The sequence below is a fragment of the Bufo gargarizans genome, chromosome 5, assembly GCF_014858855.1.
Source record: "Bufo gargarizans isolate SCDJY-AF-19 chromosome 5, ASM1485885v1, whole genome shotgun sequence".
Lineage (NCBI taxonomy): Eukaryota > Metazoa > Chordata > Amphibia > Anura > Bufonidae > Bufo > Bufo gargarizans.
The window spans coordinates 78441338-78585516 of NC_058084.1; the positions used below are offsets into that span (position 1 = coordinate 78441338).

The following is a 144179-nucleotide window of genomic DNA, read 5'->3' on the forward strand; positions in this document are numbered from 1 at the left end:
CACGTTAATCAGTGAGATGGGACGGTAACTTTGGCATTGTGAAAGGTCTTTCCCTTCCTTGGGGACGACCGTAATGTGTGCTCTAAGGGTATCATTGGGAAGATTACGGGACATATCAAATGAGTTAAAGGCAGCTAAAAAATGGGTAAATAAAATGTCCCCAAATTGTTTATAGTAGGGTAGCGTGAGTCCATCTGGACCCGGAGCTTTCCCAGTTTGGGAATCTTTAATAGCAGCCTGTAACTCAGATAGCGATATGGGCGACTCCAATAATGAAACCGCCTCAGGAGGGAGAGACGGAAGGCCAGCAGACTCGAGATAAGACCTCATTGAGGGCATTGATCCTTGGGCATCAGACTGATGGGAGTCCCCTAAGTTATATAGTGTGTGATAGTAGGATCTGAACGCCTCTGTTACATCCCGCGGGAGGGAGACCTTAGAACCGGAGAGTGTAGATACGTGTGGAACATAAGAGCACAGCCTAGATTTCCGTAGAGCCCGAGCCAGGGTTCTGCCTGGTTTATTCCCATGTTCATAGTAGTGTCTACGGCATTTGATTAAGGTTGCCCTTGCTTTTGAGAGGCAAAGTGAACGAACCTGATCACGGAGCTGGGTGAGTTCTGCACCCAGCTGCGAGTCCAGGGTCTGTTTGTGTTGTTGATCTAACATGTGGATGCGCGACAAAAGGGAGGTTATCTTTGCGGCTCTATCTTTTTTCAACCGGGACCCTAGCTTTATAAAGGAGCCTCGGATAAAGCATTTATGGGCTTCCCAAATAGTAAGAGGGTCACTCTCTGGAGTCACGTTAGTCGCAAAATATTCAGTCAGGTCCTTCCGGATGTCAGAGGAGACCTGCAGGTCGTGCAGGATTGATTCATTTAGCTGCCAATGCCAGGCCCTGTTTTGGTGGGTCGAAAACGAGAGCGATATGGAGATTAGGGAATGGTCAGAGAAAGCTATTGGATCGATCTCCGCCCTTGTAAGAAGGTCTAGTCTAGCATGGTTCAGGAGGAAAAGATCCAGTCTGGAGTAGGAATTGTGTGGGTGTGAGAAGAAAGTGTAATCTCGGGATGTCGGATTTAAGACACGCCAAGTGTCCACAAGTTGCTGAGAGAAGAGGAGCGCTTTAAGGGAAAAAATAAACTTAATACTGTCACAGTGTAGTTCACTTGGTCACGGGTTGCCGTATGTACTCACTTTAGTAGAACTGGCGTACTGGCTACAGTGGATTCCGTGGATGTTGGTTGCCTTGAGCCACGTGTAGTTGTGACTTCCTGTGTGTGAACTGTGGCTTGTATCTGTCTCCCTGTGTCCATCACTAGGTAGTACCTGTCACATAGTTGTGCAGGCTGCCTGCATGCACTCTGGGTTCTGGCTATGGCATTTCCGTCTGGCTGGTTGTGTGATGCGTGCTGGCTGCAGAGTATGTGTGACCGTGGGCCTGTGTTTGGATACTGTCTGTCTGTTAACCCATGGACTAACTCCGCATGGTGAACAGGCATCTACTAATCTGGTTCTATGTCTTGTGATGCAGCTCTGTCTGTTTGCCCATAGACTAACTATTTTTGTTTCTTGTGTTTGGTTCACGTGGGGTTACTTTCCCTGGTCTGACCCTGTGTGTGGTTTATCAGGTGATCTCATTAACCTGCTATATAATACTGTGAGCTGTGTGTTTGAGGGTGAGTCTGTCTCCCGCTTTGCTGGGTGCAGGATTTATGCACCTGACTTGGAGTTTTGCCATCTACCCTGTCTATGTGGTCACCTAGTGAAACATCAAGGTCATCTTGTCGTTGTCTCCTGCTTGGTCCCTGCTTGATGTTTCCATCGCATTCGTGTTTTAGTCTGTAGTACTTTGTTTTGCTTGGCCTTCATTGAGAGGGCTCCTGGGTTCTCCGGAGGGAGGACATTTAGTCTGTGTCTTGCTCTGTCTTTGGCCGCCATGCATCCATTCCGCATGGGGTCTAGGCATCTGCCTGTCTTGTCTTAGCATCTCTATCTGTGACCGCCATGCATCCGTTCTGCATGAGGTCCAGGCATCTGTCTTGTTTTTTGGTTCCCGTATGTCCTGTATGAACAGTGTCCTGTGTTTATATTTAGGTTCCTGTTCGTGTGCCTGGGTTCCCGTTTGTCTCATGTTTGTCTGGGCCACTGGTGCTTGTACCAATGTCTTTCTTGGCAGGTAAGTGTCCAAATTCACCGGGACATTCCTGGAGATGCGACCAGTAAGCCCTCGGCTAAGTTCATCCCCACCATCAGGGGTATTGGTCCAGTGGTATTACCTGCCACTAGTCCCTTACCTATTAGTCCAGCTTTCCATCATGTCTGGTTCTCTGTTAATAAAGTACTTGTTTTTGCCCCTTGCCTTGTCTGATTGCTTGCATTAGTGTTGTTTTGCCTCTGAGATGTTCTAGGGGTCCATTTCACCCCCACTAGAACATGACAAATACAACTTAGATGCATAAAGAGTTTACAAAACTATTATAAAATATATTCAATCCAAAGATGTGAGCAGCACAGCATAAATAATAATGTCGGGGTGCCAGCAGTAGTGGAAACGATTCAGCCTCCAAAAATATAAAAGAAAGAATTCCACAGCACTTCCCAATGTGTATCAAAAAGTATATTTTAAATCACCAGACAGCAACGTTTCAGTCCACTCACTGGGACCTGCTCACCCACTCACTGCCAGTGAGTGGCCCGAAACTTTGCTGTCTGGTGATTTAAAATATACTTTTTGATACACATTGGGAAGTGCTATGATATATATACAGTATATATGCCAGACCCAGGACTTATTGGATCCCTTGTTATAGAGCCACTAGCCAGAAACGGAGTGGATTTACAGAAGCAACCTGTTCAAAGAATGGAGCAGATGAGTAATGCCTGCCGCTAGGGAGACCGACAGTGGCGTACATATAGGGGTCGCAGGGGTCGCAGTTGCGACCGTGCCCGGCACCTCAGGGGGCCCGGCCGCCTGCGGACCCCTGGCCCCTGCTGCAGCTGCGTCTGGCATCTGATAATCTTCCCATCCCAATACCAGTTAAGTTGCCTCCGCCCCCCTCCCTCCTCCTTGCGGCCGGCGCCGGGCCCGTGAACTCCCGCGAGACCTGTGCGAGAACATGCGCGCGCGGCGCGCGCCTGAAGTCAGACTGGGATCAGGAAGGACTGATAGAGGATGAGAAGAACTGCAGACGGTAAGTAAGAAAAGAGGGGGGGAGGGAGGAGGAGGAGCGGATCCTGGCAGCCCGCAACAGTGCACACTGAGGCCCCCAGCCCCCCAGGCATTAGCCCCTGGCAGATGACCGGGGGGGGGGGCACAACTCATCTCTGGCAGCAGGAAAAGCCCGCACACTGAGGCCCCCAGCCCCCCAGGCATTACCCCCAGGCATTACCCCCTGGCAGATGACCGGGGGGGGGGCCCACAACTCGTCTCTGGCAGCAAGAAAAGCCCGCACACTGAGGCCCCCAGCCCCCCAGGCATTACCCCTGGCAGATGACCGGGGGGTGGGGGGCCACAACTCGTCTCTGGCAGCAGGAAAAGCCCGCACACTGAGGCCCCCAGCCCCCCAGGCATTACCCCTGGCAGATGACCGGGGGCAGGGGGAGGGTAATTACAGACTACAGTCACTGCCACTAGTCTCTGGCAGGAAAAGCCCGCAACCGGGCACACTGAGGCCCCCAGCCCCCCAGGCATCCCCCCTGGCAGATGACCGGGGGAGGGTTTACAGTCACTGGCACTCGTCTCTGGCAGGAAAAGCCCGCAACAGGGCACACTGAGTCTGACTGTAAACCCTCCCCCGGTCATCTGCCAGGGGGGATGCCTGGGGGGCTGGGGGCCTCAGTGTGCCCTGTTGCGGGCTTTTCCTGCCAGAGACGAGTGGCAGTGACTGTAGTCTGTAATTACCCTCCCCCTGCCCCCGGTCATCTGCCAGGGGGGATGCCTGGGGGCCTCAGTGTGCCCTGTTGCAGGTTTTTCCTGCCAGAAATGAGTGCCAGTGACTGTAGTCTGTAAACCCCCCCTCCCCCAGTCATCTGCCAGGGGGGATGCCTGCGGGGCTGAGGGCCTCAGTGTGCCCTGTTGCTGTGGGCTTTTCCTGCCAGAGACGAGTGCCAGTGACTGTAAACCCTACCCCTCCCCCCCCCCAGGGTCAACTGCCAGGGGCCATCTGCCTTGCTTTGATGGGATTGCCAGATTGGGGCCTGGGCTGATCTGATCATCTGAGGGGCGGTAGTGGGGGTAGGTGCGGCGGCGGGTTGGGGGGGGGGCCCATGGATCAATTTCGCACCGGGGCCCCATGGATTGTGTGTACGCCACTGGAGACCGCCCTGTTGGCCTGTTGGTTGCCAAATTCTAGTTCAGAAGATCCAAGTACTGAAAGGCTGGGTTATCAGAGCAAAACCAGAACCAAGGAAGGTATCACTCTCTCACTTAAGTCAAGTTGGACCATGCCTAAAACTGCCTCACCGAGCCTGTCTGGAGTTGCAGCTCATCCTTATTCTGTGAACCAAGGCATTATTTGTGTGGATGCTAACTACCTCAAGGCAAATACTTCAAGTAAAGTTCCAGTTTGTTTAATTCCTGACTCTCTCCTTATTCTGCACTATCTCTCATTGCACCTAACAGTGCTGGCATAACGAACACGAGGGACCCGGCCTCCAAGGCACCTTAAACACCCACACCACCAAGGGCACCTCAACTACCATCTGACTGGTGATCCCCACACAACAGAGAATGCCCCGAAGGATTTAGTGCTGTTCTTCCAATCACTGCACGCCGGCCCAGTAAGCACTGCTAACCATGAGTAAAACTGCTACTACCCCCATCGGCCCACCATAACACTCACACATATTGCCCCTGCGGCCCGGGCGCTGCATTAGTCCCACCTAAAGGTTAGTATGCATGTACAGTTACCTCACACTGCCGAAATGCGGCCAGGTACAGACATCACTAAATAACTGTATGAAATTAAAGGGGAGGAACCAATTAAAACCCTTACTTTACAGACCCCAACTGATCTAAACTTTAATATGTCTCTATGACATATAAAAAATAAATTTAAGTGACCCTTTAAAATCGCATGTAAATGGTTAAACTACGGTAAGATTAGTTGCTTACTAAAGTAGTGTCTGTACTGCAGCAGTAAAGCCTCGGTAAGCCAATCTCATGTGCAGTCACATGCCCGGTATCTATCTCCTGTCTGTGTGACATCTATATCCTGAACATGTGGTTATCTTCCCCTCCCTGAAATATCGGACATCACACATCTGCCTGCTATTTCCACACCTGTCACCTGCTATCCCTGCTCCCTGTCTCTGGAGGGGACAAGTTTCACTTGCTGGGTAGCAGATTATGCAGGGTTTCAGTAGCAGAGAGTGAATTTTCTGTGAACAATGGGAGTAGTTACCACACAGGAAGGTTTATTCAAAGAAACAAAGTATGAAAAACATATAGTATACAGGACATGCATAAAGCATAGTCATGTAAAATATACACTCACAGATAGTGTGACATTTGGCTATCAAAAATATAAACACTATGGGGGTCATTTATCAAACTGGTGTAAAGTAGAACTGGCTTAGTTGCCCATAGCAACCAATCAGATTCCACCTTTAATTTTAGACAGCTCCTTTGGAAAATCAAAAGAAGCAATTTGATTGGTTGCTATGGGCAACTAAGCCAGTTCTACTTAACACCAGTTTGATAAATGACCTCCTATTTCTTTCATCTGTTTCTCAGCCCAAACATAAATAAATCAACCAACCAACACTGGCATAAAAAGAAATTCAACAATGAAAATAATATAAAGATAAAACAGGGAGGTGAAGGGGGATGGTTAGCGTGAGCATCTAAAAGGAAGAAGGCTAAGGAGCCAAAGTTCCCAAACCAGTGGGAGAGACCTTAACCAAGGCCCCAAACCTTGTCAAATAGATAAGCTTATATAGTGGAAGTCCTGTATTCACCTCGCCAAGCCAAGCAGTTTTTGTAGGTCTCTTCGGATACGTCTAATTATACAGGATATTTTTTATTTTTTTGCATAATAGAGTAATAGTTTAAATAAAATATGCAAAGCTTCAGTAAGAGGAAGGTAATCAATTAGGAAAATCTAAATTGACATATAGCTAGATATACAATGAGTCACGTAGAAATTCAAGTAGAAGTAATCAAAGCTAACGTAAAAAAACGAATTATAAAATACCTTTAATATATCACATAATGGGTAAGGGAACAAATGTGCCCATATTAAAATAGCTGTATAGCTGATGTCAAACTCCCACACACAAAAGAAAAACAAAACATGGGAAAAGCGGTTTCTATGAACATTTTTTATAATAAACAAATATGCAAGAGGGAGGTAGGGGAATGAGGTTTTTGGGGACCTATCCCTATGTCATCCTAGATATCTCTCAACCCAGGGGGACCCCCTGATGGTGGAGGCTCCCTGTCCCCGTTCCTAAAACTGATATAGCCCTGTTGCAACCCTACAAAATAATAGAGCAGCGTGTGTTCCTATTCAAATATAAATAAAGCTGGTGAAGTAAACCCTGACGCGTTTCCCCTTTGACTAGAGGTCCATCAGGGGGTAATAGACAATAATAAACAATAACACAATAGGGATGAAAAAACATAGAATATCAGATAATCGCTGATAATACTTAGCTCCGAGACGAAGGTGGGACAAAAATGATCCCCAAGGTGAAGAGATAATTGCGAATGCTGTCCTACAAAATGGATATAGATGTAATATAGCGATATATATAAAGGTAAGAAAGTAAGATATGTTGATTTCATAAAAGTTTACTTACTAGTCTAGGGGAACCTACATTCAGTCCGTCTGGTTCGATGCAGAGCCTAAGCAGCTGATGGCTACCGTGCCGGCAGCCAAATTTAAGGGCCGGTGCTGCATGGAACTTCCGGACGCTAAGCAAGTTGCTTCCGGTGCGGTGGAACGCACCCTGGAACGCAACAGGTTATTTCCTGTGGTTGAGACGCATAATGGAACGCCTCCAACCCACAGGAGCGCCGGACATGCCGCGATGGCACTGGAGATGAAGCGACTATTGCAAAGCTATCAGTGCGTGCATTTCTTTTATGGAGAAGGTCACATTGGTAATCAGATAGGAATAATAATAAAGAAGGGTCCCACACAGGATTATAGGAGGCCCAGAATAACAAACATAAGCATAGGGTGACAATATAGATGTCACCAATAATAAGGTGCTTTTCGCACCAATGAGGCCGGTTGAAGGCTACAACAGTCTCTGAGACTCGGCACTAAGACGACATCAAGATACAGGAAAAGGGTATTAAATGTATCAAGTAAACGTCAGTCTTTCATTCAGACCAACTGGTGACTGGGATCGAAAGCGATAGATCCATTCTGTCTCCTTTTGAAGGATCCTTCGTTCTCAGTCACCCTTCCTAGAGGAAGGGGGTACCACTTTAAGAACAGAAAAACAAATAGCTTTTAAATCACCATTGTGGCAGTCATTGACGTGATTGGCTACTGGTGTATTGTTAAGTTTTGCAATATCATTGATATGTTCACACATTCTCCGCCTAAGTTCACAAAAAGTCTTTCCAATATAATCCTTGGGACACGTGCATTGGCAGATGTAAATAACGCCCTTGATTCTACAATTTATAAAGTCCCTAATTGGGAAGGTAAGTTCAGTAGCTGAGCATGTAACCGTTTTTGTAGTGCATATGAAGTTGCAGGCTTTGCAAGTGCCACATCTAAAGAGACCAGAGAGTTTTCTATCCAGCCAAGTTCCTTCTCTCCTAGGGCCTACATAGTGACTATGCACTAAACGCTCTTGTAAGCTCCTACCCCTACGATATGTAATCTGGGGGAAGGAGCTAACAAAAAAATTAAAACTGTGCTAAAAAAAACAACAACATTTTTTTGTCATCTTACATCACTAAAAGCGCAACACCATCGATCAAAAAGGCATGTGCTCCCCAAAATAGTACCAATCTAACCGTCCCCTAATCCCACAAAAAATGAGCCCCTACCTAAGACAATCGTCCAAAAAATTTAAAAACTAAGGCTCAGACCATGGAGACCCTAAAACATGATTTTTTTTTTTTGTTTAAAAAAATGCTTTTATTCTAATGTAAAAAAAATACAAAAAGTAGACATATTAGGTATCGTCGCGTCCGTAATAACCTACTCTATGAAAATACCACATGACCTAACGCCACAGATGAACACTGTAAAAAAATTAAAATGGTGTAAAAAAAGCAATTTTTTGTAACCTTACATCACAAAAAGTGTAATAGCAAGCAATCAAAAAGTCTTACGCTGGGTTCACACCTAGGCGTTTGTCAAACGCGCGTTTCTATGCGCGTTTTTGTCGCGCGTTTTATGCGCGTTTTTTTTAATAGTGAACGCGCGTTTGGGTGATTGACAGCAGTGTTGTCCAAAGAGTCTATGGCCCAAACGCGCGTCAAACGCGCCAAAAAAAGCTCCTGTACTTGTTTGAGCGTCGGGCGTTTTACAGCGCGATCGTACGCGCTGTAAAACGCCCAGGTGTGAACCCTTCCCATAGGGAATCATTGGTTCTTGCCTGTTGTGCGTTTTACAGCGCGTAGGAACGCGCTGTAAAACGCTCAGGTGTGAACCCAGCGTTATGGACCCCAAAATAGTGCCAATCAAACTGTCATCTCATCCTGCAAAAATTGTACTCCTCTACCTAAGACAATTGCCCAAAAAATAAAAAATAAATATGGCTCTCAGACTATGGAGACCCTAAAACATGATTTTTTTTGTTTCATAAATGATATTATTGTGTAAAACTTAAATAAATAAAATAAATCATACATATTAGGTATTGCCACGCTCGTAACAACCTGCCCTATAAAAATATCACATGACATAACTTCTCAGATGAACGCCGTAAAAAAAAAAACGGTGTCAAAAAAGCAATTTTTTGGTCACCTTGCATCACAAAAAGTGTAGTGTAGTCTTTTTATAAAAAAAATGCTGTCATTGTGTAAAACAAATAATTAAACAAAGTATACATATTAGGTATCGCCGCATCCGTAAGAACCTGCTATATAAAAATATCACATGCCCTAAAAATAAAAAGTGTGTCAAAAAAGCAATTTTTTTCACCTTACATTATAAAAAGTGTAATACCAAGCGATCAAAAAGTCATACACACCCTAAAATAGTACCAATCAAACCCTTATCTCATACTGAAAAAAAATAGCCCAAAAAAACAAAAAAATATATATAGCTTTCAGAATATGAAGACACTAAAAAAAATTTTTTTTCTAAAAAAATATTTGGTATTGTCACGTCCGTAACAGCCTGCTCTATAAAAATGATTTAACCTGTCAGATGAACATTGTAAATAACAAAAAATAAAAGTGGTGCCAAAACAGCTATTCTTTGTTACCTTGCCTCACAAAAAGTGTAATATAGAGCAACCAAAAATCATATCTACCCTAAAATAGTACCAACAAAACTGCCACCTTATCCCGTAGTTTCCAAAATGGGGTAGTTTTTGGGGAGTTTCTACTCTAGTGGTGCATCAGGGGGTCTTCAAATGTGACATGGCAACTTAAATACCAGTGAAATCTGCATTCCAAAAACCATATGGCATTGCTTTTCTTCTGTGCCCTGCCGTGTGCCCGTACAGCAGTTTATTACCACATATAGGGTGTTTCTGTAAACTACAGAATCAGGGAAATAAATATTGAGTTTTGCATGGCTGTTAACCCTTGCTTTGTTAGTGGAAAAAATGGATTAAAGTGGAAAATCTGCCAAAAAAGTGAAATTTGGAAATTTCATCTCTATTTTCCATTCATTCTTGTGGAACACCTAGAAGGTTAACAACGTTTTTAAAATCAGTTTTGAATACCTTGAGGGGTGTAGTTACTAAAATGGGGTCACTGTAGGGGTGCATCAGGGGGGCTTCAAATTTGACATGGCAGCTTAAAATTATCCCAGTGAAATCTGCTTTCCAAAAACCATATGGCTTTACTTTCCTTCTGCGCAATGCCGTGTGCCCGTACAGCAGTTTACGACCACATATGGGGTGTTTCTGTAAACTACAGAATCGGGGGAATACATTTTTAGTTTTTTTTTGGCTGTTAACCCTTGCTTTGTTAGTGGAATTTTTTTTTTTATTAAAATGGAAAATCTGCCAAAAAAGTGAAATTCTGAAATGTCATCTACATTTTCCATTAATTCTTGAGGAACACCTAAAGAGTTAACAAAGTTTATAAAATCAGTTTTGAGTAACTTGAGGGGTGTAGTTTCTAAAATGGGGTCATTTTGGGTGATTTCTATTATGTAAGCCTCACAAAGTGACTTCAGACCTGAACTGGTCCTTAAAAAGTGGGTTTTGGAATCTTTCTGATAAATTTAAAGATTTGCTTCTAAACTTCTAAGCCTTCTAAAGTCCCCAAAAAATAAAATGGCATTCCCAAAATGATCCAAACATGAAGTAGACATATGGGGAATGTAAAGTAAAAATCTATTTTTGGAGTTATTACTATCTATTATAAAAGTAGAGAAATTGAAATTTGGAAATTTGCTAATTTAATTTAAAATTTGGTATTTTTTTTATAAATAAAAATGAAATTTTTTGACTGTCATGAAGTACAATATGTGACGAGAAAGCAGTCTCAGAATGGCCTGGATAAGTAAAAGTGTTTTAAAGTTATCACCACATAAAATTACACATGTCAGATTTGCTAAAAATGGCCTGGTCCCTAAAGGGAAAAATGGCTGGGTCTTTAAGGTGTTAAGGTAAGAGACTATGGAACTCTCTGCCTGAGGAGGTCGTGATGGTGAGTTCACAAAAAAAATTCAAGAGGGGCCTGGATGTATTTCTGGAGTGTAATAATATTACAGGCTATAGCTACTAGAGAGGGGTCGTTGATCCAGAGAGTAAAGTGGGGAAAATTGGCTTCTACCTCACAGTTTTTTTATTTCGTTGCCTTCCTCTGGATCAACTTGCAGGATAACAGGCCGAACTGGATGGACAAATGTATTTTTTCGGCCTTATATACTACGTTACTATGTTACTATGTAATATGCCTGCAAGACTCTACACTCCCAGAACATGCACAGTATTGTGCCATCTACCATGAGGCACCTGGGGCGCTCAGCTGAGGGCAACACGCCTATAATATAAAGTCTATGAGGGGTATAATAGATCCTATATGTGAATTTAACTGGTATTAATGTGTCTCTAGCACTAATCAGTGGAGAACCTGAGAGCTTTACAATCATCATCATCCAGATCCAGGATGTTCCCTCGCCATTTCTGTAGTATTTTATCCCTCACGGGTGTAAAACTCCGAGCTATGTATCCGTAAAAGGCAGACAATGGTTTCCTTAGGTCTTTCTTACTCACCATACCCTCTATAAGTGGAGAGATGAGAAACAAATCAAGACCCCCAAACTGCGCTTTGGAAGCATGCTTCAATTGATAGGAGTTATAGAGTACATTACTGGGGAAATTATAAGTAGTCTGTAAGTATTGAAAGGAACAAAGGGACCCCCTGTTCCATGATTTGTGCAAGAGCAGTAATACCATGTCATCTCCAAATTTGCATATTAGTGAGCCGCACAAAATGTAAAAGTCAGGGATTGGGCCAAGACTAATGTGACGCCTCCCCTGCGACTAGTTTAAATGAAAGGTCCCACAGCTTGAGAGTGACCATCATCTGTTCGGAAAGAGAGAGATGATCCACAGCCACTCCCCTCAGAAGAATTGTCCTGGGCCAAGCACTATACGTTCCAGACATACAGCTGGATTGTAATCAGTTGCCGTCAGCCACCAATGGACATACACAAGCTGAATGGCCAAACAGTAATTATAAAAATGGGGTAGTGCCAATCCTCTCCAATCAGTAGGAAGACAGAGAGTTTCTAGTTTAATCCTGGGAGCAGAGCCCGTCCACAGAACTTCGAGCAAATACCTACAGATAGAATGAAAAAAAAAAACTACGGGGAATCAGAGTGGGAGAGCCATAAAAAAGATACAAGAATCTGAGGAGCAACTTCAGAGACCTAGTGGTTCTATAGCAGGGATCAGCCAGCTTCGGCACTCCAGCTGCTGTGAAACTACAACTCCCAGCATGCAAACATGCTGAACTGTTCTTCTAGCTCCCATAGAAGTGACTGGAGTATTCTGGAAGTTGTAGTTTCTGAACAGCTGGAGTGCCGAAGGTTGTTGATCCCTGTTCTATAGCAATTGCAAAGAGTGCTGAGGACAGGGGACAACCTTGCCTCTATTCTATTCAAGGTACATGTACCAGATACAGTATATGAGTGCTACTGGAGTAGAATAGAGGCATTGAACCCACATAAGGAATGTCTGACCAAACCAAAAGTTTACCACGCTACTTTTTACTTTGTAATAGAGGGGCATGCAGTCAGCTGTAAATAGAGCTAATGTCTCTGAGAAGAGGGAACTATAGTCCTTTACATTGGTAATCCTACCGCAGCAAACCCTGGCAACATGATAACAACTGTGCTGTACAGAGCTGGGCAACATCATAAAATAAAAATAAAATACTCTAGTACTATGGTGGCCATGGTTAACCCACAACTCCTGATGTGTGCTTCACCAACGACTTCATCTGGGGTGGTACGTGAATCACACTGACAGGTATTTAAACACATGCACCAATGAGAAGTAGATTTTAAAAGAAACAACCAAATAAAAATGTATAATTGCACTGGAGCTGGGACGGCAATCCAGTTTCTAAAGTATATAGATCAGGGGTCAGCAACCTCCGGCACTCCATCTGTGGTGAAACTACATCTCTCAGCATGCACACTTGCTTGGCCGCTCTCTAAACTCTCACACAGGTGGAAAGAGCACGCTGAGAGTTGTAGTTGCACAGAAGTTGGAGTGCCAAAGGTTGCTGATCCCTGATATAGATGATAGTGAACCCACTATGTTATATGTTGGTTACATGAGATTCAGATATGTGCCTATCCTCATGTATCAATGGGCATGCGCAGAAGCTCATAGTGGGTAGACATGTCTATTATTGGCAGCCCATAATTTCTGAAAGTAGTGGAGCAGGCGCACTCAGAAAGCATCACATAATATGAGGCTGCCTTCACACACTGCAGATTTTGTTGTAGAAAACTTTCTGCAACTGAAAATCAGTTCCAATCATCTGGATGGGGTTGTTTTAGCTGCAAGCTCATGGATTTCTGCAAGTTCTATTCAGGTAAATGGAACAGATTTTCAGTCGCAGAAGCTTTTCTGCAACAAAGAGGTCTGCACCTCTTAATAAAGTATGCACATCTTATTCCAAGCTGACTTCTTATTATGACGGGTGTATGACATGCCAGTCTTATTTAAAAAGACACTTCTATCAGAAAAGGGTATTTTTCTAAACTTAGTCTTAGAAAACAATTTTTATAGAATTAGATGTTTTTTAAATACAAAATACTTTATTTCTACAGCATTCAGCACAAAGAGACAAAACTCCAATATAAAATGGGAATCCATTGTCAGCTTACTGCTGCTCTGAAGGTAATACATGTATGTTACCTGAAGGGTAGTCCTCATGATAATAGTATTTGTAGAATTAGGATGACAGTATAACAGCTCTAATGTTTTTACGATAGGCCTAGATAAAGATACCCACGGAAGAGCACTGCACTTATCAGTGTATTGTGTGATGCTCTAATTGATGCGCTATAGGGGGCTCACACTGGGGACAGTGAATAATTGACTGAGATAGTTAAAGAGGACCTGTCACCTTTTCTTTAATAACAATTCTGGAGCACCTAATCTTGTGACTCTATGTTGTGCCATTCCTGTATTAATCCTGCTGGAAGTTTACAAATAAATCACCAGCAGTCTGCAGTAAAGGTACTGCCGGGTGTTACCAGTAGTGGATATGTCTGACTCTGTCCAATGAGTGCTGTTGGAGTCAGACTGTGCAGGGACCCCCCCCCCCCCAAATGGTAACACCCATCTGTACCTTTACTGCAAGCTGCTAACATTTCATTAATAACATATGATAGAAATAATGAAGGAATAGCAAAAGATAGAGTCATAAGAATAGATGCTCCAGAATGGTTCTTACATGGGGAATGCAAGTAGCTACTAAAGACATGTCAGGAGAGGTGACAATTCCTCTTTAAAATTGTTGTTCTGTGAATCCCAGAGAAGCTGTGCTCATCCAGTGGGCGATGTCTGCCTCATTGTCTGTGTGCCGTGTGTTAGCAAAAGGGAGGTGGAACCAAAGTTCACAAGATAGTTAGGGAAGGTTTTTCAGTTAACAAAGGAAAAGGTCCTACATTGTAGGAGACAGTCTGTTTTCTGTCCTGGACAGGGAAATAGCAGAAACAGAGGTGTCTACAGACCCGGTTGGGGAAAGCTAACCACTAAGTGTGTCCTGCTCAATTCACATAGAACTGTGCAGAGTGTGAGAACTGTGCAAAAGGCTGCAAGCTGAAGTCACATTACAGAGCCAGACCACCACCAGTGTACCAGCCCCATAGCAAGGGAGGAGATCAGTGGGATATAAGTAGACATACTGGATTGAAACCCAGAGTGAGTCCAAGTCATCAAGCAAAAAAAGGGCACCTGGTGTGAAGAACTGTCGAACTGTATCCTATAGAAGACTACTACTTTGCTGGTCCCTGACAACTAAATATGGTTTCTAGAGACTGTTCACAAATAGAAGTTTAAGAGACATTCAAGTTGTGTGCTGGTTTGTTGAATAATACTGTTATTCAGTAAAGAATTTCAAATTGCATCACCTGCCTTACTGTTGTTGTCACCATGTTACAGCCCTGCAAAAATATTCTATATTGGATCTGACTACTTTTGTAATTGTATGTAATTGAAAAATGTATTTAGCCACTGACATATTAAATAAAATCCATCTGTATAGCGCCACCTGCTGTTTATGTTCTTTATTTCTCTGTCCACCTCAGTAACATTGCTGAGTTGCTCAGTTCCATCCTTCAGCTCATTAGGCTGCTTTCACACAGTATTTGATCAGTGTTTTATCAGTGATTTCCATCAGTGATTGTGAGCCAAAACCAGGTACAAGTGACAGCAGAAGTGCAAATCTTCCCATTATACCTTATCTCTGTGTAGCCTCCTCTCCTGGTTTTGGTTTACAATCTCTGATGGAAATCACTGATCAAACACTGACCAAGCAATGACTATGTTGGGCGACCTTACAGGGAGAGCTGCAACAGAAAGTTGCATATATAATGACCCTGGAAAATGTGAGGTATTCACTGAGAAATTATTTAATATTAGCCATTGGCTACTAATTACCTCGCTTGACATTTGTCATCTCTATTTCATATTCTAAAACTTCACTTTTATTTATTACTTGAAAGGAAAAAGGAGAAAATTGTTTAAAATCCCAGCTTCCTATCGCTATAATTGCTTATATAGTTTGCAAAGTAGTGGAGGAGCACACTTCCATCTCCTTTTGTATTGCACTTCACTGGGTCCTCTGACACCATTGAGGTGTCACCATGTGTTGCTGCTCTCCAGATGGGATGGTAAAGCGTGGTGCACCCAAATGGGAAATAAGTCCAGAGAGTAATGGTGTGCAGTAAACCAATGTGCTTCTTTTCTGGAGGAACTCAAGTGCAGAACAATACAGGCAAGGCACTGGGCTGACTCCTCCAGGCAGAAGAAGGGTTTGGTGCTGAGGAAAGGCCTGAGTTAGCTTTCCTTCTCTCTCTCTCTCTCTCTCTCTCTCTCTCTCTCAGAAGGCTGGTACCCTGGCTAAAGACTGGTGATCCAAGGTCTGAGGCAGAATATTCCTGTCTTAGCATTTTCTTCTGGTAGTCTGGCAGAATCTCTTCTTCTATGCACTGATCCTAACTGCAGAACACTAGGGGCTCTGACTGCGCTCCTTAGGCTACTTTCACACTAGCGTTCGGGCGGATCCGTTCTGAACGGATCCGCCCATAATAATGCAGACGGAGGCTCCGTTCAGAACGGATCCGTCTGCATTATATTAGCTAAAAAAAGCTAAGTGTGAAAATAGCCTGGGACGGATCCGTCCAGACTTTCAATGTAAAGTCAATGGGGGACGGATCCGCTTGAAGATTGAGCCACATTGTGGCATCTTCAAACGGATCCGTCCCCATTGACTTACATTGTAAGTCTGGACGGATCCGCACGCCTCCGCACGGCCAGGCGGACACCCGAACGCTGCAAGCAGCGTTCAGCTGTCCGCCTGTCCGTGCGGAGGCGAGCGGAGCGGAGGCTGAACGCCGCCAGACTGATGCAGTCTGAGCGGATCCGCCTCCATTCAGACTGCATCAGGGCTGGACGGCTGCGTTCGGGTCCGCTCGTGAGCTCCTTCAAACGGAGCTCACGAACGGAAACCCGAACGCTAGTGTGAAAGCAGCCTTATATACAGTTTCTGGCTGAATTAGGACCTTCTAGTGGGAGGAGTGGAGTGGAGAAACACAACCCAAACAAATACAATGTTACAATTCTGGTCTCTCATAGACTTGCATTAGATTAGAATACTCAATGGCAATGACACAGCAGTTTTTCAAAACAAAAACAAGTCTTCAGACATAATAACAGACATCCAAAAGGTCAGTCTGATTTTGGTCGTAAGCAATTCTGTCTTTTTCCCTTATAAACAGTAGTCTTCTTTAAACCTTATGGTAACTGTAAAAAATGACTAGCTTCTCATTATTAACTGGACAGTTCCAAAAGTCCATCAGTATTCATTAACCCTTTCCACACTACTGTGCAAACACAGTGGAAATGAGCAGGATAAATATATATATATACAGTTGAAAGCAGAAGTTTACATACACTATATAAAAAAACACATATGCATGTTTTTCTCAATATCTGACATGAAATCAGAATAAACCTTTTCCTGTTTTTGGTCAATTAGGATTACCATAATTATTAATATTTGCCAAATGCCAGAATAATGAGAGAGAGAAAAAAATGTTTTAAGGCATTTTTATTACTTTCTGCAATGTCAAAAGTTTACATACACTAAGATTACTATGCCTTTAAACATTTCTGGACTGCCCATATGATGATGTCACGTGTTTAGAAGCTTCTGTTAGGTTTGTTGGCAACATCTGAGTTAATTAGAGACACACCTGTGGATGTATTTAAATGCACACCTGAGGCCTCATGCACACGACCGTTCTGTGCACCCGTGGCCGTTGTGCCGTTTTCCGTTTTTTTCCTGCGGCTCCATTGACTTTCAATGGGGCCGTTGAAAACTCGGCTTGTGCACCGTTTTTACACCGTGCCCGTGACCCGTGTTTCTAGGCCGTGAAAAAAATATGACCTGTCCTATTTTTTTCACGCCCAACGGTTCACGGGCCCATTCAAGTCAATGGGTCCGTGAAAATCACGGATGCACCCAAGATTGTCATCCGTGTCCGTGATCCGTGTCCGTGATCCGTGTCCGTTTTTTCCTATCATTTCAATGGCAAACTTGACTTAGAATTTTATTTAATTTTTCATGTCCGTGGATCCTCCAAAAATCACGGCAGACCCACGGAAGAAAAAACGGGCACGGATCACGGTACAACGGAACCATGTTTTGCGGGACGTTAAAAAATACGGTCGTGTGCATGAGGCCTGATACACATGCTTCTTTGTTTAGCATCATGGGAAAGTCTAAAGAAATCAGCCAAGATATCGGGAAGAGAATTGTGCACTTGCACAAGTCTGGCTCAACCTTGGATGCAATTTCAAGATACCTGAAGGTGCCTCGTTCATCTGTACAAACAATTATACGCAAGTACAAACAAGATGGGAATGTCCAGCCATCATACCGCTCAGGAAGGAGACAGGTTCTCTGTCCCAGAGATGAACGTGCTTTGGTCCGACATGTGCATATCAACCCAAGAACAAAAGCAAAAGACCTTGTGAAGATGATGGCGGAAGCTGGTAAGATTGTGTCAATATCTACAGTGAAAAGAGTATTGTAACAACATAGGCTAAAAGGCCACTCTGCCAGGGAGAAGCCATTACTCCAAAAGAAACATAAAAAAGCCAGATTAATGTTTGCAAATGCACACAGGTACAAAGACCTACATTTTTGGACACATGTCCTGTGGTCTGCCGAAACTAAAATTGAACTCTTTGGCTATAATGACCATCGTTATGTTTGGAGGAAAAAGGGAGAAGCTTGCAAGCCTAAGAACACCATCCCAACTGTGAAACACGGGGGTGGCAGCATCATGTTGTGGATTTGTTTTTCTGTAGGAGGGACTGGTGCACTTCACAAAATAGATGGCATCATGAGGAAAGAAGATTATGTGGAAATACTGAAGCAACATCTCAAGACATCAGCCAGGAAGTTAAAGCTTGGGCGGAAACGGGTCTTCCAAATGGACAATGACCTGAAGCATACTGCCAAACTGGTTACAACGTGGCTTAAGGATAACAAAGTCAATGTTTTAGAGTGGCCATCACAAAGCCCTGGTCTCAATCCTATTAAAAACTTATGGGCAAAGCTTAAAAGGCAGGTGCGAGCAAGGCAACCAACAAACATGGCTCAGTGACACCAGTTTTGTTAGGAGAAATGGGCCCAAATTCCGACCAACTATTGTGAGAAGCTTGTGGAAAGATATCCAAAACGTTTGACCCAAGTCATACAGTTTAAGGGCAATGGTACCAAATATTATTTAAATGTATGTAAGCTTTTGACTTTGCAGAAAGCAATAAAAATGCCTTAAAACATTCTCTCTCTAATTTTTCTGGCATTTGGCAAATAATAATAATTATGGTAATCCCAATTGACCAAAAACAGGAAAGGTTTATTTTGATTTAATGTCAGATATTGAGAAAAGCATGCATATATGTCTTTTTATATAGTGTATGTAAACTTCTAGTTTCAACTGTATATACAGGTGAAACTCGAAAAATTTGAATATCGTGCAAAAGTCCATTTATTTCAGTAATGCAAATTAAAAGGAATTGCATTAATGCAGCTTAAAATTAGAATTTTGTGAAAAGGTTCAATATTCTCGGCTCAGAGCATCACACTCTAGTCAGCTAATTAATCCATACCCCCTGAGCAAAGGGCACCTCAAAATTGTGACTTTGGGGTTTCATAAGCTGTAAGCCGTAATCATCCAAATTATAACAAATAAAGGCTTGAAATATCTCGCTTTGCATGTAATGAGTCTATCTCATATATTAGTTTCCCCTTTTAAGTTGCATTATTGAAATAAATGATTTTTGCATAATATTCAAATTTTTCGCGTTTCACCTGTGTGTGTGTGTGTGTATATATATATATATATATATATATATATATACTTTTATCTGGTTGCTATGATATACAGTCAGGTCCATAAATATTGGGAAATGGACACAATTCTAACATTTTTGGCTCTATACACCACCACAATGGATTTGAAATGAAACTAACAAGATGTGCTTTAACTGCAGACTGTCAGCTTTAATTTGAGGGTATTTACATCCAAATCAGGGGAACGGTGCAGGAATTACAACAGTTTGCATATGTGCCTCCCACTTGTCAAGGGATTAAAAGTAATGGGACAATTGGCTTCTCGGCTGTTCCGTGGCCAGGTGTGTGTTATTCCCTCATTATCCCAATTACAATGAGCAGATAAAAGGTCCAGAGTTCATTTCAAGTGTGCTATTTGCATTTGGAAACTGTTGCTGTCAACTCTGAAGATGAGATCCAAAGAGCTGTCACTATCAGTGAAGCAAGCCATCATTAGGCTGAAAAACAAAACAACCCCATCAGAGAGATAGCAAAAACATTAGGCGTGGCCAAAACAACGGTTTGGAACATTCTTAAAAAGAAGGAACGCATTGGTGAGCTCAGCAACACCAAAAGACCTGGAAGACCACGGAAAACAACTGTGGTGGATGACCGAAGAATTCTTTCCCTGGTGAAGAAAACACCCTTCACAACAGTTGGCCAGATCAAGAACACTCTCAAGGAGGTAGGTGTATGTGTGTCAAAGTCAACAATCAAGAGAAAACTTCACCAGAGTGAATACAGAGGGTTCACCACAAGATGTAAACCATTGGTGAGCCTCAAAAACAGGAAGGCCAGATTAGAGTTTGCCAAACAACATCTAAAAAAGCCTTCACAGTTCTGGAACAACATCATATGGACAGATGAGACCAAGATCAACTTGTACCAGAGTAATGGGAAGAGAAGAGTATGGAGAAGGAAAGGAACTGCTCATGATCCTAAGCATACCACCTCATCAGTGAAGCATTGTTGGTGGTAGTGTCATGGCGTGGGCATGAATGGCTGCCAATGGAACTGGTTCTCTTGTATTTATTGATGATGTGACTGCTGACAAATGCAGCAGGATGAATTCTGAAGTGTTTCGGGCAATATTATCTGCTCATATTCAGCCAAATGCTTCAGAACTCATTGGACTGCGCTTCACAGTGCAGATGGACAATGACCCAAAGCATACTGCAAAATCAACCAAAGAGTTTTTTAAGGGAAAGAAGTGGAATGTTATGCAATGGCCAAGTCAATCACCTGACCTGAATCCGATTGTGCATGAATTTCACTTGCTGAAGACAAAACTGAAGGGAAAATGCCCCAAGAACAAGCAGGAACTGAAGACAGTTGCAGTGGAGGCCTGGCAGAGCATCACCAGGGATGAAACCCAGCGTCTGGTGATGTCTATGCGTTCCAGACTTCAGGCTGTAATTGACTGCAAAGGATTTGCAGCCAAGTATTAAAAAGTGAACGTTTGATTTATGATTATTATTCTGTCCCATTACCTTTGGTTCCTTAACAAGTGGGAGGCACATATGCAACCTGTTGTAATTCCTACACCGTTCACCTGATTTGGATGTAAATACCCTTAAATTAAAGCTGACAGTCTGCAGTTAAAGCACATCTTGTTCATTTCATTTCAAATCCATTGTGGTAGTGTATAGAGCCAAAAATGTTAGAATTGGGTCCATGTCCCAATATTTATGGACCTGACTGTGTATGTATATATATATATATATATATATATATATATATATCATAGCAACCATATAAAATTCATTATTTTTTTTTTTATAGCGTTTATTTAACACTTTTCAAGTTATTACAACAATCCCAAAGGGAAAACAGTTCAGCCTGACACAGTCACTCGCATGAGCAAGTACATATATCATGACAGTAGGGAACAAACGTAATGACAGTACAGTATCTTGTTGTCATGAGAAAGGCAATACCACGCTCACTCACACCCCATCCACACTCACAGACACACACAAGGGTGGTGCAGCTTCCAATACCAACAAGCCTCAAACTGTGCCTCCAGCTTGTACCCACAAGCCCCAGATTTTGTCAAATCGATCAGGCACTCCCCTGGCTTCATACGTCAACTTGTACATCTGCAGGTCTTTATTGATAAGGTGCACCCACTGTATCACCGTAGGACTCTTTGGCGGCTTCCAGTTCAGCAGTATATTCTTCCTCCCATAATACATTAACAGTCGCAACAGTGCTCTACTATATTTGGATGGTGTCGCATCAGAAACTAGCCCCAAAACACACACCCCTGGATCGCAAATCCCTGGCAACCCCAGTTTGACATTAATAAAATCGCATACCCCTTTCCAGTATATCTGGATTATTGGACACCGCCACACCATGTGAAAAAAGGATCCCCTAGCTGCCCCACACCTGTCACACCCAGGGGACGGTAATTGCCACATCTGGTATAGACGCATCTGGGTCAAATACACCCTGTGCATCCATTTAACTTGAATGAGCTGATCCCGAGCACTTATGACAGACTTCCTCCACCCCAGACGCCATTCCTCCAAGTGAAAGTCTTCCAACTCTGGGATATCCACCGACCATTTAACAAACGATCGCTGGATAGAGGACTCCTGCATCTTAATAATTTCAACATAGAAGGAGGAAATTGGCTTGTGCGGTTTCTCTCTCCTGGCTATAGATTCCAGTGGCCCACACTCTAAATTCAGGGCTAAGGACTGAAACTGCTTTTCACATGCATGTCTCAACTGGAGGAAACGATAAAAACTCGTGTGGGGTAGCAGGAAGTCTGCACACAAACTCTCGAAGGATCGGAAAACCCCGTCCTGAAACAGCTGTGTTAAGTACTTTAGACCTTTTCGCGGCCAAAATACAAAGTCTGAAAGGTAAAAGAGCTCGGGGAGATGCTTATTACGCCACAGTGGGATATATGGGGACCAGGTTTCTCCCGTTTGGCTAATCATACGCGTGTCCACAAACCTCTCCCACGCCTCCAGAACCGTGACCATAGCCTCCGTATTGCTCTTGGAGTCCAGGCCTCCGCCTCCCCTATATACCAAATTCGTCAGGGCCTCATACGACCCTACTAGCGCCGCCTCTAACACCACTGCTGGATTGTTGGCATCCGCCCAGATCCACCAGGATGCATACATCAAGCGAGTCGCTATATAATAAACATACATATCCGGGAGTTGCAAACCCCCCTGCGAATAGGGGGCCTTCAGTGTCTTCCTTGCAATTCTCGGGGACCTATTACACCACAGGAATTGGGACATGACTTTGTCTAAAGCATCGAAATGGGCCTTAGGAATCCTCACTGGGGCCGCTCTATACACATATAATAGCTTAGGTAACAACACCATTTTAACAATGTTAATTCTGCCCACTAAAGTTAGGGGGAGATTTTCCCAGGCTTCCAACTTGCGCGTGACATATTCCATAGTGGGCCTCAAGTTCAGATGACAGAACTGCCGAGGGTCTCTATGAATATGAATCCCTAAATATAGGAAGCTATCTACAATCTTCAGAGGGGACACTGGTGAGACGTCTATCCCATCCTCCACATCCACTATGCACAGACTGGATTTAGCCCAATTCATTCGTAGTCCTGAGTACCTACCATATCCATTCACCACATCTAACAGAGATTCTAAGGAGGGACCAGGGTCAGCTAAGTACACCAACAGGTCATCCGCATACAGCGACACTTTCTCCTGTACCCCGGCTATCGTCCAACCCTCTATCAAGGAGCTATTATTGATTAGTTGCGTGAGGGGTTCCACTATCAGGGCAAACAACAATGGTGACAGTGGACACCCTTGTCTGGTGCCCCTATATAACCGGAAAGGTCGAGTCATTATTTTCGCGATTGAGCAAATCGGCACTAATGATGCACATATTTTTGGCACAATATATTCAACTTCACATTTTATCAGGTCTGAGTAGATATTACAGATTGGTGCACTAAGTATTGTTGTGACATCACAGCACTATGTCTGTAGCATGTATGTATGGACGGCAGAGACACAGTAATTCCTATCACACTACCTAACACCCTGCACTGGAACCTATTAGCTACACTATATCACTATCTAACCTGCACTGATCTCCCACTAACTATCTGTATTATATATATATATATGAGCTAACTAACTATCTAATGTAATTGGATAAGGAATAGGATCCAGATGAAAGCACAGAGCACAGCAATGTCACTGCTTTCTCTCTCGGAACTGCAAAAAACTGCAGAAAATGGCTGCTGGGGAGGTTCTTATATAGTAAGGGGGAGGCAACTTTCCTATTGGTTACTAGGGTTGTTGCTAAGCTCTGACAAAGATATTGCAGCCTTCTCATTGGCCCACAAGCAAGAAGGGAGGTTACTGATGGAAAAAAAATCTAGAATATTCGCAATTACAAATATATAGCGCTATATTCTACATCTTCACAAATTCTCGAAGTGCCGATATTCGCGATAAAAATTTGCAATTTTTTAAACTCACATTGAGGGGAAAATGGTACTGTGGCAATATGTGCCAGGCATTATAACTACCGGGGGGTGTCTAAGTGTACCAGGGGCATTATAAGTACTGGGGCCACCAAAGAGGGGTTATTATACCTATTTATGGTGCTTAAGATGGGCATTAAACCTATTGGGGGTTCTTAAAGAGGGCATTATAGCTACTGGGGCACTTCAGAGGGCCAGTAAACCTACTGGGGGCACTTAAGTGGGGTATTATAGATACAAGTGGCACTTAAGGGGAACATTGTTTCTACTGTGAGTACCAAAGGGGGCATTATATCTACTGAGGGCAATTCAGAGGGGTGCATTATACCTACTGGTGGCACTACAGATGGCATTCTATCTACTGAGGGCACTACAGGGGGCCATTATAACTACTAGGGGCACTACCAGGGGAATCTGGATTTTCGGCCATGAAAATATTGAAGTCCAAATATAGAATCTGCTTCCTTGACAGATGCACACCTTGGTGGCTGCATGAGTATGACTGTCACTAACTATAATCCAGAAAGATTAGCAGAAAGCATGAAGTGCCAGGTCTCTCACTGAACTGATTTATTAATATTTGGAACCGTTTCCAGCCGTTATATAGATTCTACAATTATTTTATCAAGTGTAGCTGGTGACCATCTCTCAGTGCTAAACGTGACTCTCAAGATAAGAAAGGTTGGGGGCCACTTGTTTAAAAAGATTTGTGAGGTAAATATGGAATAGGCACATTAGCAGGCTTAAAGTGAACCTGTCACATTGTACATGACGTCTGATCTGCAGGCATCATGTTATAGAGCAAAAGGATCTGAGCAGTTGATATGTAGTTTTATCGGAAAAGATTCAGTATAACTTTTATTTAATTCATTTAACTTCCTGCTCATTCTGGGCTTTGAAGTCAAGATGGCAGTCCTATCAGTGATTGACAACTATCTTTAGATGGGGCTGGGGTCAGCCTCTATATAAATAGGAGGAGGAAGGAACATTCTAATCAGTCTAAACTAGTTAGTCTAATCAGATAGTCTAGCCAGCTAGGGCCAGGGAGAGGAAGCAGACCCAATGTAAAAGGTGGTGTAGAGGAAGACCAGTAGAGATAACATGTCTAAAAAGGACTTAGGCTCTATGGCACTTGTGTACAGGAGAAGCCTCTGGTGCGTAGATACATCAGTGAGAATCTTCACATACCAAGGTAGATATCGTGGACGTGTATAGCAACCTGTTTAAAAAATGAAGCAGAAGAGTTTACCTGCTATGAGGGAGAACTGCCCTTTTAGTTGCATTATATTACCTAAAATATAGACTCCACGTCTGAATGCTTATGACAGAGTCAGCGAGTGAAGTGCAGATTGAGGAACTACTTTAACCAGACACCCCTTGGCCTATTATCTACCTGTGCACCTCTGAGACCTGTAACATTTTGTGAACCACTGCCAGTCCATGCATAATAAAGAATGATCCTGATCTGTTTGCATATGAATTCTTCAGTAAAGAACTGTTGTGCTGCATTACTGCCTCCTCATTTCTTCCTATTCTACTGCTACACAGAAAAGTGTTGGCATCACAATAACCAAATTCCTGCCTTGCATCTCAAAACCTTCACCATCAAGGGCAATCAATCATCCATCATCAGTAGACCCCCAGAACCAAAGTGTGAAGGGAAGAAAAGGTGTGCCCTTTCCCACCGCCGCACGCTAGCTTCAGAATCATGAGTACAACTACTACTGCACCCATCCGGCCGCCCACACTCATGCACACCCCTGTGGCCTGCTTGCTGCATGAGGAAGAATTTTAATAAATAAATTACAATTTTTACAGAATATTTTCCCATAAAACTATAATCAATCTGCTTAGCTCCTCCTGAATCTATAACATGCTGCCTGTGGCTTATTTCACATTTTCATGGTGACAGGTTCCATTTAAATGTGCTATCACACATAGTCGCGAGTACCACACTGCAGTTTCCACTGATTGCTGGGTTCCACCTAAAGATATTATTGGAAGTGGCCTTTTTAGGTGGAGCTTCGCTGTCATGACTCAGGCAAGCACATATTATGCGGTAAGTTTCATATACAGTATGCTAATATACAGTATATGTGAAATAGGTAAATGCTGACATTCCGGTATGGTATATTTAAATATACCCATTGGTTCTGACTTAGCAGGAAAATACAGCAGGTTTTGCTTTGTACTATCTGCAGTAGTGAGGCTTCCATAACCTTTAAGTACTAACCTTTTAATACTAAAAAAACTCAGTCTCTCCTCAATTTGCTGTGCTATTGTATCAGTGAGGCCAATGTAGCAACGTTCTTCAATGTCAGCTGTTTCACCAAGTCAGTTACATTAATCACATAGTTGACTCAGAGGTTAAGAACACTCCCTGCAAAACAATGACGCTGAGATTTATTTTCAGCCAATTTTTAGATTGGACTTGTAATGTTATCTAAAATGTGCACAGTGATCTCTCTGGACATGGGTCTGTGACGTATTAGTGATAACCACCACGATGGTGATACATCTGGGAATCAATGGGTAATGTCAGGAAAAGACGTTTGTATGATCTCATTTACATGCACCAAACATCGGGTCTATATTGGTATGAACCATTCTTATTATAATCGTTGATACCAACTGCGGTTTGGAAGCCAAAATCATGTGTGGATTATAAAAATAGAGAACTTATAAAGTACAGATACGACTTCTCCTCTTTTTTTAATTCACTCCTGATTCGGCTTCCAAGAAACCTGACCGCGTGCCCGTACCCATAGGGTTTCACTGTTCGGCAGAACTTGTTTAAACAGGGTGAGGTACAGTTGTTGGCAAGAGCCTAGAGCATGGACGCAGTGGGACAAATTTACTAAGACTAGCGTTTCCTATGCCAGTGTTATGGGGAATGTATCAAAGCCCTATATCAGTTTTTTGTGCCTCCAGTAATGCCCCCTGTATTTAAAAAAATGCCTCTAGTAATGGCATTCTCCCTATAGCGCCCCAGTATGAAGTTTTGAGTAAATACTGTTCCCAGTATTAAAAAATCCCCCATAGTGCCCCAAGTAATGCCGCCTATGATGCCTAGTAATGCCCTCTATAGTGCTACTAGTAATGCCCCCAAATAGTGCCTCTAGTAACAGCCTCTATAGTGCCCAGTATTAAAAAGTCCCCCATAGTGCACCCAGTAATGCGGTCTATAGTGCCCCGAGCCACTAAAGGCCCTTATACTGCCTGTTATATTGCCCCGAATAGTGCACAAATAGGAAAAAAGTGAATTATACTCACCAGTCTCGTTGTATAATGCGTCCTCCGGTGCAGCCTCTTCTGGCCTGAGGCCAGAGATGCCTGAGTCAGGGCACAGGTGGTAACAATGTCATCACATAGTGTGCTTTCCGGCGCAGGCAGTTGCAATGACATCATCAAACTGTGTGAGGCCTATCGCAGGCAGTCATGATGATGTCATAATTTCATGACTGCCTGTGTCATTTGAGTGGCCTGAAGCCTATGTGGCTGACTGCGGGACAGGGTGTCTTTGGCTCCTGTTCCCTGCCGCAGCTGGGATGGAGATACAGTTGAATCCAGGAGCACGGCGCTGCCATGGTTAAATAATGCTAGGATCATCAGATTGTCAGGTACTGAGCTGGCAGCTGTGCGGGTGTCTCAAGCAGCCCACTCGGAAATCATCCTGGTAGGGTCTAGGGCATTTTAGAGCAATACTGGCAGACCAAATAAACCAAGCAAATGCCTTGGGTTGCAGAATCAGAAGGCTACCTTCTGGCCACAAGCAGTTGGCAGAAAAAAACCCCACTAAGGGCTCATGTAGACGTCAATTATTCGGCCGTGCCCGTATTTCAGCCAGCAAACAGCGGGTCTGCAATATGCGGGCACCCGCATCACTGATGCAGACCCATGTACTTGAATGGTTACGCAATCCGGAAGTTCGGTGCAGAACGGAAGGCACGAACCCTACAGAAGCACTATGGGGGGGCTTCCATAGGGTTTCTGTCCGTGGCTCCGCACTGCAAAAAAGTAGTGCATGCATAACTTTTTTGCGGTGCGAACCGTCGGATGCGGATCACGGACCCTATTCAAATGAATGGGTCCACGTCTGCACGGGCCAGGCCAGCACATGGTTGTGTGTATAAGGCCTAAAGGGGAGGACATTTCACCTGTGCATGTGATTCAACTTTACAGGGGCCCAGGGGGAGAGTGGGCACTTCCCATCTGTAGAGCAGTAACAGAAGTGTCCAGGATGCGCTGATAAGCTGATATTGAGGCTTAGTGAGCCAATAAGGTGGAGCTTAGTAGTACAACATGATGGAGCTTAGGGTTGTGATGGAGTGGAGCTTAGTAGTGTGATAGGGTGGAATATAGGGCTGCAATGATGGCCCTCTGACATAATATTGCTTGGGGCCCTAGAAATGCCAAATATGAATAGATATGAATCCAACTGTGAATTGAAGCACTCAAACACTAAAGCTAGCAGCAGTCTGTCCCTCTCCAGCTGCTCCTCTCCCCCCCTCCCCCTCCCCTCTCCATAGACTTTCATGTAATCTGATCCTTCAGTGAGTTGGCAGATTTGAGTAGTGAATTGAGAGTAAAAGTTGGGCGAGAGGAGAGAGGGATTATATGGGGGCAGGAGAAGAGTCTAATAAGAGGAGAAAATATTTTTATCTGATACAATATATTACAATGTTTCTTCTATTCATCTGCACTATTACATTCTGGAAAAAAAAAAAAAAGACTGTTGCAAAAATGTCAGTAAAAAATGGTTTAACCTCAATTTTTTATGGTGGTTTTTTTTTCATGGATGCCTTTCTGTAAAACGGGGGCCTGTCAGGCCAAGATACAGTGGTTCCCATCAGGAACATACCCCTCGATCTAAAGTTACCCTACTCATGTAAGATAATGCGTTTCATCTTGTACCTTTCAGGCACCTAGTATAAATAGAAATATATTTACATTATACAAGCAAACCATACGCCAAATTGACGGGTAACACTAGTGCTCCCAAGTGCAGGGCTGTATCTGGTGAGAGAAACGGCAGGTATGTAGAGGTCGGGAGAATATACCCTGACTGAATATACACTTTACATTCCACATAGACTGGGAACATTTTGAAGATGCGCTGTAGTGCATAGAATTGTACAAAAAAACCATAAAATTATTATGTGCAATGCTGTGTAATTGGACATAATGTGTGAGGCCTCTGGGAATAACACCTTAAGATTTGTAAATCAGAGTCTTGCAGGTGAACAACTTAATTTAGAATGATCTTTTACACAACAATTGTTTTACTAATTAAATAAAAGCTGCAGATTATTAGTTTAGGGGACTCTACAGGGGTCTGTAAAACATGGCCCTGTTTCATCTATGGCATGGCAGACTTATGCGGTATTAATTCATTTTAGAGAGATTACAAGCTTTGAAACCATGACAAGCACCATGTTATAACATCTATCTTTTATCTGTCTATAATGCATTACTTATCTTGCACTCATCCTCAGAGCTGCATTCTCAATTTTGGAGAAATAGTTGCAACGTGCCGCCCCACAGGGCCCAGCATGTCCCAGGTTTATAAGAATGCAGAGTGGTGTGGTGCGGCCCCAATAGTTTTCTGTGTGTGTCACAGTGCTCCTACCTGGATACTGTCACTCCCACTTCCCTTTTGAGACTTCTGCTGCAGGAGGCGGAACTTTCCCTTTACTGCTACATCTTTCATGTCTTCTCAGCTACACTGTCTATACTAGACTGCCCTGAACTAGAACTGCCACCCCTCCCTTTGGTAGGAAACAGAACTGGCACACTTCTGCCCAAAAAGGGGGAGAATGGAGTGGTAAGTTCTATTCTATGTAAACATCTCTCTCTGCCAGATATACACTGCATAACCGTTTTAGAGCAATATTATAAATGTACAGTGACAAAAGACCTGGAATAAGTACACAGATGACATTGTGATTAGCAGTTAAAGACAGTAGCAGGGTGAAGAAATGGTAATACCACTCTGGAGTATTACATAGTCAACAAGTGTCGCCAGACAACCTTTAAAGTGGTTGTCCGAGTTATTCAGATTTGAGCCCAAAGCCAGGAATTATGCTAATAAAAGAAACTACTGTATACTCACCAGTTTAATCTCACACCACTTCCAGTACCACCATTCCAGGGCTCTTGGATGCAGTGATGACCTAATCCTCAGCCAATCACTGGCCCCAGCACTATGCTGCAGAAGACCGTGGACAGATCTATGGATTAGAAAGGACCTATGGACAGACCTATAGACTATAGATCTATGGATTTACCTATGGTTGGACCTATGATTAAAACTATAGCTAGGTTTATGTATGTATCTATGGATAGACCTATAAATGGGAATAGACCTATGGACGGACCTATGTGTAGACGTATGGATGGTTCTATGAAAGGATCTGTGGTGTATAAAAAAAACTTGGTGTCCCAAATTTACTATTCAGTGTAGGATAGCTAGAAAGGGAGTCTTTAAATGCAGCAGAATTATCACAGGCTGTATGATAAATCTGCCTGTCTGAAAGTTTAAGACAACTTTAAATATTGTGTGCCAGTACAAAAAAATACCCCCTTACCTTTTAGATCAAACCCCATATAAAACCCCAGATAAGACCCCCATCTCAGACCAGACCCCATATCAGACCTCAGTTTTAGACCTCAGACCAGACCCCCATTAGACCTTCTTGTCAGACCCCTCCCCAATATCAGACATTAGATAAGTCCCCCATTAGACCTCCAGACCCCCATTAGACCTCTCAGACCCGACCCTCATTAGACCTCCAGACCCCCATATAAGACCTCCAGACCCCCATATCAGACCACAGATCAGATCTCCAGACTCCATTAGACCTCTCAGACCAGACCTCCAGACCACCATATCAGACCTCTGACCAGACCTCCAGAACCACATTAGACCTCAGACCAGACCTCCATACCCCCAATCAGACCCCTATTAGACCTCCAGACCCCAATCAGACCCCCAGGCCCCCGATCAGACCCCCATTAGACCTTCAGACCCCCACTAGACCTCCAAACCCCCATATGTGTCCTCCATTAGACCTCCAGACCCCATCAGACTTCCAGACCCCCAATCAGACCCTCATTAGACTTCCAGACCCCCATTAGACTTACAGACCCCCAATCAGACCCTCATTAGACCTCCAGACCTCCATTAGACCTCCAGACCCCCAATCAGTCCTCATTCTCTTCTCAAAGCCCATGCTGCACAGTAATCTGGCTGCCTGCAGCATCAGGTCACAGTGCGCTCTGTATGTCCTGACGCTGCAGGCAGCCAGGACACAGCAGAGCGGGACCCGAGAAGATCAAGCAGGGAGGTAAGTACAGTGCTCACAGCGCTTCACTCCCCTCCTCCTGCATACTAGTGAGCGCTTCCATTATGGAACCCCTATAGCTATGCCAGTGATTCAGTATATGTATGACAGATAGTTTTTAAACACTAAAGCTGGCCTTGTTACCAATAGCAACCAATCACAGCGCAGCATTCATTTTTTACAGATATGTTTAAGACATGAAAGCTGAGCTATGGACAAAAGGGACTGTTTTTCGGTTTAACAGGGTTGCTAAATAAATCCTGAAACTAGGCCTGAGGCCTGTGCAAAATCAGTGGAGTGGAAAGTACTGTAAACCATACTGGGCCCTGTAGTCCAAGTAGAGAAAATGGTGACCTGTGGGTTCCCTTGTTTCCAGACCCGCGAATACTGTCCAGTAACCAAACACTGTCTGCTCCTGAAACAACGATGGTTGACAGTCCACGGTATATCATGGCATCCAAAAGAAGTATACAATGACCTCTGATTCTACAGTCATAGGAGAGGCGAAGGTTAAAAAGGCTAAATTGTATTAATATGATGGTGACACACATTTCCCTGCGCTGCACTTCTGACACCTCGGTGTCTACAGTCAGGGATTTATCCTTTATCTCAAAGTTGACAGGTTGCGCAGCACTGCGTGCAGAAAGTGACACACACCTGGCAAGGTGCTGTCAACCTGTCATCCCTCCTTATGGACTGCCCCTGGATTTTGGACAGTGCCTACATCCTAATAAAGCTCCGTTAGGAAAATTGTCCCTCAATAGTAAAAGAAATGTACAACACCTTGGGCTCTGACCAACTTGACGTTTTTGTTAAAAATTTCTGATATTATTTCAAGTAAGCTGAAATTCTCTAAGGCTGGGTTCACACCTGAGCGTATTCTAAAAGCGCTTTTTACAAGCGTTTTTGAGGCGTATTTTGAAAATGCGCGTAGTACGCGCGTTTGTGTGATTAACCACAGAGACATCCAATGAAAAACTGCCACAATACGCGCGACAATACGCCTCTAAGAAGCTCCTGTACTTCTTGGGGCGTTCGTACGCGCTGTAAAACGCTCAGGTGAGAACCATGCCCATAGGGAAACATTGGTTTTTGCCTGTTGAGCGTTTTACAGCGCGTAGGAACGCGCTGTAAAACGCTCAGGTGTGAACCCAGCCTAAGTATGACAGAGAATTGCACTTGGAAATTGCTGCTATTGAATGTACCCGAAGTCACAAAGTGTGTTCTGTGTTTATGTCTGACCCCATTCTTCATCACTGCGTTTTCACTGCACCAACAGCTCCAGGGAGTACACCATGACACAACACTTCATCAGGGCCACTACTAGAGATGAGCGAATTTCATATTTTGAAATTCGTTCACACTTCATTTGGTGGTAAAAGGTGAATTGCGTTATGGATTCCGTTACCACGGACCAGATCACAATTCTATGACGGAATGCATAATGGAATGCCTTTAGAGGCATTCCGTTATTCATTCTGTAATAATAGAAGTCTATGGGCTGCAAAACGTAAGCGTTCCATTTCTGTTATGCAGGGGAGTCCTCTCCTGCATAACGGAAACGGGACAGATCTGTTATGCAGGCCATAGACTTCTTTTATGACGGAATGAATGTATCGGAAACAGCAGGGGCACAGCTAAAGGCTCATGGGCCCCCCTTCTCTCAGTGCTTTTTGGCCATGGAGCAGGGAAGCACATAGCCTTTGTGCTGCCTGAGGCAAAAATTGAACACACCCCCCCGCATGGCAAATTCTTGACCTAACCCCTTTCCTCTAGCCAGAGGTGTAACTTGAATAGCATGCACTTTCTATAATACCATTGTCTTCACATGCGCACAAGGGTCTTTGGGCCCCCTCAAGCTCCTGGGCCCGGTAGCGACTGCTACCTCTGCACCCCCTATAGCTACGCCCCTGGGAAACAGCTAACTCAGGTCAGCTCAGGTCAGTATGACTAGACAGTAAGTATTGAAGGTGCCACGCGGTCATTAACAATACAATACCGCTGTGACCGGCTCTAATTCATCTAATGAGACCGTACTGTTTAATTGGTCTACATGGTTAAGGGCCACTCAGTATTGCGGGTGCCGCACAATCTTTAACCATACAGACCGAGAACACAGTGCAGTCTCATTAATTGACCTAGGGCCAGCTGCGGACCGTACATGCTGTGACTGGTCTAAAGACCTCTTGGGTAATGAGACCAACTGCATTTTTTTCAAATCCCACCCAAATATTCACAGTCAATGAACTCAGGCTTGAAAGATAACAGACGACATGCTTTCCAGTAAATTGTTTAATTATGCAAGTTCTTAGTTGACTTCAAAAGAAAAGACCAAGGCAGCTTGCAGCTTAAAACTGTACAGTTTTTTATATTGTTCTCATCCTCACCGGTCACAAGTGTATGTTTATTAGAAGATACAATCTTAAGTACATTTCTTAAAGGGTCTCTACAGTACTAAGATATAGCATTTAGTGGACTGAATACTACACATTATGCTATTGTGGAGCTAAACTGAAAATGAAAGTAGAACTCCCACAAACATTTTTATGACCAGTTAGAAAGGTGCATGGTGTAAACTGCAGCAAAGGAAATCTTCTTAACAGAGTTATAACCTCCCTTCTGGTCCTCAGCTGTCATGTGACCAACACTCTGCTCTCCAACTGACACAGGACAGGAAGTCAGTTACTTCTCTGCTCATTCCTATGAGCCTGACATTGAGGCTGCCATAGGAATACATACAGAACCAGACTTCCTGTCCACACATAAGATGCTGTGTTATTTAGAAAGTCTGATTGCTGGTCACATGACACAGCTGAGGATCGGAAGGAAGGGGATAGCTCACAAATACAGCCACTGATAAGAAGATTACCTTCACTACAGTTTACATCATGTAACTTCCTAACAGGTCAGAGAATAAACATTTTTGTGGGAGTTCGTATTTAAGTGCCAAGGTTGTGATATCAAGGGATGTGGTTGTATGTGATTATTTACACACCAAATTCCATATGGCAGATCCCATGGACCCCCTGTATTATATCAGTAACAGATTTTTATTTTCAGATAAAGTGTTTCAAATACCTTGGAAAAACATAGGGATAAAATGATAATTCTGGTTTCTTGCTGCCACCACTAGAGGAATCTTAAGAGCTTATACCATACTGTTTTTTGAGTAGTTCAGACTAGACGATTCTACCCATTTCATGACCAGACATATTTTCAGTTTTCTAAGTAAGTGATTGGTAGGATTCTCTGTTTAAGGCCTTGTTCACATTTCCATGCCTGTTTGACATCCATGGATAATCCATCTGTGCTTCATCTGTAAAGATGTCCGTGAAGCATCTCCTACCAGTGGTCAGTGAAAACCACTGTGTCATGACTTAAACTTCAATGGGCATGTTTGGTGTGTATCAAGGACCAAAGTAGTGTATGTTCTTGATTTTTTCACTGACACATGGCCAGTGAAAAAACGACTGTTGTGTGAACAGATACATTAATGGGTATGTGTGCCGTCTGCAGAAAAGCTGCCGATAGCTGTACACGAGGAGGTGTTATAAGTGATTGATAGCATTTTCTGTGTAAGTGTGTATACAGAGATAGCTGGCAGTCACTGATAGCTGTACACGGGGAGATGTTATCAGTGATTGATAGTATTCTCTGTGTAAGTGTGTATACATAGATAGCTGGCAGTCACTGATAGCTGTACACAGGGAGGTGTTATCCGTGATTGTTAGCATTCTCTGTGTAAGTGTGTATACACACATATCTGTCAATCACTGATAGCTGTACACGGGGAGATGTTATCAGTGATTGATAGTATTCTCTGTGTAAGTGTGTATACATAGATAGCTGGCAGTCACTGATAGCTATACACAGGGAGGTGTTATCAGTGATTGATAGTATTCTCTGTGTAAGTGTGTATACATAGATAGCTGTCAGTCACTGATAGCTATACACAGGGAGGTGTTATCGGTGATTGATAGTATTCTCTGTGTAAGTGTGTATACAGAGATAGCTGTCAGTCACTGATAGCTGTACACAGGGAGGTGTTATCAGTGATTGATAGCATTCTCTGTGTAAGTGTGTATACAGAGATAGCTGTCAGTCACTGATAGCTGTACACGGGGAGGTGTTATCAGTGATTGATAGCATTCTCTGTGTAAGTGTGTATACAGAGATAGCTGTCAGTCACTGATAGCTGTACACAGGGAGGTGTTATCAGTGATTGATAGTATTCTCTGTGTAAGTGTGTATACAAACATAGCTGTCAGTAACTAATAGCTGTACATGGGGAGATGTTATCCATGATTGTTAGCATTCTCTGTGTAAGTGTGTATACAGAGATAGCTGTCAGTCACTGATAGCTGTACACAGGGAGGTGTAATCAGTGATTGATAGCATTCTCTGTGTAAGTGTGTATACAGAGATAGCTGTCAGTTACTGATAGCTGTACACAGGGAGGTGTTATCAGTGATTGATAGTTTTCTCCGTGTGCGTATACAGAGACATAAAGGTATAAATGGCAAGTTTTACTGAATCTTTTCCCACAAAAAAAAAATATCAATCTGCTAAGCTCTTCCTGCCTGAAGACTGCATTGCATTATGTGGTGTCAGTTCCTCTTTATAGGAAACCTGTCACGTTGAACATGGTGTCTTATCTGCAGGCAACATGTTATAGAGCAAGAGGAGCTGAGCAGATTGATATAATATATATTATTTTTTTAGGGAAAAGATTCAGTAAAACTTCTTTTTTATTCAATTAAATTCCTGCTCATTCTGGGCTTTGAAGTCGAGGAGGCGGTTCTATCAGTGATTTATGTCATGGAGGCGGTCCTATCAGTGATTTATGTCATGGAGGCGGTCCTATCAGTGATTTATGTCATGGAGCAGGTTCTATCAGTGATTGACAGCTATCTCTGTATACACATTCATAAAGGGAAGGCTGTCAATCACTGATAGGACTGCCTCCTGGACTTCAAAACCCAGAATGAGCAGGAATTTAAATGAATAAAATACAAGTTATATTAAATCTTTTAACATAAAACTATATGTCAATCTGCTCTGCTGATCCTGCTCTATAACCTGCTGCCTGCAGATAGGACACCATTTTTAACAGTTTAAAGCTCCTAAGCTCCCTCTGGTGGTAGCAGCAGGCAATATTAATTCCATCTTTTAAAAGGACCTGTCACCTCTGGTGACGTGTCTGAGTGTGTAACTTCTTGCATTCCTCATGCAAAATATTGTTCTGTTCCTCAGTTTTTGCTACTAGAAGTGTATGACTTTATTGCTCAATGGGTGTTGCTATTCCCCTTGTCAAAGGGGTATGTTCCTGCACAGTCTGTCAGTAGTAGTATTAATTGCACAGTGTCAGGCTGTGCAGGGACACCCCCACTCATAAAATTCAGTTGTACCTTATAAACGTGTAGCAGGAATAAAAGAGGAATGGGACAACATAATCGTAAGAATAAATGCTTCAAAATAGTAATGTCATGTGGAATACATTTACTAAACAGACATGTCAGAAGGGGTGACAGGTCCTCTTTAGCTCTAGGTAAATTCAGAGAGTTTGTATTTGTGTCTCAGAGCACCGATCCCTATAAAGATATCGTCAGCAAGAATTCTAGATGTGTGCAGGTAAGTCGTCAGTGTGTCTATGCAACCACATTTCCTGGGATCAAATTATAAAGTAGTCCCTAGATTACTGAGCTCCACCTCTAAATACTGTAGAGCCCCTTTAACATTCTCCAGGGGGCACTTAGGTAGGCTGTTGTCTATTTAAGTACCGAATGTCCAGAACTGAAAAGAAAACAAAAGGGGGCTATGCACCAAAGCCATACAAGAAAGGAAAGTTCTACTGTTCCAAGATCATGCGCTAGTTAACGACCCTGCCATAAATTGTGCGTCAACGCCTCAGTTTAGCCTTCAATAACTTGTGCGGCAGCTTCCCTGAGGCCATCAGAGGCAGGGCTTGCTGGGGTTTGCAGTTCCACGGGAGTGAGAGAGCTATGGGTTTGCTTGCCTTTGATTTTATCGGCGTTTTCAGGGATTTCTAACGCTTGCAACATGCGAAGAAAGCCTATTCTGCACATAGCCCCCGCTACTTCTCTTCTCAAACATTCATTCTGTCTCTCACAAAGACATCCTTATGTTTCTCCCCTTGTAGTTACAAAAACTGTACATTACAAACAGTATAGAAACAAATTAAAAAGGAAAAGAAAACGGAATCATTTGCAGCACATTCTGGCTAATTCTCTCTATGCAGTTAGATTTACAGATATAAAAGAAGTTTGATGTCGGAGCCTATTTCTCCTAGAGCCTGTGGGATACAGTGAGCAGAAGACACGTCGCTAGTTTTCGTCGGCACAAAGGACTAGAGCCAGCTCCGTTCTGTACAGCTTCCCTCCGTCTGATAAGGCCATGATGCTTTTCTTGTAGGTTGAAATGTTGTTAATGTCTAGTTCCTATTTAAAGAAGAGATAATACCTTGTAATCCAATTTTGAAAGCCATTTGCTCCCCCCCCCCCCCCCAATTTACACCACGCTCCACTGAAATCACTTGTTACTTTATGTTACATCACTGAATAGATTTTTATAGGCTTTGTGATATTGTCCCCGACTCCCCGTGGCTAGACTTAAATTCTTAGGACTTTGCTTTAAGAATTGCAGTTCTTTCCTTTATCCCCCCCCCCTCCCCCATTCAAAATTAGCCATTTTTTTTAAAATCTAATTTAAAACCAAATTATCCCTTCCAAAAATAAAGTCAGAGATTTACCTTTTTATCCTTCTCGCAGAGATCTTTCAGTAAGGCGTCCAATTCATTTTCATCTATATAGCCGCTGCCATCCTGCATGATAAACGGAAAGTCGTCAAGAGAAGGACGTGCATTTAATGTGCTGGGCCGCTGCCTTCAAGACTAGGCTTCATGCAAATGAGCGATTAATAATTTTTAATGTCTTTTGACATGAATAGTCTTTTTTTTTTTGTAATGAATTCTAAAGTTTGATGGGGTTTTTTAGTTTCATATAGTCTGGGAGTTGTGGCCATCAGTGAGATGTAATGAGTATAAAGGTCTCTTTACATGGGAAGACGATCTAGCAGATTGTTGGGGAGGAAGCGTTCCTTCCCGACCATCTGGTGATCTCTAGCGGAGGAGACCGCAGCATTTACATGCAGTGATCTCCTCCAACTCTTCCAGAGCATGGGGAGGAGCGATCGCTAGTGCCATCGCTCTTCCCTATAGTGTCTCATTGTTTTCCGACAGCAGATCGTGTTCACACTGGGAAATGATGATCTTCTGTTCTGCACAAAAGTTAAGGGCCCTTTACACGGTCCGGCAATTGAAATGATCATCGCTAACTAGCATTACTAATAACACTTGTAACAGATGATCTGAAGAGGGAAAATGCACCGCTGATTACCCAATGAACGAGCAAAACACTCGTTCATTGGGTAATTGGATAATTTGTGCAGCACAAAAGATCATCGTTTCCCAGTGTAAACACGATTTTCTGCCGAGAAACAACAAGACAGTATGGGGAAGAGCGATGGCATTAGCGATTGCTCCTCCTCATACTCTGGAGGAGATCGGTGCATGTAAATGCCCTGGTCTCCTCCACTAGCGAGCAGCAGATTGCCGGGAAGGAACGCTTCCTTCCCGACAATCTGTTAGATCGTCGTACCGTGTAAAGGGACCTGAGAAACAAGCGTTTTGCACGTTCCTCGGTTAATCGTCCATGCAGTTACACCGCACGAGAGTTACTAGTAATGCTGGTTAGCGATGATCGTTTCAATCGTCAGCTGGTGTAAAGGGCCCATAAGGCAGCAATAGACACAGGGAAACAATAGGGACCATAGAAATCCATGAAAGGGATACTAAACCTAGAAATTAATGCTACAAGTAAGCAAGAAATACAGTTGTCCTCACTGTTTGACAGCCGGCACCACATGGGGGCAAAGTGCTGTCATTTTCATACTGCAGTTTTGCCAGTTCTGCTTTAACAAAAAGATTAGACTGTGGGAAATGTTATGCAGCGTCCTTTATATATGGGCAGCCAGCCTTTCTATGAAATGCTTTTTTAGTAATATACTGTATGTTCATTATATAAATATCACAAAAAAGGTTTATATATAAAAAAAATGTAGAAACGTACCTTGTCATATAATTCAAAGGCTTTGTTAAATTCTTTACCACACATCTTAACACCCTATAAAATAATAATAATAATACTGTGATCTATATTCACAGCAATAGAATAGGTTCAAGTAGAAGAAAAGTAAAGAAAAACCACCAGGTATAAAACCAGATATCAGATACAAGTTTCTAATCAGATATTTAAAACTTTTTTTATCCTAAGAGGTTTATGGTGTTGCCGGTGCTTAACAATATTCTTTATGAATTACATAGTACAGAGGGGGAAGCGTTATGAAAACAGTTTTGAACACAATTCTTATTCATAGAATTGGTTGTCACTTTTCAACTTTATTCCGTTATTAGTCACACTGTGTTTCATATCTTTTCCAGCACTGACTTAACGGGTGTACCTTTAAGCTTCTGATATGAAATTTGTAACTGGCCCCTCGCCTACCATATTCTGTTTATCATGCTAGTGTCCTCTTAGGCAGCAGAGGGTCCTGTGGCTAGGGGTAGACTGGGAACTTAAAGGGTTATTCCCATCATAATGATCACTGTTAAATCTGTTAATGATTTGACAGTGATCATTTTTGTAAATATACTTGATTAACAAATTCCCACCGTTTAGGATAAAATTAATCCCCACTTACCTCATTGTTGTGATTCGGTCTTCCCTGGTTATGGCCACCGCTCTTCTCCAGAATCCCGGTGGCCGTGCTTGCGCAGAAGACTCCTTCTTTTCTCCCAGCCAGGCTGCTCGCTGTCCTGAACGCGCACACTGCTGCGCATACGCGATGGTGACTTCTTCCCGGCCAGAATAGTACAGAGCTGCAAAAGCGCACGCCGGCTCTGTACTATACTGGCCAGGAAAAAGTCACCATCGCGCACATTCAGTCCAGCGTGCGGCCCGGCCAGGAGAAGACTTCAATCATGATTAAAGTGGCCTTGGAAAAAAACTATTATGGGCCCCCTTTTGTAGTCAGGTCCAAATTGGCAGAAGAAAGCGCCCCCACAAGCAGGCAGGGCCAGCAATACCATATTGCAGCACATAATATTACCCCAGCAGGGATAAAACTGCCCCTCTGTGGTGGCCAGCACCAGCTGCCACGTTCTGTCCTCCTACTCCAGTTGCCTCAGGATGGCAATACAGTTGAATTCAGGATTTAAGAGGTGAGCGTCAGATCATTACTTACCCAGCTGGTGTCCATGAGGAGCTCCCCTGGCCAGGAAGTTTCCCTATGGTCAGTCTGCCCCTGTCTGTGGCACCAGGGCCTGATTGGGACTGCTATCTCTGTATAGGATCTCTACAGGATCAGCAACCAGCTGCTGTGAAACTACAACTCCCAGCATGCACACTTGCTCGGCAATTCTTGTAACTACCATAGCAGTGAAAGGAGGATTCTGGGAGTTGTAGTTTTAGAACAGCAGAAGGTTACTGATGCCTTCCCTATAGCTGTGCCACCGCACACTGCACTAATATAACAACATTACTATGGACTTACAAATTGGATCTTAAAGACAAGGAGAATTTCATATCTAATTGGTCAGATTTTTATGAGAATTTATTCCATACCTGAAATTTGAGAAGGAAGTTTTCTTGGACTGGCAGCAATCTTAAAGAGAAAACAAAGTTTTTAATATTAAAGATTAAAGCAGAAAAGGTAGATGAAAAACCTTCTGATATTAAAACAATGTAATAATAGTAGCAGCTCCTCACTACAGACTGTGCTCTGGCCAAGCTCCTCTACCTCAAGACCCAATACTAATAAAATGTATTATTTAAAACACAGATTCTAGTATTTACCTAGAGTTGTGACCTCGTTCTCTTAAAGCTCCAAGAAAGAACAAGATTCTGACATTTCCCCCATGTACCTATTACTACAGCTGTATAAGGGCTCATGCACATGAATGTATTTTCTTTCTGTGTCAGTTTTTTTTGGGGGACCATATGGGGAACCATTCATTTCAAAGGGTCCGCAAAAAAGCAGAAGTTACTCCTTGTGCATTCCATTTCCGTATGTCCGTTCCGCCAAAAAATAGAACTTGACCTATTATTGTCCGCATTACGGACAAGGATAGTACTGTTCTATTAGGGGCCAGCTGTTCCGTTCCGCAAAATGCGGAATGCTCAATGACGTCATCCGTATTTTTTGTTGATGCGCTTTTTTGCCGGCCGAAAAATACATACGGTCGTGTGCCTGAGCCCTAAGATATATATGGAGCCCAGTTATTGTACCAGAATCTAAGGGACCAGCAACATTTCATGGGGAGTATATTAGAGTGTTTTTCATATTTCCTTTCCTTACAGGTGGATGGTGAAATTGTGTGAATCGTGGACAGTTATGACCAATGATTCTTTAGCTCTTGGAGAACTACAAGCCCCAGCATGTCTTTATAGTCACAAGAGAGGGAGTGGCACAACTTGAAAATCACTGATATGAAGCATGTTGCCCATGTTTTTGAGCCCTTGGCATATTAGTCTGGGGGTTGCGACATGAGATATCAGTTCCAGTTAATAGCTTCTCTCTATGACTGAATGTACGGAGAATGAACAGAGAAAAGATCTTACATTGACTCTTTCAGGCCGACTGCAGAAGAGGAGATGCTTTTTGCTGCTAATGCCTGATATGTCGTAGCTTAAACCGTGGCAGATTTTCCGACCATAACCTCAGCTAATGATAAGTACAGTTCTCACCTTACATTTACCCTGTGGCCACTTCTTAACCTCCTTATGTCATGTCTGACACTGACCGCACGCTCCGCGGTTGCCTGTAGATGATCACTCATGTGGCTTGTTCTAGCCTCACATACTGATATCTAATAAAGAGTTCTACGTCCTCACGTCCACAGGTATCGGCTCCATTCACACTTGTCTTCAGGGATTCTAGAAGGCTTTTTTGGACTACATAAATGTAAACTCTTGATGGACTTCATTAAAGGGCATCTGTCAGCAGTTTTGTACCTATGACACCGGCTGACCTGTTACATGTGCGCTTGGCAGCTGAAGGCATTCGTGTTGGTCCCATGTTCATAATGCGGGCACATGTAAACATGGGACCAACACGGATGTCTTCAGCTGCCAAGCGCACATGTAACAGGTCAGCCAGTTTCATAGGTACAAAACTGCTGACAGATGCCCTTTAAAGTCATTAGGCTCCATGAGGACCTCCTGGTATCCAACATTTATTTATTTAAACACAGTTATTCTGTGCCGATATCTGTTACCCAGGATGCAATATTGTTGCACTTCAAGACAGACGTATGGCAGAAAGGGGGCTGGAGCTTTATATACCCTGGGTACTTTTTGGGTTTGCAAAAAATCCAGTATGCTTTGGTCGGGGTATTCTTATACAGGGCAGGTACAGCAAACTGAATCTTTCCCTCAGACGACTGAAAGTCTAGCTACAAATATGCTACAAGGGCCTATTCACACCTCAACTTGCCCTGACATTAGTTTTAAGGCTGGGTTCACACCAGTGTTAGCAATCCGTTAAAGGGGTTGTCTCACATCAACAAAGGACATTTAGGATGCAGACAAAGTTAATACCAGGCACTTCCTAATGTATTGTGATTGTCCATATTACCTCCTTTGCTGGCTAGATTCATTTTTCCCTCACATTATACGCTGCTCGTCTCCAGGGGTTACAACCACTGCTGCAGCGTAGATATGAGGTGTCCAGGATGAGAGCTGCTGCGCATGCGTGCCTATACGCCCTCCATGGGCCCGGCCACCAGAGAGACAGGCACTTTTCCTATAGTGTGCAAGCACGACCACCATTGCTGGATTACAGGGTGGTCATAACTCCTGTAAACAAGCAGTGTATAATGTGATGGAAAAATGAATCCAGCCAGCACAGGAGGAAATATGGACAATCACAATATATTAGTAAATCCGTTATATTACCTATTGACCTGAATGCAAAAACTGACTAAAGAAAAAAAATGTCCACGTTTGTACGTTGGCTGGTAGTCAGTGGTGGGACCACTGGAGGAGCCTTCAATGTTGCACAATATGTATTTCATCCTCCACTATGCAGTTATATAAGTGCAGGATACATTTAGTGAATGGCTTACTTACCTTGCCATTTCCGTAAGCCCCAGCTTCCCATCATTGTTTGAATCAAACATTCTAAGCTGCAGAAAGGAGAGAAAGCCAGTTGAATAATTTTGTTCTGAACAGTACGACCGTATGCAATATTAACAGTTCTGGTCCACATTTACTAACAGCAGTCACAAGATGCGCCAGTTTCATCCCAGTGACCCATGCTAACTGATAGTTTGGGGGGAGATTTATCATTCCACCACGCCATTTTTAAAGTGTAAAAAAAGTTGCAAAACTCATATTTGAGACTTTTGAAACACCAATGGGACAAAATTTTGTTGCAAGGGGCAATGCCACCGTTGCCACTTTCCAAAAAGCGTGAGCGTTGAGGGTGTTGAAGGTCCAGCAGGCCTGGCACATGTATCTTCTTTCACACTAGTTTTCTGACGAAAAAGAAGATGGGTATCTACAACAGCTCCGAGTTTAGGCCGATGGACTGCCGGAGGATGCTCTAATTTATGACGAGGCCTGTGTCTCACCATTTTGCGATGGAACAAACCCACGTCCCCATTTCTAGACACTTTCGCAATGCGCAAACATCTGTTCCTTTTGGAGCAAGTCAACAATAAGTTAGTCAGAACTGGCTTGTGCCCAAAAGAAGGTGCAACTTACTCCAAAATGTTGGTACAGGGGCTTTAGTAAACATGCACCATGCTATGCAGATTTTATAATATAAAAAATTTAATCTGTCAAATTATATTTACAAAATCAGCACATGATACCCAGTAAGTCATAGGCTGCAATGTCATGAACCTAAGTTCAACCTTCAGAATTTTGGGCAATTTTTGGATTCTGAGACATGCTCTAATGGACGTGTCTACATACCGTACAGTAATAAATAAGTCCGACATACAGTACCAAGTAACAGCGCTATGCATAATCTGATATCAGTGCTATACCATTGAAGGGGGTTTCCAGGAGTAAAATACTGATGACCCATCCTCAGGATAGATCATCAATACCTGACTAGTAGGGGTCTAGCACCTGGTCCCCTTATAGATCTGCTGTTTGAAGAGGCCGCAGAGATTCAGTGAGTATTGCGTCCTCCTCACAGCACACCAAGCAGAGTGCTGTACATTGTTTAGTGGCCTTGCTTGGTATTGAAGCACATTCACTTGAATGGGACCTAGCTGCACATAGGTCATGTGATCTATGAACGTGAGGTCACTGGCCTAGAAAGAGGCCATAGGACTCATTGGGGTGCTCCGGCCTCTTCAAACAGTGATCTGCGGAGGTGCTGGGAGTTGGTCCACCACCAGGGCCATAGCTTTAGGGGGTGTAGAGGTAGCATTTGCTACCGGGCCCAGGAGCCTGAGGGGGCCCAAAGACCCTTGTGGTGCTTAAGAAGACACCAGTATTGGTCAAGTTACACCTCTGGCTGGAAGGAATGGGTTAGGTCAAGAATTTGGCATGGGGGAGGTGTGCTTCCCTGCCCCTGTCCACAAAGCACTGAGGGGCGAGAAGATGGGGGAAAGGCGCTCAAAGGGTGGTATGTCTGTGATGGAGAGGGTCGTTTGGAGAAATTTAGGCTCACCTTGTGTGGTTGTGCTATCGTAGGCACAACACTAGTGTACGTCGGTGATAGTGGGAGGTCGGTGCTGCCAGTGTTGTCTGGTCCTCACTTGAAGGGGTTGTCAGCCCTTGTGAGGTGAACAATACATGCCCGGCATCATGCCAAGTAGGACGCACTAACAATCATCAGCCACGGCACACCAGACTTGAAAAAGGAGCACTGTTTGCTCCGAAACGCGTTGTCTACCTTGAATAAAGAAAAGTTTATATCTAATACTTACCTGGTCAGTCCAGTTGCGCCATTAGTGTCTCTACCAAGGGAGCGGACCCTCTCATGAGCTCCATCCCTTCCTATTACAAAGCACTGAGGGAAGGGGTGTCGAAGCTCAACTCTTGCACCAGGGACCATCAACTTTTAGCTACACCTCTGTCCACCACCAATCAGATACTGATGACCTATCCTGAGAATAGGTCATCAATATTCTACTCCCGGAAAACCACTTTAATATTAACACATCGTGCTGGACCGAAGCACCCCTGAGGCACCCACTTCAGCAGGGAGTGACTGATGCGCTCTTTGCATAGGTCGCATACCGCTAAGCCTGACAGTGATTTGCGCCATTAATATGTCTCTATTCTAGAAACTAAACTTCCAGATGAAGAAGAACAAAGACGTGATATTCTTCTGAACTTGTTCTCTTTGTGTTACTTTTGCTGGTATTCACTGAGCACATCCCGCTCATCATCAAGATTGTGATTTTAATGTGAATAGATGCATTGTGGAGAGGCGACGCTGGCACTTGGCGAGATTCCGACAAGCTACGTCTTTGAAGAACAGTGCTTTTTAGTGCACATCACTTGCCACCAAGAGGATGGACCACATCTGAATAGTCCTTAAAATAAAAACTTCATAATATCAATAAAAGAAAGAGATGGGAGCCACCTTGCAGTAAAGCCCCATTGTATTCTCCAGCCACAGGCTGCTCATGTTTATGCAAGGAGCCCGTCTGGCTGCTAAGTAGCTGATAAAGCTCCTCATTATCACAACAGTTGGGGTGGGATTGAGTGTACCGCACAGGAGAACCACGATCGTACCGAACACTTTTATACTGGAATTGGATCTTTCTTCACATGTAAATAAGTCAGAACGTTCCTAATGAAATTTATTGCAACAAAAAAAAGTATTATGTGTCAGGAAACCGGGTCCAAAAACTGAATTAGTATTATGCTGGAAATGGAGCTGCTCTACTGAATGCACCTAGACCGGCAGATTCTCGGGTGAACCTTTCTTTCCAAATTACATGCATTTTACTTATTAAGAATTAGGACACAATAATAGCCGAGTGCGCCTTTCAGAGTCTGTAATGACTTTTGGAGTACAAAGCTTAAATAAAAAATGACGTCTCTCCCTCTCCACCTATTAAGTGCAGCACTTGGCTACTTAGTGCACTTCACAATCACAACCTATACGTGCCATGCTATAATTAAACCCGCTATCGCATAATACATCATGTCCGCAGGATGATGAAGGCTGTTTTATGAACAGCTGAAATGAAAGTCTTAGCATCGCCATATTACATGGGGGTCTGTCAGCAGGATCAACTGTATGAAACCAAACATACTGCTTTGTAGGGTTGACCCTGGTGATTAAAATAATATCTCTATAACCCACATCTGTAGTGGCGTTGCAGAGATATCTCAGTTTCAACTAATATGATAATTAGGGCTTCAGTGCACCATAGCCTCTCAGTGCACCGAGGGTGGGCCATAGCCTCTCAGTGCACCGAGGGTGGGTCATAGCCTCTCAGTGCACCGAGGGTGGGCCATAGCCTCTCAGTGCACCGAGGGTGGGCCATAGCCTCTCAGTGCACCGAGGGTGGGCCATAGCCTCTCAGTGCACCGAGGGTAGGTCATAGCCTCTCAGTGCACCGAGGGTGGGTCATAGCCTCTCAGTGCACCGAGGGTGGGCCATAGCCTCTCAGTGCACCGAGGGTGGGTCATAGCCTCTCAGTGCACCGAGGGTGGGTCATAGCCTCTCAGTGCACCGAGGGTGGGTCATAGCCTCTCAGTGCACCGAGGGTGGGTCATAGCCTCTCAGTGCACCGAGGGTGGGTCATAGCCTCTCAGTGCACCGAGGGTGGGTCATAGCCTCTCAGTGCACCGAGGGTGGGCCATAGCCTCTCAGTGCACCGAGGGTGGGTCATAGCCTCTCAGTGCACCGAGGGTGGGCCATAGCCTCTCAGTGCACCGAGGGTGGGTCATAGCCTCTCAGTGCACCGAGGGTGGGCCATAGCCTCTCAGTGCACCGAGGGTGGGCCATAGCCTCTCAGTGCACCGAGGGTGGGCCATAGCCTCTCAGTGCACCGAGGGTGGGCCATAGCCTCTCAGTGCACCGAGGGTGGGCCATAGCCTCTCAGTGCACCGAGGGTGGGTCATAGCCTCTCAGTGCACCGAGGGTGGGCCATAGCCTCTCAGTGCACCGAGGGTGGGTCATAGCCTCTCAGTGCACCGAGGGTGGGTCATAGCCTCTCAGTGCACCGAGGGTGGGTCATAGCCTCTCAGTGCACTGAGGGTGGGTCATAGCCTCTCAGTGCACCGAGGGTGGGTCATAGCCTCTCAGTGCACCGAGGGTGGGTCATAGCCTCTCAGTGCACCGAGGGTGGGTCATAGCCTCTCAGTGAACCGCAGCGCCTCCACTTTGCACTCATTTACACATAGCTCATGTGCCGATTACAGAATCTACAGTGCATGCACCAGATTACAAGGCCAGGCAAGGGCACAATGAAGATGGCTAGCCTTGTCAGTCAAGGAAACGAGAGTGTGATGAGCGGCAGGGACAATATTCAAATTTGCGATATTTCGCGAATATTTGGGCGAATATTCATCATAAATTTGCGAATTCAAGAATTCGCAATTATTTTCTTGATTGCGAAAATCTGCAATGTAATATGCGCATATTGCGCACGCAATACAGGTGTGGATCACTTTTGCTACATTTTTCAAGCTGGTATAAGTTTCCTGAGACTGGAGAAAATGGTCGGCACGGCAGAACATTACAATAGCTTTATATGCGGATAGAGTGGTCCAATATATTCACGATTGCGCTAATCAGCAATTAATGATGCGCATATTTTGGCGCAATACGTGCAACTTGTGACATCCCAGCACTATGTCTGTAGCATGTATGTATGGACAGCAGAACCTATCACACTACCTAACACCCTGCACTGGAACCTATCAGATACACTATATCAGGATATAACCTACACTGACTATCTCCCATTATCTGTATTATATATATATAAGCTATCTAACAAATATAATGTAATTGGATAAGGAATAGGATCCAGATGAAAGCACAGAGCACAGCAATGTCACTGCTTTCTCTCTCGGAACTGCAAACAAACTGCAGTAAATGGCTGCTGGGCAGGTTCTTATATAGTAAGGGGTAGGCAACTTTCCTATTGGTTGCTAGGGATGTTGCTAAGCTCTGACAAAGACATTGCAGCCTTCTCATTGGCCCACAAGCAAAAAGCAGGGAGGGATCATGGGTTCAGATGGAAAAAAAATCTAGAATATTCGCAAATACAAATACTAAAATTCGCGATTTGAATATTCATGCCCAACACTAGTGGCTACATGGAGAAAGCAGAGATGCTGTGGTGCAGCAAGGGGCTAGTCTCCACCCCTCAGTGCACTGAATTGGCATATCAATTACAACTAAGGGCTCTTTCACACTTGCGGCAGAACGGATCCGGCAGGCTGGTCTCCCTGTCGAATCCGTCCTTCCGCTGTTTCGCCGAGCCGCTGGACCGCCGCTCCGTCCCCATTGACTATAATGGGGACGGGGGCTGAGCTCCGGCGCAGCACGGCGGAAGCCGCTGGACTAAAAAGTCGGACATGCAGGACTTTTTAGTCCGGCGGCTTTCGCTGTGCAGCGCCGGAGCTCAGCCCCCGTCCCCATTATAGTCAATGGGGACGGAGCGGCGGTCCGGCGGCTCGGCGAAACAGAGGAAGGACGGATCCGACAGGGAGACCAGCCTGCCGGATCCGTCCTGCCGCAAGTGTGAAAGAGCCCTAAGATATCTCTGCAGTGACAGTATGTATTTGGGTAGCGGTATCGTTTTAATCAGCAGTAGCACTATGAGACAGTATGCTTGGTTTATTGGGGTTGATCCCGCTGACGGGTCCCCTTTAACTTCAGTAAGCTATAGTTATTCCGTATAAGCATTTCCATTATTCATTGCTTAAACTTTGCAATTCCACAATCTACAGGAGTAGCATTCTTTACCTTGGCACTTAACACAATTTAAAGTGTACCTGGGTTTTCAAAAATACAATCATAACTGTGAGGACGCAGGTCTTTTCTGGGCTTCCCTAATGTCCGACACTGCACACAGGAGCTTCTCTGCTCCTCAGCAACAGTGTAGGGCTCAGGATCTCAGCTAGCTCGTACACCCCCCATTTTCTGTGAGCCCTCTGTTACCAGGGACGGATCTTGCCTGACAACAGGCAGTGGACTGCAAATTAGATGGAAGTGAGACCCCTAGTGGCCATGACTTTATGGCTTTTTTTTTCAGGTGGGTGCAGGCAGATCTTTAAATAACTCAAATATGCAGATTAGAGGCTCACCTGAGATTTTTAAATAAAGTGATTAGAAATTTTCTAGTTACATCATCCTCTAATAAATAAAATGATATTGTGTGAAAGTACTGTTGGGGAGATTTATCAAACTGGTGTAAAGTAGAACTGGCTTAGTTGCCCCTAGCAACCAATCAGAGTCCACCTTTTATTTTCCAAAGAAGCTGTGAAGAATGGAAGGAGGAATCTGATTGGTTGCTAGGGGCCACTAAGTCAGTTCTACTTTACACCAGTTTGATAAATCTCCAGCAGTGACTCTTTAAATAGACATTTAACACACAAAAAAAGCATTGAAAGTCAAGATAACGTTTGGTGCAGCAGTTTCACATGATGGAGCCATAGGCAGGAACCTGTATGAAGGCTCCCAGAGTCTCTGCAGCTCCATACAATGGAGCTATAGGCCCTCCATGTGCCACCCAATGAGGTCCCCATCCACCAACAGATTACATAGATATTATCTCCTCTAGAAGCAATTCTACTGGTATAATATAGCTGTGTAATATCGGTTACAGTGTCAGATTCATGTGAAAACTAGCAAACATTAATTTCTCTGTATGCCTACATATGCAATTAGAAGCACAAGGCGGTAGAGAAAGACACCAATAGGCACCATATTTATTCAGCTTGTAGGTCTTAAGGAACCACTATATGTTCATGTGCCTAGGGCCGTAGGGTATCTGAAGTTTAGTATGAAGTTACCGCTGAGCGCCGGCAACGCAAAGACTTGGGAATCCTCTCAATTAGATGGTAATGAAGTAAAATGAAATGCACTGAATTGTAGTTAATAAGGAGCCAGCTAGTGCTTTGAACAATAGCCTTGGGAAATGTTGAAAATGATGGCCTCGATTAGCCAGATTTTCTCTTGTTATATACTGTACAAAGGGACTTGTAGTATAAATCAAAGTGTTATCATTAGTCTTAACCCTCTATTCCCCAAATGTTTGCAGAGCAACTGTTTACTTGCCCAAATAATTTGTAATATCCTCCTAGCATGTGGTTGCATCTAGGAACGAAGAATGGAAAGGTGTTTGTGTATCCCAGTGGTGGCTAAAATCTACCAGTAAATCTCACAGAGGGGACCAGTAGACCTTAAAGAGTCACTGTACGTAGAGAGAATGGTGTAACTTGCAAATTTCTAAATCAGTTCATTTAAAAAAATATGTCTGCAGCCACCTGAAAAAAAAGCTGTAAAGTTATAGCCAACAGGGGTCTCACTTCCACCTAAGATCTGTCCCTGGTACCAAAACTCAGAAGTGGGGGCATGTCAGAGCATGCTGAGATCCGGAGCCTAATAAAAGAAATGCTTCCACACTGCTTCTGAAGGTCACAGGAACCTCTTGTCTGTCAGTAAGGGTGATTTGTCCATCCTTATCTGTTCTGTGAGCTCTGGAGCTTAAAACAAACATAGTGGAAAGTAAGGGAAAGGATGTCACAGCAGTACAGAGCTGACAGAAGGAAGACGCTCACTGCTTCTGAGTGAAATGCATCTAGCTGTGCAACTGAAAAATTGAATAATATGGCTGAAAAAAACATTAGGAAAGCCCCAACATAACTGTTCCTTCACAATTATGATTGTACAAAGAAGCACAGCCATTATGCAAACTTTTTTTTTTAAACTGATGTACGCTTTAAAGAGGACTTGTAATCTCTCCTGATATGTCTGTATTATTGACTACTTGCATCTAGTTACACTGCACACTACCCATTTGCTTAATTACCTCAGTCACCTTCCTTTGCACCCGCTCTAGTTCAGCCATGTCCTTCTACAGGTGCCCAAAACTGTACACAATTTTCCATGTGCAGTCTGACTAGTGATTTGTATACAGGTAAAAATATTCTCTTGTTATGATCATCTTTTGTTGCCTCCCACAATCTTATTTGCCTTATTTTACTTTTGGCTTCCTTAACACAACCAGCTGTTTTCCCCCCATGTTTAGCAAAAGATGAAATGGTTTACTTTGTGAATGAATCAATTTTTCAAACCAGCACCTGTATCTGAATACTTTTGTAATTGCATGTAATTAAAAAATGATTATAGCCACTGAGTTATTCACTGTATCTCTATAGCTCCACCTGCTGTTTGCCCCTTTTTTTATTCTCTGTCCAGCTCACTGAGGTGGACACACATGGTCGGTTCCATCCTACCACTGCGGCCAGCTTCAGTAGAAAGGACACATTCTCTGAGATGCCATCTTGGAATAAATCTAGCAGAGCAATGAATAGGGACATCTCTGGACCCATGTGAGGTACGGGGCTGGTTCTAGCTTTGTTAGAAAGAGACTGTCATGTACTATATGATGTCTGATAATTATTTGTACGTTAGTCATAGGCTAACTCCTTTAATGTAGATATATTTACAGGCAAGAAAGGGATAGGTAAGAGGAATGGGTAGCAGAATTGGGAAAGGAGATGTATTCTACATGGGGTTTTGAAGGAAATTTCTCAGTAAGTTCTTAGGAAAATGAACTGCATTATTTTATAACCAAGAAATATATCTGCCAATATGCAAAGATGCATGGATGTTGAAGCTGACTGTATCAGTACGAGTTTTCTCCATAATAGATAGGAATTGCAGACAGTGACATGCTGTATAAACGCCGGGGAGATCCTAAGCAGCTGGACATGCTATCATTTAAGGGAATGTGTCATCGCAAAATTACCTATCATTTAAATCAGGTTCGTATATTAAAGATATTTTTTAGAATTTTTAGTGATTTTTTTTTTATACATTTCCATTTTCCATGCAGTTTTTGCATTGACCAGTAGGCCCAAAATACGTCATTACCTTTAAGTGACCTGTATCCCTAGAGCAGAGAGGATAATGGCTTGTGTTAGGATCTTATCTGTGTGTCATTTATCTCAGGAGGAAGATGCTCAGTTTTGATTTGTTTCTAAGAAAAGTGTGAAATAACAGAAACAGAATATGTAGAGAGTAGGGAAATAAGGAATAGAGTCAATATGATGTCTAGACAGTAAGCAGTAAGTTGCGGCTCTACCGCACTGTAGAAGTAATGGACACTTACCAATAAAGAAGTAATTCTACATGTGTTACACAGAACACAGCAACTAGACTATATCATGTCTGACATGTGACCTAGCACTTTTAAAACTATTTGCCGTATATGGTATTTTACATTAAAAGGGGTCCTATCATCAAGACAACCCCTAAACAAATGCTCTATTAGGGCAAATGGACATCATAGAAGGGGATCCCCCACTAAGAGCCAGAACACAGAGCATCTCTGTAGGATCAGCTCTCATTCTAATGGACTTGAGATGTCCTTCTATTACAAGGACAGTCAGGCATTACTAAATTGCCCCTTCAGGTGGAATACCTTGCTGGCTGTAGCTTATCATCCTGGGAAAAGCATTTTAAAAAGGGGTTGTCTGGCTTAAAAAATCCAGTTTCAAGTATCCTAATAAAGAACTGGACTGTTGAGAGTATCTCTTGCTCTGGAGGACCCAGCACGTTTGTATATCTGATAGGCTTCCCATTGCTTTTAATGGACACTGTGTAATGCTTAGTTTGCCCTGTGGTGGCGCTGTGGGAGAACTGAACACTGCTGGATTCTTGAACAAATTTTAGTTGATAGCTGGCGATCCTATCAGTGGAAAGTATTGTTTCAGCTTATTGTTGGACCTTTTTAATAAAAGTGTATAGTCCAAAGCGAATAACACCAACCACACATCTTTTATGATCTACATGTTTCAGACCTCAGGCGTTCCAGTGAAGTTCTTACTTTAAGATCTTCTTCTACAGATTGTAATTACCTTTGCCCAAAACTAATATCCATTAAATAGGGAAATCCCATTATAAAAAAAAAACTATATTTATTAGATTGTTATATGGATATTTGGAGAAACAGCAGATAACTGAAGAATCCCTGTCCTATAAGTCATTTCTATATAGACCATATATTTCATTTATGTTGCTGTATCTGACGAGGTCGGATCATTGGCTCATCTGAATACATAATTCATTATTGCAGATTTTTTTTTTTCTAACTTCAAAGCAGAACAACCAGACACAGAAAATATCTGCAAATCTATCCTCTGCCAAGTCCTCCCTGATCAAATTCCTGTATGACCTTGACAATGACCAAGCTTTGCCCTGTAGCAGAGGAGAGCGTATTCTCTATTCTGCATCATGGAAATCACTAAAATCTACAATTAAATACGGTAAGTTTCTCCCATGGAGGTAAAACTTGTTGCCCTGACATGATTCACTTTAGACTAGTTACCATCTGATATCCTACAGTAGAGACACTCGACCACCTGCCCAAATCTTTAGGCCAGTGCTCTGACTTAATGATAGGCTCTTAGGTTAAAGAGCCCATACAAAGCTTTTTAAAGGGAACCTGTGACCACCAAAATGCCCCCTAAACTGCCCGCAGCACCTCAGAGCTGAAGTCATCTTTTTTCCAATGATGTCCTTGGCTAATTCGTCCAATGGGCAAAACAACTTTTACTCCGCTGAGCGCTGTATGCAAATGAGGAGCTTGAAGTGAAGTGGGCAGCAGTCTTCACGCTTGAAGTCAAGCTCGCTGCGCCCCCTTCTTGTCCGTTCTTGTTTGATTGATGCTCTTGTTTTTTAATCCATGCGCGATTCCCTAAGAGATCCCACGTCTGCGCTGTACAATCTTTTTTTTTCTGAGCCTGCGCAGTGAGCCCCACTGTAGTGTACTTGGCTTGGCTCACGCCTGTGAGTCAGTGCCTGTGCAATGAACCTCTGAGGCCAAGTACGTTACAGAGGGGCTCACGGCGCAAGCGCAGAAAAGATGATCATTCAGCACAGGCACAGTATCTCCTGGGCAATCATGCATAAAGAAAAAAAAAAACAAGGCAATCAATCAAATACAAATGGCCAGAATGGGGAAGCGGCAAGCTAGACTTCAACTGTTATGGCCTCTGCCCCCTTGACTTCAAGCGCCTCATCTGCATACACTGCGCGGCGGAATAAAAGTGGCAAATCAGCCAAGAACATCATTAGAGTACAGCAGCTTACTGTAGTTCCTATGCACGTGAATAAAAGCTGCGCTGCAGTGTGCCAGCACCAGAAACCTCACAGCACAGAGCCTTCTGCTTCCACTGTCTACAATGTATAGTTTCCGCCACTGGTGGCTGCACGAAACAACTGATCAATGAGTGTGCCGGGTGTCAGACCCTCACCGATCTGCTACCGATGTCCTATCCTCAGGATCTGTAGCCCAGAGAACATCTTTAATATACATATGATAAAACACTAGTTAAAAAGCCTCAAGCCACAAATGCTTTGTTAACTGTGTGTGCACGAAGTCTCAACACTTGTCATAACTATAGCTGTATGTACATGACTAGAGTATAGCTGGTATTTTAGGAAGCACTTGACACATCCACAACCATAAACAAGCATAGACTTACAGAATGAACATGTCCGATATTTTAGCATCAGTCAATCATTGCAATAAGAAACCATAAAGGGCAATGCATCTGGTCACAAACATGAAGTTTATAATATCCCTCTGCCATACAAGTCTGCCATTCCACCATTCATAACAGCCCTCTCCTAATACATACAGGTATGCAAACATTTGGGTTGAACCAATATTCATACAATATTCAGTGCAACATCTGTTGTCCCATGAAAAATATTCTACAGTTTTCAAACCAGCACCTGGATCTGAATACATTTGTAATTGCATGTAATTAAAAATTTAGCATAGCCACTGAGTTATTCAATGAATTGTATCTGTATAGCGCCACCTGCTGATTGTTTTTTTCTTATTTCTTTGACCTGCTCACTGAGAGAGCTGCACATGCTCAGTTTCATCCTTCAACTGCCTCCTGAGCTGTGATAGGGAGAACTGAGACACGCCCCCTTAGCTGTGATAGGGTGAGCTGAGACACGCCCCCTGAGCTGTGATAGGGCGAGCTGAGACACGCCCCCTTAGCTGCAGCAGAACGGACACTCCCCTTGAACTGTGAGCTTGATATAAATCTAGCAGAGCAATGAATGGGGAGATCTCTGGATCCATGTGAGGTTCTAGCTTTGTTAGAAAAGGTATTGTCATGTACTATATGATTTCCGATTTTCATTTTTTACATTAGTCATGGGATAACCCCTTGAATTTTCGGATCCTAAGTGACATCACCATAAGGTCATTTCCTTATAAGGTAGAATAAGATTAAAAATGGCTGTTTCCTGAAGGTAAAAGGGATACATGCACTGTATTTGGTAAATGGAATGTGTCGCCAGAAAAGGGCCTATTGTTTAAATCAAGTTTTTATGTTAAACATATTTTAAGAATTATTGGTGATTTTTTTTTAAATATTCCATGTCAGTATTTATAAGTAAAAAACACTTTCTTCTCTAGACAGATCGGTTCTTAGCAGTTATCTCATTATCATCACAGGCAGGATTACAATGACAGATAATGCCTCTGTATAAATAACTCAGGTTCCACCATTCACAATAGCAATGGTCACAGCTTAATTACTCCCCCTCCCTGCACAATAACCTCTGCACAATCCACAGGGCATGTCTAGGAAACCCTCCCGTAGACGTTAGTGAGCCCCCTCCTGTCCATTATGTCTATGGCCCATGTGGCTGTCGTAAATCAATTTTCTAAATGCTGTTAAGAACAGCTCAGGCAAGATGGCTGCCCCCATAATCATGTTTAGGAAATAAAATCCCCAATCAGACGATTCCTTCCCTTTAATGCCTCCAAGGCAGAGGATCCTCACCATAGTCTGTGTATATTCCTCCAGCTTTGAATCTTCGTATGGTTTGTTTGCCTTCTTTAACAAGTCTTTAAGGAAATTCTGTCAGGACAAACAACAAGAGGTACATTTCAGAGGAATAAGCGCTTTCTGGGAAGGAGCAGAAAATACACCACCGATCAATTCCCCATAGGTGATTAAGGTCACATTTTGCATTGGAGATCGGCCAGTACGAGAGACCAAGACATATTACAGCAGTTTGGCTGGAATCGGGCTGCTTCCTCTGCAATACCTGTGAATTATTATATCCGACTGATTATATTAAACATGAATAATCCAATCCTGCATATTCAGTACCAGATATATGGGCCCTGCTGGAAAATCTGCATATGATATGAGACCATTTACCTACAGGAGGTGAAGGCTAATAATAAGATTTAATGGTATTATAGATCAAACAAGAACGCGGCTCTATTTTTTCTACGTTCATCTAACTCTTTTAGGATGTAGAAACTTTAGTTTTAGGTCATTAATAAAACTTTTTTTTTTTTGCTGTACCCATTAGGATAATCTAATCCCACGCTTATTCTGTCTCTAATTAAGTCCATAAACTGTGTCCAGTATTACAGTTTAGTTCCATTCAGGTTAATAGATCTGAGCTGTAATACCAGACACAGCCTGTGGAAAAGAGTGGCGCTGTCTCTTTAAACGGATCAGACGCTTCTTCTATAAATGTGACCTGTTATGCTTGACTGCCAAAGTATGGTATAATCATCCCATAACTAAAGGCGAAAACTATTACTATATCACCAAGACCATGAGGTATATGTCCCCATTGTATATAGTCACATTACCTTCAGTTCATCTGTTTCTATGTAGCCGCTGTGATCAGTATCATATCTCCGCCATGTCTGAAAGAATAGACACATCTATGAATGGAGTGCTGTACAATAATAATAAGTTGCAACCAGTGGCGGACTGGGGTACCTAGGGCCCACCAGTAAAACTTATTTTGGGGATCCACCATACAAATACATCCAAATATAATAATGAATTTAACAAGTTTTTTATATGAGCACAGGCTGGTTGAGGTGCTGTACATTGAATATATGTATGTAGTGCAGTAGGTCTACTGTGTTATGTGCCACTTGTGCAGCGGGTGGGAGACTAGGGGCCCACCGGGGGATTCCCCTGTACCCCTGTGGGCCAGTCCGAGCCTGGTTGCAACCTGTCCTCAGTAGGCCATGAGGGTCCGACACCCTTCCCCCCTGCCGATGTTCGCCAATACCTCTGACTTGTCACTGCAGCGCTGCTCCTAAAAAATAGAGAGTTGTGTGGTGCCGGAGCGAGTGCCAAGCAGCTAAGGCTACTTCCACACTGGTGGTAGCCTTTTCCACCGCCAGAACAGCCTGCCGGATCCGTGCTAACGCAAGTCCACCGTGCTGGCAGAAGTCCGCTCAGGCCCCATTCACTATAATAGGGTCTGGCCGCAGCGTGGAAAACATGGCGAGAGGCGGCCGGACAAAAAGCCCAGTAGCACGGATCCGGCAGAAGCAATATAGCACAACCACCGCCGGCCACAGCATCCAGGTTGGGAATGGAATGGGGCTAGGGGGAGCCTATTTTAGGGGCATGTCCCTGAGGTAGGACCCGTATCTATTAGACATTTGTGTCATAGCTTGTGCTACGCTTTAAAGGTTTCAGTTGGGAATAATCCTTTATCAATGACAATAATTATTCTTCTCTTTTTGCATATTTTTAACCCTTTAATTCTCTTTATCAATATTTAATCCAAAAACGACACTATACATTTAATTACTTATTAATATCGAAATATCTGACCTCAGATGTGATTATGAAAGCTAAAACAAAATCTTGCATGTCACCGCTTGCAATTCAATTCCTCTTGCAGAACAAACCTTGGAAAATATAGTATATTATGAACAGAACATCAATTAAGGGTCCATTCACACGTCCGTAGTGCATTGAGGATCCGCCATACACCCGGCCGGCACCCCCCCATAGAAATGCCTATTCTTGAATAGGACATGCTCTATTTTTTTCCGGAGCTGCGAACCGGAAGATCAGGGCCGCGCTCTGGAAATGCTCTCCGCATCCATTCAGTCCCCATAGAGAATGAATGGGTCCGCACCCGTTCCACACAATTGCGGAACGGGTGCGGACAACTACCTGCGGACGTGTGAATGGAGCCTTATGGATACAGTCTGGGTGCCACGTCTCAACAGGTTTCTAACAAATGTTTCATTTCAAAATCTGAATCCACATGTTTTATTGAACCAGACGATGTTCGCTAACGATACGGCAATGACGCGTCCCACAGGCCTTTATAGAGAAGTCAATAGGAAAAGCAACGTAAAAGGATCCTGAAGGATGGATGGCAGGAAATTGGTAGGTGTGAAGGTGTCCTGCTACTAATGGAAATGCTTTTGCAAGCAAAAAGTCAGTCATATAACAAACAAAAAATGTTGTTTTTCTCTACATGTGCCGCTTGGGCACATCAAAGACATTTGCTAGTAGATAACAGATAAAATCAGGTTGTTTTTGGCTGACAACCTACAAAACACTTTTCCTCAGTTGTCCCAGTTATATTAGTTTATCTAATTCCCTCTAATGAAAATGAGATGATTCTCTCCATTCAGCCCCAGTATGTACAGTAAAGCTGACCAGTGAGCAACAGAAACCGATTTATGAGCCTACTGTGACTGCTCTGGTAGCCAGTGTGACAGGATAGTAATAAAAAATAGATGAAAAAATAGTACTATCACTAAATGAATTATGATGGCAAATGCTTAAAAATCTAGAAACATTTCAGAAGTACCGTACTGTGTACATCTGAGAACCTTCTCAAAATATTCCTACTAATCTATTATCATGGAAACTGACAAAAAAGGCACATGGTTTTTTTCAGGTCTCCTCTGGCTTAGGGCTCATGCATATGTCTGTATTTTTGGTCCACATCAGATCCACATTTTTTGCTCATTGGGTGCCGACCCATTCATTTCAATGGGGCCGCAAAAGACAGCAAACTGTGAGCCATCCGCATCCATATGTCTGTTCTGTGCCCCGCCCCATCCGTTTTGCAGACAAGGATAAGACCTTTCTACACAAGTTAAAAAAAAAATGTCGGCATGCACATGGCTGGGGTATATGTTTTACAGACCTACGATTTGGGGACAGCAAAACGGATATGATTGTGTGCATGAGCCCTTACAGGGAGAACTTAAAAAAAGCCTGCAACAGTTTCATAGTTGCTAAACTGCTGACAGACCTAGGTATGGACAGGGGACATGAGGGACTACATATCTCCGCCCCTTCTTTTAATCAACACAAAGGGTAATAAAATAAACCTTGAATGCCACAGGCTCCTCTACTGGAAGTGCACCAGTGACGGGCACACTGGCTGCAGTGCTCCACAGATCCTTCCTTCTGCTGTGACTGATGGCTGTAGCTGTCTCGTTGGACGCCATAGCTGTCATTCACATGCAGTGTCATATGTACTGTATGGTGTCACCCAGGGGCGTAGCTATAGGGGGTGCAGAGGTAGTAGTTCCTACCGGGCCCAGGAGCCTGACGGGGCCCAAAGACCCTTGTGCCATATAGTGATGAGCGGGAGGTGCCATATTCGATTTTGCGATATTACGCGAATATTCGATTGAATATTTGTCTTATATTCGTCGAAATCGAATATTCGTCATTTTTCTATTTATTGCGAATAATATACGATTTAATTATTTGCGTATTGCGCTTTTTCTTTTGACAGTATAAGGCAACGTTCCTATGACTATGGCTAGGCTAATATGTGTATTTTACGAATATTCATAACATTGCTCTAACTTCGTCTTTTAGAATATTACGAATATTCCAAAAGACGAAGTTAGCGCAAATTACGAATATTCGTAAAATACACATATAGACTGTAATTTAGCTAATATAGTGCTATAATCTTTTTTTTTGTTGTCTAATTTTTTTGCCTCTTCTTAACTTCAGTTTTGGAAAATATATACACTATTAAAAAAATTACTATAGCACTATATTAGCTAAATTGCAGTCTATATGTGTATTTTACGAATTTTTATATAATATTGCTCTAACTTCGCGTTTAGAATATTACGAATATTCTAAAAGACGAAGTTAGAGCAATATTACGAATATTCGTAAAATACACATATAGACTGTAATTTATGTGTACTGTTATTCCACTTTGGCATACTGCTCCCCGACAAGCATCCCCGTAACCATGGGAACACCTGTGCATTAGAATATACCATCGGATCTGAGCTTTCACGATCTCAGGGAAAATTCAGATCCGATGGTATTTTCTAACCCACAGGCGTTCCCATGGTGACGGGGACGCTTGTCGGGGAGGAGTATGCGAACAACTGTACAGATAGGAAAAAAATAATGCCAAAATTCTAAATAACGAATATATTCACTATATTGCTATGTATTCGTTTTTTAGAATATTGGTCATTTTATTTTCCATATGAAAACATGATTCCCCCCGGCTTAAGTTGCTTGTGGGCCAATGGCTTATTGACCCACGCGCAAGAAGCAGGGAGAAATCATATTTTCAGATGAAAAAAAAAAAAGAATATTCGATTTCGCGAATATATAGAACTATATTCAAAATATTAGCGAAATCTCGAAGTTACGATATTCGAGAAAAAAATTTGCAATTTGCAATTTGCTTAACACTAGTGCCATATAAGAAGACACTAGTATTATAGAAAGTTCACGCTGGGGGAGCTCTATCATAGATTTTGCATCGGGGCCCCGATTGTTTAAGTTACACTTCTGGGCGGAGGGAAGGGTTTAGGTCAGGAGTTTGGCATGAGCGTGGGGTACCGTTTCAATTTTTGCCTCAGGCAGTATGAAGGTTATGTGGTCCCCTGCCCCTCACCACAAAGCACTGAGAGAAGGAGGCCCAAGCTAAACTCTTGCACCAGGGCCCAATAGCCTTTAGCTACACCCCTGATGGCACCCTAAAATAATAAATTCTATGGTGTATGAAAACATTTCATAGGAGAATATAAGGGCAGTTGTCCATGACCCCAAGCTGAAGAGATGTTGGGTGATGTAACAAGACAATGATTCAAGGCACACAAGTAAGGCCTCCTGCCTTTTTCCGTTTACGCTCCGTTTTTGCGTTCATTCATTTTAACGGGTCCGCAAAAAAACTCAATGTACTCCGTATGCATTCCGTTTCCGTATTTCCGTTTTTCTGTTCCGTTCAAAGATAGAACATGTCCTATTATTGCCTGCAAATCACGTTCCGTGGCTCCATTCAAGTCAATGGGTCCGCAAAAAAAAGGGAACACATATACGGAATGTACTCCATTATGTCTCCCATATCCGTTCCGTTTCTGCGGAACCATCTATTGAAAATTTTATACCCAGCCCAATTTTTTCTATGTAATTACTGTATACTGTATATGCCATACAGAAAAACGGAACGGAACCGGAAACATTACTTATAAAAAAGAAAAGAAAAATGGATCTGGGAAAAACGGACAGCAAAACACTGAAAAAGCCATACGGTCGTGTGCAAGAGGCCTAAATCAACTAAAGAGTGGTTAAAAAATAAGGGTTGAGTTCTAGAATGGCCAAAGTCCAGACCTTAACTGTATTAGGATGCTGTGTGATGGCTTGAGGAGGGCTTTGCATGCAAGGCATCCAGAAATATTGATGAACTGAAACACATTTGCAGGGAGAAATGGTCCAAAATTCCTCCTCAGTGTTGTTCAAATCATATTTTCAGCTAAAGGAAATGTCTGGTGGAGGTGATTGCTGTCAAAGGGAGATCTATAGGTTCTTAATTTCAGGTGTTCACTTACTTTTTCTCTCTGCACTTGAATGTTTACTCAAAAAAAGACATAAACTGTCAAACTGTTTGTGTGCTATTAGTTTAGTTAGGCTATATTGGTCTATAATCGTGACTTAGATAACAGTCAGATCAGCAGTCAACAAGGAAATCCAGGTAATTACAGGGTTCATTTACTTTTCTTGTAACTGTAATACAAATAAAACTTTGAGAACATGAACCTAAAATATTCAATACAATCATCATGGTACAAAAACATGACTAAAGACAGCATGTTTTTCTTTTATAATGTATAACCTGCATAGCCTATAGGTTCATCAGATTCTGGAGGTCTACATGTTCTTTTCAAAGAGAACACTTCTCAGTTACCTGCATGAACTCCTCGCTTGACTTCAGCTGTTGTCTGAAGAACAGCAAGAAATTCTCCTCGGTCGGCAGGATCTGGGCGAGCTAAAAAAGGGCAGATAATGGAAATGAGATGCATTTATTACCAGAGAGCTTTCACTCTGCAGTTATACATTGTGCAAGATATTTCCAGAGCAAGACCAGGACACATAAATCTTCTCTGCTTTGGATGAATGTGTCTTCCTAGCCACTGCTCCTCACCATTAACTCGAGAAGCTCCAGAATAGAAAACTCTACCTACACATATCGCTATCATATACTTCAGGTCATAACGCTCGTGAAAGAGGGAACTTCATATAAACTGATTATTGGCTTTCCTTTCTCAGCTTTCTGCAGCAGCAACGAGAGACAGCACATAGAAATGGAACATCTGTCAAATATGAAGTAGCTCTAGGATGGTGCCCAGGGCCGTAGCTAAAGGCTCATGGACACTGGTGCAGGAGTTCAGCTTGGGGCCCCCCGTCCCTCAGAGCTTTGTGGCCAGGGGCATGGAAGCTCATAGCCTTCGTGCTTGCCCGAGGCAAAAAAACGAGTTAATTCTTGACCTAACCCCTTCCCTCCAGCCAGAGGTGTAACCTGACCAGCAAGCACTTTCTATAATGCCAGTGTCTTCTTATGCACCACAAGGGTCTTTGGGCCACTCAGGCTCCTGGGCCCGGTAGCGACTGCTACCTTTGCACCCCCTATAGCTACGCCCCTGATGGTGCCAATACTTTCAGAAGCAAGTGGGAAGTCTGTGCTCCGTCTATAGATCCCGTCCACAGGATAGGTGAGGGGTCCAACCAGTGGGACTTCTGAAGAACTTGAGAATGAGTAGTGCTGGAATACCTTCTCTGAATGGAGCAGTAGTCCACGTGTTGCACTTCTATGGGGTTGACAAAAAGGGCCCACAGTAATGAATGAAGCGGTGGACCGACATGAGCCTTACTGCTCCATTTAAAGAGGGGAGTCAGCGATTCCTTGTTGTCTGGATCAAAGGTTGTTCCAACATTTGGATCCTCAGTTCTTTGATGTTTATCACCTATTCTTTGCATAAGTAATAGATACAGATCATGGGATAACCCCTTTAGGAATTCAGTTCAACTACAGTTCTTCATGGTTTTGTCTGTTTCTGAGAAAGCAAGTGCAGTGACCCGGTGGTTCACTGCTTATAAGGGTTTCATGTCACTGCAATGCAATGAAATTCCCAAAGGCTGTATATGGGGTAATGAGTTCATTTGACAGCCCTAGATTCAGTTGCTAGGTGGGGGCTGGTCTCACCCTTCGTAGCTGTGTGTAGTGTGTGAATAGAAGCTGGTGAGCAAGAAAGTAGAAATAAGCAAGCTAAAGAGATAGCAGCAGTGTTTAAGCAAACAGCAGCCAGGAAACTGGATGAAAGAGACAGAGACAAGTGAAGGAGAGAAGAATTGAGCCTCATCGGCTTCATCATCGCACTGCGCCATCACCTGCGCTGCCACCACATTATATCATACTGCATCACAAAGGATCCTTGACTTGCACCCCAAAACATATCAATACCAAGGGCACCCCAACCACCACTAGGCAAACCAAGTGTGCCTCAGGGGGGGGGGGGGGGGGGGAGTGTGTGCCCCTCCATCCACTGCATGGCCCAGGGAGCACCTATATAAGGACTGCCACCATGAGTACTACTGATCCCATCATGGCAACCACCACCACTCTTGTCCTCTCCCTCTCCCCTCCCGTGCTGCTGCAAGAGGTGACAGTAAATATAGCTGTCCTTCTGGCACCCACAGAGATAGTCCAGTTCTGCTCAGGGCACATCTGCCCCCCTTGTGCAGTAATCTATGAATGTAAAACTAACCAAACTTTCCATACAGACCATCTCCTGCAGGAGCTGTCCTGGTAGCCATACTGGTGGCTGTCGCCGAAGAACTGGCTGAATGGAAACAAAAACTTTAGAGAAGAGGACAACTCAAGGTCCTACGTTGCTTTATAACAGTGGGAGTCTGCCTTGTCACATGAGATGTCAGAGAGTAGAAAAATACCGCCCATGTGTGCCAGTGTATGATACACTTTGGGACTTATAAAGAAAATGACAACACATGGTTTGGGCAATAAAGGGAAACATTACTGCGTGGATTTATTGAAGCGCAGGGACAATGCAAGTAATGAGTCCTTGCAGAGAAGGAAATGACATCTGTTCTCCTCTGCGGCTGGAAGATTGCTCCACTACCTGTGCATCGCTTATGTGAAATACAACAAGCCGTTCACAGTTCACACCACTCCGAAAGACAGTAAAATCCTGGCAGCAAAACATCTGGGAAGCTTTCCTAAGACTGCAGTTATGCTTTCTATTGCTCAGGGTTTACCAATAAAACATCAGCTGCATGCCAGTCCCTCGACATCTATCCGAGCAGCTCCTTGCGCTTTCATGTCCTTCCCAAGTCACTGATCTTCTGCATCCAAATTGCCAGACGCAGCAACTACTCATTCTGCACCTGTGTATTGCAATAGATAATGTGGGCACTGTGTTCACAGCATGTACTGCGCATGTGTAACACCCCAGAGTGGTGTTACCACTTCTGCACCTTGCTACTGTCTTTATTGGTCTAACGTCATGTCATCTTGTGTATTTATTCCAGGTCCTCCACTATGTGCATTCCTATTTTGTTATGCAACTATGTTCACATGTAATGTGCCTGGTTCACCAGCAGGAGGCAGCAAACACGGCAGAGCTGTATGTAGATAGTATGGAACTTACCATTCCATTCTAACCCCCCTCTGTGGAGGAGTGGGCGCGTACCACTTCCTGCAGGAAGGGTGGGGATCAGTTTTAGTTGGTCTAGCTTACCCCCTGCTAGGGAAAGGAGGGTTTGCTAGGCACGTCTCTGCTGGACAATACATGCCCAGGACAAGCCAAGCCAGCCAGAGCACCTTCAGCTCTGCTCGATGTGGAGGCCACAGCTTTGAGCCTCAGGAGCCAGGATAAGAGTTCCCTGGCATAATTAAGAGACAGACTACAAAGAGAGAAGTTGCAGCATAAAGAAGAAGCTAAGTTATACAGCAAGCCTGTCAGCACAGTAGAGCCAGAGAGCAACAGATGTAGCAGAGTTGAGTTTGCCTGCCAGAGTTTTAATGCCAAAGCCTACTGGGACCAAGACAAAGTTTAAAGATTGTGTCTGATGAAAGTTTACCAAAGTAAAGCTGCTATTCAACTTCATCACATGGTCTGGACTCAATTGTTTCTTCAAATTCCTCAACTAATCCCCCCTATATGTCTGCTTCAGAGTCAAAGCCTGGGGTCCAACCATATCCAGGTAGGAGCACCCTGACACTGACTCACACACATAAAGGGACATTTTAGGCCACCCTATACCACTCGGCCAATCCTACACCTGGGTACCACCACCACCCCTGACCGTCGCCGCTGCATTGCACATGTGCTGTTGGGCTCTTGTACTTCTCTTCCAGTGTCCTTGTATTGTGCAGGTCAGCAGCGCATGCGCAGTACAAACCGTGATGCTGATCCCCACAGTAGGTATTGTAATGCGCAGGCTGACTGGTACTCTGCACCTGCATGGGATTTGCATGTAGGAAATCAGTGATGTCACTGGGAGAAGGGAAGAGCGCAAGGACCTAACACATATCCTTTTCTTCAAATTTTTTTTTTCTATTTTTATTTTCTGATTGCAGATTTTTTTCTATTTCCTGAACATGATTCTGGGGGCGGCCATCTTGGCTGAGCCGTTCTTAGCATTTAGAAAGCATAAAAAAATTGCTTTACGGCAGCCCCATGGGCCATAGACACAATGGTCAGGAGAGGACCTCACTGACTTCTATGGGAGAGTTTTCTAAGCATGCTGTGTGACCTGTGCAGAGGTCATTGTACAAGGAAAGAATAGATAAGCTCTAACAATCACCTATTGTGAATAGTGGATCCTGTCTTATCTATACACAAAGGTGATAATATTACAGGCAGGATTAGAATGACAGATAAGCAGATAACTGCAGTAAAGTGATCTGTACAGACCAAGAAGTAACGTCTATTATTAGGCTTAGTGGCCAGTGCAAAAACTGCAGGATTTTTTTATTTTTTTTTTGTTTAAATATAGATATTGACATGGGAAATTAAAAATAACATCATCAAACATTCTTTAAAAATATGTTAAACATAAAAACATGATTTAAACAATAGGTCATTTTCTGATGACACAGTCCCTTTAAGGGTGCCTACACACAATGCAGAAATTGACCTTGCGTGCGGATTTTGAAATCTGCAGTATGTCAATTGTTGTTGCGTTTTTCTTGTGCACATTTCACCCTTTTCAAGGTAAGGGTCAGATCTGTGGAAAATCTGCATCAAATCCGCACAAAAAAAAACACATAAAAAATGTACAAAAAATATGATAAATAGTGCGTTTTTGGGCAGTTTTGGTGCAGATTTTAGGTGGATTTTCTGCACATACTGTAAATGTGCCCCGTATGCAGGCACACTTAGGCCACCTGCAAACGTTGCAGAATAGGTGTGTTTTTTTTCCGTGCGGATTCCTGTGAGGAAAAACTACAGAGTAATACAGTACACAAATCTCATGTACACTAACCGCATCCAATCCGCATCAACTTTATTGTTTTTCCCATTGTTTTGCAAAATAAAAAAAATAGTGGTTGAGTATTGTTATGTCCTGTACAGTATATATTTTATTCCATCTGCGCATCTCAGAGACGTAAAGTGTGGAAGCAGATACGTAACTCTGAGAGTACTGGGGATCGCGTGGAAATCCCTTGAATGTAATCACGGCTTCGAGGACTGACGCTACGAGCTTTGCAAATAGCTTATTTGAATGTAATAGTACTAGGACTGAAGAAGATAATCCGCTCTGACAAAGCTCATTTCCAAAACATTTGTATAGACTGAATGAACTGATGTGAGACATTTGCATACATTACAGCCGTACACTGGATTATGTGCAGTAAAGCTCTACACAACTAGGACATCTTAGAATCCAACAAAACTGCAAACAGAATAGCAGAGCAACTGCGGCCGAACAACAGCCCTAAATATAATAGAGGCAACAATTCAATTAGTCATGTCCTCCTTACATCCTGCCAGCATCCTCCTCTGCAGACTCGCCCCCTATAGGCGCCTTGCCTTCAATAGCTGTCGGGCGAATGCTTTTTTGGCGAATGCTTATAGTAGTTGCTTGTTCCTAGCATATATTCATATGTTATGTACTAGTACATAGCCTGTCCCATGACGGGGACCATGAAGGGTGGAAGATGATTGGCAGCAGAAACTACTTCTGAGTTTCTAATTTACTAGTATTAGGTCAGTTTTAGGTTTTTGGTGGAAACCCTCTTTAAAAGTGTTGTCCCATGAAAAAATTGTGCATTTTTCAAACTAGCATCTCCATGTAAATACAAATTTTGTATAGCCAGTAAGTTATTCAATAAAATCTATCTGTATAGCGCCACCTGCTGTTTGCTATTTTCCGTATTTCTCTGTCCACCTCAGTAACATCTCTGAGGTGGTCGCACATGCTCATTCCTATTATTCACCACCAGCCATATCGAAGCTGTAACAATTACAGGGAGAGAACGCCAACAGAAAGGACACATCTCCTGAGCTGTGATAGGGAGTGAGCTGTAGAAGAAAGGATATACTCCCTAAAAAGAACATGCCCCATGAGGTGCCTGCTTAAAAAAATCAGTCTGGAGATCTCTGGATCCATGAGAGGTACAGGGCTGGTTCTAGCTTTGTTAGCAAGGTATTGTCATGTACTATATGATGTCTGATGTTCTCTTATTACATTAATCACAGCATAACCATCTGGCACAGTTATCACAGCTCCGTTATAGAGCAGAAGACAAGACGTAAGTGTGAACAGAGCGCAATGTAAATGGAGCTGAACCTTCTGTACTTGCTATGACCAACCCTTTGAATTAGGGGGATAGATACACAAAGGGGGATTTTTTATCAAAGGAATATTTGAAGTCACTTTTGCTTGAGTCTGTATGGAGTACTTTATGTCACATTTATCAAATGTCTCAAGTTGTTCCATAAATTTGTCTCAAAACAAACACTTTTGTCTAGAAAAGCTCCTCCAGCTTTCCTACTCCACCCTCCTCCTGGAGGGAGACTGGGACTTTTTAGAAACCTCTCCCACTTTCACACCCATATTTCTAAACTGCAGTGCAAAAAGTTACTAACTTCTTGTGCAAGTGACAATAGGCCCATTTTGCGACTTTTTGAAACTCGAATTTTGGAGTGAAGGCATGATAAATCTGGGCCAAAAAGTGCAAATATGCAAACAGATGCCGTCAGAGCATCCTATCCGATAATGAGGGCAATCAACCGACTGCCAATTGCTTTTCATATCTGTATCTTCTATCATGGCCCCCCCCCCCAGCTCATTCTTTTCGCCTCCATTTAATGCATTTGCAGAAGGAACATCATGAAATGAGTTTGGGAAGGATCACATTGTGCAACCTCCAAGTAGTTTCTGAAGCATTTGCATCATTGTATTTATCTGTGAATATAGCCGCTCATTTATTGGCATAAAGCAATTTGCATGTTAAGCTCGGAGGCCTTTCCTCCAGCTGCCGATGTGTAAGGCCGGGGTCATACACAATGGTTTCATTATTTGTTCCCCTATCTGGTATTAGCCCTAATAACCATCTGGAACACCTCTCATACTCCAGGGTGAATGGCAGATTTATTGACTTCATTTCATTATTCTGTACTTCTGCTGTCCCTAGCTTCTAGTCATTAATGGCCACATCTCTGCTCATCTTCCAGCACAATGGAAGGTTAGATTCTGTCTGGCCTGGAGTGTAACACAAACCCCCCGGGGCTATCTAACAAGTCACGTTTCCAGCGCGCCGAGATTTTTTTTAAGGCACCGCATCTAATGTTAGAAAGATTTTAATGAAATCAACAGGCTGATGTAAGACCCATTATACAGGTGAAATTCGAAAAATTTGAATATTGTGCAAAGTTCATTTATTTCAGTAATGCTACTTAAAAGGTGAAACTAACATATGAGATAGACTCATTACATGCAAAGTGAGATATCTCAAGCCTTTATTTGTTATAATTTGGATGATTATGGTTTACAGCTTATGAAACCCCAAAGTCACAATTTTGAGGTGCCCTTTGCTCAGGGGGTACGGACTAATTAGCTGACTAGAGTGTGACACTCTGAGCCTAGAATATTGAACCTTTTCACAAAATTCTAATTTTAAGCTGCATTAATGCAATTCCTTTTAATTTGCATTACTGAAATGAATGGACTTTTGCACAATATTCTAATTTTTCATGTTTCACCTGTATATTCTGAACGCATCCATGAATCTGTAATGGTCTATAAAATACATTAAAGATAGAATATGTGATGGAGAATCCACTGTAACTATAATATCATGTATCTGCATGGGGAATGTACTGGAGAAAAGGGCAGAAAGTCAGACACAGGAGTATAGAAAGGAGAATTAAACTATCCAAGAAAGGCAGAGATATCGTTAACACGTGGAAGGAAAATGGAATTAGGCTACTTTCACATCTGCGCTTTCCCTATTGAGATCCGCCATTCCTTTATCTTATAACAACTTGTATGCATTCTGTTAGAATTTAAGCTGAATTCAGTGCAGTGCTTGAATTATAGCTGTGTCCATGTAATATGTGCCCGGTCGTTCACACGAATAGCTACCATGTGAGTCTACACCGCCCAGCTTGCTGTAAATAGAGAGAGACAGACCTACGGTGAGTAACTGATATCTATGATGGCTGCAATCCAAGTCTGGGAAAACCAGGCAAGACCAAAGTGTTTTAAAAGATTACAGTGAGTCTGAGGGAAGTATGTTTTTGCTTGTGGAGACTGCCCCATTGGTATAGGGAGTCTTATAGGTCAGGTAATGGTCCCTGGGAAACAGAAAATGGAAATAAGCTCTTATCCAGGAGGTCAAAAGCCAGTTCTCCTAAACCAACCAGGTGGTCTCCATAGTCCTCTCACTCAGCCAACTAGTACCCTGCTCTGCACTGGCAAGGGGCACAAACCCAAAGACAGCAGTCCGCTCATACACATGGCGGCACGGCTGAGCAAGCATGTGTTCTCTGTAGGAAGAGAGGAGGATGCTGCTGGCAGACATCTTGGGCAGCAGCTTATCTCCCTAAGAACAAAAGGTCTGGGCAGTTGAAATCCAATTTGCTTGATCCAGATCCTTGACATCTGCCATCAGGGGAGAGCAGGGGCATACCTATAGGGGGTGCAGAGGTAGCAGTCGCTACCGGGCCCAGGAGCCTGAGGGGGCCCAAAGACCCTTGTGGTGCATAAGAAGACACCAGTATTATAGAAAGTGCATTCTGCTCAAGTTACACCTCTGGCTCAAGGGGGCGCCGTTTCAATTTTTGCCTCGGGCAGCACGAAGGCCTTGTGCTTCCTGCCCCTGGCCACAGAGCACTGAGGGAAGGGGCCCCAAGCTGAACTCTTGCACCAGGGCCCATGAACCATAAGCTACTCCCCTGGGGGAGAGTCAGGAGGGCCCATACATACAGGTCCTTCTAAAAAAATTAGCATATTGTGATAAAGTTCATTATTTTCTGTAATGTACTGATAAACATTAGACTTTCATATATTTTAGATTCATTACACACAACTGAAGTAGTTCAAGCCTTTCATTGTTTTAATATTGATGATTTTGGCATACAGCTCATGAAAACCCCAAATTCCTATCTCTAAAAATTTGCATATCATGAAAAGGTTCTCTAAACGAGCTATTAACCTAATCATCTGAATCAACTAATTAACTCTAAACACCTGCAAAAGATTCCTGAGGCTTTTAAAAACTCCCAGCCTGGTTCATTACTCAAAACCGCAATCATGGGTAAGACTGCCGACCTGACTGCTGTCCAGAAGGCCATCATTGACACCCTCAAGCAGGAGGGTAAGACACAGAAAGAAATTTCTGAACGAACAGGCTGTTCCCAGAGTGCTGTATCAAGGCACCTCAGTGGGAAGTCTGTGGGAAGGAAAAAGTGTGGCAGAAAACGCTGCACAACGAGAAGAGGTGACCGGACCCTGAGGAAGATTGTGGAGAAGGACCGATTCCAGACCTTGGGGGACCTGCGGAAGCAGTGGACTGAGTCTGGAGTAGAAACATCCAGAGCCACCGTGTACAGGCGTGTGCAGGAAATGGGCTACAGGTGCCGCATTCCCCAGGTCAAGCCACTTTTGAACCAGAAACAGCGGCAGAAGCGCCTGACCTGGGCTTCAGAGAAGCAGCACTGGACTGTTGCTCAGTGGTCCAAAGTACTTTTTTCGGATGAAAGCAAATTTTGCATGTCATTCGTAAATCAAGGTGACAGAGTCTGGAGGAAGACTGGGGAGAGGGAAATGCAAAAATGCCTGAAGTCCAGTGTCAAGTACCCACAGTCAGTGATGGTCTGGGGTGCCATGTCAGCTGCTGGTGTTGGTCCACTGTGTTTTATCAAGGGCAGGGTCAATGCAGCTAGCTATCAGGAGATTTTGGAGCACTTCATGCTTCCATCTGCTGAAAAGCTTTATGGAGATGAAGATTTCATTTTTCAGCACGACCTGGCACCTGCTCACAGTACCAAAACCACTGGTAAATGGTTTACTGACCATGGTATTACTGTGCTCAATTGGCCTGCCAACTCTCCTGACCTGAACCCCATAGAGAATCTGTGGGATATTGGGAAGAGAAAGTTGAGAGACGCAAGACCCAACACTCTGGATGAGCTTAAGGCCGCTATGGAAGCATCCTGGGCCTCCATAACACCTCAGCAGTGCCACAGGCTGATTGCCTCCATGCCACGCCGCATTGAAGCAGTCATTTCTGCAAAAGGATTCCCGACCAAGTATTGAGTGCATAACTGAACATAATTATTTGAAGGTTGACTTTTTTTGTATTAAAAACACTTTTCTTTTATTGGTCGGATGAAATATGCTAATTTTTTGAGATAGGAAATTTGGGTTTTCATGAACTGTATGCCAAAATCATCAATATTAAAACATTAAAAGGCTTGAACTACTTCAGTTGTGTGTAATGAATCTAAAATATATGAAAGTCTACCTGTATTAGAGGGTCATTTGTTCCCACTCAAATCAATGGGTTTTGACTGGCATACATCTGTGTTTGGACAGCTTAAATCACTTTCCAAAGAAAAAGTCCATTTCAATTCAGACCTTTCCAACCCAAAGGTCTCCTGGATCTAAACTGGTGGATGGGTTTGTCTTGTCTACAAGGAGAATGGATAAACATATCCCATTCTAAACACACACAGGTCTGGGTAAAAGGCCGCCTCTGGTAAGGGACATTTATAGAAAATCTCTATGTCAAAAGGCATGTTTTCAGATTTTGCATTAAACAGGCCGGAAAAAAAAACGGTGACAAAATACAGAGAAAGGAGTGTGTGCTCCAGTACACTGGGCTCTTTAAAAGGGGTTTTCTAGGATTTTGATATTGATGGTCTATCCTCAGGATAGGTCATCAATATTTAATCTGTGAGGGTCCAACTCCTAACATCCTTCACAGTTTAGGCGTGTTTCACACTTGCATTGTGGCTTTCCGGTTTTGAGATCCAGCAGAGGATCTGAAAACTGGGAATAAATCAATCCGTGCCATTTTATACACCCGGATGCATCCATTTCGGCCGGATCCGGTTGTATTAGATCTAAAGGGAACAAACCCTCGCTTTCCCCCCAAAAAAAGGATCTGGCATCCTTGACTTACATTGATTTTCATGCCGGATACGGTTTGTTCCGTTTCGCAGACTAGACACAAAACCGCAGCTTGCAGCAGTGTTGTGTTCAGTCAAAAAATGCAACAAAATGGAACATAATGATCTGTTTTGTCCCCATTGAAAATGAATGGGGACAAAACAAATCCGTTTCAGCCACAAGTGGAAAGCCACAAGTGTGAAACAGGCCTTACCAAGCACAGCGCCGTACACTCCATGGTGGCTGTGCTTGGTATTGCAGTTGGGGCCTATTCACTTGACCAAGTGATCGATGAATGTGACCTCACTGGCCGAGGAAGAGGCTGCAGCACCGCAACCACTGCAAACAGCTAATCAGCGGGGATGTTGGGAGTTTATCGCCCACTGATACTATAATGATAACCCCTTTAAGTCACCCAACCTTCCTGGACTCCAGCAGTGCCGTCAGAGCTTCTCCATAGATTACAGTAGCATAGCATCCATATACTCAAAATGTTCTATACCAGGGGTCAGCAACCTTTGGCACTCCATCTGTTGTGAAACTACAATTCCCAGCATGCTCCATTCATTTCTATGGGAGTCCTGAGAAAAGCAAAGCAATTATGCATGCTGGGAGTTGTAGTTTTACAGCAGGGTTGCCTATCCCTGTTCTATACAATTTAATACTTTATATATTTTTACTTTGATTTATTTAGACCTTCATCAGTTCCAAAAATCTGTAGCATTGTGTGTGAAACATGGATATAGTAAAGGGAGGCAAAGGTTATATTGAAAAATCTAATATAGTACTTTAAAAGCAGATCTGTTATGCACTATGCAGCACGCAAAATGGGCTCTGCTACATGTACAGCACCAAGTACACTTTTGTAATGAAAGCGTGCAGTTGTGCATGCCACCGTTCACAGCGCTCTCCACTAGAGTCCAGTGACCGATATACAGCACATGGCGCATTCTCCTGACCCATATGTAATAGACTGAGAACCTGAGTGACCTATATAAAATGCAGAGCGATGGCCAAAAGATGCTGCTGTTTGCTGAAATCTAAACACCCTCAGGATCTTTCAAAGGGTTAAGACGAATTGACTCTCAAGGGTGAGGTATCAACCATTCCAGCTCCAGGGTTCTAGCCCGGACTTGACCCTTAGGCCCCTTTCACACGGGCAAGATTTCCGCGTGGGTGTAATGCGTGAGGTGAACGCATTGCACCCGCACTGAATCCGGACCCATTCACTTCTATGGGGCTGTGCGCATGAGTGGTGATTTTCACGCATCACTTGTGCGTTGAGTGAAAATCGCAGCATGCTCTATATTGTGCGTTTTTTCACGCAAGGCAGGCCCCATAAAAGTGAATGGGGCTGCGTGAAAATCGCAAGCATCCGCAAGCAAGTGCGGATGCGGTGCGATTTTCACGCATGGTTGCGAAGGAGACATAGAAACATAGAAACATAGAATGTGTCGGCAGATAAGAACCATTTGGCCCATCTAGTCTGCCCAATATATCTGAATCCTATGAATAGCCCCGGCCCTATCTTATATGAAGGATGGCCTTATGCCTATCCCATGCATGCTTAAACTCCTTCACTGTATTTGCAGCTACCACTTCTGCAGGAAGGCTATTCCATGCATCCACTACCCTCTCAGTAAAGTAATACTTCCTTATATTACTTTTAAACCTTTGCCCCTCTAATTTAAAACTGTGTCCTCTTGTGGTAGTTTTTCTTCTTTTAAATATGCTCTCCTCCTTTACCGAGTTGATTCCCTTTATGTATTTAAAAGTTTCTATCATATCCCCTCGGTCTCTTCTTTCTTCCAAGCTATACATATTAAGGTCTTTTAACCTTTCCTGGTAAGTTTTATCCTGCAATCCATGGACCAGTTTAGTAGCTCTTCTCTGAACTCTCTCTAGAGTATCTATATCCTTCTGGAGATATGGCCTCCAGTACTGCGCACAATACTCCAAGTGAGGTCTCACCAGTGTTCTGTACAGCGGCATAAGCACTTCACTCTTTCTACTGCTTATACCTCTCCCTATACATCCAAGCATTCTGCTTGCATTTCGTGCTGCTTTATTACATTGTCTTCCCACCTTTAAGTCTTCTGAAATAATTACTCCTAAATCCCTTTCCTCAGATACTGAGGTCAGGACTGTGTCGAATATTCTATATTCTGCCCTTGGGTTTTTACGCCCCAGGTGCATTATCTTGCACTTATCCACATTAAATTTCAGTTGCCAGAGTTCTGACCATTCTTCTAGTTTTCCTAAGTCCTTTTCCATTTGGCGTTTCCCTCCAGGAACATCAACCCTGTTACATATCTTTGTGTCATCAGCAAAAAGACAAACCTTACCATCGAGGCCTTTTGCAATATCACTTATGAAGATATTAAACAAAATTGGTCCCAGTACAGATCCCTGTGGAACCCCACTGGTAACATGACCTTGTTTTGAATGTTCTCCATTGACTACAACCCTCTGTTGCCTGTCACTCAGCCACTGCCTAATCCACTCAACAATATGGGAGTCCATGCTCAATGACTGCAGTTTATTGATAAGTCTTCTATGTGGGACAGTGTCAAAAGCCTTACTAAAATCTAGATATGCGATGTCTACTGCACCTCCACCGTCTAGGAGACGATCGGGATGGAGACCCGATCTTTATTAATTTCCCTTATAACATGGTTAGTAAATTAGAGATGGAGGGGTTAAAAAAGAATAAACAAATTTAACTCACCCCATCCACTTGGTCGCGTAGCGGATCTCCTCTTCTTTCTTCTTTCTTCAGGACCTGGGTAAAGGACCTTTGATGACATCACTGCGCTCATCACATGGTTCATCACATGATCCATCACATGGTCCATCCTTTACCTAGGTCCTGAAGAAAGATGAAAGAAGAGGGGATCCGATACGCGACCAAGTGGATGGGGTGAGTTAAATTTGTTTATTCTTTTTTAACCCCTCCATCTCTAATTTACTTAGGGCTCTTTCACACTTGCGTTGTTCTTTTCCGGCATAGAGTTCCGTCGTCGGGGCTCTATGCCGGAAGAATCCTGATCAGTTTTATCCTAATGCATTCTGAATGGAGAGAAATCCGTTCAGGATGCATCAGGATGTCTTCAGTTCCGGACCGGTACGTTTTTTGGTTGGAGAAAATACCGCAGCATGCTGCGCTTTTTGCTCCGGCCAAAAATCCTGAACACTTGCTGCAAGGCCGGATCCGGAATTAATGCCCATTGAAAGGCATTGATCCGGATCCGGCCTTAAGCTAAACGTCGTTTCGGCGCATTGCCGGATCCGACGTTTAGCTTTTTCTGAATGGTTACCATGGCTGCCAGGATGCTAAAGTCCTGGCAGCCATGGTAAAGTGTAGTGGGGAGCGGGGGAGCAGCATACTTACCATCCGTGCGGCTCCCGGGGCGCTCCAGAGTGACGTCAGGGCGCCCCACGCGCATGGATGATGTGATCGCATGGATCACATCATCCATGCGCATGGGGCGCTCTGACGTCATTCTGGAGCGCCCCGGGAGCCGCACGGATGGTAAGTATACCGCTCCCCCGCTCCCCACTACTACTATGGCAACCAGGACATTAATAGCGTCCTGGCTGCCATGGTAACACTGAACGCATTTTGAAGACGGATCCGTCTTCAAATGCTTTTAGTTCACTTGTGTTTTTCCGGATCCGGCGTGTAATTCCGGTAAGTGGAGTACACGCCGGATCCGGACAACGCAAGTGTGAAAGAGACCTTAGCATTCTGTATTCAGAATGCTATTATTTTCCCTTATAACCATGTTATAAGGGAAATTAATAAAGATCGGGTCCCCATCCCGATCGTCTCCTTCGCAACCATGCGTGAAAATCGCACCACATCCGCACTTGCTTGCGGATGCTTGCGATTTTCACGCAGCCCCATTCACTTTTATGGGGCCTGCGTTTTGTGAAAAACGCACAATATAGAGCATGCTGCGATTTTCACGCAACACACAAGTGAAGCGTTAAAATCACTTTGTGATGAATTTATTTGTCATGAAACACATTTATTTGTAATTAGTAGGTACAATGACAGGGAACGGCGATTGTGCCGCTCCCCGTCACTGGAGCCCTCAGATGCCGCGTTCATCGCTGATCAGGACACCTGATAGGAATAATACAGTGTAACATAAAAAAATTTAGAAAATCATACTTACCCTCATCCATTTTATCGCAAAGAGCCAGGTGCCACCATCTTGATTGACGATCTAGCGCTAAATCTCACGGCCGGCGTGGTGACATCATACGTCACCGTGCACAAAATTTAGTGTGAGATCTTCAATCAAGATGGCGGCGGACGGCTCTTTGCGCTCAAGTGCATGAGGTAAGTACGATTTTTTAATTTTTTTTACCGCCATTCAGGGAAAATCGATTCTCTACCACGAAGCATGAGGAAATTCGGCTTTGGAGCGAATCAAGTTTTCTCTGCAACTCAATCTACTCAACACTAGTGGATACCCTGCGGGTTTTCAATCTAAATTTGCAGACGGGAAACCCACAGTGCATTACAGGAGCAGCAAAGTGGATCAGACTGTAAATCCCATGCTGGAGCATAGCAGTTCTTTCTGTGGATTTTCACTGCGTATTTACAGTCCATGGGATGAAACCAGCAGCAAAATCCGCATATTACACATGGAGGAGATGGAGGAAGAACTAGATGCAAGAACAGATCCATCATATGTGCTGTCTTTGAGGAAACCCGTCACCATGTAAATGCAGTGCAATCTGCAGGCAGCACGTTAGAGCAGGAGGGGCTGAGCAGATCTATATGTAGTTTTATGGGAAAAGATTTAGTATAACATGTACGCTGTAAATCTCTGCTCCTTCAGAGCCAAGGAGTCATGTGGGCGGTCCTAATCGGTGACTGACAGCTATCAGTGTATGCACACTCACTGAGTAGGACCGCCCACATGACTCCTTAGCTCAGTATGAGTTGAGACTTAGATGAGTGAAATACAAGTTATACTGAATCTTCTCCCCAGAACTATATATCAATCTGCTCAGCTCCTCCTGGTCTATAACTGCTGCCTGCAGATTGGACTGCATTTTCATGGTCACAGGTTCCCGTTAATCGTGGCTTCCTGCCCCTTTAAGACTAAATGTCAGGGACTGCGGTAATGAATTTTTGGTCACAATTACTTCGATATTGTAATCCACAAAACATATGATAAAATGATCATTTTAAAGGATGTTGATCCATTTAAAGGTGTTGCCTGTGATCAGGATAGGTCTTTAATATCTGATCAGTGGGGGTATGACAACTGGCATCAAAACCTGCCAACTATTTGAAGAGGCTGCAGCGCTCCTGTGACTGCTCCGGCCTCCTCGCAGCTCACCAAGCACAGCGCCGTACACTGTATAGTGGCTTTGCTTGGTATTGCAGCCCAGCCCTTTCACTTGAATGGGACTGAGCAGAACCTAGGTCATGTGACATCAGTCGCCTTGGAAGAGGCGACGGACTGCTGCAGCCTCTTCAAATGAGCTGATTGACTGTGGTGCCAGGAGTTGTCCTGAGGATCGTCCATCAACAGTAAAATCTCAACCCTATTACGCAATATCTGCTGCAGAACCGTCCCCCCCAATCCCAGGTTCAAATTCTGGATTTGCCCCTGTATAAAACATATTTTCACAAGCAGAACAGAGTAAGCAAAGCGTGATTTCTGGTGGAAGGCCTCCAGGCGGTGTCCCAAAAAGCTTATTCCCGACAACACGATCTACTTCCCCAAAATCCGTTCTATTTAATGCCTCAATAACTAAGGTCTGTGAGGAAAGAGTGGAATTTTGCGTAGACTTTACCGTTCACCACTTGGTCATTTAATCTTCTTAATCTAAGCAGAGTGCATTTCCAATAACCTTCCAGGCATGGCCTATTATTCTGACCTTTAACAAATCATTTCTAGCACACTGACTGCATGGCCTTTTATTTCTGATGGGCACATATACCGCCTCATGTAGGCAGCACAGGGGGGAAAAAAAGAAATAACTTGACGTTGATTTTGAAACTTTGTCGCGATTTCTGCAATGTCAGATTTTTTTTTATGTTGTAAGAATATCAAATATTATTTTTGAAATAGTTTCCACTCCTATCCTCCAAACAGCTGATGGGGGTCCCATAGATTATATAAAAATGAGGCCCCTTTTAGGCACTGTTGGACTGTAGGGAGGGTCACCCAACCTAACAGAGGTATCACCGTGGACAGTTTAAGTCATTTAACATGTTATGTGTTTAATGTGTGTGTTCTCTCTACAGGAGATGGACTTTGGTTTTGTTTGAGTTGACATATTTTGTGCCTAAATTTCTTTACTTCTCAGGGGGACACATTGGGGTGGGAAAGGGTTAATGTGAGCCGTTTGTGCATTTAGACTGTTTCACGACAATGTGTCTGTACCTTTAAAATAGGTGCTTAGTAATGCTTGTGGGTTCAGGCGGCGGCTTTCCACATGCAATTCAGCATAGTCCATGGCCAAGGGGAGTGGGGGACTCCGAGTGGCTAAAGATTGTAGTAGTGACGTCACTAGGAGGTGGAGCTGTTATAAGGGGAACAATTGATGATCTGGTTGCAGGCTGTATGCCGGGTTGTGCCTCAGTCCCAGAGTGTGAGTCGGCTGAGGGGATGATAATTAGGCCTCAGTGATGGTGGTCAGGACAAGTAGTTCTGCTAGAAGAAGCACGGCAGGGTCTTAGTACCTCTCTCTCCCACAAAGCAGCCCTCCGTGTACTGCCTGTATGCAGGGTGGGAAAGCATAGTGCACTACATTTTTCCAAACTGCAGAGTCCAGCAAAAAAAAGTCTACATTAATGTATACGTTTGTTTTTTACCATGGAACTCTATGTATGTATGGCATCCAACTGAGGCATCCATTAACGTATACGTTTTTTGTGTAAATTAAACATATAATTAATGTAATAAGTGGTCAAAATTAAAACTTAACATTTAATAGGTATAATTAGAAGATTGGTCCCAAGATATGACGATAAATAAACATAAATCAGAAGCAACGCGGCGGGTTGCCACACGGAAAGGCTGGTACCCTATACCGAGTCAAATGCTGAAAAGAGATGCTTGGCGGCACCAAAATAATAACCGTCTGGTCCTACCACTCAGATGAAAGGCTTCTGGATCCACAATTGTCCGGCTGGTGTTGATGGATGTGCACACCGTTGTGCTGGCAATTGCGTGATGCAGGGTGGTCTGTAGTGCTGGCTGGCCCTAGTAATACCCTGGAGCCCTACACTGGCCTATGTGACCGGATGGTGGTAAACCGCCACCAGTCACCTACAGGAACCTCACCCTGGAATTGGTGCGCCCTAGAAGGCCCTCGCTTACCTGATCCCTACATGCACGTTTCGCTGAAAAAGATGAGTGACAGGCTCATCAGGGGAAAACGGTCTGCTTGGGCTAAACCTGTGCAGGGTGCACTGACAGAGATGTCAATGGTGCACTCTGCATAGAGATTAAGTAACACCACGATCCAGATATAGATCAAAGGTGGGCTGGTTAGCTGTAAGGGAAGAGGGGGGTCAAGATATAGAGCCCCTCTTCAACTAACTATCTAGACGCCTGGGCTGATGTAGCCTAAGGAGCACATGAGAATCGCTACCTTTTAAAAACCGAGCCAGCCTCAGAATGAGGCTTGGCAAGGACACGACTCCCACATCCGGAATGAGCGGTGCATCGCATAGGAGGAGGAAGGCAAAGGGGCGGACTTGACATGACAGCGATGACGTCACCGCGTCCTATCACGCTGATACAGGCGTGATCACATGACGGTTGCCTGGCAAACGGGACGCATTCCCAGGCACCGTCCGGCATCGCAGCTCCTGATGTGTTGCTGCGCACAATTTAGATTTGGTATTTAATGGCACAAGATAAATATAGGAATCAAGACTGTAGAGGTCTCAAGCGGACACATATAGGGGGCATAGGGAGAATTGGAAATCAAGAGAGGGGCAGGGAAACAGTAGGTGGGCGGGGAAAAGGGAAAAGGATAGTCATATAATGACATAAGAGGAGCTATGTAATTATGAGCGTCACCAGTGTACTAAATAAAACAGCTGTAATTAAGCTGTTCATTAAGACCCGTGGGTGAGACTGTGGACAGAGTATAGATCCAGCGGGATTCTCTCTGTAATAACATACGGTCCCAGTCTCCACCACGGACCGAACGCGCTACTTTCTCAATACCAATAGCTCGGAGACAGTTTGCGTTCCCCTGGTGATAGTCATGTACGTGCTTAGATACTGTTGTGTCCCTGTTATTGGCAATGTCGCCAAGATGCTCGCCAAGGCGCCTGCGCAGCTCACGTTTCGTTTTCCCCACGTACTCCAGACCGCATTCGCAGGTGATCTTATATATGACGCCCTGCGTCTTGCAATTAATAAAATCCCTGATGGGGAAAGTTTTTGACAAGTTTGAGCTGAAAAAAGTTTTGCCAGGTTGGATGAAACCACAGGCCACACATCCACTGCACCTGAAACAGCCCGTGGGCCTGCGATCGAGCCAGGTGCCTTGCCTAGGGACTGGTGTGAAGTGGCTGTGTACGAGAAGGTCCTTCAAATTACTACCCCTTCTAAATGTTATCTGGGGGTAGTCGTGCACGGCTTCCTTAATATCAGGGTCCATCAGCAAAATGGGCCAGTGCTTATTAAGGATCCCTCGTATTCTATCAGCACAGCCATTAAATTAAACATATGACAAAAACTTCCTGTGAACGCAGCCTAAATGACTTAATTGAGATGAGGTGCAATATTGGGCGCTACTTCAAAATTTAAGGAGCTGTGCCTCATGAACACAGAACTTGAGCGGTGTAGCCCCTTCAATCAGCTGATGAGTGGAGATGCCTGGAGTCGGCCCCAACTGATCTGATATTGATGGCCTAACCTAAAGAAAAAACACACGTCGAGGGGAACCTAAGAGTACTTCAAAGTTTTACAAGGACCTGCAGTAAACCACCCAGGTATGTAAGCATATAATGATAATGTTGGTGGGTGGGCTTTGGATGGAAGCAGCAGGCAGGAAAGACCCTGGTTGTCTAAATAACCTGAAAATATGCCAGGCAAGTCTGTAAAATAATGGGGATTTTTGAGGCTCGCCTAAGGTATTGCCTTTTCCTCAAGGTTTGCTGCATGGCTCTGCTTCATTAGGACAGAGCTGTGATCTGTGACTACAACTTAAGGTCCCTTTACACGGTATTATAATTGGGCAGATTATCGGAAAAGAAGAATGTTTCTAGAAACGTTCATTCCCAATAATCAACCTGTGTAAAGGTGCCGCCGTTCACCCCATGAATGAGAAAAGGCTTGTTTATCAGGTGAAATCGTTGTTTATGCAGACGTCTAAATTATTGTTTCCGGAGAGAAGATGGTCCTCTGTAAACAGCGACCTGCTGCCAAGAAAAAAGGCACTCTGCATGGGGACCAGCAGCTGCGGTAGCTATCGCTCTTCCCCATACAGCAGAGATGATTACTGCATGTACGGTAAATGCGGCTTTCACCTTCTCTGATGAGCAGGCAATTATCATAAAGGAATGGTTCCTTCCCGATAATTGCCTGCTGTGTTGGTGCGTGTAAATGCACCATTAACTACAGTGCCTACAGAGAATCTGAGGTGGTCTCAGACTCACCTCAGCCTCATGATTGGTCCAGACTGCCGCTCTCTCCATTACCATGAAGATCTGTCTGGTCTGCGCTGTATAGACACAAGTCTATTGCAAGCATAGCAGAGCATGGAGAGCGGATTTCTATTTCAGCAGCTATAATCTGCTACACCAGAAGACTATGAGGCAAATTAGTAAATGAGAGCCTAAAATGCTTTAAACTTGTCTCGATGTTTTAGTTTTAGGGGATGAGACTGCACCAGAGTTTAATAAAAAGACCTTATAAAATATATTTTATTTTGAGGGCTATTTCTAACACAGTCAATCTTGTCTTCACTCAAGTGGACAAAAATAAAGACGACATAATAAAGGAAACGCAGATTTTGACCTTGTAGAAAACAAAGGAGAGCTGCAGACCTGGCTGGAAACAAGCGATGAAGAGCGAAGACTAAAAACGTTCCAGATCACAGAATGTCCTAAGAAGACTTCATGACAATTCAGGCTCTCTCCACATCTGCATCATGGTAAAAATGGGAACCATCATGAAGTACGGATCTGTGGGGTCTGTCAGCGCCTGACAGACCCCACTGACTTATAATAGGGTTTGTTGGGGTTCCACCGTTTTACCCCTGATCGCTTGCCACATCAGACAAGTAGCTGGAACATATATATGAATGTGATAGTCCGACCTCCAAATGCTTCTGTCTGTGTTATCCACTGTATGTGTTGCATTTAATTTAAAAAAAATAAAATCTGAGTGCTATTTGCTTTTGTACCATTTTTTTTTTAGTGGAAGGTGTAATGCATCTTCCTTAGTATGAGATTCATAGACTAGAGATAACGTAGACTGCTAAGCCTCCGTCACGCTCACCGCAGCAGTCCAATTATAGTCTCCTCAATGCCAATCAATAGTAAAGTTGCTGTGTTAAAAAGATTCATTGGATGATAAATCTGCACAATAAAAGGAGATTGAGTACAAAATTCAAATGCTAAAACCTATTATGAGACATTTTACAATAAGCTTGCAGTACCCTAGAATAGGGGTTCTTGTGGGGTAATGTTATTTAAAGTTACAGGATTTTTCTGTATGGCTCAGTCGGGGTTAACAATCCTGATTCAGCCCCTGCAGGAAGTTAGAGGAGGGACTTAGGTCTGCCCCTAGCTCAGTCAGTAGTTTGTAGTGTGATAGCTGAGGAAGTACAGGAGCTACATGTGCTCACTCCCCAGAAAACTAGGCATTGCTTCCAGAGAATCATCATTTCTGAACACCTCTATCCAAAAGTACTTCAGAGTGAGAGAGAGCAAGGAAAGAATTGAGAAAGTCCCGAATTGGCATGGCTGAGCTTAGGAGTCAGTCAGTAAGGTATTTGCTGTTTAAGCTTCATAAAGACTTTACTGCAGTAGAAGAGACATTGCTAAGACACCCTTCACACTTGGAGATGGTTTGGCCCACTGTATCGTAATCCTGTACCCCTCAGCTGGAATTACAGCCACCACTGTAAGAGTAATATTGCCAGCCTTAGATTCTGCAGTGAGAAACTTTGGGAAGATAGAGAAGTAGGAGTACTACACTCACCATCCTGGCCTATATCCATACATTGCTGTCTGGGAAGATTTGCACTGTGAATTATTTGGAACTGTGTTTTGCTACCGTCAGTTGTACTACAACTCCCATTCTGCACTTAAATAAAGAGAAGCATTTATATTCTGACAGTCGGTCTGGTTAGTGACTCCAAGCACCATTCCCAGGCCACTGCACCTCTATGTTCTGCCTTGCACCTGCACCAAACCCACACACCAAGGGCACCTCAACTACCAACATTATGGCGAGCACTGAGGGAAGATAGGGAGTGCCCTCTTATCACTGGCCTCTACCTAGGGAACATTGATGTGAGGATTACCACTGTGATTAACTTGCTGCCCGCGCCGCTACCACTGTGTTCTGAAGATCTTACATGAATGAAGAGATCAGACAGACACAAAAATACTAAAATAATGCACGAATCTCTGGGCTCCACACATCACACTATATTCTTCACTGTGGCTAATCTTACTCTGGGTCTCCCATAGGCTGCAGTTGATTGAGGGGTGCACCCTTTGTTCCCTTCAGCACACACCCTTGGCTTGGGGTTCCTGCCTGGTGGTGGCTTGGGTGCCCTTGATAGTGGATGGTTGGCAGAATGTAAGGCAGGTGGACAGGTGCAGAGGTCAGTGGATGATGAAGGCAGTAACCAGAACCAGGCCAGAACTGGATTATGGTAAATGACAGCCTCTTTTCTGAGGGTGATGGGTGGCACAGTACAAATATCAGTGCAAGGCATAGTTCTGGGGTATATAAGGTATATGACAAGGATGTGTATAGAGGCAGGCAGTATGAAAACCTCTTCTAAGTCTCTCTTTCTAGTCTAGATACAGAAGGCAATCTTTGAGATTAACCACATGTGTGCATGCACTTTTTCCATATATCTGCAAAGTCCAAACTGAGGGGTGGGGCTCTAGATCAGATGACCAATCCATCTCAGTAGTGTGGTGGGCGCCAGAAGCAATTAACTCAAACCACGAGCAGCAAAGTCCAAAGCTGTATAAGTGCATTACCTTTACTGACTCCAAACATGGCCTCCATGGTCCTCAACCATCTGCAAAATGTAATGCTTCTTTCCCTCAGAGGTTAAACCTTAGCAATGTTGCTTTTTATGGCAGCTTTCACTCACAGGAATAGTGTTTTTCTGGAGCAGGATCTATCTAGGCCTATTTGGAAGACAACATACAGTACAGGTGTTCACTCTAGGTCAACTTGATAGGAACTCAAGGCTGCCAACTTAACTATTTTCTACCTACACATATCTTTTTTTGGGTTACCTAGTGCATACGGGTAGATCATAGTCAGTATCACAGTGAACACTAACAATTTTAGTAATGAACTTGCATTAACCTTTTAGCAGTGAACCAGACATTAACCCTTTGGCAGTAAACCATCCGGTCACTGCCAGTAACTTCATATACTTTCACCACTTTCACCAGAGCATAGACGTCATGAGTTATACAGTTTATTAGTAATGTTGGGCGCGAATATTCGAATTGTGAATTTTAATCGTGAATATCGTCACTTTGAGAATTCGCGAAGATTTAAAATATAGCGCTATATATTTGTATTCTCGAATATTCTAGATTTTGTTTCATCAGTAACCTCCCTTATTGCTTGTGGGCCAATGAGAAGGCTGCAATATCTTTATCTGAGCTTAGCAACATCCCTAGCAACCAATAGGAAAGTTTCCTACCCCTTACTATATAAGAACCTCCCCAGCAGCCATTTTCTGCAGTTCTGAGAGAGACAGCAGTGTCATTGCTGTGCTCTGTGCTTTCCACACTACATTAGATAGTTAGATAGCTTATATATATATATATCATGCAGATAGTTAGTGGGGGATAGTCAGTGCAGATTATATCCTGATATAGTGTAGCTGTTCCAGTGCAGGGTATTAGGTAGTGTGATAGGTTCTGCTGTCCATACATACATGCTGCAGACATAGTGCTGTGATGTCACAACAATACATAGTGCACCAATCAGTAATATGTAGTCAGACCTGCTAAAATGTGAAGTTGCACGTATTGGGCAAAAATATGCGCATCATTAATTGCCGATTTGCGCAATCACGTATATATTGGAGCCCTCTATCTGCATATAAAGCCATTGTAATGTTCTGCCGTGCCGACCATTTTCTCCAGTCTCAGGAAACTTCTAGCAGCTTGAAAAATGTAGCAACAGTGACCCACGGCTGTATTGCGCGCGCTTTATGAAAATATTACATTGCCGATTTTTGCACTCAAGAAAATAATCTAATATTATAAAATTTATGACGAATATTCGCCCAAATATTCCCGAAATATCACAAATTTGAATATTTATTAGTAACACTCATCTCTATGGCGGTAGATTCGGGCATGGGATTCAGCCAGTTCCCTCAGGTTCTCCAGATTCGGTTGTTAAAATTTCAGCGACAGCTGGAGGTGAGCGCTTCCATTCCATAGTTTAGCTCCTTAGGCTTTTTAAAAGTTGGGTGGTATGTGTGTAGTATATATATGGTGTATTTATGTGTATGTGTCTTGCATATATATGGTGTAGCCGCGTCACGGCTGTGCTTCATTTTGGGCACAGCTAAAAACTGCATTAAAAACGCATGTGGTTTCCCAAAAAACGCATGCTGCTTTTACAAAAACATCCCTGCTGTTATGGTGTTTTTCTTTGCCATTGAACTATTCAATAAAATGTATCTGTATAGCGCCACCTGCAGTTTGTTCTTTTCCTTATTTCTTGTCCACCTCATTGAGGTGGTCACACATATTCAGTTTAAATCTTCAACTGCCATCAGCCATATCTTCTGTTAGAAGCTATGGCAGTTACAGGGAAAGATCTACGGCGGAAAGGGCACGCCCCCTGATAAAGGGCACGTCCCCTGATAAAGGGCACAGCCCCTGAGCTGCCAGCCTAAAATAAATCTAGCAGAACAATTAGAGCAATAAATGGGGAGATCTATGGATCCATGTGAGGTACAGGGCTGGTTCTAGCTTTGTTAGAAAGGTATCGTCATGTTCTATATGATGTCTGATTTTAATTTTTCACATCAATCATGGCATAACCCCTTTAACTACTCGTAAGAGAACCATCAATCTGAATGACAGTTTTGTTATATTTAAAAATATCCCTTTTTCCTATTTCTCCTATTTATGTTAGATGTGAGGCAGTTTTATGTGATCCAGAGGAAACCTCATAATAGCTTGCAGGTATAATTATATGGTACACAAGTAGTGTTTTTCAGGAGGCACAGATATCATATAAATACATTGCTATAATATGAGCTTATACATTATACATGAAATTCGCAATAAATATATACAGTATATATGTATTCAATATGCAGTATGCATGCACCTTGTTAGTTACAGTGCAGGTTATCGTATAGTACGTATAGCATTTGGTATTGACTTGTAGGGCTGTTGTTTGGTAAGTGATTAAAGGCTATGTACACCTTCGGGGGCATTTTTTATGATTGCATTTTACTCATTTTGGGCTAAAAATATTTTTTCCAATTGGTCTTTATTAAAAATGTTCAGCCGCTTCTAAAATACAAGTGTTAAAAAGCAGTCTGTTTGTAAGCTGTCAGAGTGTGTTTTCTTTAAAACCCGTCACCTGATGGCTCATGTGTAGCTCTTATGCCTGATTTTCTGACCTCATAAATACTTACTTAAGCCATATTGTTATCAGTTTGATAATTTGACATTTTTAATAAAAACCAGTTGAAAAAAAAAGATTTTTAGCCCAAATGGAGTAAAATGCAATCATACTAAAATTGCCTCCAAAGGTGTCCATAGCCTTTAAATACCACAGTGTCAGTGTATGTTACAGAATACGAGCGGCAATGCATCTGTGAGCACTGCTTTTATATTCCTATACCATTCTTAGAATTGTTTAGTGATCGTGATTGTAAAATCCACTCCATGCCTCTCATTGAGTCCTTCTATTTATCGCAGTACTGCGCTTAGCCGCAAGCCCCGCTCATTTACAGAATATTGACGGGTTTCAAGAAGATTTGTGCTGGAGCATTACACACACACATCATTGGGAAAATCAGACAGGTCTTAATTAGGGAGAAGTTTTCATAAATCAAAGCTAATTAATGGACAACACAAAAACTGCATTCTCTGTATACAAAAAGCTGCAACCACCTAAACCAATCCCCTTAGCGGAGTTATCCAGCTTTCAGATATTGATGACCTACCCTGAGGATGGGAGCTGAGATGCAGCCCGCAGGCATGGCCACTACGCAGTGGACGGAGGTTTCTTCATCTGGTTCCATCCACTATGTTTTTGCAATTAACTGTTTGTGTGAGTCCTGGGTGTCGGAGCCCCACCAATCTGATACTGGGGACCTATCCTGATGACAGGTCATCAATACACTATGTGCAGAATTATTAGGCAAATTAGTATTTTGACCACATCATCCTCTTTATGCATGTTGTCTTACTCCAAGCTGTATAGGCTCAAAAGCCTACTACCAATTAAGCATATTAGGTGATGTGCATCTCTGTAATGAGAAGGGGTGTGGTCTAACGACATCAACACCCTATATCAGGTGTGCATAATTATTAGGCAACTTCCTTTCCTTTAGCAAAATGGGTCAAAAGAAGGACTTGACAGGCTCAGAAAAGTCAAAAATAGTGAGATATCTTGCAGAGGGATGCAGCACTCTTAAAATTGCAAAGCTTCTGAAGCGTGATCATCGAACAATCAAGCGTTTCATTCAAAATAGTCAACAGGGTCGCAAGAAGCGTGTGGAAAAACCAAGGCGCAAAATAACTGCCCATGAACTGAGAAAAGTCAAGCGTGCAGCTGCCAAGATCCCACTTGCCACCATTTTGGTCATATTTCAGAGCTGCAACATCACTGGAGTGCCCAAAAGCACAAGGTGTGCAATACTCAGAGACATGGCCAAGGTAAGAAAGGCTGAAAGACGACCACAACTGAACAAGACACACAAGCTGAAACGTCAAGACTGGGCCAAGAAATATCTCAAGACTGATTTTTCTAAGGTTTTATGGACTGATGAAATGAGAGTGAGTCTTGATGGGCCAGATGGCTGGGCCCGTGGCTGGATTGGTAAAGGGCAGAGAGCTCCAGTCCGACTCAGACGCCAGCAAGGTGGAGGTGGAGTACTGGTTTGGGCTGGTATCATCAAAGATGAGCTTGTGGGGCCTTTTTGGGTTGAGGATGGAGTCAAACTCAACTCCCAGTCCTACTGCCAGTTTCTGGAAGACACCTTCTTCAAGCAGTGGTACAGGAAGAAGTCTGCAAGGTAAGAAAAACATGATTTTCATGCAGGACAATGCTCCATCACACGCGTCCAAGTACTCCACAACGTGGCTGGCAAGAAAGGGTATAAAAGAAGAAAATCTAATGACATGGCCTCCTTGTTCACCTGATCTGAACCCCATTGAGAACCTGTGGTCCATCATCAAATGTGAGATTTACAAGGAGGGAAAACAGTACACCTCTCTGAACAGTGTCTGGGAGGCTGTGGTTGCTGCTGCACGCAATGTTGATGGTGAACAGATCAAAACACTGACAGAATCCATGGATGGCAGGCTTTTGAGTGTCCTTGCAAAGAAAGGTGGCTATATTGGTCACTGATTTGTTTTTGTTTTGTTTTTGAATGTCAGAAATGTATATTTGTGAATGTTGAGATGTTATATTGGTTTCACTGGTAAAAATAAATAATTGAAATGGGTATATATTTGTTTTTTGTTAAGTTGCCTAATAATTATGTACAATAATAGTCACCTGCACACACAGATATCCCCCTAAAATAGCTAAAACTAAAAACAAACTAAAAACTACTTCCAAAAATATTCAGCTTTGATATTAATGAGTTTTTTGGGTTCATTGAGAACATGGTTGTTGTTCAATAATAAAATTAATCCTCAAAAATACAACTTGCCTAATAATTCTGCACTCCCTGTATGTAAAAGCTGAACAACCACTTAAAGTTTTTCTTGCATGCCTTAAAAAGCATCTTATTTATTAATTGTATTGCCAGTGGTCTGTTCCCGCGTACTTATCCCTCCCACACTACTCTGTGGCAGGCGGCCTATTCTGTCCCCAGCCAATGTTGGCCTATCCTGGGTTATTTAAAGGGAACCTGTCACCAGGATTTTGTGCATAGAGCTGGGGACATGGGCTGCTAGATGGCCACTAGCACATCTGCAATACCCAGTCCCCATAGCTTTCTGTGCTTTTATTGTGTTAAAAAACAGTTTTGATCGATATGCAAATGAACCTCATATGTGTTCTGTATCCGGAGATGAGTCCAGCGGAAAGGAGCCCAGCACCGCCCCGCGTCCTCCAAATCTCCTCCTTGCTGGCTGACGTCACAGAGCTGGAGCGCCGAAATCTCGCGATGCGCGAGCTAGCGCATGCGTAGTTTCGTTCCCTGTGCTGATGCCAGCACAGGGAATGAACATGATGCCGACACTGCGCATGCGCTAGCTCGTGCATCGCGAGATTTCGGCGCTCCAGCTCTGTGACGTCAGCCAGCAAGGAGGAGATTTGGAGGACGCGGGGCGGTGCTGGGCTCCTTTCCGCTGGACTCATCTCCGGATACAGGACACATATGAGGTTTATTTGCAGATCGATCAAAACGGTTTTTTAACACAATAAAAGCGCAGAGAGCTATGGGACCTGGGTATTGCAGATGTGCTAGTGGCCATCTAGCAGCCCATGTCCCCAGCTCTATGCACAAAATCCTGGTGACAGGTTTCCTTTAATGCACCTTCCCCTTGGTTTGTCTAGTCCTGTGAAGGTGAACTATTGTATTATCCTGACTTCCTCTGCCCAATGTCGGCCTGTTTACCGGTTAGACCCAGTGCTACATGCCCGGACTCTTGCCTTACTTCTGTATTGACCCTGTGCCCCTGCCCTGACCTTCTGTTTATTTACTGGATTGAATGGACCATGCCTGCTCCGACCTTGGCTTGTCCTTTGACCTTGCTCTTGTCTGTCCCCGTGGTGCCACGCATCAGTGTCTCTCGGCCCTCCCGGGTCTGCTGTCACTGGACAGAGAGTTCTTCAAGAGGTGACAGCCTGGTGTTTCCCCTGCAGTGGAGTCCAGATCCAGGGGTTAAAGGGTGAAGACTAAGGGAAACACTTCGACAACTCCTTTAGAAGTAGCTCTAAGTCAAATCTGTTCAGTAGCCCAGTGGATCCACACCCGCTGTGTTCCATTATTCCTCCTGGAAATGTACGAATAAATTGACTACTGGGTTTTACCTCCTCGTCAATAAGGTCCCTATGCCTGGCCGCACTGACACTGTCCAATTAGTGCTTAACATCTCAGACTCTGTATGGATATGCCCCTATCATGTCGCACTTTTATTCCGGCCGCCGGAACTCGAGCCCACCCCCATTATAGTCAATGGGGCCGGAGCGGTAGTCCAGGGGCATGCGTGCACTAGCGGCAACATGGACCCGACAGGCTGTTCACCCACCGGAACAGCCTGCCGGAGTTCTTTGCCACTAGTGTGAACGTACCCTTACATTTAGACTGGCGCTGTAATTGCCAAAATTATGTAGAGGCCGGCATCTTTTAATAACTTCAGCGGATCCACCGTCAGATATAGGACTTATTAAGACCCGCGTCTAAAACCTGTAATGTAGACAACTTTAGTGAGACTTCTGGCAATCTTTGTTTTTCACAATGTGTTTCCAATCTGGCTTCTATTCAGTCGTTGCTACTTGAAGGTAATTCACACTAGCGTTAAAGTTTTCCGGTATTGAGTTCCTTCATAGGGGCTCAATACCGGAAAAAAGAGCTTCAGTCTTGTCACCATTCATCGTCAATAGGGACAAAACTGAACTGAACAGAACGGAATGCTCCAAAATACATTCCGTTCCGTTCAGTGGGTTTCCCAGACCGGAGAGAAAATCGCAGCATGCTGCGGTCCGGATCCGTCATGACCCCCAATGCAAGTCAATGGGGACGTTTTCTCTGGCACAGTAGAAATTGGATCTGTCCCCCATTGACTTTCAGTGGAGTTCATGATGGATCCGTCCTTGCTATGTTAAAAATATGTTAAAGATAATACAACCGGATCCGTTCAAACGTAAGCGCTTTTGCTAGACCCTGCCGGATCCAGCAAAAACGCTAGTGTGAAAGTATCCTAACGTGTGTCAGTAAGAATCATCAGTAAGTCAGTAAGTAATCATCTCAGTTTCAGTTGTTGCTTTATCTGTCACCAGCGGGGGTTTGAAACCAATTATGTGAGATGGTACTTTGGGGGTCACTTACTATTAATGTGAGGCACATGGGGTCTAGTCCAAAAGCATGTGCCCAGCCTGACATAAAAAAAAAATGACCCCCATCATGTTTAAAACATTGCAATCGCAAGATTGGGGTTAATGAGTCACATTAACCCCAATCTTACTGGCTGCCTGATACATATGTTTTTTGCCTGCCTCTATTTTGAGGCAGGCTACTCTTGCACTGTGTGGGGGTGGGGTACCTGCTATGCTGGCTGCTCAGTGCACTAATGCACACTGACTCCGGGGCGGAGGACAGGACACTCAGGAGGAGGTCGCTGCTGTTCGTCGAGCTCACTAGCTCAGACGGCGCAGCAGTTTATTCCCTCCCCCGTCCCTCCTCCTGCTTTAATTAGCCGCCCATTCATTGGTGGCAGTGGTGCGGGCAGCTTCAGAGTCTACTCTTTTCTTTGGGCTCAGTGGCGGCTGCGTCATAGGAGGGAGGGACTCCCTCCCTCCGTCCCTCCCTCCTTCTCCACTGTCTGGCCGGAGAGAACATAGCGCGCACCGAGAGCGGAACTCGCCATGTTCTCTTATAAGAAGAGATACTAGGCTGTGCAGCAGCGCAGCCTAGATAGTAAGAGCTGGCCGGAGCGCTCCCCTGCGAGCCGCAAATAAAGGAGCAAGGAGCCGCATGCGGCTTGCAAGCCGCGGGTTGGCCACCCCTGCCCTACGCCATAAGCCTGAGGTTATTAAGCAGTGATTACAAGCCTCCCGTCACAATCTGCATGCTCCACTCTATTTTCTTCTTATAAAATGCATGTACTGTAATACATCTAAAGTGTAAGACTGGGGCTCCTTTAATTTGGCGAACCTAAGGAAATCAGTATACACCTTTTTTCTATGGGCTCGTTCACATCAGCTAAAAAAATGTTCTCCCAAATGGAAATTGAACGGATTCCATTATAGTCAATGGGATCTGTTACGTTCCGTTAGTGTCAGGTATTTGCCAAATTTGGCACTAAAATAATGTGAACGAGCCCTATGCAGAGGTTCCATAAAAAACTTAGTATGGGCCCCCCGTCGCATCCAGCTTCCAAGTACGTATGCTTCAATCATCCCTATGCAATGCAGAACTCAAAGCGCAACATCCCACCCCACATTTCTGATGATTTTTTTTTTATTATTAAGCAGAAGAAACTTTAATTTAAAAAAAATTTATATAAAAAAAAGTTGCCCTTGGCCTTAACCACTTTATTCGAAATCTATGTTGGAAAAAGTGGGACAGGTGTTTCAGAAATATGGACCTTATTCTGAACATTTAGACAACTGGCAAGAATACATTGATACATCTCTCCATAAAGCTCTAACTCACCGCTTCCCTTCAGATTATATATATATTACAAAAATGGCTGCCTGCAGCCACCACTAGTAGGAGCTTGTGCAAAGGAATTCATACAGTTACCATTGACTGCAATAAATGCTGAAATAATATTTTTGCACTGAATTCCTCTACTACATGAGAATGACTCATGGGCCCTGTATAAGTCACGTAGTCTACCTCCATGGAAGGTAAGCCATTGTGAACATGTCCCCTTGTAAGTGCATCATAATCTATGTTGTTGAACATGCCATCAATAAGTTCTATTGGGTTTATTATGAGTCAACTCCAGTGACAAGCGATAAGCTACAAGTCGCCCAAATGAGGTTGTCTTCTGCTGGACCTTTGGGTGCCTATTGTATTTATATTATATCGTGATAGAGCCTGGGCCCACCAAAGGATTCTCTGGTACTGTGGTGGGACAGTGTGACCTTTTATATCAACATAATGAGCGCTGGATGGAGGTTCTCTAGCATCATTATCACTTTCATGTAAGTAAAGCTCCACCTTGTCACGTGCCAGAGGCCCAAGGCAGACCTCCAGGACGTCATGTAAACAGGACACAGGCAAAACAGACCAAGGACCCACAGAGAACTTTATTACCAGTGTAATAAAAGCATATGACAGTAAGCAGGCAATAGTGGTAGCACTACCAAAGAACCAAGTGCACCGACAGACCAGAGGCAAAACCCAGAGAGTGGAGAGCCAGCGAGCCCCGTTCTTCACAGAGCCCCTGGTGGTGGGGATGAACTGGGCCGAGGGCTCACTGGTCGCACCTCCAGGAAGGTCCCGGTACACTTGGCCCCTACCTGCAGAGAACCAGAGGCTGGTGAAACCACCAGCGGAAAAACAACAAAACTGGAACCCAAGCAACCACAGAACATGGAACAGACAAGACGAACAGGAACCAACACAGAAGCAGATGCCTGGACCCCAAGCTGAATAGAAGCATGGCGGTCTCAGGCAGAGCTGCACACAGACTAGAGATTCACACAGAGAAGAGATCCTCCCTCCGGAGAACCCAGGGGCCCTCTCACGAAGGCAGGACAAACACGGGAAAGGAAGAGTAGCAGAAAGGAACTACAGGCAGACAAGAACAGACAATGATCAGAAGCAGTAGGCACTGCCAGGCAGGGCATAGGACAGGATCAGAAGCAGCTTAGCACTGCCAGGCTATCAGACGCACTTAGAGCACTACTAGGCTACACAAGGAACAGTGGATAACATAAACATCTATATCACAGAACAGGTGCAGGAGATCAGACAAGGCAAAAACAACAAAGCATTACCAGGTGACACCACAAACAAGGGCAGATGGCAAAAAAAAACTGGGCCAGCAGCAAGGGGCTACACCCAGTAAGGCACAGGACAGAAGATAGACTGACCCCAAGTCCCACAGCTCACAGGTAGATATAGTTGGATAATGAGGGCACCTGATAAGCCACACCCAGGAACGGACCAGGGGAAGTCAACCCCATCAGAACCAAACAGGGAGGAGAGCCTGAACATGGAAGTGAACACACAGGCTGCAGTACCCGACGTTGCCTCTGGCAACCAGCATACACGGAGTCCACCGCAGCCAGTACCCTGGAGCACAAACAACTCGGGACACAACAGAAATGCATCCATACTAAGGCCATGTTCACACACAAGGCCGCAGCCAGCATGCATGGGGATACCCACAGCCAGTACACAAAGCGCATGCAGCCAGCCAGCATGGCACCAGAGACAGGAACCACAGATATATGGACATGGGAGCCACACTACACCACAGCCAGCATGCAGTCCCAAACAACCAGCATACACAGGTGTCAGCCTGCAGCCAGTACGCGAGGGAACCTGCAGCCAGCCTGCACGGCAACAGTGATAAGAACTGCACAGAGAAGCAGACACGGGGAGAGCAAACATTCACAGGCAGCAGTTCCACAAAACACTGCAGCCAGCACGCAGCCCCAAGCAACCAGCATACACAGGAGACAACCTGCAGCCAGTACACGAGAGGGCTTGCAGCCAGCCAACAAGGCCAAAACTGTCACAGTGAACCGCACAGTGACACACCTTTGGTGACTTAACCAGCAAATCTAGAATCTAGTATTGTTAACAGCTTAATTACCTTAAAGGGGTTTTCTGGGATAAATCATCAATATTAAAATCCTAAAAACCCCTTTAATAAAAAAAAATCATTGTTAGGGCTCTTTCACACGAGCGGATGCCGTGCGTGGAATCTGCTGCGTGAAAGAGAGCCAAGCCCCGTTCTGGACAGCAGAGACACGGAGCATTGACATGATTGATAGTGCTCCGTGCCTCTCTGTGATCTTTTTACTACAAAATCACAGTGAGATAAAGTTGTCACTGTGATTTTGTAGTAAAAATGTCACAGAGAGACACAGAGCATTGTCAATCATGTTAATTCTCTGTGTCTCTGCTGTCCGGAGCGCGGCTTGGCTCTCTTTTAATGCAGCAGATTACCCGCACGGCATCCGCTCGTGTGAAAGAGCCCTTAGTATGCACAATGAAAGAAAACTCTCCAGTTCCTCAACAGATAGGCTAATTGCTCTTGACAAATCCTATTATGTGTCTCTATTTTGAGGTCAGGGGAATATCTCTATAGTCTGGTTAGCCTCTAACTACTACCTGCCTCAACTACTCATGTTAACAGCCCCTGCCCATGTGTTCGATCATTAGCATAAGAAAACCAGAGAGAAGAGACGATGCAAAGACTCAGCTTTATCATGGAAAACTTAAAAGTGTTTTCCAGGGGAATATTTAAAAAAAATTAAAAAACAGGTACAGGTACATTTTAAAAATACATTAAAAATCAATACTCACCTCACAATCCACTACTGCTGTAGTTCAGATGCTGCTCCAGACCCTGTAGCTTTGATCCCGTCCTCGATACACAACTGTTAAGGATCAGTGAATGTGGACCCACTGTGTAAACTAACCGATTTGGCTAACATTATGGGCATTATACTGGTGCTTCCGCAATATTCAACCTTTAACGCCGGTACAGGGATCTAGACTTTGCTGCAGGTTATCAACTAGACCGCTACCTCCTGAGATAGTCCAGCTGACCTACTGCTGCCAGGGACTCTGGGTCCAAGCTCAAAATAACAAAAACACACCAAAAACACAGGTATAATCTGAACAGTCACTTAGATTTGAATGCTGGTTTTGAGGTCCAGGAAGGACACTGGTGCAGACACAGGCAGGGCACACTCAGTGTTTAGCAGAAATATAGACTGGGTAAACTAAAACAACAGAAACAAATCTAAACTTGACTAGAAAGTGCAGGAGTACACAGGCAGAGCAGGGCAGGCTAGGACATCAGGAACACAGGCAGGAGATAACGCAGTATAAACGCAGATAAATCGCAGAAGCACTAGACTGCACATCACCTTTTCTGGTTACCAGGGAACCTAAGCTCAGGCACCCTAAGCTGGAGAGGGTGCCTTAAATTCCCATTGACCCCCAGCCATTGGCCAGGGAAGGATTAGCATGGAGACTGGAAGTGAGTGTGCGCTCACTCTAAGGGTCCATTCACACGTCCACAAATTGCGGATCCGCAAAAAACCGACATCGGCCATGTGCGTTCCACATTTTGCGGACCGCACATGGCTGGCACTATAAAGGAAATGCCTTTTCTTGTCCGTGTCTGCGGACAAGAATAGGACATGTTCTATTTTTTTGCGGGGTCGCGGAATGGAAGTGCAGATGCGGACAGCACACTGTGTGCTGTCTGCATCTTTTGCGGCCCCATTGAAAATGAATGGGTCCACACCTGTTCCACGAAATTGCGGAACGGATGCGGACAGATTTTGCGGACGTATGAATGGACCCTAAGGTGACTGAGGCTGGAGCACAAGGCAGCACAAGGCAGAAGCATGGAGGCAGCAGCATAGTGAGTAGCGCAGGTATCAGGACCAGCGGGTGGGGCAGGGCAGTGGCAGGTTTAGACAGCTGACCTACCTACAGCAAATGGCTTGGACTACCCACTCAGACAATTATTGGCTGCAATGGTGACCCACCTCAACCAGTGACTATCTGAGCCAGCAGAGCACTAGGAAGAGCACTTACATTATTTTATATTTTTTTACTTTTAGCCCATCTCTACCCTGTTAACCCTTTTAAGGTCATGTTTGGTCTCCGAGTCATTTGAATCTGTATCAATTAATGCCACATTTTTTTCTGTGCTGGTACCATGCAGAAAATCTAAGAATTAGGTTCATCTGTGTTACTTTGGGGTGATTCTTGTGCTCAAATGCACCACTGTCATTGGCTCCTAAACTGGTACTCATATGGCGATGTGTAACATGTTCACATCACACTATGATACTCTTGGCTATTCATAGGGGCAAGCAACTTCATGAGGAGCCCTGGCACAGGTTCCCCCGAAGTGCAGAATCCCAAAGCAAGAGTGGACCTTCTTCTGCTCCATAATTTACAATACAAAACCTATCTGGAGTGGGGATTTGGGGAATTTTTTAAATGTTACTCTAGGGCTGTTTTTTCTCAATGTATATATATATTTTTTTACTTTTCTAATATACTTAAATGAGTTTCCATTGAGAGCAAATAAGATCAAAATTGAATTAAAATTCTCTCAGATAAGAAATACTGTTCAGCATCCGATTGTGTGGACTTGGGCCTCCATTCAGAGTCAGGTTACTATGCTCTAAGTTAAGTCGTCTTTCCATATGGAGAAGCACAAAAGCTTTTCCTCGGAGAACTCACACAAAACAAGATAATGACTAGGCTTCTTTATGCTGCTCCTTGCTAATTTTCTTGAGCACTGTTCATTTTCTTCACAAATGGAGTCACTATTTCATACCATACAATTTTTCCTGCACCTTTGCAGCTGCTTAGCCGAAGATATGTGAGCAAGTCATTAACTGCATAGGACATCAGTGAGAGAGACGGGATCTTACCTCTACGATGCCAATCTTTGCATCACTGTTCTGTCCATATTCCTCCACAAAGGCTTTCATTTTATCCGATAATTCCTATAAAACAAGAAATGATTGTGAATTTCCCTGGAGTGCATGAGATGTAGCTTATATGACTCCATGTTATTAGTCAATGAGGTTTTCACATGGCTTAATGGAGGTCCATGACAAGCTCATAGCCTACTCCAAGAGAACTATTTCCCCAAACCCCTCAATGCAATAGGCATCAGTACAAGTCATCTACAGTATACACATCCATCCTCTTGGTGCCCATGTGACTGATGAGCATATTGTGGGGTACTATGTTATCAATGAGGGTGTTTTTTATTTAGCCACCAGACAATTTACTGTAGGTTTATTAGCGGTACCATGCTATATGAGTAAACCTGACACGATTCAATATAATATATAAAGCTGATTGTATGTATGTGTGTGTGTGTATGTATGTATGTCCGCTAAAGGAATCCGCACCGTCGCATTTACAATCACGAAATTTGGCACACAAGTACATCAGGTGTCCGGGAAGGTTTTAGACTGGGTCTCAGCTCTCTAGGAGCCGGGTCCTTCTGCTAGTATCAAATATATTATTAAAAAAAAAAAAAAATGCATTAGCCAATAGAACCCTGGTCACATGACCCTTATCAGCCAATAGAAGCTCGCAGGCCCTTAGTCTCCACATACACACAGTTTTAAACCTGGTTTCTATAACAACCGAGCCATTTTTCTTCACTGCTGTAGGTCAGTTTTAAAGGGGCAGGGCACTGTGGATGACACTGTTAAGGGAGCGGAGTGCTGTGGAGGTCACAGTTCAGGGGCAGGTAGGGTGGCCATTCAGGCCACCCTCAAAAGAAGGACTTAAACCCCCCCCCCCCGGTCTCACTAAGCCACACCCCCTCCCACTCCGCAGCCGACAGGGATTGAAAATTGAAAAAATTATGGTAAAAATTAACTTCTTTCAGCAGCATGACTTTCTCCCTGCAGCTCATGCTCAGACAACACAGTGCTGCTGTCTGAGAGTGAGCTGTTCAAAAGGACATCCCTGTGTCCGTCCTGCCCCTGCGCCGGATGGAGGACAGGGAGTCTGAAATCTGGACTGTCCGTCCTAAAACTGGACCTCTGGTCACCCTAGGGGCAGGCTGCTGTGGAGGTCACAGTTAAGGGGACAGTGTGTTGTGGAAATCACTGTTAAGGAGATAGGGTACTGTGGAGGTCCCTAATAAAGGGCCGGCCACTGTGGAGGTCACTGTTAAAGGTTCGGGCGCTGTGGAAGTCTCTGTTAAGGGGGAACGGAACGGTAGAGGTCACAGTTAAGGGGACGGTCCCCTATGAAGGCCAGTGTTAAGGGAACGGAGCTCTGTGGAGGTCACTGTTAAGGGGGCGGGTTATTGTGGAAATCACTGTTAACAAGACGGGTTACTGTCGAGGTCATTAATAAAGGGGCGGCCGCTGTGGAAGTCACTGTTAAAGGGGAGGGCGTTGTGGATGTTACTGTTAAGGGGGCAGGCCGCTGTGGCGGTCACTGTTAAAAGGGCAGGGTACTGTAGATGTCACTGTTATAGAGGAAACTGTCAATATATTTTAACTACACACACAAACATGAAATGAAATAGATGAAATATACCCGCTCCAAGCCGGGTCCTTCTGCTAGTATCAAATATTGTAGCTGGTCCAAGCTTAGGAATGCTGAATTAACCTGTTATTATCGCATTGTGGCCATTATTTAGTTTTTAGGTTGTAAATCATCAAATTTCATAATATACCTTTACAAGAGTAATAGCACAGTGCATCTGTTACACAGCTCCAAATCCATAAAGAGTGGAAAGATACAATTCTGCAGTGACTACTAGGGGGAGCTTTCTGCATACACATTTCAAACGGAATACAATAGGAGCTTTATAAATCTCTCCATACAAAGAGCTGTAAGTCCTATTTAGTAACACATGGAAATTTTAAAGGGGTTTTCTGGGCTATTAGTATTGATGACTTATGCTCAGAATAGGTCATTTATCCTCAGAATAGGTCATCAATATAGGTCTGACACCTGGCACCCTCACTGATCAGGTATTTGCTACCAGCACTAGGACTAGAATTATGAAAGGAGCTGGAAGCACAGCTCCATTCGAAGTGTAGGGGCCATGTTGGGTTACCCACTGAAGTTAACTGGAGTTGAGCTGCGCTTCCGGCTCCATTTAAAGTGCTAGCTACAGCGCTGGTGGCAGTAGGGAACAGTCAGTGATGCTGGGTGTTGGACTCTCACCCATCAGATAATGATGACCTATCGTGATGATAGGTCATGCGTATTGGGAACCTGCAAAGCTCCTTCAAAATGTACATTATAAATTGCCAGTGGCAACCATTAGGGCAAAGCTCAAGGCCCCATGACCAGAGGGGGCTCCTAGCTCCTTCATCATTTAGCTCTTGAATATAGAATACATTTTATTGACTGAAGTCGTGTATCATGGTGGCTAATATAGGACCCAGATCACTCTCAGTCCACACATGGCTTAATCCATACATCACATTTCAGGGGAGTGACTGTCCTTTGGTATTTTTCATATGATAAGAGAAATTGCCGAGGAACTTTCAGTGGTGCATAGTTTTGTTCTGAAAGGTCAAGAAATTGTCACAGCCAATCGTAAGTATAAAGGATAAAACACCAATAATTAATGGCTACCTGAGAAGACTCCTTCCTAAGAGCCGATGTTCTGAAGAAATTGTAAGTGCAGCAGCCATACTATAAGTGGTGCTTGTGTCAAGTCCCCAAGTACAGCACGACACCGAGATTTTTATAGAATGATTGATATAATAATGTGTTTTCATTGCAAGAAGATGGAAACTTATCCTTAAATGCTGCATTTTTTGCACTGCTGATTTAACATGTATTTCGTCTTGGACTGTCTGTCCTTAGTCCTATGGTGACTAGATTGCATAGTCAAAGGGTCTCCAAAATAAAGACAATTTCTAGTCATCAGATTTATATTGAACAACCTTTTGTATTCAGTATGTGAAGACAATTGGATAAAAGATAAGCGGAAAGGGGAGAAGTAATTGGGAGAAGGAAGGGGAAGCATAGGGGACTGAATGGGAGGAAGGAAGAGCAGGAAAAAAAAAGGAGAGCGAGCACAGGAAGAGAAGAAAATGAAGTAAAAGATGGAAGTAAAAGAGAAGAGTGGAAAAGAGAATGAGGGAAGAAGAGGGGGAGGACATAAAAAGATAAGAAGGCAAATTGAAGAGGAAAAAAAGAAGAGAGGCTGGCAGAAGAAGAGCCTGATAGAAATCGAGATGGGGATGGAAATTAAAGGGGAGAAGAAAGAGGAAAGTCTGGCAGAAGAAAAGAGGGAAGAAGTGAATATAGAAATGAAATGCAAAAGGGGGAACTGAGAGAGAGGGGATTAAAGAAAGGAGGAGGGAAAGAGAAGAGAATTAAAAGAAGGAGGGTTTAAAATAAAAAGGGGATGGTAAGGATAGAGGTGATCAGTGATTGGAATGGAAGGAAGGATGAAAAGAGGTAGGATGGAAGACGAAAAGAGGCATCATTGGGTGAAATGAGTGGAAGGAAGAAGGGAAGAGAGGGGAAGAGATGGGAAAAGAGTAGATACAAGGGGAGAAGAGGAGAAAGGACACCCATAGGAAAGGAAGGTAGGACCAGGGCGAGAAACGTTGTGGAGACCACGAAGACAAGAAGTGGAGAGTATATAACGGAGGGGTAAGGAAGGTGGAGAATCAAGGAGATTATGGAAAACAGAAGGGAAAGAGAGGAGGATGCAAGAAGATGGGATAGGAGGGAACATGGGGAGAAAGACATGTAAGAAAATGGAAAGGTAGAGAAATTATGAGGAAAAACAATGACAGAATATGTCTACACAACAGAGACCAATGAACTACAAGACAAAGATGAGTGAAAAAGACTTCATAGCAAAGGTTAATAGATCGTGCCAGGTGAAATAAGAACAAGTAATTTTATCATGATGACAGATGAGGGCTGTTTGTTTTATTCCATTATGTGTGGAATAAACACACTAGACAACTTCAATATACTTCCACCACCTCTGCTGGGTACAAAAGCAATGCAGGTGGCTGAGACATGACGGAGAGGGTGAGGAGGAGATGGAGGACACTTGGTGACCTCCATGGGGCTACTGAGCACATTGTGCTATGACCGATCTGATCTAAAAACAACAAATAAAGAATTGGAGGAGCTGTTTGTACCCTACAGATGGGGAGCAATCATCATTTGGCTCATTACACCATGTTACAGTCGCTTTGATAGAATATTTCATCTACAATGGATCCACTACAGGAGCAGAGCAATAAACCATGCTAATAGGAGAGATGAGGGCCGTACATCCTGGACACCAAGGTCACCCGCCTATCTGCCTGACATCTGAAGATATGTGATCTGTAATATGCATCAGTGAATCACGTCGCTAGGACCTAAATGAACATAATTGCCATCTAGTTCCATAAACATGTCCATAAGTCGGACTCAATGACTTTGTAGGAGTTTTTGGAAGTTACTAATATTCCCTGATCAGTGGGTTATTTTGTGAACAGAAGGAGCCGAGGCAAATACTGGAAAGTGAAAAAAATACTTACATATAGTTACCCGTCAGAGTACTGTCTGCATGCTGTATCACAGGGCAACAAATAATTCAGCATTTCTAATGGTTACAATATAGTGTGTGCTGCAATACCCCCCAGTGACATGGCCGCAGACGGGGGGTGGGGGCATGGATAGGGAGGCTAGGATATATGAAATTTTCTAAATATCGTCCCGTCCCCCCCCGACCCCCAGACCTTGCCAAAATCAGTACTGGAGAAACTAATATCTAATATCATACACAATGTAATAGAACTTTACTGACTGAAGGGAAATCTTTACAAAACTCCTGATGTTAACCTTGTATGCACCAAGAAGCTATCTATCTATCTATCTATCTAGTATGTACGTATGTATGCATGTATGCATGTATGCATCTATCTGTCTGTCTATTTATCTATCTATCTAGTATGTACCTATGTATGTATGTATGCATCTATCTGTCTGTATATTTACTATCTATCTATCTAGTATGTACGTATGTATGTATGTATGTATGTATGTATGCATCTATCTGTCTATCTATCTAGTATGTACGTATGTATGTATGTATGTATGTATGTATGCATCTATCTGTCTATTTATCTATCTATCTAGTATGTACCTATGTATGTATGCATCTATCTGTCTGTATATTTACTACCTATCTATCTATTTATCTATATATCTCATATCTATCTATCTAGTATATATGTATGCATCTATCTGTCTGTATATTTACTATCTATCTATCTAGTATGTACGTATGTATGTATGCATCTATCTGTCTGTATATTTACTATCTATCTATCTAGTATGTACATATGTATGTATGTATGTATGTATGTATGTATGCATCTATCTGTCTATCTATCTATCTATCTATCTAGTATGTACGTATGTATGTATGTATGTATGCATCTATCTGTCTATTTATCTATCTATCTAGTATGTACCTATGTATGTATGCATCTATCTGTCTGTATATTTACTACCTATCTATCTATTTATCTATATATCTCATATCTATCTATCTAGTATATATGTATGTATCTATCTTTTATCTATATATCTCATATCTATCTATCTATCTATCTATCTATCTATCTATCTATCTATCTATCTATCTTTTATCTATCTAGTATGTATCTGTCATCTATATGTCTGTCTATCTACTTTCTATCTAATATCTATTTATCTATCTAATATCTATCTTTCTATCTATCTATCTAGCTATCCTAGATCTTTCTATCAACTATCTTTCTTATATAAAATTCCAAAGAAATGACATAAATACCAGCCAGCAATAAACGACACAAAGTAATTTTTTTTTTTTTACTAAATAAAGTATATTAGCAACTAGGCAAATAAAATATCCTGTAACTAAAAACGAACCCTGCAGTTCCAATCCACCCTCCACCCTGACGAGTAATGAATCAATAAGTCCTAATGAATTTAAGGTAATGTCAGTGCACACATGTCCTGCTCTGCACAGAGGTACAGGTGACACCAGTCTACACCGCCATGCTAATGCTCTCTGCAGATTTACACTGCATCAAAAGCCACAGCTATAAATACCGTGTCACAGGGATCACCCCCCCCCCCCCTCCTGGTCATTCTAGAATCTGTATTGTCTACATCCGGTAACCAACAGAATATATATTTTTTTAAGAAATCTTTTGTCCTTTAGTCGGACGTCTACTAGTAATGAGCTCGGAGCTCCAGGCTTCTCTTAGATTTCCCGGCGGCGGGCTCTAGAGGACGGATGCCAGTGACAAGTGATACTTTAAGTAGACGCCGCAGTTCAACTTAAATCGATTTCGACTTGGAGGCTGACAATAGGCATGGATGCGTTTTGCAGCTTCTGCAGCTGCGGGCGATGTCAGATCAGACTAAAATACATTCAGAAGATGGCATTATGGGAAGGAAAGGGGCACATACCAGTCCGGCTTTCTTCCTGGCTTGCTGGAGCTCCTGTATAAAGTTCTGCAGCTCTTTCCCTTCAATGAACCCATTGCCTGCAAACAAGAGAGCGACACACAATGAGACCCGCTCCAGCGCACTGCAAGAGACAACTAAACTTGGGAGATGTCATCAGGAGGGGGTCAGCCTGCAAAAGGAGAGCTTTAACCCTTTCTGTGCCAGGGCATTGCTCTTCCCTCTGGCAGTGAAATGGTTACAGCGTAAAGAGTAGAGGATATTCACCATCTGTATCATAATGACGCCAGATTTCCAGGAACTGTGTGGCTGAGATTTCCACTCCTTGGAGGTGAGTCTCTGCCATGGTGTCTGTGCTGCTGCTGAGGAGGAGGAAGAGGAAGATGCTGTCCTTGGTGCTGAAAGTAGCAGCTGACTGACTTGAAGTTGGAAGCAGCACCAGCAGTGTATATATGGCAGTGAGTGTGACAGCAGCCCTCCTCCGCACCGCCCAGGACACGCCTTTCATGCCCTCCCTCAGTCACTTTTATGTCTGCGGTGCTTCACCTTTCCTGCTGACCTTAAAGGGAAGGTTCACCTAACAGCAGCTTCATGGAAAAAAAAAAAATGACAAAACAAGCAACATTGTAATTTTAGCTGGACATACATGTACCTGGATTACCCCCCCTCCCCCAAATAAATAAAAATAAATAAATAATTAAAAGGGGAAAATAAAAAAATAAATAAAAATTTGACCTATCTGAGCAAATAAATGCCGCCTCTGGTATGAATGATGCCCAGTAAAACTCTGTAAGATGTATTGGTTAGTTTGGTGGAAACCCTCAGCAAGCAGGGTTTTACCTAGTATTGGGTAAGGTCCTTTTGCCTGTCCTCAAGCAGGGGTATTGAGTATATAGCACTGACCCACACTGGGAAGAGGGATAAGGGCATGTTACATGAAGTTCATAGGATGCTGGGAGTGCTAGTACTTGTGCAACTTTTAACAGGAGCACTTGTTAGGAGGGCATTTTAAATCTGCACATGCGCGGACCTAAGGATAGGTGCGGGTCCCAAAGGTGTGACCCGAACTTTTCAGACATTGGGGGCATGTCCTAACGATATGCCCCCAGTGTCCAAGATGGGAATACCTCTTTAAGTCTGGTGTCGATGAACCTCAATAGGCGCCAGATTATCAGATATTCTGGATTGTTGGCTGGTTCTAGTAACATATATACTCCCTTGTGAGCGCTGAGAACAAGGAGGAAAACCCAAAATGAAATGATAACACAAAGTCTATAAGTAGAGGGTTTGCTTACTAGTATTTCTGCTTTGCAGGGGTGTAACTAGAAATAACCCCCCCCCCCCCCCCCTTCACCATTAACTTCCCTGCAACCATCTCCTGTGCAGCATGTGACCTGTGACCGCTGGGGCCAGTCATTGACTGCAGCAGTCATATGCCCTATGTCATATGACTGCCTATGTCACATAATTACCTCCGTAAGTCCAGCCGCGCTGGAGAAAGGTGGACAACCCCTTTATTAAAAGAATCTCTTAATAGGTCCCATACAGCAGTGACAACACTTCAAAACTCAGTCAGAGACAACTACAACTCCCAGCATGTCTGGGACATTGTTTTGTGATGGCAGAGGACATTACAGGGGTGAGGTATAACAGGAGAGGACTACAATTCCCAGTATGTCCAGACTGTTATTATATGATATCAGAGGACATTACAGAGAGGAGGTATAAGAAGAGAGAATTACAACTCGCATCATGGTCAGGCTTTTATTATGTGACATCAGAGGACAGGACATTATAGGGAGTAGGTATAGGAGGAGAGAACTACAACTCCCAGCTTGTCCAAGTCATTAATATATGATATCAGAGGACATTACAGAAGGGAGTTACTGTAAAGGAAAAGAGAACTACAACTCCCAGTATGGCCAGGCTGTTATATGATATACAAGGACAATACTGGGAGGAGGTATAAGAGAAGAGAACTACAACTCCCAGCATGTCCAACGCATTATTTTGTGATGGCAAAGGACATTACAAGGGTGATGTATACAGTAAGAGGAGGGGACTACAACTCCAGCATGATCAGGCTGTTATTATATGATATCAGAGGATATTACAGGGAGGAGGTATAAGAGGAGAGAGCTACAACTCCTAGCATTTCTCTGACTCACACTGAACACATGGCTTCTCCACAGAAAGCTCCCCTTGATGTCTCATGATGTCATCACAGGTCCTAAACAGCAATTTTTTCTCCGCACTGCTAAGCTAGCTCTATCCCTTCTTTCACTGATCACACAACAGTGACATCATCACATGTCCTTCACCACCACTTCTCCCTACCACTGCTGAGCTCCGCCCCATCCTACACTGATCACACAACAGTGACATCATTACATGCCCTTCACCACCACTTCTCCCTACCACTGCTGAGCTCCGCCCCATCCTACACTGATCACACAACAGTGACATCATCACATGTCCTTCACCACCACTTCTCCCTACCACTGCTGAGCTCTGCCCCATCCTGCACTGATCACACAACAGTGACATCATCACATGTCCTTCACCACCACTTCTCCCTACCACTGCTGAGCTCTGCCCCATCCTACACTGATCACACAACAGTGACATCATTACATGTCCTTCACCACCACTTCTTCCTAACACTGCTGAGCTCCGCCCCATCCTACACTGATCATACAACAGTGACATCATCACATGTCCTTCACCACCACTTCTCCCTACCACTGCTGAGCTCTGCCCCATCCTGCAGTGATCACACAACAGTGACATCATCACATGTCCTTCACCACCACTTCTTCCTACCACTGCTGAGCTCCGCCCCATCCTACACTGATCACACAACAGTGACATCATCACATGCACTTCACCACCACTTCTCCCTACCACTGCTGAGCTCTGCCCCATCCTGCACTGATCACACAACAGTGACATCATTACATGACCTTCACCACCACTTCTTCCTACCACTGCTGAGCTCCGCCCCATCCTGCACTGATCACACAACAGTGACATCATTACATGACCTTCACCACCACTTCTTCCTACCACTGCTGAGCTCTGCCCCATCCTACACTGATCACACAACAGTGACATCATCACATGTCCTTCACCACCACTTCTTCCTAACACTGCTGAGCTCCGCCCCATCCTACACTGATCATACAACAGTGACATCATCACATGTCCTTCACCACCACTTCTCCCTACCACTGCTGAGCTCTGCCCCATCCTGCACTGATCACACAACAGTGACATCATTACATGACCTTCACCACCACTTCTTCCTACCACTGCTGAGCTCCGCCCCATCCTACACTGATCACACAACAGTGACATCATTACATGCCCTTCACCACCACTTCTCCCTAACACTGCTGAGCTCCGCCCCATCCTGCACTGATCACACAACAGTGACATCATCACATGCCCTTCACCACCACTTCTCCCTAACACTGCTGAGCTTCGCCCCTTCCTGCACTGATCACACAACAGTGACATCATCACATGTCCTTCAGCTCTTACCGTGTAGCAGAAACAGTGCGGGTCCTGGTCATAGTTACTGCTGTTGTGTCTGGCACCCTGGCCAATCAGCTGTTGCTGTTCCCAGTGACATCACATTTGTTGGTCACATGACCTATGTACAGCTCAATCCCATTCAAGTAAACGGGGCTGAGCTGCACTACCAAGCACAGCCACTATACAATGGACAGCGCTGTGCTTGGTCTCTTCTAACAGCTGATCAGAGGGGGTGTCCAGTGTTGGACCCTGCAGATCAGATACTGATGACCTATCTTATTAAACACTCAGAAAACCCCTTTAATGATTAAAGGGCTTGTCCGGGTTCAGAGCTATACCCATAATTTCACTTAGGCAGCCTTCTCTGACTTGAGCATCGGAGCAGTTCATTCTCCGATGCCCTTTCTTGCCTTGTGCTGGATCGTACAGGGCAAGGGCTCTATTATTTACTATAACACACTGCCGGGCGGAGGCTTCCGCCCAGCAGTGTGTTCGGTGACATCACCGGCTCTGATGGGCGGGCTTTAGCGCTGCACTAGCCGTTATACAGGCTAGGGCAGCACTAAAGCCCACCCATCAGTGCCGGTGATGTCACCGGGCTCACTACTGGATGGAAGCCTCCGCCCGGCAGCCTGAAGGAGAGCCCGGTACGTCACCATAACTCCACAAAATGCCTTTGCCCTACGAGATTCAGAGCAGGGCAAAGGAGAGCATGAACTTCTCTGATGCTCTTGTCAGGGGGGGCTGTCTGGGTGAAAATCTGGGTATGTCCAAGTTCAGCTCTGAAGCCGGACAACCCCTTTAATATGAATTATACATATAGTTGGCTTTATATATTGATATTTTAAATAATACGAAGACATTTTATACTCAAATATAACATAAGCCTGGAGACACAAGCCAGCAGATGCCTTCTACTTGATATGGAACATAAAGCTATGATATGGAATTATTTCTACAGTGAAGCTCATATCTCATCAGCCAGTTCCATGCGGACACATAGACTGTGTCGGGACTGGAAAAACTGGTTCTTCAACTTACAAGTGTAGCGTTATGAATGAGTGACCCTGTACACGGCAGGTTGGGTTGCTCTTATTTTCCTGGATGGGTGACATCATGTCATGTGAAGGTTGCTGAGTGTCTGGAAAAAAGTAATTAGACCACAAACTTTACCTCCTCATTTTATTGTTTTTCCATGGAGATATGAAAAGCGACTTTATATGACTGTGAAATTAATCTTTACAGCGGCACACACTAAATCAACCTCTGATGATTGCTGCCAAATCGGTAAATTGCACTGAAATACACATAACACAAAGTGATCATTTTTAGACGTGGCCATGTTTTATCTGCACTAGAGGACATGGGATAGACTTCTGGTGAGCATCACATCTAGAGGAGCTTTTGAGCTGAGATCATCACTGAGGCCAGGATGCAATGCGTCCCATGTAGGTTCCTAATTTGTCTAACAAAGTGACAGTCTCATTAGGTCTGCAGCGGCTCTCTCAGGTATTAGTCTATCACGTTTGACATGGCTTCCTCTCCTCATTACCATCTCACAGAATCCTGATGCTACTGTAATGGAATTACTTTGTCTAGCACCATGACTTGGGCTATACTTAGAAATCCTGCAAGGGGTCTCCACACTGCAATACCATGACATTACTGACTCACTGGACAATATTTTGCCGGGCACTCCCGTCCTTTGACTGGCACTGTTAACATGACATTTCCAATGGTTACTATTGTAGTTTGGAGCTTTCTGTGACATTAGGCGGCATAGCCACTACTTAACATTGAAATTACAACACCAAGAAAGACAAGCCTTAAGATTATGCAAATCAAAGAAGTGGCTGGTGTCACTGAAATCTGCAATCAATTTTCAAGCACCTAGCTCCAATCTGTGGCATGAGGGAGGGGCATAAAAGCCAGATTGAAAGAATTTAGACACGAAACCTAAAAAATCGGATCAAGTAGTATGAGAAGATGGTGCGATGCCTTCTGTTCACTGCATGTCAATTATCGCCACCCGTCGTAAACTGGGACGAACAGAATCCTTGAACTGAGAGGCCTTGGTTTATCACTCCAGCAGATCACTACATACCTAGGCCGAGATGTCAGCACTGTTCAACGCTGAGTGTCCCAGTGGTTGGGAAAACGAGGACGAACTAGAATAACAGCAAGAGGTAAAGAGAGACCAACTTCTGCACGGATGGTTTGTCTGATTAGAAGAATGGCACTTAAAGGGGCTATCCAACCCCTTATAATGCCCCCCAAAATGCCATGCACCTCGCTCCCTGACACCCATGTCTCTCCTTATGCCTGCATGGGCGACATTGCATCTCCCTATCGCGCGGATCATAACATCCGGCTAAGTGGGGGTAGCCAATAGCAGGCGCCACAGGGACGAGCCTCCCTAGCATTGCGGGGAGATGCAGTGGCAGCCATGTGGGCATCAGGAGCGACACAGGTGCCAGGGAGCAGGTAAGGATAACCTGTATAAGGTACCAGGGCATTTCGGAGGGCATTGTAGGGGTTGGATAACCCCTTTAATGATCCATTCTGTACTGCAAGTGAAATTGGATGTCAAATCCAAAGTCTAGGGTGGCAAACAGTGTCTACACAAACCATCAGAAGGTTTCTGCATGACATTAGTATATGAGCAAGACTTCCAGCTACGGATGCTCCATCAACCTCATGCCACTGCTGTCAAAAGCTATCATGGTGCACAGCAAAATGGCAATAAAGGCTTAAATGGAGGCCCACCCTCTTCAGAGATGAGTCCTACTTTTGTCTAAATGATATCCAGATGCAATGATAGCCAGAGTTTGGTCTGGAGACAATGTTGGCAATGCCATGAAGAGGCCTTCACAAGGGAATGTCACACAGATCCAACTCTTGGGATTATGGTGTGGGGTGGCATTATGTATAGTAGTCAGACCCCTCTATTCTTCATTTCAGGTACTTACAGCTCGGCATTACATTGGTTTGGTCATAGAACCAGTGGTACGGTTATTTCTCATGAGCGGTTTTTCAATTGCACGCCAATCCGCATGTTGCTCGTGCTACTGTGACCATGGTGTAAATATGCTACCATGACCTGAAGCGTAATCAGACTTGTGCCCCATCTAGCACATCTGTGACTTCATTAGTCGGCAATCACAAAGGGAGCTGCCAACAACTGATCTTGATGATTTGCATGCGCAAGTGCATTCAGCATGGCAGATCATTCATCAGACAACCATTAATGACCTCATTCATAGCATGCCAAGGTGTGTAAATGTGTGTATTTCTGCATGTGGCACTCATGTTCGTTACTGAATAAATTGAGATGCTTTGAATATTTTGTTTTCATTTTTTTTATCATTTGCATATCATTACTATGTTTAGCTAGTACTATGTGAGCACAGGGACTGCTATTGCTGGCAGTACTGTATGGGTACTAGTATCATGCTGTCACTATGGTTTGGGTGCTGCTATTACTGTGCTGCTTTTTGTTTCAGCACTACTGTATGGTAACTACAGTGTTAACATTTTTGCATGGGAATCAGTGTGAGAAAACCCTGCCAGAGGAACCATTGTGTGGGGACCATTGCTTACCATCTATAGTTTACCATCTACATCAGGGATCAGCAACCTTCGGCACTCCAGCTGCTGTGAAACTACAATTCCCAGCATGCAAACATGCTTGGCTGCTCTTCTAACTCCCATAGAAGTGAATAAAGCATTCTGGGAGTTTCTGAACAGCTGGAATGCCGAAGATTGCCGATCCCTGATCTGGATTATTGCTCAATAGTTTTGAGCGAACCCGAACTTTCAGGAAAAGTTCGGGTTTGAGTTCGGTGTTCGGGCATTTAATAAAGCTTATTGAAAGGCTGCAGGGCAGTCAATCAACAAGCTTTTAAGCTGTGGGCACTTAGAAGCCATCACAGCCATGCCCACTAATGGCATGTCTGTGATTGGCCCGTGCATCATGTGACCCAGCCTCTATTAAAGCTGGATCACGTGTAGCACCGCCCATCAGCTCTGAGTAGTGCAGGGACAGGAAGCAGGCAGCTGAAGAGAGGGAAAGTGTTATTTATACTGTGGGTGACCTATAGTGATTTTTGTGTGGGTGCAATACACCAGCTTGGCACCCCTGACACAGAAATATATTAAATAATCTGTCTGTTAATTCTGTGGGTGACCTAGAGCGATTTTTTGGTGGGCGCAATGTACCATCTTTGTACCCCTGACACAAAAATATAATAGTTAATCCATCTGTTAGTTCGGTAGGTGACATATACCAATTGTTTGTGTGAGGTACACCTGCACTGCATACGTGACACGAAAATAAATCTAGTTAAAGGGAACCTGTCACCTGGAAAACACATATTAAACCAACCACAGTACCTTAAAGTATCCCCCAGTGTGTTGCTAATCATGATTTTCTTTCCTCATTCTGTCTCCGCATATTTGTTAAAATCGCAGTTTTAATGTCTGTTGGCGCCTTCTCCAAGTCAGGCTTGAAGTCAAAGGGGCAGTGGCCTCCTTGCTTCAAGGCACGATAAGCCCGCCCCTTACCCCTCCTCTCTACATTGTAATGGACATCTTGTCGTAATGCCGGGTACCGCGCTCTTCTCGCGCATGTGCTGTGCACTGCCTGTTACAGTACATTTCCGGCTCCCTCACTCACAGCCTTCATTTTGCAGACTGCGCTTGCGCCCAGCCATCGATTCTCGTCTTTAGCGTGAGCGAGATCAATGGCTTCAGGCACTGGAGAGCGCAAGCCAGCGATCATATGTGTTTTCCAGGTGACAGGTTCCCTTTAACCCATCTGTTAGTTCAGTGGGTGACCTCAAAGAATGAGGAGAACATCAAATAAGGGACGTGGCCTTGGTCGTGGTGCTGCTGGTGTTGGTGGAGCTCCTGTTGCAGGGAGAGGACGTGGACCTGGTCGATCTTTGCCAGCTACACGCCCAAATGAAACACCTTCCTGAGGTGCACATAGGGGACAGAACGTTCAGCGTTATTTTGTAGGCCTGAATACCGGTGTACGAATGGTGAGGCCAGAACAAGTAGAGGCGGTAGTAGATTGGGTGGCTGACAGTGGATCCAGTTCCTTCACATTGTCTCCCACCCGGTCCCTGAAAGCGCAGAGTTGGCACCTGCAGCCCATGGGCATCTGTCTTTCACCTCACCCCCTTGCAAATCAGCCAAGCAGTCTGAGCTCCAAGTCATGGAGGAGTCTCTTATGCTTTTTGATAACTCTGCTGGCAGGGTTTCCCAGGGCCATCCACCTAGCCCTCCCCCAGAAGTGGAAGAGATTGAGTGCACTGATGCCCAACCACTTATATTTCAGAATGTGGACATGGGAGGACCACCGCAGTTCTTCACTGATGATGGTGAAACACAGATGCCAACTTTTACTGTCCTCATACACGTTAGCACAGTGTGTAATCTGACATGTAGCTAAACCTTTTCTGTCTTGAGAAGAAGAGAAAACTGTACTGCGAGCAGGGTGCAAAAGCAGAGTGGCCATCCGCTAGCCAGTACGCCTGCTACTGCCCACCGCACCCAGGGACTGAGCACACCAAAGCCAGCTCCAAGGAGTTCCCTGGCGTGGCAGTTCTTCAGACAATGTACTGATGACGAGACGCAAGTTGTGCAATGAGAGCCTGAAGCGAGGCATAAACGTTCTCAACCTGAGCACAACCTGCATGACCAGGCATTTAAGTGCAAAGCACGAGCTGCAGTGGAGTAGACACCTCAAAAATCACTAAAGGTCTCAGGTAAACAGAGGATGTGGCAGCAACACCACCACCTCCACCACCGTCACCCAGCATGTCCACACTGTCCCATGAAGTGTTCAGCTGTCCATGCCCCAAAAACTGGAGAGAAAAAGGAAGTACCCCCCTACCCACCAGCGATCCCTGGCCCTGAATGCCAGCATTTAAAAATTCCTGGCCTTTGAAATGCTGGCATTCCGTCTGGTGGAGACGGAGACTTTTAAAAACCTTATGGCTGTGGCTGTCCCACAGTACGTGGTTCCCAGCCGCCACTACTTTTCCAGGCGAGCCATCCCTGCCTTGCACAACCAAGTGGCAGACAAAATCAGGTGTGCACTGTGCAAAGCCATCTGTGGCAAGGTCCACCTGACTACGGATACGTGGACCAGTAAGCACGGTCAGGGACGTTATATCTCCCTAACTGCACACTGGGTAAATGCAGTGGCGGCTGGGCCTGAGGCGGATAGCAGTTTGGCGCATGTCCTTCCGCCACTGAGAATTGCAGGACATTTCTCATTGCCTCCTGTTGCCTACTCCTCCTACTTCGCTTCCTCCTCTACCAGCTCCTCATCCGGTCAGCGTAATACCTTCACCACCAACTTCAGCGCAGCCAGGAGGAAACTACAGCAGGCAGTTTTGAAACTCATCTGTTTGGGGGAAAAACCACACACACCGCAGGAGCTGTGGACGGGCATGGAACAACAGACTGATGAGTGTTTGGTGCCACTGAGCTTTAAGCCCAGCCTGGTGGTGTGCGATAATGGGCGAAATCTCGTGGGCCTAGTCGGTTTGACGCACATCCCTTGCCTGGCGCATGTGCTGAATTTGGTGGTGCAGAGGTTCCTGAAAAATTACCCCGATATGTCAGAGCTGCTGCAGAAAGTGTGGGCCGTCTGTGCGCGCTTTCGGCGTTCTCCCCCTGCTGCTGCTCGCCTGTCAGCACTGCAGCGTAACTTAAGCCTTCCCGCTCACCGCCTCATATGCGATGTAATCACAAGGAACTCCACCTTGCACATGCTGGAGAGACTGTCGAGCAGCAGCAGGCGATAGTGGAGTTTCAGCTGCAGCACGCATGGGTGAGTCGCTCGGCGGAACAGCACCACTTCACCACCAATAACTGGGCCCCCATGCGGGACGTGTGTGCCATGTTGCGCTGTTTCGAGTACTCCACCAACATGGCCAGTGCCAGGGCCGGGCCAACACAGAGGCTAGGGAGGCTCCAGCCTCAGGGCGCAGGCCAGCTCCAGCCTCTGGGCGGCAGGCAGGCCACTCACCACGTCGCTGCTGCTGCCGCGCCTGCTGGGCTGCCAGCCGCGCTGGAGGACTGTACTAGTGAGCATGTGGCACTGACTTACGTGCTCCCTCCCCGCTCCGCCTCCTGGCTCGGCCGCTCCGCTGCTCTGCTCAGTCGCTTGCCTGACTGGCTGGGTACAGCGTGCACTTTGACCCTGTACGCAGTCAGGTCACATGTGCGCCCTCTGGAGACCAGGAGCAGTGCGGGCAGCAGCACAGCACTGTGTCATGACCCAGCCCAGGCCCCAGCAGGGATAGAGCGTGAGCGTCTGCCGGGCAGTGAAGTAAGATAGTTTTTAAATAAAGATGATGATTAATTACAAACATACATATCTAAATGGCGTGGGGGGGGGGGCCTTGACTTGAGTCATCTACTGATCAGTGATCATCAGAGCATTAGAGCTGCAGGAATAAATAACATCTAAATGTCTGGTGGGGTAGATGGGGGGGGGGGCGCACTTGGGCAGCTCAACCTCTGTTGGTGGTGGACCTTTTCCCAGCCCTGGCCAGTTCCAATTATGCCATCCTCAGCATTACTATCCCACTTCTATGTCTCCTTGAAAAAACGCTTCGGGCGATGATGGAAGAGGATGTGGCACAGGAGGAAGAGGGGTAATTTCCACGGTTATCAGGCCAGTCATTCACAAGTGGCTCCGAGGGTGGGTTCCTGCACCATCAGAGGCCAGGTACACAACAGTTCTTGAGAATGAGGAGAAGGAGGAGGAGGAACCGTGTTCACAGCAGGTTGGCACCCAAAGCAGCTTATGGGCATCACTGAAGCATGGCTGGGGGGTTACAGAGGACACAGATGATACACCTCCCACAGAGGACAGATTTTTGTTGCCTCTGGGCAGCCTGGCACACATGAGCGACCACATGCTGCAGTGCCTGGGCAACAACCGCTGAGTTGCCCACATTCTAACCAGTGCTGATTACTAGGTGGCCATCCTGCTGGATCCCCGCTACAAGGACAACATACCGTCCTTACTTCTGTCACTGGAGCGTGATCAGAAGACGTCGAGTACAAGTGCACGCTGGTAGACGTGCTGCAGATGGCATTCCCACCTGACAGCGGGGACACAGTGGAAGCACAAGGCAAAGGCAGAGGAGGAGGAAGAAGTCGCCAACGCAGCTGGGGCACTACCAGCACCTCAGAAGGGAGGGTTAGCATGGCGGAAATGTGAAAAAGCTTTGTCAGCACGCCACAACAACCAGCACCACCAGTTGTTACCCCCATTTTGCTTCCTTTTGCAGCCCTCTAGCCCTCACTATGACCATTTTACAGCCATTTTAGTGCACCAAAATTCGGGTCCCCATTGTTTTCAATGGGGTTCGAGTTCGGGTCAAGTTCGGGTCCCAAAACCCAAACTTTTACCTGAAGTTCGGCCGAACCCGGTGAACCCGAACATCCACGGGTCCGCTCAACCCTATTGCTCAACTATTTGGCCTCTTTACCTTTCCAGAGATCTCAGAACCACACTGATCAAAGTTTTAGGGTATATCCCTACGATACATAATAATGGTGACACCCATTTAAAGGGGTTCTGCCATGATTGATGTAAAGAATGAAAATAAGACATCATATAGTACATGACAATCTCTTTCTAACAAAGCTAGAACCAGCCCCGTACCTCACATGGATCCAGAGATGTCCACATTCATTTCTGCTCTGCCTGGCAGCTTATGGGGCAGAGTAGTCCTTTCTGCTGCAGTTCTCTCCCTGTAACTGCCACAGCTTCCATCATAACATACGGCTGGTGGCAGTAGAGATTTTAAACTGAGCACGCCCGACCAGCTCAGTGAGACAGACAAAAAAATAAGATAAAGAACAAACAGCAGGTGGCGCTGTACAGTTACATTTTATTAAATAACTCAGTGGCTATGGTACATTTTTATTTACATGCAATTACAAAAATATTCATATCCAGGAGCTGGTTTGAAAACCAGCACCTTTAAGTGCATGCTAGAATATATCCAGTTATACGGCGACCTATGTTGCTAATTGATTACACACTAATTGAAGGGCAAATCTCATGATCTGACTTGCATATACCTTGGGTGTTCTTAATTATCAGAGTCGGAGCCTGAAACTACCTGCGATTCACATTCAGGTGGGAACTGTAAGGAAGCTATAAAACAGCAAGTCACCGGCTACCTTCAGCTAGGTCGCTGCCTTTGTCTCGAAGAGCGCTAATTAGTAAAATGACAGTCGTGACAAATTCCAACATCGCATGCAAAGCAAGGCAGGTCCAGTTGCTCCAGGTTTAGATTGCTTTGCATTTCTCTGCCATGTTTACTTTGCTGTACATGCCGTGTTGTTAGCATGTTTGATGACGGAGAAGGTTTATCAGGCGTACGTCAGGAACCAGGGAGAAATAATAGCCATATTTGCTGCACAGGCATAAACTTTGTGAGCTCTGTCTTTTTGAGGGGGTCTTTCTGGTTTAGAAAACCCATTTTCAAATACCATATTACAGCATGCTCGATTCATAGAATTAACCAAGACCCTCATTTATCAACCAGAGGGACTACAAAGACAGTGTCTTGTCCTGCAGGACCCAAACAAATGCATTACACAGACAGCCCATTCACGAATGCCCACCGTGTAATGCTTCCTTTCCCCTGTGGTGGCGCTATAGAGGAATTGAACACTTGCTTACGGGTTCTGCGCAGATTACAGCTGAGAGGTCTCAGCAGCAGGACGCCGTCATATTATTCAGCTTATTTATAGGACCAGACTATTTAAAAGTGATTGGCAAAGCAGACAGTCCATTCATGTGTCCACTAACTCAATTGTCTATGAATGGGTCCATTCACAGGGGCAGATTATATGCCCGTAATGAATGCCTTTAACCAAATAGCAAGTTAAATGGCTCTTGCTTAGTTACATTTAAACGTATCAGTCATTGGGCGTATGTTCAGACAGAGGATTGTTCGTACAATCCCCATGCACTTTGCATTACTGTTTACATTTCGGAGGGTCCTGCCAACAACTGAGTTTTAAAGAGGACCTGTAAGCACAAAACGTAATGAAATCTGTTATAGAGCAGGAGGAACTGAGCAGATCGATATATATATTTGTGGGAAAAGATTCAGTAGAACCTGTAATTTATACATTTATATCTTTGCTGTTTAGACCTCCTGTGAACAGCGATCGGTACAGGAAGGAGGTGTGATCAGTGACTGATAGCATGGTGTGTATAAGTGCGTATACAGTCACATAATTGTCATCAGAATGCTTCTGTATCAGTGCTAGACTTCCATATATATTATATATTCATAGGTAGACAGGTTGGAAGGGGATATGTTGTCTGCTAATGCCATTGACTAGACCAGGGCTGGCCAACCTGTGGCTCTCCAGCTGTTGTAAAACTACAATTCCCACCATGCCCTGCTGTAGGCTGATAGCTGTTGGCAGTCTGGGCATGCTGGGAGTTGTAGTTTTGCAACATCTGGAGAGCCTCAGGTTGGCCATCCCTGGACTAGACTATAGTTATTAGTAAGTGCATCCCTAGCAGCCATACTGTCAGACATACCTCCTCAATGACACAAATCATAATGTGCTGTCGCCCATCTTGCCATGTGTTATACATCAGGTTTCTGAAAACATTCAGTTCATTGTAAAGAACATGGGCAGATTGGCCATAGACCCTACAGGGAAATTTCCCGGTGGGCCGATGCCCAGGAGTCCGCCTGAGCCCTCCTCACCGCTGCCCAGTGGAAGTTGTTGGGATGTATTTTGTGCTGCTGGGGCAGTAGTTTGTGATGGACGGTGGTATTGGGCTCTGTTGGGGTGGTATAATGTGCCACAATATGGTATTGCTGGCCCTGCCTTCCATCAATTTGAACCCGACTACAAAACGGGGCCACTTTTAGTATTTTTACCAGGGCCACTTTAACTTTCTAGTCCGCTCCTGTAAATAATCATTTTTGTTTCTGTTTTTTTCCAGAATTGAAAAGAACAGTCAATTATATGAAACGTTGTAATATGACTTATCAGAAAAAGATGCTTTCTTGTCCTCTTTACCCTGTCCTGCTCCCTTCCTGCTCATTTACTATCAATTTTCAAAGGTTTATATTAGATAAAATATGAGATATGAATAACCCCATGCAAGGAACATAAAAAAGGAAAAACAATATACAGAGAAAAGAAATGTCATATTTTTGGATAAATGTACAGAGGTTGTCATTTAATTATCATTACCATGCCTAAAGGAAGCAACCGGTGGAGTTATACCATGGATATGCCATGTCCGCAGTCTGACTTGTAGCATCTCATTTAACCTGTTGGGGACACATGACGTACCGGTACGTCATGTGTATTTCTGATCACTGCCGCGCGGCGGGTGGTAATCGGAACTGGGTGCCTGCTGATTTGCTGAAATCAATCAGCAGGCACCCTGGGACAATGCCGAGGGGGGGGGGGGGTCCTATCGGCGATCGTGGCAAACTGCAGGTCAATTCAGACCTGCGGTTTTCTGCATTTCCGGGTTATTTGGGTCTCTAGTGACCCGATAACCCGGAACAGGATGGTGATCGGTGGTGTGATAATACACCACCAATCACCATCCTGCGATCCTCAGAGGTGATGGTGACATCACCTCTCAGGATCTCTTCTGATTGGCTGCAGGGCGGACGGGAGGTTTAAACTTCCTGCGGCTCTGCCTTCACTCCCTTTCTGTGTCCGGAGCCCGTGGAGAGAGGAGCCTGCATCGGATCTGTGCCCAGCAACCCCCATCTGTGCCTAGCACCCCCCTTCTGACCGTCCATAGTGCCATCTGGCACTACAAGGTACATAAGGAAGGTTAGGGAAAGGTTAGGTTAGGCAGGGAAAGTTTTAACTGTTGCATCACCCTGATCGGGTGTCTGGGGTCCACAGCACAGCTGTGTGACCCTAGACCCCCCAGGGGTGCTTCAGCTTGCCCACCTGCCCCCCCCTCCCACACATTTTTTGGGTCGCAAGCATATTATTATTTTTTTTCAGGGTAAGTGTACCCTGACTGTGGCCGGCACTCTTAGCGTCCGGCCACTGTTAGCGCATCGCCCACCCCACCACTGATCAGCTTCGAATGGCTGACCAGCGAGTTTAAATCTTTTCTTTTACCTTTTTTTTGTTTTTCACATTTTTTTATTGAGTTTTTTTGTGGCTGGCACTCTTAGCGTCCGGCCACTGTTGGCGCATCGCCCACCCCACCGCTGATCAGCGAGTTTGAATCTTTTTTTTTACCTTTTTTTCGGTTTTCATTTTTTTATTGAGTTTTTTTTTCTGTTAGGTTTAGGGCAAAGTCTGTGAATACCCGTGCTCCCACACACTGAATAAAGTTTTCCACGCACGCACGCACGCACACACGCACAGACACACTCCCCTATGGCCTGCCGGATGTTCTCGGCCGAGGAGGCATACGCCCAGCTTGCCTCTGACCCCGAGAGCCCCAGTGAGGACGAGGATGACCCCACTTTTGTCTTGTCATTTGCGTCCTCCTCCTCATCTAGCGATGATGATGAGCCCCCAAGGCGACGGAGCAAAGGGACCGCCATGCCATAGACCCTGTGGCCCGCACTTTTGGGCAGACTAGATGGGCCTATTGGGCAGACTAGATGGGCCAAATGGTTCTTATCTGCCGACACATTCTATGTTTCTATGAGCAGCTCTGGGGCTCGTACTAGTTTTCCGACCCAACAGATAAGTCCACCTGAGCCCCCTACAGGTGAACTTGCATGGTGTACCCCAGAGGATTTTAAACCTGTGATTCCTGATTTTGTTGGCAAACCAGGAATCCAGATTCCCACAGTGGGCTTCACTGAATATGACTACTTTAGTATTTTTTTCAGTGACCACTTTGTGAATCTGAACTTGTATGCCTAACAGTTCATTGCTCAACACCCGGGCCCATTTTTGGCTAGGGCCGGTGGCTGGACTCCGGTCAGTGCAGCCGAGATGAGGAAGTTTTGGGGCCTCGTGCTGCACATGGGCCTAGTCAAAAATCCCAGTGTCAGGCATTACTGGAGTGGGGACGTCCTCTACCAGACCCCACTTTACAGTATGGCCATGACACGTTCCCGTTTTGAGGCCATTCAGAAATGCCTGCATTACGCAAATAATACAGCATGTTCACCCAAGGTGATCCTGCCTATTACCACCTGTACAAAATCAGGCTGGTCATCGATCACTTTGGGGCCAAATTTTTGGAGGCCTATGTACCTGTAAGGGAGGTCACGGTTGATGAGTCTCTCATTGCTTTCAAGGGGAGACTCATTTTCCGCCAGTATGTTCCCTCTAAGCGGGCGAGGTATGGCGTGAAGCTGTACAAACTTTGTGAGAGTACCTCAGGGTACACTTACAAGTTTCGTGTGTACGAGGGGCGAGATTCCCGTATTGAACCCCCAAAATGTCCCCCCACTCTGTGTGTTAGCGGGAAACTTGTGTGGGACCTTATGCACCCACTGCTAGATAAGGGTTACCACCTGTACGTGGATAGCTTTTATACTAGTATCCCCTTGTTCCAGTCCCTCGCCGCCAGATCCACGTCCGCTTGTGGGACCGTGCAGAAAAATAAATGCGGCCTCCCTACCCACCCCCTCCAGGTACCTATCCCCAGGGGTGAGACCCGTACCCTTACCTTAGAAGAAACCTGTTGCTGGTCAGATATAAGGACAAGAGGGATGTCCTTGTACTGTCCACAATTCACGGTAACGGCATCACCCCTGTCCCTGTGCGAGGTACCTGGGCAACGGTCCTCAAGCCCGATTGTATTGTCGACTACAATCGGTATATGGGAGGAGTTGATCTCTCTGATCAAGTCCTCAAGCGGTTGTGGTCTACTTGGTACAGGTTGCCTTGTACTACTCTTTTGTGCTGTCCCAGAGTGCTGGCAACACAGGGAAATTCCTCCAGTTCTATGAGGCAGTCCTCAAGGCCCTGATCTTTTCTGACCGGGAAAGAGCAGGCCGGAGTACCTCAGGAACTGGAGGCGCCGGGATAGTCCCTGGCCAACACTTTCCAGGTGTGGTCCCTCATACTGGAAAGAAGGGACGGACCCAAAAAAGGTGCAGAGTGTGTCACAGGAGGGAGACATATTAGGTATTGCCCCGTCCGTAAGAATCTGTTTCATAAAAATAACCCATGATCTAACCCCTCAGATGAACCCGGTCAAAAAAATAAAATAAAAGCGGTGCAAAAAAAGGTATATTTTTGTCACCTTACATCACAAAAAGTGTAATAGCAAGCGATCAAAAAGTCATATGCCCCCCAAAATAGTGCCAATAAAACTGTCCTCTCATCCCGCAAAAAATGAGCCCCTACCTAAGATAATCGGTTAAAAACAAACAAAAAACTGACTCTGACTTAGACTATGGAGATACTAAAATGTTTTTGTTTTTTTTAAAAAAGGATAATATAGTGTAACACCGAAATTTTTTAAAAAAGTAGACATATTAGGTATCGCCGTGTCCGTAAGAATCTGCTCTATAAAAGTACCCCATGACCTAACCCCTCAGATAAACACAGTCAAAAAAAATAAAATAAAAGCGGTGCCAAAACAGCTATTTTTTGGCAAATTTTCCATTTTAATCAGTTTTTTCCAGTAACAAAGCAAGGGTTAACAGCCAAACAAAACTTAATATTTATTACCCTGATTCTGCAGTTTACAGAAACTCCCCAAATGTGGTCGTAAACTGCTGTATGACCAAACGGCAGGGTGCAGAAGGAAAGGAACGCCATATGGTTTCTGGAAGGCAGATTTTGATGGCCTTTTTTTTGGCACCATGTCCCATTTGAAGAACCCCTGATTTACCCCTAGAGTAGAAACTCTATATAAGTGACCCCATCTAAGAAACTACACCCCTCAAGGTATTGAAAACTGATTTTACTAACTTTATTAACCCTTTAGGTGTTCCTCAACAGTTTATGGCAAATGGAGATTTCAGAATTTCTATTTTTGGTAACCTTGCCTCATAAAAATGTAATATAGAGCAACCAAAAATCATATGTACCCTAAAAATAGTCCAAACAAAACTGCCACCTTATCCCGTAGTTTCCAAAATGGGGTAACTTTTATGGAGTTTCTACTCTAGGGGTGCATCAGGCGGGCTTCAAATGGGACATGGTGTAAATAAACCAGTCCAGCAAAATCTGCCTTCCAAAAACCACACAGCGCTCCTTTCCCTTTATGCTCTACCGTGTGTCCGTACAGTAGTTTACGACCACAAATGGGGTGTTTCTGCAAACGACAGAATCTGGGCAATAAATATTAAGTTTTGTTTGGCTGCTAACCCTTGCTTTGTTACTGGAAAAAAGTGGATTCAAATGGAAAATTTGCCCAAAAATTTAAATTCCTAAATTTTATCTCCATTTGCCAATAACTCTTGTGGAACACCTAAAGGGATAACAAAGTTTGTAAAATCAGTTTTGAATACCTTGAGGAGTTTAGTTTCTTAGATATGGTCATTTTTATGGAGTTTCTACTTTAGGAGTGCATCAGGGGGGCTTCAAATGGGACATGGTGTAAATAAACTAGTCCAGCAAAATCTGCCTTCCAAAAACCACACGGCGCACCTTTCCCTCTATGCCCTACCGTGTGCCCGTACAGTAGTTTACGACCATATATGGGGTGTTTCTGCAAACTATAGAATCTGGGCAATAAATATTGAGTTTTGTTTGGCTGTTAACCCTTGCTTTGTTACTGGAAAAAATAGATTAAAATGTAAAATTTGCCAAAAAATCAAAATTCTGAAATTTGATCTCCTTTTGCCATTAACTCTTGTGGAACACCTAAAGGGTTAACAACATTTTTGGTTGTTTTCTATTATGTAAGCCTCACAAAGTGACTTCAGACCTGAACTGGCCCTTAAAAAGTGGGATTTGGAAAATGTCTGAAAAATTTCAAGATTTGTTTCTAAACTTCTAAGCCTTGTAACATCCCCCCCCCCCCAAAAAAAATGGCATTCTCAAAATGATCCAAGCATGAAGTAGACATATGGGAAATGTTAAGTACTTACTATTTTTGGAGGTATTACTATGTATTATTAGAAATTGAAACTTGGAAATTTTCAAATTTTTCAAAAGTTTTGGTAAATTGGGTATTTTTTTATAAATAACATTTTTGGGGAATCCATTTTGCCAGTGTCATGAAGTACAATATGTGACGAAAAAACAATCTCAGAATGACTTGGATAAGTAAAAGCGTTTTAAAGTTATTCGCCCATAAAGTGACACTGGTCAGATTCGAAAAAAATGGCCTGGTCCTTAAGGTGAAAATGAGCCCGGTCCATAAGGGGTAAAAAGAGCATTCAACACGGAAATTGTACAAAATAACCCAATGACATTCACCCTTCATCTCCTATCTTCCCGTGGTCCAATTTTTGTCTTTTATTTCAGTAAAAACTGAGGAATTAAAAGTTTCTTTACATCGGTTTATCATTGGGCAGATTGTCAGGGACGAACGTTAGTACAAATGCTCATTCTTGATAAAATGGTCCATGTAAAGGTGCCACCGATCACCCAATGAACAAGCAAATAATGGTTTAGTCTGCTCTCACCTCTACTGACGATCAGGCAATTATCAGGACGGATCATTGTCTGTTCAGTCTGTGCACTTATATGCACCATTACCTATGTGCTCTCTGTAGGATTTCTAGAAGCCTGTGTCAGGATCAAATGCTGCAGACTGTCAAACAGTGAGGGCAAGTATAGTTCTTTCTATCTTTTACCATTCATCTCTAGATCTAGTGTTCCTTTAAAGAGTTTTTTCAAGACTTTTATGCAGAAGAACTGTCCTCTATTGTGAGGGTTCAACATCCAGGACCTACGACAATCAGCTGTTTGAGAAGGCACCAGCGCTTTCACTTCAATGTTACTGAGCCCACATCTAGGCCAAGTCCCCTATGAACATGACGTCACAGGGCCTAGGCTAAGCTGCGAGAAGGCCGCAGTACTAATGTGAGTAGTACTGTGGCCTTCTCGCAGCTGATCGGCGGGGGTCCCGCGTGTCGGACACCCAATAATCAGATACTGATGACTTATCCAGGGTATAGGTCATCAGTATAACACTCTTGGAAAATTCCTTTAAGGAGAGAGAAGAGTACAGTCATGGTCCCTTGTTACATTGCCAAATCTTTCTAGTAACAGCTCATATTGCATCAATATGTTTGTAAAATCTTACCTATGCACTTCAAGAACACCGGAAATCTACAATAATTACTAGCAACAGGGCAGAATCAGTCAGGGTATGTGGCACATAGAGCCTATAGGCTCACATCCTCTGATTTTCATTACTAGATCTGTTAAATCTGTACGTTGAACGCCCTGAACATTTCTCTTCACCTGGATTTATTGTTGCTGCTATCTCACTGAACACCACCAGAAAGGGCTGGATGACTTATGTTTGGGGACATGTGTAGGAGCAGTGCCGACTGTTTCTTGTCGCCGGGATCTTTAGACTGCATCTTACAACCCTGGTGATATTGCTGAAGTCACCTAGGAAGGACTTAGTCTTCCTCCTGCTGTGATATTAAAAGAGCTCTAGATAAACTAGAGAAATGCCCTCTAAATTGGTGTAAGTAGCATAAAAAAGTCAAAACTATCTAGCACGATGTGGAGAAACAAGAATATTTGATTGACGTCCACCTATTTATATAGGTAAAAGTACTCATGTAAAAAAAAAAATTGGGAGATACTGCACTTTTCACACTGACCACTCGGGCACACCCAATAGGATGAAACATCCAGTTCTCTGCAGGTCACTTGTCAACTTTGCTGTGTAGACTAGAACAGAATCAGCAGAGTACATGTAATGACAGCACCATTCTACTGCTGGAGTAAAAAAAGATATTATTGCTCTTCTACAGTCTTACATCTAATTAATGAAAGTAAGATTAAAGGGGTTGTCTTATCATGGACAATGGGGGCATATCAATTGCATAGAGTAAAACATCATTTTTCTCAGCAATGCGGACACATATGAACATGGGACCAACACAGATGCCTTCATCTGCCAAGTGCAGGTCAGCCAGTTTCATAGGTACAAAACTGCTGACAGATGCCCTTTAAAATGCATTTAATTAGTTTATCATGAATAAAGAAAAGTGTGGTTTTGTGTCACTCTTCTAGAAAATGTGGGTTGTTTGAAAAGTCTCAACAGCAAATCATGCTCGGACAGTCCAGGACGCACTGTCAAAATGTGGAGACTATTGGCCTCAGCAGCTGAGGGTAAAACCAGAGGACCTACAGCCATGTCCTTCCTCATAGCTGAGAGAGCGGAGATGCTTATGATGATTTCCATGTAACTATTTCTCTAATAGCGCCAAGCAAACAAATGCCTTTAACTCTCTCTGCCTCTCGGCTCAGTAGTCACCATTGTGACAGTGGATTATAATTGTGACCAGTACAGGTGCTTACGTTGATGATGACCTTTTGCGTTTTGCTTACAGCCCCTGTAAGAAAGAATTGTAATAACATTTATCTGCATTAACCTCCCTGGCGGTAATCCCGAGTGTGGCTCAGGGTTAACTTTTACTTGCAAAAGCGGTAACCCCAACCACACTCGGGACCACCATGGTGTAATTACAATGGGGCAGGAATGGATGCGGACAGCACGCAGTGTGCTGTCCGCATTCGCATTTCCGGAGCGCGGTACCGAACTTCCGGCCGCAGCTCTGCAAGAATGTACCGCTGCGGGTACAAAATTACTTAAAGAATCAGACCACCTGGGAGGTTAACCAAGAAATAATAGGTCCTCCTTAAAAACCCAGGAGATCCTAGAGGCGTATAGACAGTGACCATGAACTCTCCATCTGGATGTGACTATTCAGAGGCATTGTGTTATCGAGATATTGGCTATGACACAGTTTGGATTATATTACATGTTGTTAGCAATTTGGAATTTATTCTTAATGCCTATTGATTGAGCACATACGTTACCTAAGCTGTTTTACTAGAGCACTGCATAAACTTGACCTGTGTGAGGAAAAGTGCGCATTCAACAATAAAATGAAGGGAACGATATACACCTATTTTCTACGGTTCTAATGCATCAAATGAAACAAAATAGTACGTTTTCAAATAGTTTTGCCCCCTCTTCTATATACTCTATAATCAGCAGACAAGAGGTTAATCAGTCAAACAAGCCAAATATCAAACTTGGATTGTACAGATATAGGCAGATCAGTAGGTAAATTAGTGGAAATAGCCATGGTCGGTATACAAAAGTTAGACAAGCAGGTAGAGTTCAGGCACAAGAGCCAGAACACAATATAAAATCACAGGCACTGACCTAGCATGAGTACCTGGTTTAAACCTCCCACTTACACCTCCAGTTGGACACTGGGCCAGAGCTCAGAACAGCTTGGCGTCCCAAGTCTCTGATGGCCTGACCAACCAGAACTTGACTGTGTGACTGTCTCCTCTGGAACGGCCATGCGACAGCCACCCACGCTGCTCCTGATCTCCCCCAGCAAAGTAGCAAGGACTGGAGTGACGTCTGCTGCACGAAGGGACAAAAACTGCTGGATCGTGGGAGGTAAGTTGATAACATAAACTCTGTGTCTATACTAGGGATTTAAAGGGGGTATCTAGGCATCACTATTGATGACCTATCCTCTGGATTGGTCTGCAATATCAGATTGGCAGGGGTCCGTCTCCCTGGACCCCCACTGATCAGCTGTTAGAAAAGGCCAGGCACTCCGTTAGAGCAGAAGCATCTTTCTAGGCCATGTGACGTCATTCAAGTCAATGGGGATGAGCTGTAATACCAAGCACAGCCGCTATACTATGTACGGAGCTGTGCTTGGAAAGCTGCCTGGAGCAATCAGCGCTCACCAGTGCTCCGGTGAGCGTAGTGGCTCCCTTAAACTACTGATCGGTGGGGCTGTCGGGACTTGGTGAGGATAGGTCATCCTGAGGGTAGACCATCATTATCTTTACCTGGATAACCCCTTTAAAGCCTCATATAAAAATATATAGCAAAAAATTAATAGTACAAAAACCTTAACCTAAAAGTGACGATGTATGATATTTTCAGAAAATAAATGTAGCCCATAGCTTAGAGCCACACCGATGCTGAGAAAGGGCCAGTCCTGTTGCATGCTGTCACCAGGCGCTTAGCTATAGGGGGTGCAGAGGTAGCAGTCGCTACCGGGCCCAGGAGCCTGAGGGGACCAAAGACCCTTGGGTCACATAAGAAGACACTGGTATCATAGAAAGTACATCATAGATGGCAAAACTACAATTCCCAGCATGCCCAGACTTCCTACAGCTATCAGCCTACAGCAGGCCATGATTGGAGTTGTAGTTTTACAACAGCGGGAAAGCCGCAGGTTGGCGATGCCTGGGCTAGGTCAAGAATTTGGCATAGGGGGGTACCATTTAAATTTTTGCCTCAGGCAGCACGAAGACTATGTACTTCCCTGCCCCTGGCCACAAGGCACTGAGGGAAGGGGGGTCCAAGCTAAACTCTTGCACCAGGGCCAATAAGCCTTCAGCTACGCTCCTGGCAGTCACCACTACTGTAGTGAATGGGGATGATGGAAACTATCAGTGAGGGCAACTCCCTGCTCACAACGTTATACTCAGGATCAGTGGGGGACGGATGGGGGGGTTCAGCCGTCTGGCCGATTCCATCTGACTCTTTTTGACATGTCGGATTGACATGGCCTGAAAATGTCATTGTATTTTTTCAAGGACGTAAACTTTCAATGGAAATTTAGCCCTCATCATGGAAATATCTGGAAATTACTTTTATGGAACGTGTAAAGCTGCCTTACCATCAAAGCCTTTCCACAACAATATGTTTAGACCTCGGTAATAACATTGACTTTGAGTTCACTTTTTATATGAAGAAAAGAATGCAATAATTATAGTCTGGGAAAGCGTGCATTACAGCCTGTTTATGAAGCAAGCACATAATATAACAATCAGTTACTGCCGGTAAGTAGCCAGCGATAAAACAAGGGGATCTCATTCCCAGTGACTTTATAATACCTTGAAGATATAATGCGTGATTCAAAAAGCAACAAAATAACATAAAAGGGGTCTCCATAAACTACAAGAAATGGAAAAGGAAAATTATACCCCAAGTGGCGAAGGTTTCATTGCGAAAGTCATATACAGTAACTGTAATTTGTCTGCACATTTTATAATCAGTGATCAAAAAGAACGGGGTTATAAAGTCTTTTTCCACCCCCAGACCTTCTTTTACCCTACAGGGAATTTGTCATTAGGACGATGCCCAAATGGGCCGCCCGAGACCTCCTCACCGCTGCTAGGCAGGTATATAACTATTTGATGCTCGCAGCATTTATTAATTCTAGGAGCATGAGGTATTTGTGCACCTGGCCTGCATCCACAGGTGCCCTTCTGAATTTAGCTGTATCCCTGTCCTCAGCATGGCGATGGGGCAGTATGTTATGCTGCACTGTGGTATTTGTATTTCCTGGGGCGGTACTTTTTGTTACACTATGGTATTGCTGGCCCTGCCTACTAGTGTTTTCACGTCTTCTGTCAATTTGGAGTCACCTACAATATGGGGCCACCTTTAGTTTTTTTTCCAGGGCTACTTTTGAGTTCCCAGTATACCACTGCTGGTCTCCTTAACATTTGTGACCCTTCAAGGTCCACGTTTTTTGTGTGGCTACAACCTCTACACCACAGTTTTGCCCCTAAGCAGAACCAGGACCACTGGGCAGCCTAAAAAAATAATAGTGCCAGTGAGCAGCAGGCTCAAATACAGTGTCCTGGTTGATGTCTATTGATAGAGCAGAGTAGTTCTGTAATGCTGGTGGTCTATGTCTGCCAGCATCTCCTCTCTCTTGGCAGGCACGACCAGTAGAGTACTCACACCTCCACACTTCTGCCTGGTGCACGGTCCCATTGGGTGCATGCATGCTCTTCCTGGCTCTTAAAGGACTATTGCATGCATGGTGTAATCCACGGCCTATGACAGCATTCCCTGGGGTATATATGGTGCTTCCCATATGGGAAGGTGTCTGACCTAAAGGTTCCTAGATTGTCTAGGCATTCAATGGTGTGCGATTGTATGTTCTGACCTTGTTTGCCAAATCTTTGCCTGCTTACCATATTGATCCTGTGCCATCTGTCCTGACCTCAGTACTGATCATCGTATTGACTCAGTGCAGCCTGCCCTGATCTATTGCCTGCTTACCATAATGCATGAACTCTGACTTTCCGGACTTCAGCTTGCCCTCTCACCATGCTTCTGCCTGTCTCTTTGATGCCATGCACCGTTGTCTTTTGATCCACCTGGGTCAACAACTTCTGAACACAGGCCACCACTAAAGGTAGAAGCCTTGTGGCGCCTGAAGCAAAGTCCAAATGCAAGAGTGAATACCAGGGGACCACCTTGCCAATGCCTTTAAAGGGAACCTGTCACTGGGATTTTGGGTATAGAGCTGAGAACATGGGTTGCTAGATGGCCGCTAGCACATCCGCAATACCCAGTCCCCATAGCTCTGTGTGTTTTTATTGTGTCAAAAAAACGATTTGATACATATGCAAATTAACATAAAAGAGTCATATCTTACTTGTGTGACCAGAGAAGAGTCATATTTTCAAGCTCGGACTCAATTTAGGTTAATTTGCATATGTATCAAATCGGTTTTTATACACAATAAAAGCACACAGAGCTATGGAGACTGGATATTGCGGATGTGCTAGCGGCCATCTAGCAACCCATGTTCTCAGCTCTATACCCAAAATCCAGGTGACAGGTTCCCTTTAAGGATAACCCCAAGTCAAATGTTCAATAGCACAGTACTCCACTTTACACCAACTATTGTTTGGCTTACTTTCAGACAGATTTTTATGTCAGAATTGCGTCAAAATTAGGCCCTGCCATTACGTGTGCAGCCCTGCCCTCTTCTTTTGAAACTTGGCCCATTGTCGAGCATGTTAAAAAAAAAGGTGTAGAAAACCTAGATGTGCCAAATTGTGCCAATATGTGCCACTTTTTGGACAGATTTTTGGCACAGAAACGTTAATAAGTCTCGACCAATGTCTTATCCCTGATGTTTACGCTTGAAAATTAACATTTGAGCCCTTTTGTAGTTAGTACTTAAAATAAAGTATGAAAAGATGATACTACAAAAACAAGTGTTTTATATGTAGTGAAAAGTCTGGCACTGGAGAATTAAAATTTCAGGAAAAAAGATGAAATCTTTGGGGGTCTATAACAGAAAACTAAATGTACCTATTTATTTACCTGTGGCTTCAGCGTGCATGGTTCTATATGAATAAGATAAATCCATTGCGAGCTGTGGATATATCCCTCCATAGAGCAGACAATATAAATGAGATACATGTAAAGCTGTAGCAGAGTTATGATAACCTATTAGCTTTACCTGCATAACACAATGTGAAACTCAGCTCTGCTACATCTGTAAGTGCAGTACCCCAGAACAGAGTAACAGCAAAGGGTTGGTTGTTATACTGTTATTTGTATAACTGAAATGTTTTGTTGTTGTATTTTGCCATAATTTGTTGTATTTGCCTACTCAATAGTATTGGATGGATAAGTCAGGGTTAACAACCTTGACTCAGTCCTTTAGGTTGCAAGGAGATGGCCCTGGGTCCATTCCTAGTCACTGAGAGTCTACTGCTAACTGAGGAAGAGAGACAACCTAAATCTGCGTGCTACTCAGGTCTAGTCCCAGAGAGTTATCATTTCTGAGACAGCTACAGCTAGGAAAGCAGCTTTATCCAAAGTTCTTCAGAGAGAGAAAGGGAATGAATATTAGAAGGTCCAAAATCTGCAAGTCTGAGTACTGGAGTCAATCAGCAAGGTACTGCTAACATTGAAGACTAATATAGACTTGGTTGCTGTGAGAGGGAATATTACCAGCTCACCCTTCCTACTGTGAGATGTTCTGGCCAGCCATATCTTAATTCTGTACCCCGTTTAGGAGTTAGAGAACATCTGCCAAGAACCACATTGCATGACTAAGGTTCTTCAGAAAAAGAGACTTTAGAAGGACAGAGAAAAAGAGTACCACAACCTCCATCATTGCTGCTATCCAAACATGGCTATTGAGGAACAATTGCACAGTGATTTGCGTGGAAGTCTTGATATTGTTTGATGTACTACTACTCCTTATCCTGCACTTCAGTAAAGAGAGACTTAATTATTACCATACTCTGGCAATTGCACCTGTGTCCACACTCCTGACTTGCACCCTGCTAAGACACTTAACCCCAAAGGCACCAACACCAAGGTGTCCTCCAAGGTTAGAAAGGGGGTGCTCTCCTGTCACTGCATGGCCCTAGAGGGGGTTTCAGTGTGAGGATTGCCACTATGATCCATTTGTACACTCATTCTTTCCAGAGCCGCTACCACTCCCATCCTCCACTTATTCTACCTGGGTTATTGCTGCATAAGCAGATTGATAAATTTGGGTTTTGGGCAGTGTGGGGATTCGCTCTGGTAGTTGGGATAAGCTGGTGCAGTACAGAGGAAAAGTACAAGTTCGTAATTCAAATGTCTGTGTTTATTCACACATAAGGTCAAACAAAAAACACTCTTTGCAGGGTTGGTGTTTGTTCACACCGAGTAGAAAGTTCATGCATAACAAAAAACGGCACCTTGTCGGCGGTTCTGCCTCCAGCAGTCTAAATGCAGGCTTTAGGTGGCCTGCTCTCCCAACACAGAGGTCTCAGCTTTTTAGCCCAGCACAGGGCTCAGATCGCAACACACAGGGTGTTTTTTGCTGCTGAGCCCAGCTGCCTTTTTAAGGATAGCCAGGTGCTGTAAAAACCAGCCTGAAACGTGGGGAGTAATCACCCACCCAGCACTTTGACTACTCCCAATAAGAGCCATCCCGGATCAGCTTTTTACAGCCATACTAAATAGAAAAAGTGTAAATTAGCATTAGCTGCCGCTGACACATGAAAATACTGGGTCTTACTTCACCGAGGCCAGGAACCTCGGTGACACATGCCTGTTATCAATGACGACCCCTTGTACCATCCTACAGCAGGTTTCAACTCACACATGAAAGTATTAATGTACATGGTAAGTTAACGTGATCATACATTAGTTCAATATCAACACAGCTCTTTAGACTAAAAAGGTATCACATAAGGTTTTGGAGATGTTAGTGGTAGTCCTCCAAGTTTTATAGAGGCTGTGGAAGAATAAACATATTGAGTGCAAAATAGGGGTTATAATACATCCAACAACAAACTGGACACAATACAAATTATTTCCCCAGATAGTAAGCTATGGAGTGGCAGATAAAGTGGCAGATAATTGCACTCAGTATATTCAGACCGTGGTCTTGTTACCAGTGGGGTACCTCAGGGATCTGTTCTGGGACCCATATTGTTTAATATCTTTATCAGTGAAATTGCAGAAGGCCTCGATGGTAAGGTGTGTCTTTTTGCTGATGACACAATGATATGTAACAGGATTGATGCTCTTGGAGGGATACACCAAATGGAAAAGGACTTAGGAAAACTAGAGGAATGGTCAAAAATCTGGCAACTAAAATTTAATGTTGATAAGTGCAAGATAATGCACCTGGGGCGTAAAAACCCAAGAGCAGAATATAAAATCAGTGATACAGTCCTAACCTCAGTATCTGAGGAAAAGGATTTAGGGGTCATTATTTCAGAAGACTTAAAAGGTAGGCAGACAATGTCACAGAGCAGCAGGAAATGCTAGCAGAATGCTTGGGTGTATAGCAAGAGGAATTACCAGTAGAAAGATTAAAGGACCTTAACATGTATAGCTTGGAAGAAAGACGAGACAGAGGGGATATGATAGAAACTTTTAAATACATAAAGGGAATCAACAAGGTAAAAGAGGAGAGAATATTTAAAAGAAGAAAAACTGCTACAAAAGGACATAGTTTTAAAGGGGTTGTCCGGGTTCAGAGCTGAACCCGGACATACCCTTATTTTCACCCCGGCAGCCCTCCTGAGCCTGGCATCGGAGCATCTCATGCTCCGATGCGCTCCCGTGCCCTGCGCTAGATCGCGCAGGGCACAGGCTCTTGTGTTTTCAATAACACACTGCCGGGCGGTAACTTCCGCCCAGCAGTGTGTTCGGTGACGTCACCGGCTCTGAGGGGCGGGCTTTAGCTCTGCCCTAGCCGTTTTACTGGCTAGGGCAGAGCCAAATCCCGCCCATCAGTGCCGGTGACGTCACCGGGCTGCCTGTCAGCCCCATAGAGAGCCCGGTATGTCACCGGAACTCAGAAAAATGCCTTTGCCCTGCGCGATTTAGCGCAGGGCAAAGGAGAGCATCGGAGCATGAACTGCTCCGATGCTCATGTCAGGGGGGCTACCGGGGTGAAAATGGAGGGATGTCCAGGTTCAGCTCTGAACCTGGACAACCCCTTTAAATTAGAGGGGAAAAAAGGTTTAAAAGTAATATCAGGAAGTATTACTTTACTGAGAGAGCAGTGGATGCATGGAATAGCCTTCCTGCAGAAGTGGTAGCTGCAAATACAGTGAAGGAGTTTAAGCATGCATGGGATAGGCATAAGGCCATCCTTCATATAAGATAGGGCCAGGGGCTATCCATAGTATTCAGTATATTGGGCAGACTAGATTGGCCAAATGGTTCTTATCTGCCGACACATTCTATGTTTCTAGTATGCTATCTTTCCACAGTCTCTCTAGAATCTATGGTTGGTAACTGTAATCTGGCAATTATGGCTGTAGTGCCACTGTGGGATACAGGTTTTTAGAGGCACATCTGGCCAGGACTTGGTTAAGTGTGTTGGATGTCTTGAATGAAATCCCTCACAAGCAGTAAAGTCTGGTTATCTGTAGTCACAGGTTACCTTGCTGACTCCTATACTTTGCCACACAGATACCAAGTTCTTCTTTCTCTTTCCTGCGGTAGCAGAAGCAGTAACTTATAGAGATCGTTAGTCTCTGGATACTGAGGCCTAAGGAGAAGGAGCACATGGACTTGCTTCCTGACTAGAGGGGAGAGTAGACTGGTGTGTGAGGAGGGAGGAAGCAAGACCAGCCCACTCATGTCCCTCCTCATAGGGGTGATTAACCCTGTCCCTGCCAACCATACCAGGCCATGCTAGGTGTACATAACATTACATAATGTCACAAAACATTTGCAGATATTCAGAAAAGTATCTTAGTTCAAGGCATTCTGGATAATGATGTGATTTTTACTTTTCTCTCAATTCCTCACAACAGGTGAGGAGTTATTTCAAAAGGTTATGTAACCACCATTGGTTCAGCTGTTCCTTTGACATGCAATTCAGCCTTCTGAATCAAAAAGAAATTGGTAGGTATCCTGCAATAATGATGAAGATGTATGTATATTTCGGATGAATTTCTATTCCCTAAGGCAGCAGATACGACTGTGAGATGAGCTTCTAACTAAAAGCAAAAGGCAAATCATACTCTGAGGAATCATTTAATTAATACTTATTAAATGTATAGAGATATATGGCTATAATTCAAGACCAACCGATGTAAAATATACTTTTCAATATAAATTTTAGGGAATTATTATAGCATAGCATCGTTACCAGCATTCTTGGTGGTAAATCAAGGTATTTAAACCCTGCCTTCGACAACACCCCAAACCTGACGGAAACACCCACTTACATAAGCCACACCCATTTTTACCTGGGACAGTTTTGCCAGGATGACTCTGAAAATTAGGGACAGTTGGTATAGGTATAAGACTGTTGGCGACGATGGCACAGTATTATTAATTACACTGATCCAGCTAATCGATGTTAACAGAATGAATCTCCTACAGAGGTTCTGCTTTTGGGATCCTACTCCGGCAGAGATTGGTTACAAAATGTGTCTGTTGCTCTGGTGGCATATAGGGAAAGATTTATCATAGCTTTAACACCACCCCATATTTGCACCATAATTTGCAATTTTTTGGAGCTACTCAACACTTTTCTAAAGTAGTGAGAAAAGGGAAAGACTTAGCGGAAGGGGGTGGGGCCTCTGCAACCCTCTATATTTACTGTAACTTACTCGCAAAACTGATGTAAGTACTAGCTCAAGTCTTCTCCAGCCCCTAGCTGGCGTAGATTTGAGCTTCCTGTGCACGGAGAGCCAGAGATGTGCCTAATCACTGTGGATTGTTTCCATCCTGTATGAAGCACTTCCTGTTCCTGTATCCAACCAAACAGGAATAGGACATACAGTATAATACAGTACGTACAGTATAATACTAACAAAGGTATTTTTTTATTGTGTTAGGCAGCACTATATAGCCTTGGCTTGGGTTACATATTGTAAGATTAGCTGACAGATTCCCTTTAAAAGTGAAAATTCAGCCTGGCTTCAGTCAGCATAAAAAGTGAAGCTTAAGAGCCTACTTCAAATGATTTAACCACTTTCCAACATCACATTTACATGTACTGCAGATGCTGGTTGCCTAAAGGGGTTGTCCCAAGAAAAGTATTCTACAGTTTTCAAACCAGCAACTGGATCTGAATACTTTTGAAATTGCATGTGATTAAAATGTAGCATAGCAACTGAGCTATTCAATGAAATGTATCTATATAGCGCCACCTTATTTCTTTGTCCTTCTCACTGAGATGGCCGCACATGCTCAGTTTCATCCTTCAACTGCCTCCTGAGCTGTGATAGGCAGAGCATGGACACGCCCCCTGAGCTGCAGCAGAAAAGACACTCCCCTTGAGCTGTCAGCTTGATATAAATCTAGCAGAGCAATGAATGGGGAGATCTCTGGACCCATGTGAGGTACAGGGCAAGTTCTAGCTTTAGAAAAAGATTGTCATGTACTATATGATGTCTGATTTTAATTTTTTACATTAGTCATGGGATAACCTCTTTAAATATGGGGCTGGCTCAGTTTTACACAGCAGACATCTGCTGTCAGTGTCCAAAATTGAAGACAACTTCAATCTAAGACGCTTAACCTCTCAGCTGCTGTGGTCAATAGCAGCCACGTCATCTGAGAATTCATTTAGAGGGAAGGTGCTCCCTCTGATGACTGAAAGCTCCCCTGACCCAAAACAATATTATCGGAACTACGGCAGCTTGAAGCCTTGTGAAGCCTTGTGAAGCCTGCCATTGTATCAGCAGTATAGCAATATGCACATCCATCTACTGAGCTGATTGCTGGTGAACACGCTTGCTCAGTTACTCTTCCAACAGTCAGGACAACAGCGATCAGCGGCGACAGTAAGTGTACTGTGATCACATGTATATACTGTCAGCGCTGGTCTTCTCCTCTATATCTTTGCAGTGTGTCCCTATTTAGCTGTGAGAAGAGAGAGGAGCAGGACTGCAGTCATCAGTAGTTACTGGTCTGAAAGGAGAAGATGAGGACAGAGAACATCTACATCAAAGCAGACGTCACTGGATGTACGAGGTATGTGGTGCTGTATTAGGCTACTTTCACATCTGCGTTAGTGATTCTGGCAGTCTGTTCCAGCAGAGAGCAGCCTGCTGGAATTCACTGGATCTGGCACTGCTGGATGCAGACAGAATGCCCACCGGCCCCATTGACTATAATGGGGTACGGCCGAGACCCGGCCACAATCTGGCAAAAATGCTGAGAATCAGCGGGACCGCATGTTGAGGTTTGTGTCCGGCCGATTCCTTGCATTTTGTGCCGGATCAGGTGGCCGGAGCGTAGTGTCGTAGGTGTGAAAGTAGCCTTACCCTGTATGTTTTGTATTGCTCTAAGTAATGTTAGGACGGAATAGGTTAGGTTGCGAATTTGGCTTGGGGGGGGGGGGGGGGCCAGACACATTCTTTGCACAGGGGCCTTCTGCTGTCTGTGTCCGCCCCTGTCAGAACTCCATCACTCTGTCATAGCAGCCAAAGCACTCAACCAAGGTGTTTTCTCTGCACCTACTGCACTTTCTCAAGCAGCGGAAACTGGTACGGATAGAAAAGACTTTCTACCTTACTATGGCACTAAAGAGCTACCGCCTAACAAACCCACTACTATACAGCTACAAAGCAACACACCCTTGGACTGTATGCCAGATCCAGTGTTGAACTCCTTAGCACCATCCTATGTGCCCAAGTCACTCAATATCAGTGTACCAGCCATTGCAACTAACTCTGTCCCACCTGTAACTGTATACCCAAAGTCTGAAAACACAGACATGTCACAGTTTGCTAAATACATGCTTCGCAGAGAACTCACTAGGACGGCCTCACCACGTTTGATGACAAACCTGAAAATTACAGAGGCTGGAAATTCACCTTTAAAGCCACAATCAGCGAGCTAGACATCACTGCTGCAGAAGAACTGGATCTACTCATCAGGTGGCTAGGTCCCCAGTCTGCCGAACGTATCAAGAGACTTAAAACAGTTTACACTTCCAATCCTGCTGCAGATCTCGACGCTGCTTTGGATAGACTTGAACGTAGCTTTGGCAGCTCTAAGGCCATCGAAGATGCCTTATTCAAAAGGTTGCAAGGCTTTCCAAGAATTACAGACAATCTAAAGCTTCAAGAACTTAGTGATCTTCTACTACAGCTTCAACTTGCTAAAGCTGACACCCTCCTACCTGGGCTCAGTTGCCTTGACACTCCTCGTGGCATCAACCCTATTGTCCTTAAGCTACCATATGGCATTCAAGAAAAATGGGTTAGTCAGGGATCAACTTACAAAAAAATATACGGAGTTGCCTTTCCTTTTTCCTACTTCTGTGACTTCATAAGGAAAATCGCGGACTCAAAAAATGACCCAAGTTTCTTCTACGGTGACTGTAACCCTCTTAGTCCACCTCCCCCAGGACTTGCAAACACACGTATAACACACAGAGACCACAGGGGCCCATTATCAGTGAAAAGAACTGATGTTCAACCTGCACCTGCTACGGTTCTTCAAAGGACTAGGCTTAACAAGAAACTTTAGGATCCAAATCGCCAATGTCTCATACACAACAAGCCATATCCACTTAAGAAATGCATCGGCTTCAGAAAGAAACCTCTACATGAACGTAAGGAACTTTTAAAGGGATTTGGAGTTTGTTTCAGATGCTGTGCCTCCACAGAACACATTGCAAAAGACTGTAAGGCTGTCATTAAATGCATGGAATGCGGTAGTGACAACCACGTACAACCCCTTATCTGTACCAACACAGCTATGCTCCATCCACAGACATCCCTCCCGGGGAAAAGCATGGCGGGGAGCACACTGAACAAACAGCTGCCTCCACCCCAGTATTCTCTACATGCACTGAAGTCTGTGGGGAAGGACTTTGTGAGAAATCCTGTGCAAAGATATGCTTCGTTCGTGTATACACAAAGGGCCAACCTGAAAGGGCCATAAGACTGTATACCATTCTTGACGATCAGAGTAACCTATCTCTTGCAAGTACAAGGTTCTTTAATCTTTTAGGCATAGCAGGAGATACTCTACCTTATACCCTAGGTACTTGTGCAGGCATTACAGAAGTCTTGGGTAGAAGAGCCAGTAGCCTCGTAGTTGCTCCTCTCAATAGCAACATGGAAATACCCTTGCCTACTATCATAAAGTGAAATCAGATTCCACCTAACAAGGATGAGATCCCCACTTCTGAAGCTGCCTTGCACCATTCTCACTTGAAGGACATAGCTAACCAAATACCAGCCTTTGATGAAAATGCTGATCTCCTGCTGTTACTCGGGAGAGACATTTTAAGGGTGCACAAGGTTCGCCATCAAAATCAACAGCCCACATGATGCACCTTATGCCCAGCGTCTGGATCTAGGCTGGGTCATCATAGGCAATGGCTGCCTTAGCAACGCCAGGAAACCTTTCTTAATTTCTTCCTTTAAAACACACGTTCTGCCAAATGGACACACTACTTGTTTTCCACGATGACAACATCACTACAGTGTGAAATAAAAGCTGTGTGACAAAGGTACGCAAGAGCGCATTATACTAGATGATAGGAAAGCATTTATCTTCTGGGTTGACAACATTGGAAACACAGTGTTTGAGGTAACCACAAGAGACAACGAGTTAGCAGCCACGATGGAAGACAAAGAATTCTTGAGAACCATGAGTAAAGAGTTCTACCAAGATTATTCCAACAGCTGGGTGGCACCGCTACCATTTTGCACCCCAAGGAAGAAAATTCCAAATAATAGACAATATGCAGATTTATGGTTCATCTCTTTAGAGCGCAACCTGAACCGGAAACCAGAGATGAAGAAACATTTTGTCGACTTTATGCAGAAGGTGTTTGCGAGAGATCATGCTGAGCCTTACATAAGGAGAAGAATGCTGGTACCTCTCGTGTTTTGGTGTGTACCATCCTCGAAAGCCTGACCAGATTAGTGTGGTCTTTGACTCAAATGCTCGTCATGAAGACGTTTCTCTCAGTGACAATCTTCTCACTGGGCCTGACCTGAACAACAACCTCCTAGGAGTCTTGCTCCCCTTTAGACAAGAACCAATTGCCATTATGGCCGACATCCAACAAATGTTTCATTGTTTCATCGTCCGTGAAGACAACAGAAACTTCCTCAGATTCCGATGGTACTGCAATAATGATGTGAACTATGAAGTTTCAGACTATCGGATGAAAGTACGCATTTTTGGTAATAGCTCTTCCCCCGCAGTTGCCATTTACGGACTGAGAAAAACGGCCCAAGAAGGCGAACAAGAGTTCGGGTCTGATGCATGTCAGTTTGTTGAAAAGATCTTCTACATAGACGACAGACTCAAGTCTCTACCTACGGAAGAAGAAGCCATCGACCTTTTCACCAGAACTCGCTACTGCCAACCTCACGCTAAACAAAATCATCTCCAACAGCAATGAGGTAATGAGAGCATTTCCTTCTGATGATCATGCTGTCAGTGCTAAGGAATTCCAACTAGGGTCTGACCTTTTCCTCACGCAATGCAGCCTTGGATTGCTGTCGGATGTTAAACAAGACACGTTCACATTTCAAACTTCAGTCTGTGACAAGCCTTTCACAAAACGAGGAGCACTGTCTGCAGTAAACAGTATCTATGATCCCTTGGGATTTATAGCACCCTTTACTATTCAGGACAAGATATTACTCAGACAACTTACTTCAGAGAACACTGACTAGGATACCCATTTATCCAAAGAGAAACAACAAAGTTGGGAATCCTGGAAGCAGTCCCTCCAGGCATTGGAACGGTTTAAGATACCACGATCTTACACTCTTGCGTCCTTGAAAAATGCCACCAGACTAGAGATCCATGTCTTCTCTGATGCATCCATGGAAGCCATAGCTGCGGTAGCCTATCTCCAGATTGTACACCCCAACAGTGAAATAGGTGTAGGATTCGTTGTGGTCAAGGCCAAGCTAACTCCAAAGCCTGCACATACTATTGAAAGGCTCGAACTCTGTGCAGCCATGTTAGCTGTTAAAATTGCTGAGCTTATAAAGCATGAAACAGACTTCAACATTGACTCCTTTGACTTTTACACAGACAGCAAGCTAGCATACATACACAATCAAACAAGACAGTTCCATGTGTATGTCGGCAATCGAGTGGAACGCATTAGGAAATTCTCCATTCCCTAGCAATGGCACTATGTACCCACTGATCTTAACCCTAATCATGGATATCTCCACCAGTACTCTTGAATGATGAATTCTTCTCAAGCCCTGTAGAGTCTACCTTTGAACTTATCCATCCGAAGTCTGATAAGGAAATCAAGGCCATTGTAGTTACACTTTATACCTCCACGGAGGTAAAGGTGAAACTGAAATCTCACCGTTTTGAACATTTTTCAAAGTGGTCTTCTGCTGTACGAGCGACTGCACGTCTTATTCACATTGCTCATCACTTTGCAAACAGCGGTGACACTAATCAAGAGTGTCGTACGTGGCACTTCTGTAAGGGACCCCCTATAGTTACAGAGTTTGCTCAAACGGAAAGGCACATCATCCAATGTGTCCAACATGAAGTATATTTGCAAGAGATTCACAATATGTCAAAGGGACTCAACCTATCTAAAGATAGCCCTCTATACCAGTTGAATCCAATAATTGACCAGAACAAACTACTTTGAGTTGGTGGTCGCATAGCAAGGTCTAATGTTATGAGTAAAGAGCAAAATCCCCTCATCATTCCAGGACGTCACCACATTACTGCTCTGCTAGTCAGACACTACCATGAGCAAGTGCAACCCCAAGGCTGCCACTTCACAGAGGGAACAGTAAGGTCTGCAGGTTTCTGGATAGTCAGGAGGAAAAGATGTATATTCTCCATACTCCATAAATGCATCAAGTGCCAAAGACTAAGAGGAAAACATCTAAATCAACAGATGGCAGAGCTTCCAACAGACAGATTAAGCACTGAACCACCCTTTACCAATGTCGGCATAGACATTTTCGGCCCCTGGACCATTGTTAAACATAAGACTCGTGGTAGAGTCGTTAACAACAAGTGTTGGCCTGCGCTATTCACTTGTTTGAGCATTTGTGCAGTGCATATCAAAGTTATAGAATCAACGGACTCTTGTTTCTTCATTAACACCTTCAGAAGATTTGTTTTCATACGCTGATCTGTAAAGTTACTTAGACTTGACTGCGGGACAAATTTTACAGGAGCAGAGAAGATAGAAAACTTCTTCAATGCCAACAAGTGTAAATGGGAATTCAACCTGCCACATTCCTCACATATGGGAGGCTCTTGGGAATGCATGATTGGGATTTTGAGGAAAATCTTGGACTCTATGCTGCTGGACCACAGATCTTCCCAGCTCACATATAAGTCTTGGTCACCTTCCTTGCTGAGGTGTCCGCCATAATCAATGTGAGACTACTTGTTTCTGTTTCCTCAGACCCAGAGGTTACAGTATTGCTAACTCCAGCCACCCTTCTAACTCAAAAGATCGGAATAGCCACTATTCCAACTGTTGTAGAAATATTAATAGTTGTAATCAGCTCGCAGTAAATAGTAGTTTATGTAAGGAAAAAGGTAATCCCCTATTCCCTTAGCTGCAGTCAGAGACAGACCCAGGTGTTACCATATTGATTGAATTCTTGCTGAGCACTCCTCTCCTCCCTGCTCAGTATGTCTCTTGTATTTACTAACAAAAGGTGTAAAAAGGGCTGGCCCAAGACAAGGATACAGGAAGTGATGACATAGGAATAACCTAGCTAGCTAACAAACACGTACATACTATAACCTACCATTACCACTGGAGCTAATTTTATCCAGCCTTGCTCAGTGATCAATGCCAGATAAGCATGTTTATTTACAGCGGCTGATCAGGCGCACTATAGACAACAAACGCACGTTCCTTTCATATATT

General features: G+C 44.1%; 1 protein-coding gene across 1 annotated transcript; it reads right to left on the minus strand.

The window, feature by feature from the left end:
• Positions 1-35436: 35436 nt before the first annotated feature.
• CALB1 (calbindin 1) lies at positions 35437-105768 on the minus strand. The gene is made up of 11 exons (XM_044295705.1): positions 105631-105768; positions 105367-105443; positions 98829-98903; positions 62375-62455; positions 57018-57074; positions 56188-56265; positions 43288-43343; positions 40783-40822; positions 39229-39282; positions 37851-37922; positions 35437-37539 (listed from the first exon to the last, which is right to left on the minus strand). The coding sequence occupies exons 1-11, from the start codon at positions 105707-105709 to the stop codon at positions 37426-37428; spliced, it is 783 nt and encodes a 260-aa protein (XP_044151640.1). The 5' UTR covers positions 105710-105768; the 3' UTR covers positions 35437-37425.
• Between the last annotated feature and the right edge of the window lie 38411 nt (positions 105769-144179).

Excerpts from the sequence above, each read along its gene's own strand:
- CALB1 (XM_044295705.1), bottom strand. The coding sequence starts at position 105,709 with ATGGCAGAGACTCACCTCCAAGGAGTGGAAATCTCAGCCACACAGTTC. Across the intron at positions 57,075-62,374 it reads CAAGCGAGGAGTTCATGCAG|ACATGGCGGAGATATGATAC; the intron begins GTAACTGAGAAG and ends CTATTCTTTCAG. Across the intron at positions 56,266-57,017 it reads TAGAAACAGATGAACTGAAG|AATTTCCTTAAAGACTTGTT; the intron begins GTAATGTGACTA and ends TTGTCCTGACAG.